This window comes from Triticum urartu, chromosome 6A, assembly GCF_056163025.1.
Source record: "Triticum urartu cultivar PI428250 chromosome 6A, HENAU_Tu73, whole genome shotgun sequence".
In the NCBI taxonomy this organism is placed as follows: Eukaryota; Viridiplantae; Streptophyta; class Magnoliopsida; order Poales; family Poaceae; genus Triticum; species Triticum urartu.
The window spans coordinates 5,645,809-5,786,157 of NC_141878.1; the positions used below are offsets into that span (position 1 = coordinate 5,645,809).

At 45.9% G+C, this 140,349-nt stretch overlaps 10 protein-coding genes, 1 long non-coding RNA gene and 2 pseudogenes across 14 annotated transcripts; 5 read left to right on the forward strand and 8 right to left on the reverse strand.

The window, feature by feature from the left end:
• The first annotated feature begins 37,119 nt into the window (after positions 1–37,119).
• On the forward strand, positions 37,120–42,256 carry LOC125515445 (protein disulfide isomerase-like 1-4). The gene is made up of 12 exons (XM_048680914.2): positions 37,120–37,772; positions 37,857–37,986; positions 38,905–39,070; positions 39,184–39,302; positions 39,401–39,481; positions 39,647–39,733; positions 39,868–39,942; positions 40,310–40,378; positions 40,462–40,542; positions 40,625–40,759; positions 41,485–41,541; positions 41,898–42,256. Exons 1-12 carry the CDS (start codon positions 37,189–37,191, stop codon positions 42,069–42,071), a joined length of 1,758 nt encoding a protein of 585 aa, XP_048536871.2. The 5' UTR covers positions 37,120–37,188; the 3' UTR covers positions 42,072–42,256.
• Positions 42,257–42,359: 103 nt separating this feature from the next.
• On the reverse strand, positions 42,360–44,126 carry LOC125515446 (uncharacterized). Its single transcript, XM_048680915.2, has 2 exons — positions 43,883–44,126; positions 42,360–43,806 (listed from the first exon to the last, which is right to left on the reverse strand). The coding sequence occupies exons 1-2, from the start codon at positions 43,895–43,897 to the stop codon at positions 42,508–42,510; spliced, it is 1,314 nt and encodes a 437-aa protein (XP_048536872.2). The 5' UTR covers positions 43,898–44,126; the 3' UTR covers positions 42,360–42,507.
• Positions 44,127–44,909: 783 nt separating this feature from the next.
• Positions 44,910–47,199, reverse strand: LOC125515447 (ferredoxin thioredoxin reductase catalytic beta chain family protein). The gene is made up of 6 exons (XM_048680916.2): positions 46,891–47,199; positions 46,653–46,798; positions 46,156–46,205; positions 45,997–46,068; positions 45,225–45,285; positions 44,910–45,120 (listed from the first exon to the last, which is right to left on the reverse strand). The coding sequence occupies exons 1-6, from the start codon at positions 47,195–47,197 to the stop codon at positions 45,076–45,078; spliced, it is 681 nt and encodes a 226-aa protein (XP_048536873.2). The 5' UTR covers positions 47,198–47,199; the 3' UTR covers positions 44,910–45,075.
• Positions 47,200–47,671: 472 nt separating this feature from the next.
• On the reverse strand, positions 47,672–52,317 carry LOC125515444 (Enhancer of polycomb-like transcription factor protein). The gene is made up of 4 exons (XM_048680913.2): positions 51,233–52,317; positions 49,699–51,123; positions 49,461–49,581; positions 47,672–48,505 (listed from the first exon to the last, which is right to left on the reverse strand). Exons 1-4 carry the CDS (start codon positions 52,007–52,009, stop codon positions 48,294–48,296), a joined length of 2,535 nt encoding a protein of 844 aa, XP_048536870.2. The 5' UTR covers positions 52,010–52,317; the 3' UTR covers positions 47,672–48,293.
• Positions 52,318–56,866: 4,549 nt separating this feature from the next.
• HIP1 (HSP70-interacting protein 1) lies at positions 56,867–61,168 on the forward strand. The gene is made up of 10 exons (XM_048678042.2): positions 56,867–57,142; positions 57,234–57,416; positions 58,197–58,284; positions 58,396–58,476; positions 58,652–58,716; positions 58,912–59,052; positions 59,134–59,250; positions 59,353–59,709; positions 59,813–59,870; positions 60,763–61,168. The coding sequence occupies exons 1-10, from the start codon at positions 56,987–56,989 to the stop codon at positions 60,858–60,860; spliced, it is 1,344 nt and encodes a 447-aa protein (XP_048533999.2). The 5' UTR covers positions 56,867–56,986; the 3' UTR covers positions 60,861–61,168.
• Positions 61,169–62,574: 1,406 nt separating this feature from the next.
• LOC125514607 (protein disulfide isomerase-like 1-4) lies at positions 62,575–67,802 on the reverse strand. The gene is made up of 12 exons (XM_048679943.2): positions 67,143–67,802; positions 66,929–67,058; positions 65,845–66,010; positions 65,613–65,731; positions 65,434–65,514; positions 65,182–65,268; positions 64,968–65,042; positions 64,634–64,702; positions 64,470–64,550; positions 64,254–64,388; positions 63,384–63,440; positions 62,575–62,965 (listed from the first exon to the last, which is right to left on the reverse strand). The coding sequence occupies exons 1-12, from the start codon at positions 67,724–67,726 to the stop codon at positions 62,804–62,806; spliced, it is 1,746 nt and encodes a 581-aa protein (XP_048535900.2). The 5' UTR covers positions 67,727–67,802; the 3' UTR covers positions 62,575–62,803.
• Positions 67,803–69,227: 1,425 nt separating this feature from the next.
• Positions 69,228–69,851, forward strand: LOC147963018 (uncharacterized). The gene is made up of 2 exons (XR_015607232.1): positions 69,228–69,436; positions 69,607–69,851. It is a non-coding gene; the product is annotated as an uncharacterized LOC147963018 (long non-coding RNA).
• A 2,332-nt stretch (positions 69,852–72,183) lies between these two features.
• LOC147963019 (uncharacterized) lies at positions 72,184–75,858 on the reverse strand. Of its 3 annotated transcripts, none has more exons than XR_015607230.1 (3): positions 75,725–75,858; positions 73,356–75,538; positions 72,184–72,620 (listed from the first exon to the last, which is right to left on the reverse strand). XR_015607230.1 is itself a non-coding variant. In XM_087526596.1 (2 exons), the coding sequence occupies exon 2, from the start codon at positions 75,104–75,106 to the stop codon at positions 73,961–73,963; it is 1,146 nt and encodes a 381-aa protein (XP_087382722.1). In that variant the 5' UTR covers positions 75,107–75,183; positions 75,260–75,389; the 3' UTR covers positions 73,126–73,960. The 3 variants fall into 3 exon arrangements, 1 of the variants encoding a protein (XP_087382722.1); XR_015607231.1 differs by lacking the exon at positions 72,184–72,620 and having other exon boundaries at positions 73,126–73,542; positions 73,647–75,538; XM_087526596.1 differs by lacking the exons at positions 72,184–72,620; positions 75,725–75,858 and having other exon boundaries at positions 73,126–75,183; positions 75,260–75,389.
• Positions 75,859–81,718: 5,860 nt separating this feature from the next.
• On the reverse strand, positions 81,719–81,860 carry LOC125526122 (small nucleolar RNA Z247; annotated as a pseudogene).
• An 8,648-nt stretch (positions 81,861–90,508) lies between these two features.
• On the forward strand, positions 90,509–93,713 carry LOC147963020 (uncharacterized). Its single transcript, XM_087529442.1, has 3 exons — positions 90,509–91,093; positions 91,241–92,710; positions 92,994–93,713. Exons 1-3 carry the CDS (start codon positions 90,509–90,511, stop codon positions 93,711–93,713), a joined length of 2,775 nt encoding a protein of 924 aa, XP_087385568.1.
• A 7,395-nt stretch (positions 93,714–101,108) lies between these two features.
• LOC125516313 (protein disulfide isomerase-like 1-4) lies at positions 101,109–103,653 on the reverse strand. Of its 2 annotated transcripts, XM_087527867.1 has the most exons (5): positions 103,142–103,653; positions 102,926–103,055; positions 102,617–102,800; positions 102,391–102,513; positions 101,109–101,569 (listed from the first exon to the last, which is right to left on the reverse strand). In XM_087527867.1, exons 1-4 carry the CDS (start codon positions 103,576–103,578, stop codon positions 102,410–102,412), a joined length of 855 nt encoding a protein of 284 aa, XP_087383993.1. In that variant the 5' UTR covers positions 103,579–103,653; the 3' UTR covers positions 101,109–101,569; positions 102,391–102,409. The 2 variants fall into 2 exon arrangements, with proteins under 2 accessions (XP_087383993.1, XP_048537752.2); XM_048681795.2 differs by lacking the exon at positions 101,109–101,569 and having other exon boundaries at positions 101,894–102,513.
• Positions 103,654–129,614: 25,961 nt separating this feature from the next.
• On the reverse strand, positions 129,615–133,319 carry LOC125513901 (disease resistance protein RGA5-like; annotated as a pseudogene).
• A 1,495-nt stretch (positions 133,320–134,814) lies between these two features.
• Positions 134,815–140,273, forward strand: LOC147963021 (uncharacterized). Its single transcript, XM_087529444.1, has 3 exons — positions 134,815–134,929; positions 135,248–136,273; positions 140,092–140,273. The coding sequence occupies exons 1-3, from the start codon at positions 134,815–134,817 to the stop codon at positions 140,271–140,273; spliced, it is 1,323 nt and encodes a 440-aa protein (XP_087385570.1).
• Positions 140,274–140,349: the final 76 nt, after the last annotated feature.

Here is a 140,349-nt window from a genome sequence, read left to right on the forward strand (position 1 = left end):
ACTCGTGCCTAAATCGTGGGCAGGCCCATTCTACATGAATGGCGAAGGAAGGGGTTGTGCGCCTTTTACAAAAAAGGTTCTAACATGCGCTTAAGGTGGAAGCCAGCACGCGTTCTAGCGGAAAATCCTATACGCCGCTCGCTGCGTCGCAATGTCGAAAAAAAAATTGGTATTCAATTTATTTTTCCTTTTTTAAAATGTTTGAGATTCCGAACTGATATTTTAAGTTTTGTCGCTACTGTTAGTTTATTTTAGGTTTCCGCTGCCAATTTAGCATAAGAACTAGTTAGGCATAGTGGCTAGCTCAGCGCATACATCAATAGGACGACTTGGGTTAGATCCCCAGCAGATGCAATCCTCAGCAGCAGCGCGATGGCAATGTAGGGGAGGCCTCGATCTGTAGCATGGCGGTGGCATAACCAGCCAAAATGAATGTATTCAAATATTTCTATGCTAAACTTTTTTACTTATTTAAAATTGTTATTTTTTCTATAATCCAATCTTGATGAGAATAATGTTCTATAATTTTTTTAAAATAGTTACCATATAATAATGCCGCTAAATATTAATTATATTAGTATATGTATTTTCTCACAAAAAATTATATTGTTCTTTGCTTTACAATTAAAAACATCATGTGTATTACTTTTATTTTTATTTTTGATAACTTTAATTAATTTTGTGTAACAAAAGTTCTCTTAGAAAATTTCATAAATTATATATATTTGACTATGTATTTGTTCATGGATATTTCAATAGCGTGGTTGAGATCTAAGCGTACAATTTATTTGTTATCATAGTTGTGATTCTAGTGTATTATTTCATAAGACAAATACTAAGAGTTCTAGAATGAAGGTTATAGAGTATAAACTGAACTTCTAGCAAATTTGCTTTGACGGCTGGATTGAATAATAAGTTGGCAATATACGCATGATTTGTACTTAGCATTGGAATAACATCCCTATAGATGGTGTGCTCCGCTTCCTCGACAAACCAAGCAAGGGAGAGCGGAGATGATGAGTGGTGGGAAGTAGCGATAATACATGCCTCCACTAATTGCCCCCCCCCCCCCCCCCCCCCCATCCCCATATTCACTAGTGTGCCTGCCTCATTAAACCAAATCTCAGCCAATCAATGCCAATCACCCAGATAAACCCCCATAAACAGCCTGTTAGTCTAGCATCTCTCTAGGAAGTAGTCTTCAGGGCTGGCATACACACCGGTGAGTCACTCGGCAGATTGTCATGTCAGCCCAGTAGTCATCAGACTCCATAGCACACCACGAGACATGGATGTATGGGATTACAGTTAATTACTGACTTGTAGTACTGGTGTGGCGTTGGGTTTGTCTTGTGTACGTGTGGATCTATGCTCAGTTATTGGTAATGAAATAAATATTACATGATCTACTGTTTGTGCATGTAGTGGTCTAGTCATTATGTATTGTCTTGTAGTATGTGTCGTGTGTCCAATGGTTGTCATATAATAGCAGAAAGAGTTAATTTCACTTATTACCTCCCAGTTTAGCATTTGCGACAGATAGTACCCATTTAGCGATTTTTCTAAGTTTATACTCCCAGCATAGCTTTATTGAAGAGGATTAAGTCTTTGAAACCCATGCCACCGCATACTTTGGGTATGGTGAGATCCTTCCATTTGACCCAATGCATCTTCCTTTTGGTCTCATCTCCCCCCCCCCCCCCCCACCCACCACCACCAGAACCGGGCAATTGCTGCTATTATCTTTTTACACAGCTTCTTAGAAAGCTTGAAACAGCTCATGGAATATGTCGGAATAGCTTGGCAATCATCAGGAATAAATTTGGTGGAAGAATTATTAAAGCCGGACTCGGGTGAGTGGAATGTGGAATTGGTGAAAGCAAAGTTTATGCCGGTTGATGCTCAGGCTATTTTGCAAATTCCGACTGCCCGATTAGCAGAAGATGGATGGGCATGGCATTTGGAGAGAAATGGCAATTTTTCAGTACGGTCTGCCTGTCGAGCTCTTCTGGAAATGAATCACTCTAACAGTTCAATATCCAGATCGAATGGCGACAAACAATTGTTTTGGAAAAAGCTCTGGAAAATACGAGTACCGCCAAAAGTACGTAACTTCTGGTGGAGGGTCATTAAAAATTTATACCTTGTCAAGCGATTCTCCATGAGAGGCATATGGATCGTATCTCATTCTGTCAATCATGTGGTAGAGAGGAGACCATCAAACATGCCTTGTTCGTCTGTACATGGGCCAAAATTTTCTGGCAGGAGTTGAAGAATCTCACTTCAGTCAAGGTGCCGGAGCTTCACCCAGATTTTTGGACTGTAGATCTGATTGATAGCAGCAAAGTTTCTTCTGAAGATGCGGCTGTTATATTATGTGGTGGATGGGCTGTATGGTCTGAGCGGAATGCTCGACACCATGAAGAGAGAGTAGGATCCGTGTCTAAATCTGTGAAGTGGACTGCTGATATTGCCTATGATCTTACACTAACAGGACAGGCTTCAGGGAAGCAACACCATAAGGAGCGGCCAAGGTGGAAACCTCCAGCTTCTGGCATTATTAAGCTCAATGTGCATGCTAGCTTCTCGCCAAACAATAATGAGGGAGCTACAGGTGTGATTGTTCGTGATCATTGTGGTGCCTTACTTCGGGGCCAAGCCATCTGGTATGGTCAGACGGCCAATGCTTTAATTATGGAGGCCCTTGCCGTACGTGATGGTGTTAGACTCGCCTGTGATATTGGTCTATCAAAGGTTATCGTTGAGTCTGATGTCCAGGAGGTTGTTAAGTTATGGAGGGACAGAAACCAAAATCGTTCTGTGATAGCTCCGATCCTCCAGGAAATAGAAGAGCTCAGCGGGAGTTTGTAGTCTTTCCAATTAAATTTTGTTGGTCGTGAGGCTAACGAAGGTGCACATTTGTGTGCTAAGCAGGCAACATCAACTAGGAGAAGATGTCTTTGAATAAATTATGTACCATGTTTTTTAGTTGTTTGCCTGCAAAACGATTGTGATCCCGTTGTTTAATGTGTGGAAGCTCTTATTTCACAAAAAAAAAAGACCGACCTCATTAGTGCAATGGTCTATCTCCCTAACATGATCCACTCAGTCTTACTGATGATTTAACCAGGGGCGGAGCCAGGGGGACAAGCAGGGGCCTGCCCCCCCCCCCCCCCCCAACGATCAACAATTTTAGTAGAAGCAACTAGTAATTATCAACAAGATTCGATCAATATACGTACTCCCCCCCCCCCCCCCCCACCTATACTCAAATCCTGGCTCCGCCACTGGATTTAACATATTAGTATCTTGTTTTCGCAAGCAAGCATATAGTACTTATGAGTTGTGACTGATGAACAATTGAGCACGGCTCATGTTGAAGCAGACGCGCTGGCCCTCCCGGACCTGTCTCATGGGCCGGTCCTGGCCCAATATATCTTGTAAGCGCTGGCTCGGTTCTTCATTCGTTCGCTCAAAAAATTGGTCCTTATTTGCTCGGTTTTTTACTTTCCTGGTTCACCAGGTTTGGCATGTTCCTAGTTGACCAGTCGTTATTGACCGTTTACTTTTCAGAATAAGTTCACAAAATAAGAAAATATGTGAAAAAGGAAAAAACTAACAATTAAAAAATATCATGCAATAAAAAAATCACAAAAATAGAAAAGTTCATCATTTAGATTTTTTGGCAACAAAAAAATGTGAATTTAAAAAAATCATCAGATTTGGAAAAATATTCACGGATTATAAAAAAGGGTCTTTTACATCTGTATCCCTAACTCGAACCCACTACTCACATTTGCCCCTAATTCGCAAGCCTGCTCAAAAATACCCCTCCGCCGTCATGTCCCCTTATAGAATTGCCCTTTCGTGCCGTTTCCGTCCAGTCAAGGCTGTTTGACTGGTAAGCGGCCGTTTCTTTGACATTTTTGCCCCTCCGTCCTTACACCTGGGCCCAGGTCACCAGTTCACTCTCTCTCCCTCTCATTCTCTCGCCTGAGCCGCACGCTCTCTCTCTTTCTCCCCCAAATCGCCTCCCGCCGTAACCCTAACCCTAGCTCGCTCGATCCAACTCGCAAGGCTCGATCTCCTGATGGCAGCCATGGTGGAGCTTCAGATTTGACTCTGCGCGACACTACTACGGCGACGGCGGCGGCGGATGGATGGGGATAGCAGTTGCGGCGGCAGCGGCGGCGGCGGCGAACGAGGGAGCACACCGCAGCCACAGAAGCATGCTTCAGTGGGGTAAGTTTCTCTTCTAATCTGGCGGAGTCTCATGCCATTTGTAGTTCGATTTGGGATTTGTTGACCTAGTTCATAGTGCTCATGGCGTTGGGATCTGTCTCTGTTTTCCATGGTCATCGTAGGATCGACCCCGATAGAGCAGTTGGGATGGAATGTAGAATGGAAACCACACTTTTAGCTAGAGCTGGCACAAAAGCAACCAATACAGGATTCTCTTTTCCTTTTGTTGCTGACAATCAATGGACTTTTAATCAGTTTAGATCTGCCATATGTGCTCAATATCCATGGGGTCTATATGATGCAGTGGAATTCAGGTACTAGGACATTGACAAAACATCTTGGGTCCCTGTCCAGTGTGATGATGAGCTTGGTATCATGTTTGCAATACATGATTATTTCCCTGCTAAACTAGAAATCAGTGTCATACGAAGGAAGAGAGGAGAGCCAGAGAGCAGAGGAACAAGATCTCAGTCTAGGTCTAGAGATAAAGGTAGGACCAGCCAATCAAGGGGCAGGAAAAAAATGCTCATAGTAGAGGCAGCAGCAGTTCCATGCAGGCACCAGGAACACCTACTGTAGAAGTTCCTAAGAATGCATGTCCCTCTCAGAGTAGAGATTCAGTTGACCCCTATACTGAAGAGGGACTACCAGATGATTGGCCAAGTGATGATGAGGATGAAAAGTTGTTTCCACTGTTTGTAACAAGGAAGAAGGGCAAGGAGAAAGATGATGAGGGGGAAGATTATGTTCCACCCCCTGAAGGCATGTTTGCTGAGGCAGGTGAAGATGAGAAGGAGGAGGACAGGGACATGGGATACTCTGAAACATCTGATGAGGAAAGACCAGATGTGCAATACAATAGAGATGATCCTTCTTTGGCACAGGGAACAATATTTTCCAGTGCTTTAGACTGTAGAAATGCTCTTGCAACCTTCTCAATAAAGACTAAAAGTGAATTTGTGATAGACAAGAGTGACAGTACTAGGTTGACAGTGCATTGTGCTTATAAGAGGTGTCAATGGAGGATGCATGCCTCCTTAATGAGACATAGCACACTGTTTCAGGTATCTAATATATAGCAACTAACATTGCATTGTGCTTATAGTTAGCAGCATTGATACTGTATTTTGTTTTCTTGTTGCAGTACATAGGTTCTAACATGTGTCTGAACTTTCATGAATGCAGGTTAAGGTGAACAAAACTGCTCATACATGTCCCAGTGTGAACAGGAGAAAAAGATTGAAGTCAGCTAAGAGTAGATGGGTTGCTGATGCTGTGAAGACCTGGGTTTTAGAGGATTCAAAAGTGGGACCAACAGAATTGCAGAAAAATTTGAAGAAGAAGTATGGCCTGGCAGTTCCATATATGAGAGTATTCTGTGGGAAGCAAATGGCACTTGACAATATCTATGGTAAGTGGGTTGACTCTTTCCAGTTACTGTATACCTTCAAGGCAGAAGTGGAGAAAGCATCTCCTGGTAGTGTAGTTACCATTGATAAACACACTGTGCAGTACAAACTAAATGGGAAGAGTAGACAGAAAGAGTGCTTTAGAAGAGTATTTGTTTCTTTCAAAGCATGTTGGCAAGGTTTTTTGAATGGATGTAGGCCTTATCTTGCAGTAGATGCCACTGCGTTAAATGGCAGATTTAGAGGGCAACTAGTTAGTGCATGTGCTGTGGATGCTTGCAATTGGATCTTCCCAGTTGCATATGGAGTTCTAGAGGGTGAAAACATAGACAGTTGGACTTGGTTTTTTCAGAACTTAAGAGAGCTTATAGGACACCCACCAGGTCTTGTTATCCACACTGATGCATGCAAAGGCCTGGAGACTGCAGTGGAAGATGTGTTCCCAGGTGTGGAGCATAGAGAATGCATGAGGCATTTGGCTGCAAATTTCACAAAAAAGTTTAGAGAAAAATTCTTTGATGAAAATTTATGGCCCTGTTCATTGACATACAGCATAAAGAAACACAACTACCATCTTAGGCAGTTGCACAGTAAGGCTGGTGTGAAGGAGTACTTAGAGGAGCATCATACCAAGCTATGGGCAAGGTCACTTTTCAATGAAGTATGTAAAGTAGATTATGTTAATAACAATCTAGCTGAGTCCTTTAATTCAAAGATTAAAAAATGGAAGGGTGTACACATTGTGGACTTGCTAGACAAAATAAGACAGTTTATAATGGAGAAGTTTGATCTCAGACAGCAGATTGCAGCTGCTACATTCATTGGCCACATCATAATCCCCAAAGTCATGAAAATGCTTCATGCAAAATCTAAGGACCTTGATATGGAGATAGTGAAGAGAAGCACATATGAGGCAGAGATCACAGCAGTTGACAAGGAAAAGAGAGAGTGGAGATATCCAGTAAATTTGGCCACTGGGACTTGCAGTTGTAGAAAGTGGCAGTTAACTGGACAGCCTTGCATACATGCTTTGTATTTTATTACTTCAATGAGAGGCCCAGTAAGTGAGATTGATCAGTATGTACATGAGTACTTTTCTGTTGCTAGATTCAATGCTACTTATGCTGAAAATTTGCCTGCAATAGAGGGCAAACAACAGTGGGATGTGGTGGACCCTGGGTTTAAATTGTCTGCTCCATTGCAAAACAGGGCCCCTGGTAGACCTAGGAAGACAAGAATTAGGGCAAAATCCGAGGGAAAAGGACTTGGAGGAAGGAGAAAGAAATGTGGCAGGTGTGGAAGGCTTGGCCATCGTGGCACTCACTGCAAGGAATCCATTGACCCAGCTTTTGGGGAAGAAGAGCACTGGGGGGCTGAAAATGCAACAGATGATCATTTAGATGCTGAAACAGATGCTGAAAATGCTACTGAGGTTGAAACAGATGCTGAAAATGCTACAGAGGTTGAACCTGATGCTGAAAATGCTATAGAGGTTGAACCTGATGCTCCAATTGCTACAGATGCACCAACAGTGTCATCTGCTGTAAGGTGCAACTGCTATAGATGTTCTCATTTCAATTTTTGCTTTATTTGATGTTCTCATTTCCTTTTTTGCTTTATTTGATGTTCTCATTTCCTTTTTGCTGCATTTAATGTTCTCATTTCAATTGTAGCCCAAGGAAGAACCACAAAAGGGCAGCTGATAGAGGGATGTCACCAGCCAAGAAGAGGCTCAAGTTTGCACCAGATCCTACAGTAGGATCTGTAACTGGAAGCAACCAGCTAAGCAAAGAAGTGAGCAAAACTGTCACCACAAGGAGGAGTTCAAGGCTCTTAACTAACCCTGCTTGCAACACCAGGAGCAAGAAGATGAAAGACCTGTGACTGGAATCATTTAGGGCACTGCTGTTTTTGTTGTTCAACAACTATTTGTGAACTTGTTAGCTGCTACCTTAAGTGTGTGATGCTGAAATTATGAACTTATGTAATGGTGAACTTGTGAGCTACTATCTTGAATGTGCAATGCTCCTTTTGTGACCTGCTAGTTTGGAATATTATGTGAGCTGCTATCTTGTGAGATGCTACTTTCAAATATTTTTGTGAGCTCCTATTTTGTCACAACAGATCATTTGTTCAAATATTTCAATCTATGCTATTTTTTCAGTCATCGATCAAAGCAAGATTCTTGATTCATTTCCAAATAGCAACATCACAACATTCCCAAATCACAGCATTGTCCTGTGATAATACACACCCACACCAAGCTCCATCACAACATACACTACAAAGAGAAATCCATTTAGTATGGATTATTAGACCACCCAGAAACAAATGTGGCCACAATGCTAATACACTAGTAGAAAAAGGGTCAATCGTGAAGCACATTAGTGCCGGTTTGTATTTGAGCCGGCACTAATGTATACATTAGTGCCGGTTCCAACGGCTAGCCGGGCCGCTTTCATTAGTACCGGTTCGTGGCGAACCTTTAGCACCGGTTCGTGCCACGAACCGGTACTAATGAGAGTGGTGGCAGGATGTTGCCAGAGTGGGGCCCCTCCAGCACCTTTAGTACCGGTTCGTGCCACGAACCGGTACTAAAGGTCGTCCTATATAAACCCTTCGTCCACCAGCACTCTGTTCTTCCCCCTTTCCCCTCTCCGGCCCTCTCCTCTGTTCTTCCCTTCTTCCTCTCGAGTTCATCACAAAATTTGCCCAAAATTTGTCAAGATTTGAAGGCCCTCATCCATTCAAATGATCACAAAGGTTAGCAACTTTGTCCTTTCATCTCTCATTGCTAGATTAGCTCTTGCATTGGTTTATATAGTGATTAATTTGTGAGTTTAGTAATTTGGGAGGATATATATATATATGTGCTAGTATTTGATTTATATGCAATTTGAGGTCAAAAATAACACTTAGTTTGCATATGTAGGTGTGGTTTACTTAGTGCCTTCTAAATCTCCATCGTAGCCACCGTCGATCGCCCGCACCGTCCCGTCGCCGGCACCACCTTGTGGTGAGCCTCTTGTTCATGAAATTTTATATAAAAATTGATGTTTGTGATTTGGATATATAGTTACTCATATAATTATCTTACCCGTACGTTGTTTGTTATACATATAGTGCCATGGTTTTGATATCCGTCCCCGTCGGCCCTAGTCCTTGTTATGATTCAGATGTGGTATGTATATTCTCTTTTAAAACTAGTTGCATTTCGTGTTTATGACAAATTATGCCCATCAAGTTGACATAGAAATTTTTTCTAGGAGGTATCTGAACCTGAAATTCCAACCGACCCTATTGCCGAGAGGTTAAATTTAGTTCAAAGAGAAAACGAGTACTTGAAAGAAAAATTGAAAAGAATTGAGGGGGAGAAGATGGAATTGGAGTTGCATGTTGCCGATGTCGTTGATGATCACAAGATCAAGATGGAGAAAATGCGCTTGAAGATTAGAAAGATTAGAAAATATGCCATCGATAGTGAGGCTTGGTATCATTATGCTGTTGGATCCATTGTTACCTTAGTTGCGATCTTGATTGTATTTGTTGTTGCATTTAAATGCTTTAGCTAGAGAGTTATTTGTTTGTTGCATTTAAGTGTTGTATGAACTTTATGTATGAACTTGTATTAATTTGGTCTATTCGGTGTTGTGTAATGAAGATGAGCCGGCAATGGATGTACGATGACCGATGCTCTCCCCAGTTCGTTGAGGGCGTGCGTACTTTTCTGCTTGCGGCTGAGGCAAACAAGCGGGCGGATGGTTTTATGCCTTGTCCATGTGCTCGCTGTAAGAATGGTCACAATTACTCTACGTCAAGAACCATTCACGTCCACCTGTTTAAGACCGGTTTCATGCCCCATTATAATGTTTGGACCAAGAACGGAGAAAGAGGGGTTATGATGGAAGACAATGAAGAAGAAGAGGACGACGACAGCTATCCTGGCCATGGGTTCCCTGAATACGATGATACAACAATGGGGGAAGAAGCTGAGCCGGTAATGCGGGAAGAAGCTGAGCCGGCAATGCGGGAAGAAGCTGAAGAAGAGGCATCAGATGAGCCCGTTGATGATCTAGGTCGGGCCATTGCCGATGCAAAGAGAAACTGCGCAAGTGATTTGGAGAAGAAGAAGTTGCAGCGCATGTTAGAGGATCACAAAAAATTGTTGTACCCGAATTGCGTAGGTGACAAGAAAAAGCTGGGCACCACATTGGAATTGCTGCAATGGAATGCAGAGAATGGTGTATCTGACAGGGGATTTGGAAAGTTGCTGGTAATGATAAAGGATATGCTTCCAGAGGACAACGAATTGCCCGAGAGTACGTACGAAGCAAAGAAGGTTGTCTGCCCTCTAGGGTTAGAGGTGCAGAAGATACATGCATGCCCTAATGATTGCATCCTCTACCGCGGTGAGTACGAGGATTTGAACGCTTGCCCGGTATGTGGTGCATTGCGCTATAAGATCTGCCGCGATGACCCTGGTGATGTCGAGGGCCGGTGCCCCAGGAAGAAGATTCCTGCCAAGGTGATGTGGTATGCTCCTATAATACCATGGTTGAAACGTTTGTTCCAAAACAAAGAGCATGCCAAGGCGATGCGATGGCACAGAGAAGACCGTAAGAAAGACGGAAAGTTGAGAGTACCCGCTGACGGGTCGCAGTGGAGAAAAATCGAAAGAAAGTACGGGAAGGAGTTTGCAGATGACGCAAGGAGCATATGGTTTGGTCTAAGCGCAGATGGCATTAATCCTTTTGGGGAGCAGAGCAGCAACCATAGCACCTGGCCTGTGACTCTATGTTTGTATAACCTTCCTCCTTGGTTATGCATGAAGCGGAAGTTCATTATGATGCCAGTGCTCATCCAAGGCCCTAAGCAACCCGGCAACGACATTGATGTGTACCTAAGGCCATTAGTTGAAGAACTCTTACAACTGTGGAATGGAACAGGTGTACGTGCGTGGGATGAGCACATGGGGGAAGAATTTGACCTAAAGGCGTTGTTGTTCGTGACCATCAATGATTGGCCTGCTCTCAGTAACCTTTCAGGACAGACAAACAAGGGATACCGCGCATGCACGCACTGTTTGGACGATACCGACAGTATATATTTGGCTAATTGTAAGAAGAATGTGTACCTGGGACATCGTCGATTTCTTCCGAGCAGGCATCCCGTAAGAAAGAAAGGCAAGCATTTCAAAGGTGAGGCAGATCACCGGACGAAGCCTCGCCACCGTACTGGTGCTGATGTACATGATATGGCCAAGGATTTGAAGGTGGTCTTTGGAAAGGGTCCTGGTGGACAACCTGTTCCGAATGACGCTGACGGACGCGCACCCATGTGGAAGAAGAAATCTATATTTTGGGACCTGCCCTATTGGAAAGACCTCGAGGTCCGCTCCGCAATCGACGTGATGCACGTGACGAAGAATCTTTGTGTGACCCTGCTTGGCTTCTTGGGCGTGTATGGGAAGACAAAAGATACACCTGAGGCACGGGAGGACCAGCAACGTATGCACGGAAAAGACGGCATACATCAGGGTCATGCAAGCTACGCTCTTACCAAAGAAGAGAAGGAAATCTTCTTTGAATGCCTGCTCAGTATTAAGGTACCGTCTGGCTTCTTGTCGAATATAAAGGGAATAATAAACATGGCAGAGAAAAAGTTCCAGAACCTAAAGTCTCATGACTGCCACGTGATTATGACGCAACTGCTTCCGGTTGCATTGAGGGGGCTTCTATCGGAAAACGTTCGATTAGCCATTGTGAAGCTATGTGCATTTCTCAATGCAATCTCTCAGAAGGTAATCGATCCAGAAATCATACCAAGGTTACAGAATGATTTGGTGCAATGTCTTGTCAGTTTCGAGTTGGTGTTCCCACCATCGTTCTTCAACATCATGACGCACGTCCTAGTTCACCTATGCGAAGAGATTAACGTTTTGGGTCCTGTATTTCTACACAATATGTTCCCCTTTGAGAGGTTCATGGGAGTCTTAAAGAAATATGTTCATAACCGTGCTAGGCCAGAAGGAAGCATCTCCAAGGGCCGTCAAAATGAGGAGGTCATTGAGTTTTGTATTGACTTTATTCCTGACCTTAAGCCGATTGGTGTTCCTAAATCGCGGCATAAGGGCAGACTGGATGGAAAAGGCACGCTAGGAGGGGAACAAATAATATGTATGGACGGACATTCTCTCACTGAAGCACACTACACAGTTCTACAGAATTCCACCTTGGTGGCTCCGTATATGGATGAACACAAGAATTTGCTACGCTCCAAACACCCGGAGCGGTCTGATGACTGGATTACACGTGAACAAACCAGGAGTTTCGCCAGCTGGTTGCAAGCACGTACCATGCATGACACCTCTATTGAAGATGACCTGTACTTGCTGTCCCAGTTACCATCTTCGAATATAATGACTTTCAAAGGGTACGAGATAAATGGTAATACATTTTACACGATCGCCCAAGATAAGAAGAGCACCAACCAAAACAGTGGTGTCCGCTTTGATGCAGAAACCAAGACGGGAAAGGAAACATATTATGGTTATATACAGGACATATGGGAACTTGACTATCGACGTGGTTTGAAGGTCCCTTTGTTTCGGTGCAAATGGGTCAATATGACACGAGGCGGGGTAACGGAAGACCCGCAGTACGGAATGACAACAGTGGATCTCAACAATCTTGCGTATGCAGACGAACCATTCGTCCTAGCCAATGATGTGGCACAGGTTTTCTATGTGAAGGACATGTCTACCAAGCCAAGAAAAAGAAAAGATAAGGAAGCGAATGCATCGTACGATGAGTCAAAGTGGCACATAGTTCTTTCTGGGAAGAGAAACATCGTGGGAGTGGATGACAAGACAGACAAGTCAGAAGATTATGAAAAGTTTGATGAAATTGCTCCATTCACAGTGAATATTGACCCGAGCATCCCGTTAAATGATGAAGATTTTCCATGGCTACGACGCAAAGGGACACACGCGAAGAAAAAGTTTCACACCCAAAGATCTGGGATGTGATCGGCTTAGCTATCATCACTTTCTTCTGTGTTTCACACCCAGGAGGGAATCTCTGTAATAGTTAGGGTAGCTAGTTACGTGTTTTGGCATTTGAAACGCGAAGAAATTTTATGTGCAAGCAAATTCTTTCATGCATTTATTGATTTTTTCAGCTAAATGACCCTGAAATTGAAAAGCATTTCAAATGAACTCAGAAAAGGATGAAAGTTGGCATGGTATCCTAATTTCACCCACATAGCATGTGCAAAAAAGTAGAGAGGGTTACCGCAAAAACTGGATACACTTCGTGTACAAAATGGACAATCTGTTTCGAAGTATCAGGGTTTCAGACGAAAACTCATCCGTTACAAAGGCATTTCATTTTTAAATAACTTAAGCATTACCAAATTGAATATAATGATAAAACACACTAATATTAAACATAATAAAAAAGAATCACTGGAAAATGTATTTTTAAAGTTAAGTTATTCACAAACTAGTGATTCACACAAATTTCAAATAATTCAAAATTTAAACTATTCAAATTTAAAAACTACCGGCACTAACTGAAAGTTTCTAAAAACTATCAAAAATATTCACAAAGAAACTCTAAATACAGCAAAAAACAACTAAAAATAAATAAAACAAAATAAATAAAGCAGAAAAGAAAAAACTAAATGAAAAAAGCCCACCTACCGGGCCACAGTGGCCTGCATACGACTAGAAACCCAACCTGTTGTTGGGCCAGGATGCAGGCCCGCAAGCCCAATAGGCCCCACAGGGCAGAGTAGCAGAGGTAGGCCCAGAAGGCCTGCTTTAGAGAGGAGCTCGAGACAGCAGCGGCGGCGGGGCTTATAAACAGGTGTGAGCGCCCTTCGGCTAGCGAGGTGGGACTAAACTTCTGCGCCCCTCGCCTGGCAGCGCAACCCCTTTAGTACCGGGTCGTGGCGCCAACCGGTACTAAAGGGGGGGCCTTTAGTACCGGTTGGAGCCAGAACCGGTACTAAAGGGGGGTGCTCCCCCCCCTCCCGCTTGGCCTGGCCAAAACAGGCCTTTAGTATCGGTTGGTGGCTCCAACCGGTACTAAAGGTGTCCCCTATATAAGAAACACTTCGAAAATTTTCAGTTTCTCATCTCCCACTTCTCTCTGCCGCCTCCCCGTCCCGCGCCGTCGCCGCCCCCGTCGCGCCGTTCCCGTCGACTCCGCGACGCCCCCGTCCTCGTCGCGTCGTCCCCGTCGACTCCGCGGCACCCCCGTCGCCGTCCCGGTCGCCGATCCCCTCGCTTCGCCGTCGCCGTCGCCTTTGGATCGACCTCGCCCTCGCCCTCGCCGTCGCCTCGACCTTGCCCGCGCGCTGTGAGCCCCTCCCTCTCCTCCCTCCAATCGATCGTAGCGCACACCGGCGCCGGCGCCGGCGCCGACCGTGCGCACACACACACACTACATGCATGCACACACACACACACACTACACACACACTAGACGCGCACACACACACAATTTTTCTGTTTTTAGCTTTTAGTTTTTTCTGTTTTCTGTTTTTCATACAAAGTTTTAGATGAATTAATTAATTAGATTAGATTAATGTCAAATAGTATGTAGAAATGTTAGTTATAATATATATAATGTCAAATGTTATAGAAATGTTAGAAATTTTGGAAATGTTAGTTTTAGCTAGCTAGATGAATTAGATTAATTTCAAATTGTTAGACGATGATCGATGTTTTTTTAGTTTCTTATATTTTTAGTTATAAAATTTAGAATTTGCATATATGAAATCATCACAATCCATCATTTAAAAAATGTTACTTTACTTTTGCGGCATATAGTATTTTGTTGTCGACGATGCCCGGCCCGCATCCTCGCCGTCGACACGTCCGCGACGACGTCCTGCTTCAGAGGACCCATGTCCGGGACTGTGCTCCGCCGGGCTGGCACTGGGAGGTGCTACCTTCAGGGGCGCGACGCTTGGTGAGGAACCCGGCCCCGGGTCCCGTCGTCGACCCTCATCTCCTTTGGTGGCATTCACGTGGGCCACTTTCGGTGCGGAGGGAGCCGGCCCCGCCGGAGGTGGTACGTCGCCGTGTCAGGGAGGAGGACGAGCACGTCCATCGCTACATGGCTGCTATGGACGTCAGGTTCTCCAATACCTGGCAGGTTCTTTGGGGAGATCACCCGAGTTATGATCCAGTGATGGTTCCTTCTCTTTGGGTGTCCACCGCCCGCACCTCAGGAACCGCGAGTGGCCTAGATTACTCTGTACTATTCGATCTTTATTAGCTTGCTAGCTAGCTAGCTAGTGATGTATTCAATATTATATCTATTATTCGAGATGATGTATTCGAGATTATATCTATTATTCGAGACGATGTATTCGAGATTATATCTATTATTCGAGATTATACTAAATTGTTTTATATTTCTTTTGGCATAGTTAAATAAAAGCTATGGCGGACAATACCGACAGAGATAGAGAACAGACCATGCTCGATATCATACGCGGGCCAGATGATGATCAGAATGAAGAAGATTTTGACGGCTCCGAATTTCTAAACAACACCGGAGAGGGTGATATGATATTCGATCGCGACGACCGAGAAGATGAAGTCATGAACTACGACGAAGAACATGTTGATCCTGAAACAACAAACACCGGCGAGGTATATATATTTATATAAGCAGGAATCTGGTGATCATCGCATGTTTTAAATGAGTTGAAGATATATTAACGAATCGATCCTTCTTCTTTCAGCCATCCAGATCGAGCAAATCTTCATGCAAAAGGACGAAACGAGGCCCGAACAAAAAGTTGAAGGAGGGCGTAAAGTACAATATCGAGGCAATCAGACCTAATGGCGAACCATTAGCGCCTAAGAAGATTGCGGACAAGTTCGCTCGTCAGTGCGGAGTTATTGTGAAGGACCAACTCCCGATCTCCCTTCAAGAATGGAGAAAGCCAGCAAATCCACGTCCAGATGTTACTTTTGTCGACGAGAAGCAAAAAAATCTGCTTTGGGATACTCTCATGGAACATTTCACCTTACCAGATAATTTCACAAAAGCAAACGTGCGGAAAGTCAAGGACGCTGCTTTTAGGAAGATGGCGGTTGCATTCAAGAACCACAAGAGAATGACGTGGGAGAAGTATGTCAAGGGAGGAAGGAAGACTCCAGTATTCGAGGGGATACTAGAGAATCAAAGTGCTCATTAGGACGATTTCGTGAAATTCAAGGATTCAGAATTAGCTAAGGAACGGTCGAGAATAAACAAGAAGAATGCCGAAAAAAAGGATAAGTTCCATAAGCTGGGGCCAGGTGGCTACGCGGTGGCAATGCCTAAGTGGGATAAGTCTGAGAAAGAGATGGAGGATGCAGGTGTCACTCCGGTTAGTAAGAGCTGGCCCCCCAGGTGCAGGACTTGGTTCTATGCGCATGGGGGGGAGTTGGACCCGAAGACAGGCAATGTTTTGACGAAGGCATGTCTGAACGGAGCCGACGATGCGCTACTTGTTGCAATAGAAGAGGCTCGATCGGGGGTGTTCCAGCCCAACAGAGAGAACGGCGAGCTTACGCGTGCCCTGGGAAATCCTGAACACCCGGGAAGAACACGAGGCAAGGGCGCTATTCCGTGGTATGAGGGGTTTTCGGACTGGAACGCCGACTACAGAACCCGTGCGAGAAAGAAGATTGCGGAGGAGAAGAAGAGGAAGATGGAGGAGGAGCAAAGGAAGCTCGACTATGAACGCCTTCAAGGCCTAGAAGCAAGTCAAGCGGAATTGGCAGCTAAATTCCAGCGGCAGCAGGAGCAGATCGACTCACTTAGCCAGCAAAGGGGGTCTCAGCAGCTGCAGCAGCTAGCGGATGATCCAGCATTGGATACCACCGCCCCATCCATGCCGAGAAGCAGCGTGGGTTCCGCCCCGGGCGACGCAGTAGTGCTGGATAGATACCCCGTGGATGACATCACGGAGAACACTAACTGCGAGCTACACTTCAAAATGAAGAACATATCCATGAAGGTGGCGGACGCCGTTGCTTTTTCAAATTCCCCCGAGGCAACCTTCCATTGCAACCCGATTCCAGCGGGCTATGCTCGTGTCTTGGTTGATGAGGTGGTGGACCAATATTCGGGGCTAGAGCTTGACATTCCTGGAGGTGATGAGGAGCACACACTCGGAGATGCCAAACATCGTATCATCCTATGGAGAAAGGATTGCATCATTTTTCGAAGGCCACCGACACCGCGTCACCCGACTCCTTGTCGAAGTCCGCCACCGAGTCAGCAGACTCCCGCTCCTCCAAGTCCACCAACGCGTGAGGCCACTCCTCCTCCAAGTCCGGCAAAGTGTCAAGCCACTCCTCCTCCAAGTCCGGCACAGCTTCAGGCCACTCCTCCGCGTCCAACTCAGCCCCGTCAGCCGTCTCCGCCGCCTCAGCAATCGCAGAAGAGACACCCCGCAACTATGGTGCGTAGCGGTACCAGTCGAGGTCATAGTACAGGAAGTACAGGCGGAGGCAAGCGATATAAATATGGTCCAAACCTCACTACTCCTCTTCCTGTGAGGGCTTACGACAGGACCGAGGAGCAAACCAATGCCATAGTGCGGGCAGAAGTCGGCGCCCATTTTGGACCGAAACCGCCACCGCCGCCAAGGGAGAAAGTGCCTGTGGAAGTAGTTGACCACTTCATTCGTATGGCTCAACCACCAGCTCCTAAGCCTGTTGACACAGACTATGAGCGCCACATCAGGAAGTTACATCGACAACGTCTACAGAAGGAGGCGAGCTCGAGCTCGAGCAAACAACAAGCAGCTGTCAAAAAATGCGGGAAAACCGTTGCCCAGCTGGGAGAACAGGCGGCGCAATCGACCCCCCCGCTTGTTGTGCCGACAACACGTGACAGTACGCGCGCCCAATATTATTGTGGCCAAACAGTTTACGTTCCCGAGGTGGGCGATGTGGTAATAACCCAGGAGCATATAATGCAGGCTGAAGAACTCAAGATCACTGTTGGACAACTCCTCGAGATCGAGGACATGCCTGTGATTACAGAGGAGGAAATAAAACGGAAATATGTCCAGGGCCAACCTTTGGTCAAGCCAGAAGATGTCAAGAAGCTCCCAACGAGAATGTATGAATTGCATCAATGGTACATGGACATTACCAAGAGATCCGATCGAGAGTCCCTCATGGTGTATGTCAAGAAGGATCATTACTACCATGAGAAAGCTGTGGCCGTTGAGTATTCTGAACTGTTTCAGTTATACAATCAAGACGCACTCGACAAATCTATCGTCAGTTGCTATTGTCTGTAAGTGATTTCTTTCTGTAATTAATTTAAGTCTCAAGCTAGCTGTAGTGATCCTTTTGATCAATCATTACCTGTAATTATCCTCACTATATTCTTTTCTGTGGTATTATGCAGGATGAAGATGTATGAAATGAGAAAAGGTGGACGCTATGGCATTGGGTTCATTGACCCAAACACTGTTAATCAATACACATGGAAAATGAGCAAGTATTATGAAAAGCAGGTAGAGGACAGCATGCTAGAGTTCTTGAAGGGCCTCAAATACAATGAAGATATACTACTTCCTTATAACTTCGAGTGAGTCACACTTTCTTGTACTACAAATTCTCTGTTTTTGCCTACTAGCTAGCTACATGTTTTTGCTTACATATGCCCGCTTAATTAAAAAATGCAAACGTGTGTGCATGCAGATTTCACTGGATCTTGTGTATCATTAAAGTTGACGCCGGAACAGTTGAAATACTGGACTCGCTACTCAAAGCAAATAGTGACTACAACATCTTGTATGGGATAGTCAACAGGTAATTTCAATCATTATTAACTATATATCTCGGCCTATTTAGTTCGTCATTTCATGATATGAACTATTTAATAACCCCTTTATTCATTTTCTTTGTCGGCGGGCAGGGCTTGGGCAAGGTTCATCAGCGTCACGGAAGGCGAATGGAAACCACAGCTGAAATGGTTTCGATCCAAGGTAAGTAATTAAGTAGTACTAGCTAGCTAGCTAGCTGCCATCTCTTTAATTATCATGCTTGATTAATTATTATCTGATCAAATTAAATTCCATTCTCGTAATAAAGGCCCTGAAGCAGGCACAGGGGACTAATCTGTGTGCATACTGCGTTTGCGAGAACATTCGCATGATGGCGTCCGAAAGGAGCAGATCTCAAAGACAGGAATGGGTACGCTTGTCAGAACACTATTCACAATTTTTACACCATTATCGATATCTAGTCACACAACTAATACACATGCATATTGATCTCCTTCTTAACAGTTCAAAGAGGTGCGGGACAAGCTCCTAGAAACGGAGCGCGTAGAAGCACTTCAAGAGGAAATAGCGGGATTTTTGCTCGACCAGGTCATAAATCCAAAGGGAGAATACTATTACCCGCTACCGCCCCCATCGAACATGTCATGAACCACTTCCAATTGTCATCGTGCTCCGAAGGCACCAATTAGGCTAATGCCACTGGCTCCGAAGGCAACATGCATATGTAGGAGAAATTGTATATAGCTATACATGTGTGTATGTGTAAATTAATATGGTGGTTTGTGAGACATTGATGATATATATATATGATTGGTTCTACTAGAAATTCTATTTATATATATATATATGCATAACGTGTACAATGTGTAGTACCGTAAAATACCAGCAAACGAAAAAGAATTAAAATGGAAAACACAAAATTAAATGAAAAAGAAATCATAAAACCAAAAACCCCCCAAACATTTTAGTACCGGTTGGTGTTACCAACCGGTACTAAAGGGCTCCCGGCCCCCGGAGCTGGCTCGTGCCACATGGTTGCCCTTTAGCACCGGTTCGTGCTGAACCGGTACTAAAGGGGGGGGGGGCCTTTAGTGCCGAAATGTTAGTGCCGGTTCCGAAACCGGCACTAAAGGGCCTTACGAACCGGTGCTAATGGCCCGTTTTCTACTAGTGATACCAAGAACTATGATAAATCCCCATGCTTGCATAAGCTCGTTCCTCTTTTTCATCTTCAGCTTCAGTTTCTTGTTCTTCTCGGTTAGATACATCACTCTCCTCTCTAAATCATGAGATTTTAGCTAGCTCTTCTCCAATCCTGCATGAAGCTCCTCAAATGCACGAGCAACACGTTCGGTCGGTGGCGGGTCAATCCATACAACCCACTCACATTCATCAGGAAGCTGCAAAACCAATGATCGAATTAGAAAGAGGGGAAAGAGCAGAATCGAATCAAGCTTAAAAGCCAAACACTTACATCAAGAGGGAAGCCGAGAAACCTTCTGCCGGAGCTTGTTCCTCCCCAGGCGACACGACGAGCAGGAATAAGCCCGTGGCCAGGGCACCGCTGCATCGAGCGAACCTCAAGGCCACAGAATGTCAGATCGGGGATGTAAAACTCCGATTGAAACTGAACTATGCCGACACCATCAACCTAACAGTAGCAAAAAAACCCAAATTGATGAACCCTAATTTCGCAATATGCCCATCTCTCTCCCAAATCGACACTGAAACTTACATTGGCGGCCACCGACGAGCTCGTAGAAGACATCCCGTCGTGCCCGCCGTAGACATCGCTCACCACGCCGTGCTTGACCTGCCCCTCTCTCTCCGACCGCGGAAACGCCCGATCCAGTACGTGCTCAAAAATGCCCCTGTCGTTGCGAGGAAGAAGAAAGAGGGGAGAGAGAGTGAACCGGTTAGTTGGGCCCAGATGTACGGCAGGAGGGGCAAAAATGTCAAAGAAACGGCACGTTAGCAGTCAAACAACCTTGACTGGATGGAAACGGCTTGGAGGGGCATTTCTATAAGGGCACATCACGGCGGAGGGGCATTTTTGAGCAGGCTTTGGAATTAGGGGTATATCTGATTAGGTGGTTCGAGTTAGGGACAGAAATGCAAATGGCCCTATAAAAAAAGCTCAATCTCCCTAACATGCTACTGGTCCCGCAAGCTCGCCCCGGAGTATGCGGCGGCGGCGACGCACCTGGCCGACAAGGGGCTCGACATCGCACTCGCCAGGGTTGACGCCACTCAGGACCGTGACCTCACACGCGCGCACGGCGTCGACGGATACCCCACCGTCCTCTTCTTCGTGGACGGCCTGCCCAGGCACTTCCCCTACTACGGCGAGAGGACCAAGTAAGAGCATCTTCAGCCGCGCCTCCAGAAAGGCCTCCCCAGGCGATTTTTGTTGGGGAACGTAGCAGAAATTCAAAATTTTCTACGCATCACCAAGATCAATCTATAGAGTAATCTAGCAACGAGGGGAAGGAGAGTGCATCTACATACCCTTGTAGATCGCTAAGCGGAAGCGTTCAAGTGAACGGGGTTGATGGAGTCATACTCGTCGTGATCCAAATCACCGATGATCCTAGTGCCGAACGGACGGCACCTCCGTGTTCAACACACGTACAGCCCGGTGACGTCTCCTACGCCTTGATCCAGCAAGGGGAGAAGGAGAGGTTGGGGAAGACTCCATCCAGCAGCAGCACGACGGCATGGTGGTGGTGGAGGAGCGCGGGACTCCAGCAGGGCTTCGTCAAGCACTACGAGAGACGAGGAGGGAGAGGGGTAGGGCTGCGCCAACAGGGAGAGCAAATCACATGTGTTGGGCAGCCCCAAACCTCAAGTATATATAGGGGGAGGGGAGGGGCTGCGCCCCCACCTAGGGTTCCCTCCCTAGGGGTGGCGGCCAGCCCTAGATCCCATCTAGGGGGCGGCCAAGGGGGAGAGAGGGGGGGCGCACCACTAGGTGGGCCTTAGGCCCATCTGAGCCTAGGGTTTGCCCCCTTCCCCTCTTGGAGGCGCCTTGGGCCCTTGTGGGGGGCGCACCAGCCCACCTGGGGCTGGTCCCCTCCCACACTTAGCCCATGCAGCCCTCCAGGGCTGGTGGCCCCACTTGTTGGACCCCCGGGACCCTCCCGGTGGTCCCGGTACATTACCGATAGCAACCGAAACCTTTCCGGTGACCAAAACAGGACTTCCCATATATAAATCTTTACCTCCGGACCATTCCGGAACTCCTCGTGATGTCCGAGATCTCATCCGGGACTCCGAACAACATTCTGTAACCACGTATATCTATTCCCTATAACCCTAGCGTCATCGAACCTTAAGTGTGTAGACCCTACGGGTTCGGGAAACATGCAGACATGACCGAGACACCTCTCCGGTAAATAACCAACAGCGGGATCTGGATACCCATGTTGGCTCCCACATGCTCCACGATGATCTCATCGGATGAACCACGATGTCAAGGACTTAATCAATCCCGTATACAATTCCCTTTGTCTAGCGGTACGATACTTGCCCGAGATTCGATCGTCGGTATCCCGATACCTTGTTCAATCTCGTTACTGGCAAGTCTCTTTTACTTGTTCCGTAACACATCATCCCGTGATCAACTCCTTGATCACATTGTGCACATTATGATGATGTCCTACCGAGTGGGCCCAGAGATACCTCTCCGTTTACAGGGAGTGACAAATCCCAGTCTCGATTCGTGCCAACCCAACAGACACTTTCGTAGATACCTGTAGTGTACCTTTATAGCCACCCAGTTACGTTGTGACGTTTGGCACACCCAAAGCACTCCTACGGTATCCGGGAGTTGCACAATCTCATGGTCTAAGGAAATGATACTTGACATTAGAAAAGCTTTAGCATACAAACTACATGATCTTGTGCTAGGCTTAGGATTGGGTCTTGTCCATCACATCATTCTCCTAATGATGTGATCCCGTTATCAACGACATCCAATGTCCATGGTCAGGAAACCGTAACCATCTATTGATCAATGAGCTAGTCAACTAGAGGCTTACTAGGGACATGGTGTTGTCTATGTATCCACACATGTATCTGAGTTTCCTATCAATAAAATTCTAGCATGGATAATAAATGATTATCATGAACAAGGAAATATAATAATAACCAATTTATTATTGCCTCTAAGGCATATTTCCAACAATTTTTTCGCGCCGGCGCAGAAAAATCGGCCCAGTCGCGCCCCCAGGAACCCGATTTTCGCCGGCCTAGGCCGAAATTAGTGCCGGCGGACCCAGGCCGAACCCGGCGCGCTGGGGGGAGCTCGGGGACGCCGGGGCGAGCGGTTTTGGCGCGAAAGAGCCGCGGGCCCGCCGCGTCAGTGACACCGCACGTCATCTTCCCCCCACGCCTCGGTTTGCCGCGGGGAATCAATGGCAAGGCTGCCGCCGGTCAGCCTTACCATTTATTCCTCATGGGCGGCACGTCACGGGACGGCGCCGACGCCTCCGCTTCCTCGCACGCGTACACATGGGCGCGGCGCGGCTATATAAAGCCGGCAGCCTCCCTCACCTTTGACCACACCAGCCCTAGCCCTAGCAGCCGAGCTCTGCCTCTCCCGAGAGCCGCCGCCGAGCCCCCCTCTCCCGAGCACCGTCGTCGAGCCCTCGCTCTCCCTCCCTCTCCCGATGGCCGAGCATTTCCCCGGAGATGAGGCGGCGGCCAATGGCTTCGGCCGCTGCTCGCTCCGCGAACATGAGTCTTGACTCCTGTTCCAGGCGAACATCCCGACGCCACCGGACATGCGCGCCGGGCCGACGGGCTGTAACATCCCAAATTTTCAATTTGGAATGTTATACATTAGATCATCATTGCATATCATATTTTATTTTGCTTTTTGGTTGATCCTAGAAATTCTACGCAACTCAATGACCCACGGAGAGAGTTGGGATTTCGTTATTTCCATATTTGAGTTTTCTCAAATTTTGAGAATAGGATCATTTGATTTTATTTATTTTATCATCAATTATTTCTATTACAAAAATATGAGAGAGGGAATAAAATGACTTTCCCAAAATAAATAAATATTGAGGATTAAATAATAAAATCAAATAAGATTTTATTTTGGAGTTTTTCGGTGTTTTATTTGAATTTAGAAAAAATGTGTGTTTTTCAAAATTGCATTTAGGTCCCAAATAAATGTTCACCTTGTGCGGCTTGGTTTTAGAAGCCCGTGAAAATTTATTTCGGAATTTTTTAAGTCCGTTTAGTATTTCTTTTTATTTTTCTTCTGCGCGTAATTATTTAAAAAAAACGCACACCAACCTACGGGCCGTGTCTGACTTGGACACCGGCCCGGGCAGGCTTTAAAAGCCGGGGGAGAGGCCCAGCCGAGCCAGCGCCCCAGCCCCGAAACCCTAGCCCGCTCCCGCCGCCGCCGCCGACCCGCCGCCTTGAAATCCGTGCCGGTTTTTTTTTATTTTTTCCGTCGGTTTTTTTAGATTCGGTTTTTTTAAATAGATCGGTTTTTCCGGTTTATTTAAATAGCGAGCGTTCGTTCGTTCCAGCGAACGTTCGTCGTTTTTCTTTTTCTCGGATTAAATCCGCGATTTTTTTGATCGTGATTCCTGATCCGATTTTCTTTTTAGTATAACTTTTCGCTCGTTTATCGGAATCAGGCGATTCAAGCGCGTGGAGTTTCGTCTCGAAACCCTCTATCCGTTTAATCAACTTAAACAAGTTTTTGCTACTGTAAAATTTGCCTTAGATCCAGATTAGTAGAACGAAGTTGTTTTCTTTCGCCGTTTGACTTTCGTGCTTCGTTCGATTTGATTCTTTCTGCCAACCGGAGTTCTTAAGTTGAACCTTCTGGTTAGATCTCTTATTGAAGTTTTACCTGTGCATTAGATGAGTACTTATTGTATGCTTGTTTGTTTGTCTGCGATAAAATACCCGGAGTACGCCGCATGTTAATTCGAATTTCTAGATTTCGCGGATCATCAGCAAGGCAAGTAACACTTTGATCATACCTTTCCTACTACCCAGTTTTATTGCATTAGATCAATCCTCACACATTGCATGGTTAGGATCTAATTAAATTGTGGGATGGGAAGTAGATGAGGTAGTACCTATTACCAGTTTATTATCAAACCTTTGGGAGTTACTTCTGCGTTTGTTTATTATGCCATGCTATGCTAGTAGACGTGGATTGGGTGAGTGATATTCATGACAGATGTGAGTTTGTTAATTAATGGTTTATCTAAGGTGGCAACTTAAACACACATCTGGGTGGATTGAGGCATCTGGATATTCCAGGACTTGCCTGTTTTCTTTTGGACCGCCACCCAGGCTCAAAGGGATCATGAGATTATTCATACTAGAAACTTCCGTGTGCAGGCACAAGCTATTATGGGCTCTAGCATAGTTGACTAAGTCGTGCGAACTCTTACAGTGATAGACTAATAGATGTAGGGGATGTAGGTGGTACGGTCTACCCGACCGTAAGGTGCTAGCGCTTCTGAAAGACTATGTCTCGGTCATCCGTCTTCTCAAACATCCTGTAGTGCGAGAAACCCAACGGAGGCGATCGAGTCTTGTGGGGAAAAGTGCGCAAACCTCTGCAGAGTGTAATAAACTAATCATGATTAGTCGTGTCCCCGGTTATGGACATCTTGAGTATCTAGTACCTGGATTATCGTGTGAATCTCGACATGTTACCCTAAATTAATTTTGTTGGGTTTTGTTTAATGCTGATGCTTAATTGGGATTGAGAATGTTGTCAACCATTCTCAATGTTTAACAACTACCATGATAGTTAAATAAATTTATTCCTTTGAAGTAGGGAAAAATTGGCTTTACATAAAACTGTAACCATAGAGCTTTCCACCAGCCAAATATGCATATAGTATAGCTGTTTCATTCCATTACTCTCTATGTGTTACATTGCCAGCATATTCCATGTGCTGGCCCGTTTCGGGCTGCAACGTTAATGTTGCAGACTTTTCAGACGATGATTAAGGAGTTTTAGGTCGTGGTTCTATACTCAGTGATGCCGTTGGAGTTGATGGACTCACTTATCTTCCAAGCCTTCCGCTGTTATCGTTATTAGATGGCCTTAAGTCATATTTATTGTATTAAGTTCTCTATGAGACACTCGATGTAATAAGTGTGTGATTGCTACTCTGCTATAAATCCTCCGAGTACTCTGTGGTGTCAGCATTACTAATCCAGGGATGACACCGGAGCACAGAGATCAGACTGTTTGAGGTCTGGTCGCTACAGAGATGGTATCAGAGCACACGCTGACTGTAGGACACGACCACTAAGCTAAAGACCTAGATCACTATTCACTCTCTTCTCTTCTGACTTCTCATCTTTTCTACTCTTTAGGATGGCGGATGCAAGGAACAAGTTCACACAACCGGATGAAGATACATCCTTTGGACGTCACTTGAAGGAAGTCACTAGATACCTGAACATACGAGTACCAAGCTTCACCTGAACCTACAACGCCACTTTACCTGAAGAAGAGCGCTGGATGATTCAAGTTCAAGTTCCAGGAAGGACGTTCATGCCAGTCACTGAGCCCATAGAGTTTTCTTTTGATGCACCAACTTGGTGTCTAGGAAAGAGCATGGCAGCTCACATCGCCATGGGACGCATTGGAGAAGTCTACCGCAATGATCTCAAGGACACTATCTACCAGATTTGTGGGCGCCGAGATGAGCACTGGGAGATGATCAGCACCAGGAAGGATAGATTAATCGCAGCTTTTATCCAGGAGTTAAACCAGCACATTCGACGACAGGAGAACCAGATGTGCACCGACATGATAGATCTGAAGAAGGCCAAGACTAGAATCAAGGAACTGGAGGAAGAACTCAAGGCTACACGTGAATATTATGAAGAGGAAATTGAAATATTGGTGGAGAAGAATGACGACCTAATCAAGAAGATTGGAATATTTATGGGAGGCCCTACACCAGTAGATGAAGACGAAGAACCCAAGGAGATTAGCCCGGAAGACTACATCATCATCGACGACACCGACACAGATCCAGATGAGAGCGATGATGACTATATTGATGAAGCTGGAGCAGATATCATGGAGTCTGCAATCGAAGAATATTTCTAGTAGACCACCTCATCAGTAGTAGTAGTCCACCACGTAAATATAGTAGTCCGAGCACTTTTGCGATAGTTAGATCGACTGTATGCCCTTGTTTGATTGAATGAAGTGAATTGTTTGCTTTTGCCTCATGTGCATATGGGTAGTGTTTTCTCCTTAGACCCCCTCTATTCTTACATCTCATCTTTTCTAAACCATCAGATGCCTCCGAGACGTGACCCCAGATTTGCCTTTCCACCGGAGCTCACCCAGTTGATCCAGCAGCAGAACACATTGATGCAGTTGCTAGTCCAGAATCAGAATCAAGGGAACAACAACAACAACCCACCACCAGCACCACCACCTGTTGACCACTTAGCCTGTTTTCTTAGGCTGAATCCGCCGGTGTTTTTCAGTAGCACCAAGCCGATAGTAGCAGATGATTGGCTCCGCAAGACAGCTAGGGAGTTGACCACAGCAGGATGCACAGATGCGGAGAAGGTGAAGTTTGCCGCACATCAGCTAGAAGGACCCGCAGCATCATGGTGGGAGAATTTCACAGCCACTTTCCCTGTCGACACTGTCACATGGGACCAGTTTCAGCGGGCTTTTCGTACTGCACATGTTTCAGCAGGAGCTATGGCCATGAAGAAGTGTGAGTTTCGCAACTTGCGCCAAGGAGGACGGACAGTTGGCCAGTATGTGGAGGACTTTAGTAAGTTGGCACGTTATGCCCCAGATGACGTCGCTACGGATGCAGCTAAGCAGGAGAAGTTTCTGGAAGGACTGAATGATGAGTTGAGCATGCAGTTGATGGTAGCCACCTTCAACAACTACCAGGAGTTGGTAGATCGTGCTCTTATGATTGAAGGGAAGCAGCAGCAAATTGAAAATCGCAAGAGGAAGTATGGACAAGGGAAGTACAATTTAGGAGCTCAGCAGAAGCCACGTTTTACCCCTAGACCGGGAGGACATTTTCAGCATACTCATGGAGGAGGTAGCTCACACAATCACAATGGCACCAGGAATGGTAATGGTAATGGAGGAAGCAACGGCCAGAATTGCACCAACCCATCAACCCCAGCCAAGAAGGACCTGAGCCAAGTCACTTGCTTTAAGTGCCAGAAGACCGGACATTATGCCAATGAATGTCCTGAAGGCCAAAATGGCAATGGAAGTTCTGGAAAGAAACCGAACCCTTTCAACAGGGGACAGGTGAACCACGTTAGCGTGGAGGAGGTTGAAGCTCAGCCTGATGCAGTAATAGGTAAGTTTTTGGTTAAGTCATTTACTGCACTCATTCTTTTTGATACTGGTGCATCGCATTCATACATCTCAAGGGGATTTGTGGATAAGTATAACCTATCAACCCAAGCCCTTAGGTCACCCATGTTAGTAACCTCGCCTGGAGCAGAGTATGTGGCTAGTCTATGGTGTGATCGGTTACCATTAAGGATTGGTAACTATGTTTTTCCCTCAGACCTAATAGTATTGGAATCCCAAGGATTGGGTGTGATATTAGGCATGGATTGGTTATCAAAGTATGAAGGGAATATTGAATGTGCTAGTAAGTCAATTTTGCTTACCACACCAGAAGGGAGAAGGATCAAGTATGTATCCCGACATGTGCCAAAGAGGACTCAAGTAAATTGCCTAACAGGAGTTGTGCAGGAGGAAGTACCAGTGGTAAGGGATTTCCCTGAAGTATTTCCAGAAGAGTTGCCAAGCATGCCACCGGATAGAGATATTGAGTTTTTGATTGAGCTATTGCCAGGCACAGGGCCAATATCAAAGAGACCATATAGGATGCCAGCAAAGGATTTGGTGGAAATTAAGAAGCAAATTAAGGAGTTACTGGATAAGGGATATATCCACCCAAGTTCTTCGCCTTGGGGATCGCCAGTACTTCTAGTGGAGAAGAAGGATGAATCGTTAAGGATAGTTGTTGATTATCGAGGATTGAATGAAGTAACAATTAAGAACAAGTACCCACTACCAATGATTAATGATCTGTTTGATCGATTGCAAGGAGCTAAGGTATTTTCCAAGATCGGTCTGCGATCAGGATACCACCAATTGAAGATTCGAGAACAGGATATTCCTAAGACAGCTTTTACCACCAGGTATGGGCTGTACGAGTATACCGTTATGTCATTTGTTCTAACTAACGCACCTGCCTATTTTATGAACATGATGGACAAAGTGTTTATGGAGTTCTTGGATAAGTTCATCGTAGTGTTCATTGATGATATCCTGGTTTACTCAAAGAATGAAGAGGAACATAAGGAACATTTGCGTTTGGTACTTGGAAAGCTCATAGAACATCAATTATATGCCAAGTTCAGCAAATGTGAGTTTTGGTTGAAGGAAGTAGGATTCCTCGGACACGTTATATCTGGAGAAGGTATAGCAGTTGATCCCACTAAAGTTGATACCGTGACCAAGTGGGAAGCCCCAACAACAGTTGGAGAGATCCGGAGTTTTCTTGGACTCGCAGGATACTACCGGAGATTTATTGAGAATTTCTCAAAGATTGCGAAGCCTATGACTGAGTTGTTAAAGAAAGATACCAAGTTCATATGGACGGAGGAATGTGAGGCTAGTTTCCAAGAGTTGAAGAAACGTTTGGTTACCTCACCAGTGTTGATTTTGCCAGACCAGACCAAAGATTATGAGGTGTATTGCGACGCTTCACGTCGAGGACTTGGAGCAGTGCTTATGCAGGAAGGGAGAGTTGTTTCATATGCCTCAAGACAACTGAAGCCTCATGAGTTGAATTATGCCACGCATGATTTGGAGTTAGCAGCCGTAGTGCATGCTTTGAAAACATGGAGGCATTTCCTCATTGGAAACCATTGTGAGGTGTACACGGATCATAAGAGTTTGAAGTACATTTTCACACAGAAGGAGTTGAATCTCAGGCAAAGGAGATGGTTGGAGCTCATCAAGGATTATGATATGAAATTGCATTATCATCCCGGTAAGGCTAATGTAGTAGCTGACGCATTAAGCCGTAAGAGCCATGTCAATACGTTAATGACGGGAGAAATACCCAAGGAGTTAGCAGAAAATCTTCATGAACTATGTTTGGAAATAGTTCCGAGAGGCTATGTAGCCGCATTGGAGATTCAGTCAACTTTGATGGATAGAATCAGAGAAGCTCAAAAGACCGACAAAGAGATTGCCGCTATTAAGGAGAAACTGAGCAAAGGAAAAGCGAAAGGATTTCGTGAGGATGAACACGATAACCTATGGTTTGAAGACTGTGTTTACGTGCCCAATGACCCAGAGATCAGGAAGTTGATTTTGCAAGAGGCACACGATTCACCATATTCAATTCACCCAGGAAATACCAAGATGTATTTGGATTTGAAGGATATTTTCGGGTGGACCGGAATGAAGAAGGATATTGCGGAGTATGTAGAAGTTTGTGATGTATGTCAGAGAGTAAAGGCAGAGCATCAGAAGCCAGCAGGATTGTTACAACCATTGCCGATACCCGAATGGAAGTGGGATAAGCTAGGCATGGATTTTATCACGGGATTACCCAGGACTCGTTCAGGGTATGACTCAATTTGGGTTGTGGTCGATCGATTGACGAAAGTAGCTCATTTCATCCCAGTAAAGACCACTTACACCAGTGCTAAGTTGGCAAAGATATACATGACCAGGATCGTATGTTTGCATGGAGTTCCAAGGAGTATCGTATCAGATAGAGGAACCCAGTTTACCTCAAAGTTCTGGAAGTAGTTGCACGAAACTTTGGGTACCAGGCTAGAGTTCAGTACAGCTTTTCATCCACAGACAGATGGACAGACCGAGAGAGTAAATCAGATTTTGGAGGATATGCTGAGAGTTTGTGCGCTAGATTATGGATCTAGTTGGGACGATAATTTGCCACATGCAGAGTTCTCATACAACAACAGTTACCAAACCAGTTTAAAGATGGCCCCTTTCGAAGCTTTGTACGGAAGGAGGTGCAGGACACTGTTGTCATGGGACTAAGTTGGAGACCGCCAGTTGTTTGGACCTGACTTGATTAAAGAATCTGAACAGAAGGTGAAGTTGATTCGCGATAGGCTCAAGGTAGCCCAGTCCAGGCAGAAAAGTTATGCAGATTCTAAACGCAAGGAGACAGTTTACGAAGTCGGAGATAGAGCTTATCTTCGAGTATCTCCACTTCGGGGAACAAAGCGTTTTGGAGTTAAAGGGAAGTTAGCGCCACGATTTGTAGGACCATATCGAGTTTTGGAGCGTATGGGAGAAGTGGCCTACAAGTTGGAATTGCCCAAAGGATTGTCAGGAGTTCATGATGTGTTCCACGTTTCTCAGTTAAAGAAGTGCCACGCGGAGATGGCTGACATAACTTTGAGAGACACAGTGCCTTTGAAAACTATTCAGTTGGATAACGATTTGACGTACGAGGAGAAACCAATTAAGATCCTCGAGTTTGCCAGCCGAGTTACTCACAGTAAGGTTATCAAATTTTGCAAAGTTCAATGGAGCCACCACACAGAGGATGAAGCCACCTGGGAGCAAGAGGAAGATTTGCTCAAGGACCACCCTCACCTATTTTCTAACCAACCTGAATCTCGATGGCGAGATTCATCTTAAAGGAGTAGGTTTGTAACATCCCAAATTTTTAATTTGGAATGTTATACATTAGATCACTAATTGCATATCATATTTTCTTTTGCTTTTTGGTTGATCCTAAAAATTATACGCAACTCAATGACCCACGGAGAGAGTTGGGGATTTCGTTATTTCCATATTTGAGTTTTCTCAAATTTTGAGAATAGGATCATTTGATTTTATTTATTTTATCATCAGTTATTTCTATTACAAAAATATGAGAGAGGAAATAAAATGACTTTCCCAAAACAAAGAAATATTGAGGATTAAATAATAAAATCAAATAAGATTTTATTTCGGAGTTTTTCGGTATTTTATTTGAATTTAGAAAAAATGTGCGTTTTTCAAAATTGCACTTAGGTCCCAAATAAATGTTCACCTTGTGCGGTTTGATTTTAGAAGCCCGTGAAAATTTATTTGGAGTCCGTTTAGTATTTCTTTTTATTTTTCTTCTATGCGTAATTATTTAAAAAAAACGTGCACCGACCTACGGGCCGTGTCCGACCTGGACACCGGCCCGGGCAGGCTTTAAAAGCCGGGGGAGAGGCCCAGCCGAGCCAGCGCCCCAGCCCCGAAACCCTAGCCCGCTCCCGCCGCCGACCCGCCGCCCGAGGTCCGCCGCCGCCTCGAAATCAGCGCCGGTTTTTTTTATTTTTCCGTCGGTTTTTCCGTTGGTTTTTTTAAAATAGATCAGTTTTTTCGGTTTATTTAAATAGCGAGCGTTCGTCCGTTCGTTCGTTCCAGCGAACGTTCGTCGTTTTTCTTTTTCTCGGATTAAATCCGCGATTTTTCTAATCGCGATTCCTGATCCGATTTTCTTTTTAGTATAACTTTTCGCTCGTTTATCGGAATCCGGTGATTCAAGCGCCTGGAGTTTCGTCTCGAAACCCTCTATCCGTTTAATCAACTTAAACAAGTTTTTGCTACTCTAAAATTTGCCCTAGATCCAGATTAGTAGAACGAAGTTGTTTTCTTTCGCCGTTTGACTTTCGTGCTTCGTTCGATTTGATTCTTTTTGCCAACCGGAGTTCTTAAGTTGAACCTTCTGGTTAGATCTCTTATTGGAGTTTTACCTGTGCATTAGATGAGTACTTATTGTATGCTTGTTTGTTTGTCTGCGATAGAATACCGGAGTGCGCCGCCTGTTACTTCGAATCTCTAGGTTTCGTGGATCATCAGCAAGGCAAGTAACACTTTGATCATACCTTTCCTACTACCCAGTTTTATTGCATTAGATCAATCCTCACACATTGCATGGTTAGGATCTAATTAAATTGTGGGATGGGAAGTAGATGAGGTAGTACCTATTACCATTTTATTATTAAACCTTTGGGAGTTACTTATGCGTTTGCTTATTATGCCATGCTATGCTAGTAGACGTGGATTGGGTGAGTGATATCCATGACAGATGTGAGTTTGTTAATTAATGGTTTATCTAAGGTGGCAATTTAAACACACATCTGGGTGGATTGAGGCACCTGGGTATTCCAGGACTTGCCTGTTTTCTTTTGGACCGCCACCCAGGCTCAAAGGGATCATGAGATTATTCATACTAGAAACTTCCGTGTGCAGCCACAAGCTATTATGGGCTCTAGCATAGTTGACTAAGTCGTGCGAACTCTTACAGCGGTAGACTAGCAGATTTAGGGGATGTAGGTGGTACGGTCTACCCGATCGTAAGGTGCTAGCGCTTCTGAAAGACTATGTCTCGGTCATCCGTCTTCTCAAACATCCTGTAGTGCGAGAAACCCAACGAAGACGATCGAGTCTTGTGGGAAAAAGTGCGCAAACCTCTGCAGAGTGTAATAAACTAATCATGATTAGTCGTGTCCCCGGTTATGGACATCTTGAGTATCTAGTACCTGGATTATCGTGTGAATCTCAACATGTTACCCTAAATTAATTTTATTTTGTTTTGTTTAATGATGATGCTTAATTGGGATTGAGAATGCTGTCAACCATTCTCAATGTTTAACAACTACCATGATAGTTAAATAAATTTATTTCTTTGAAGTAGGGAAAAATTGGCTTTACGCAAAACTGTAACCATAGAGCTTTCCACCAGCCAAATATGCATATAGTATAGCTGTTTCATTCCATTACTCTCTATGTGTTACATTGCCAGCATATTTCATGTGCTGACCCGTTTTGGGCTGCAACCTTAATGTTGCAGACTTTTCAGACGACGATTAAGGAGTTTTAGGTCGTGGTTCTATACTCAGTGATGCCGTTGGAGTTGATGGACTCACTTATCTTCCAAGCCTTCCGCTGTTATCGTTATTAGATGGCCTTAAGCCATATTTATTGTATTAAGTTCTCTATGAGACACTCGATGTAATAAGTGTGTGATTGCTACTCTGCTATAAATCCTTCGAGTACTGTGTGGTGTCAGCATTACTAATCCAGGGATGACACTGGAGCACAGAGATCAGACTGTTTGAGGTCTGGTCGCTACACGGGCTGGAAGCTCAGCAACGGGGGAGTGCCCATTCCCCCGTTGCCCGACGCCGTGGCCAAACCCGGGTACTTCGCCGACAAGGTCGAGGTCGTGCGCGCTTCCCTCACCGACGCCTAGCTCTCCCTCCCCTAGTACACCGCCGACAACCACGCGGCTTGGGCGGCGTACTTCCAATGCCGTCAGCAGCAGCGGCTGGCGTCCACCAACGGCGCGGCGGTCTTCGGCAGCATGAAGAACAGCGAGGGGCGCCGCCTGTGGTGGGGCGTCCCCGGCCGCACACTCAAGGGCGTGCTGACGCACCTCGAGGGCGGCAACAACCCGCCGTTGGCGTACCCCCCGGCGAGGGCGGCCGCCACGGCCATGGCTCACCGCCTACGCGATGGGCAATGGTTGCCCAGGAGGTTCGGCGCCTCCTCTTCTTCCTCCTCATCACGCTCTTCTTCGCACTCCTCCGGCTCTCCGGCGTTGCTCGGCGTCAAGGCCGAGCCCGCGGCGAAGACGTCGCTCGGCCGGCGCACTCGCAGCGCTGGCATCGTCATCAATGTGGGCGACCGGCGCGCCTCCTCGTCGGCTCCTCCTCCGTGCTTCATCAAGCCCAAGACGGAGCCGGGGCTCGCGCCGGTGAAGACGGAGCTGGGCCTCCTCCCCGCGGTGAAGACGGAGCACGGCGGCGACGTCGAGCTCGACGACGACGCGGCCCTGGAATGGGCGCGTGCGGACTCCCTGAAGATGGCGAGGGAACGCCAGTGCGCCGCCCTACAGCGATTCGCGCGGCGCCGTCGGGGCCGCGACAAAGGAGGCGTCATCGTCATCAAGGACAGCGACGACGACGACGCGCCGCCGCCACCAGCCCGTGTTGGCGACGCTGGTCAGGGGTCCACCAGGGACGGCCGCGTCAAGGAGGAGAAGCCCGACGGCGGCGGCGACGACGGCGACTACTCGGCGTTCAGCCAGTTTCTTTTTTAGTTAGATATGTTATGTAATAAAAATCCAAACGTTATGTAATAAAAATTCTGTTGGTTAGGAGAACTGGCACTCACGCGCCTCCTACTCATGGGCCGGTCCTGGCCCAATATATCTTGTGAGCGCTGGCTCGGTTCTTCACTCGTTCGCTCAAAAAATTGGTCCTTATTTGCTCGGTTTTTTACTTTCCTGGTTCACCAGGTTTGGCATGTTCCTAGTTGACCAGTCGTTATTGACTCTTTACTTTTCAGAATAAGTTCACAAAATAAGAAATTATGTGAAAAAGGAAAAAACTAACAAATTTAAAAATATCATGCAATAAAAAAATTCACAAAAATAGAAAAGTTCATCATTTAGATTTTTTGGCAACAAAGAAATGTGAATTTAAAAAATCATCAGATTTGAATAAACAGATCTATAAGTGACGCACACGTAGCATGCCACTTGTCACAATCTAGAAAGATGAGAGTGGTCTTTGCAATGAGTTTACCCCTCCATTAGTGATTTCGCCTAATCGCTCGCTCTAAAAAAGGGTCCTTCTTTGCTTGGGTTTTCACTTTCCTGGTTCACAAGGTTTGTTCGGTTCCTAGTTGACCGACCCTTATTGACAGTTGACCATGACCCGCATTGACCATTGACTTGTCAGAATAGTTCACAAAATTCAAACAATGTGAAAAAAAAGGTTTAATGAATTTGAAAGAAAGATCATGCAATAAAAAAATTCACAAAAAAAGAAAAGGTTCGTCATTTTGAAAATAAAACCAGATTTAAAAATGTGAATTTGAATAAATTTCATGAAATAAGAAAGTTTGACAATCTGGAAAAGTTAATAAGTTTGAAAAAAACTTATCAATTTTGAAAAAAAAACACGAATTCAAAATGGGTGAATTTTTTTTTACGTATTTGAGGAAAAATCATGAATTTAAGTAACAATGTTCGAAAACAATTCTCTTATTTGAGAAAAAAATAGAAAAATTTGAAGAAAGTTTTCGAATTTCAAAATAGTTCATGTATTTTAGTAAATAAAAAGGAAAAGGAAAAAAATCAAATAAAAACCATCCACAAAACCCAAGCAAAAAAAAAATTGGCCGAAAGCTTCTAGAAGCTTTCCACTCGTGCCTAAATGGTGGGCCGGTCCATTCTACACAAATCGAAGGAGGGGGGGTGTGCGCCTTTTACGGAAAAGGCTGTAATGGGCGCTTAAGGCGCCGGCCAGCGCGTATTCTAGCATTTGCGATGGCGTGGAGCACGGCAGTGGCATGACAGGCACAAACGAATCTATTCGAATATTTCTACGCTAAACTTTTATACTTGTTTAAAATTGATATTTTTACCATAATCCAATCTTGACCAGAATAATGTTCTATTATTTTGCTAAAATAGTTACCATAAAATAATGCTGCTAAATATTAATTATATTGTTCCTTATTTTACAATTATAAATGCCATGTGTATTACTATTTTTTGTTATGATAAATTTAATGAATATTGTGTAACAGAAGTTCTCTTAGAGAATTTCATAAATTATATATTTTTGACTATGTATGTGTTCATGGATATTTCAATAGCATGGTAGAGATCTAAGCGGACAATTTATTTGTTATCATAGTTGTGATTCTAGTGTACTATTTCGTAACACAAATACTGGGACTTCTAGAATGAAGGTGGTTATAGAGTATAAATTGAACTTCTAGCAAATTTGTTTTGAAAGCTAGATTTAATAACAAGTTGACGTTATGCGCATGATTTGTACTTAGCATTGGAATAACATCCCTATAGTAGTCAAGGGTGAACGTAAAAAATTGCTGAAAAGGTCTTCCGCCCAACTTTATATATAAAACAACGGATACAAGGAGATGAGAAGATCCTCTTACAAAGCAGGTCAAACAAAAAAAATAGAACTGGAGAATCCACATTGTACCACAAAGTAACCTAGACTACTGACAAAAGACGGTACAAGTGCCTCCAAGGGAAAGCATCGGACCTAGTTTTGCAACACTCACAACCAAGTTGTCGCCTGGAGAGGCCCCCCCTGCCCTCCCGCTCCAGATCATGGAGCCCGAACTTGTCCGCAAAGATTGAGAATTTGGGGTGTGCCAGCGAGGACCTACGTGCAAGATAAGAAGGTAAATGCAACCATTTTGCAACAGCAATGAAGAAGCTTCAAGGCAGGGTTTGAAAGTGTCCGTTGATGGCGGCACGGCACGTCGGAGACAACCTGGGCTCCACGACGATGCTCCTGGAAGAGAAACGGCAACAACGCGTCGCCGCCGCCGAGACCGGAGAAACGGTCAGGAGGTTTCACCCAGAGGCCTGGCCGGCCTAGAGAGATGGACAGCCGCGACGCCCCCAAGAGGGATACGACACCCACGGGTACCGCCGCCGCCCATCTTTAATCATCTTGGCATTGGTTGGGCCTGGCCCAGCAGAAGGAGTTGTTTGGGGCTCACTCACGCGGTCCTCATGTAAGTAATATGGTGGACTCTCTCCTGAAAAATTGAGTCTTTGCGTCCAGCCGGCGGATCCAAGTTCCACTCCCACTTCCCACACGCTCTCCCACGCTCCTCGCCCGCCGGCCGGCCATGGCGGCGATGCCGACGCCCCGATCTTTCCTGCTGCTGCTCCTCCTCGCCACCCCCTTCCTCCTCCTCCCCCTCGCCGCCTCCGCCGCAGTCCCCACCTCCAACCCGGACATCGACCTGGAGTACCTCATCAAGAACGCCGGCCTCGACGACTCCACCCCGTCCACCCCCACCGACGACCCCGAGGACGGCGCTCCGGACTTCCCCGGCCTCGACGCCGACTACGACGAAGACGAGGACCTCTTCGGCGACGACGACGGGTCAGATGAGTCCTCCCAGGGCCCCGAGGTGGACGAGGCCCACGTGCTCCTCCTCACCGCCGCCAACTTCACCGCCGTCCTCGCGGCCCGCCGCCACGTGATGGTCGAGTTCTACGCGCCCTGGTGCGGCCACTGCCGCGCGCTGGCCCCCCACTACGCCGCCGCCGCCTCCGCCCTCGCCGAGCAGGGGGTCGACGTGGCGCTGGCCAAGGTGGACGCCACCGAGGAGCACGACCTGGCGCAGGCGCACGACGTGCAGGGCTACCCCACCCTCCTCTTCTTCATCGACGGCGTGCCCAGGGACTACTCCGGCGAGAGGACCAAGTGAGAAATTTCACCAGATCCCCAATTCCCTCAGCTGCTGCTGTCGTGTCACTCGTTCAGAATGAATTTTTTGCTTTGCTGCAGGGAGGCCATCGTGGCTTGGATTGGCAAGAAGCTGGGCCCTGCGGTGCAGAACCTCACCGCCGTCGACGAGGCCGAGAAGGTCGTCACCGGCGACGACGTGGCCGTGCTCGCATTCCTCGACCACCTCTCGGTACGCTACGCAATGCGCCTTCTCCAGTGGCAGCAAAGTCAACCAAACCCAAAATTGCTTCAATTCCAAACCATGTTACACAGATTGACCCAAGAATACAGTGCTTGAATCGCAACCAAACAGCTCATGTGGCCATGTTACCCCAAATTAGCTGACCACAAGTGCAATGCACCTGTTTTTCTCACTTCCCCTGAATATTCTGTTAACTTAACTCACTGGATGAAATGTCAACCTGCATCTTCTGTTTCCATGCGCTCAGAACAAATCTGAGATCTGCTCGTATGTTTAGCTATCGGTACGCAATGCAAAGCCAAGCAACCTAAATCGCTTCAATTGCAACCCATGTTACCCAGATTGACCAAAGAATACAATGCCTGAATTCCAACCAAAGCACTCATGTGGCCATGTTTGTTACCCCAAATTTAGTTGACCACAAATACAATGCACCTGTTTTTCTGAATGCCCTTGTTCTTTTGCTTGCTCACTACTACGTACTAGTAGTAGATAAAATGTCAACCTACATGTTCTGTTACCATGTGCTGAGAACGGCTCCCGGATGCGCTCATATGTTTAGCTATCGGACACTTGCATATAACATTGTGATAAAATCCTTAATTACTCTATCATTGAATGTTATAGGGTGCTCATAGTGATGAGCTTGCTGCTGCTTCTAGGCTTGAATTGCAGCAACCATCCATGTGGCCATGTTACCCCAGATTGATCCAAAATTACATTTCGTCTGTTCCATGATTCCTTTGCTCACTACTAGATAAAATGTCAACCTGCATGATCTGTTACCATGTACTGAAAACAAATCCGAGATGCGCTTGTATTTTTGGCTATTCTAATTCTGCGCTGCATACATATATACACTATGGTGATAAATCATTAAATTACTCTTGTCATCAAATTGTATAGGGTGCTCACAGTGATGAGCTTGCTGCTGCTTCAAGGCTGGAAGATACCATCAGCTTTTATCAGACTACCAGCCCCGATGTAGCCAAGCTTTTCCACATTGACCCGGAAGCAAAGCGCCCGTCAGTAGTCCTGCTCAAGAAAGAGGAGGAGAAGCTGACCGTATTTGGTATCTTCACCTCCGAGTTGCTTTGGCTTTCAGCGCCAGCCTTTCCTTTCCATTTCTTTACACGTTTTGGTTTGACCGTTAAATTGGATAATAATGTACCGTGTGCCATGCAGATGGCGAGTTCAGAGCGTCTGCGATTGCCGAGTTTGTGTCGGCCAACAAAATCCCATTGATCACCACCCTCACACAGGAGACCGCCCCTGCGATTTTCGATAATCCAATCAAGAAGCAAGTATGCCATGCTGTCTGCCATGGGGTTTTATTTTCATCATGTTCTCGGCCCATGTATCACTCCTTTGCTGATCTGCTGTCTTCTAATTTCGAAATCAGATTTTGCTTTTTGCTGTTGCGAAGGAGTCCTCAAAATTTCTGCCCATCATCAAGGAAACAGCAAAATCATTCAAGGGGAAGGTATTTTTTTCTGCTGATCGGACCAGTGTTTCATGAACTTCTTTCCTCTGTCGTGTTCCACGCTTTATACTCAAATCCAAGCCATCACTTATTTCCTTTCTAACTCGTGTGTTTGCCGAGGTGGAGTCTCACTAAGCACTGACGTGGCCTGTGTCTCAAATGCAGCTTTTATTTGTCTTTGTGGAGCGTGACAATGAGGAAGTTGGCGAACCTGTCGCCAATTACTTTGGAATCACTGGACATGAGACCACAGTAATGCCTCTTATTTTTTGCCATGTTTGTCTGTGTTTTGATTTATTGCACAGAAACAGCATACAGCAACTTGACTTTGATTTTAATGTGTCTGCTCTTTCTGTTTTGTACATGCTGATTTGATTGCTTTGCAGGTTCTTGCTTACACTGGGAATGAAGATGCTAAGAAGTTCTTCTTCAGTGGTGAAATATCACTGGACACCATTAAGGTAATTGCTTAAAATACTTTTGCAAATTCCAGATTGGAAGTAAATATAGTATGTTAGCAATATATAAGCTGATGAACGTGTTTTTTGCTTTTTGTTATTTGATTTATGCTGTTCTTTTTTATACCACTGTTTATTTCTGCTTATACCGTGCTACATGTTGCTTCAGAAACTTGCATGTCCATGTCCATGTACATTTTCTCATCTTTCGCCAAATTAGCACTTGTCTGTAGAAGATGCTTTATTAACCACTATAGTCATTGCCGATTCATCATTGCTGATGTTGTTGGGTAGGATGGTATCAAGTATCATTGTTCAAGAAAGTACAATGTTCCTAATAAACATCTTTCTACTTCTTGTTAATACCCAGGAATTTGCTCAAGATTTCCTGGAGGACAAGCTCACACCATCCTACAAGTCTGACCCAGTACCTGAATCCGTGAGTGGAGAAGAATTATCTGACATCTCTTTTCTCTGTCATTATCTACACAGCAATAAGACATTCTTTCTGCTCCCATGCAGAACGATGAGGACGTCAAAGTTGTTGTTGGCAAGAGTCTAGATCAAATAGTTCTGGATGAATCAAAAGATGTCCTTTTGGAGGTAAGTTCAGTTCTTGCAAGGTAGGTATTTTATAAGATAAAAATTATGTGCTGTCCATAACGCCGCATCATTTTGGACGCAGGTATATGCACCATGGTGTGGGCATTGTCAGTCACTGGAACCTATCTACAACAAGCTGGCCAAGTATCTCCGTGGCATCGACTCCCTTGTAATAGCCAAAATGGACGGCACTAACAATGAGCACCCTCGTGCCAAGGTCTGTGTCACGACAGTTTCCCTACTGTTTTCTTCAAAGTTCAAACTGGATATTACTTGCTAGACTAGTCTGAGTGCCGGCCCATCAACAGTCATAGAAGCTGTACATGCATTTTATATGAAACAATGCTAGTTATAAAACGTGCACAAGTTATTTTAACACTTTCTTCACTTAAATGTGCAGTTGCACTTGTTTATGGTGCACAGAAAGTAGAGGTCCATTATCTGTCTGCTGCCATCTATATATGTGCTAAATATATTTATTCGTTGCCTATTTATCCATATGCTACAGTATCATGGTACATTTTGTCTAATGGGTTAAAGAGGTAACCCATGCCCGTGCGTACCATCTATTGCCAGATTTGGTTAGGATGATAGAGATAGAGCTTGAGTCTTGTGGAACAAGTCGAGTTGAGCCTCAGAGACGAACACTGTCGCCAGGTTGTTGAGGGATAGTGCCATATCACCGCCTGGTTATCTCGCTGAGTTCAACATCTTGAAATAGTGCAACAGTATTACGATTATGACTGTTACGCGGAGGATCTGATTCCCCGATACAGAAACTTTAAAGTTGCTTTTCATTTAGCCCTGTTTTCCTTTTAATTAACTTTCCTTAAATTTATACATGGAAAATACAGATACTCGATCTCTTCCGTTCACTACTATGTCTATGTAGACTTTCCAGAATACTGATGGAACTGACACTTGCTTCCTGTTACATTACAGCCCGATGGATTCCCCACGATACTCTTCTATCCAGCTGGGAAGAAAAGCTTTGAGCCTGTAAGTTACTTAATTGACGTTTTGCTTTTTATTTAGCGACACATCTGCTAGTATGTTTTGTCTTTCAGCTATCTCCTTGACATGCTTTTGGCAGTGATATCATCTACGTTTCGTTAGAACCGTCTCCAGACTTCTTGAACTGACCTAAAGCATGTGTGTTTAAGTTTAACGCCCGATTCAGAGCCGCCGATTTGTCATCGGCTCCTTGCTGAAAGGATTCCATGTATATATGCCTGCAAATTTGCATGTATGCCATTGTAGATATGCAAGGAGAGCCAGCTAAGCTCGCAGGTGCTGAAATTGGCATCCACTGATTCAATTTCATTGCTTTCATTTGGCTAAATAAACTCTTGCAGATAACTTTCGAGGGGGACCGGACGGTGGTGGAGATGTACAAGTTCCTCAAGAAGCATGCCGCCATCCCATTCAAGCTGAAGCGCCCGGACTCGCCAGCGGCACAGGCTGATGGCTCAAGCTCGACGGCCGAGGGCGAGAAGAGCTCCGGCTGGAAGCCCAAGGACGAGTTGTAGGGAATTAGTTACGCCATTGACAAGACAAGTTCGAGGTGCCGATGATGCCGAAATCAGGAAGGTGGAGAAGGAATAGCTAAGCTAGGTATCATCAACCTTGGCTGCTGGAATTGTATGCTGAGAACACAAATACGTATTAACCACTGTAGAATCCAACAAATAAAAGCAAAATGTCCTTTTTCTTACTCCCTCCGTTCCGAATTACTTGTCGGAGGTATGGATGTATCTAAATCTATTTTAGTTATAGATACATCCATTTCTGCGACGAGTAATTTGGAACGGAGGGAGTACTACATACATCTTCTTGTCTTTGTATTTTTCAAACTATATATACGATCATACACAAAATCTGGGAGAAGGGTGGCCATCAGGTAACTGTATATGTACAGCAAGAAGGTAGAGCACAGCAGAGTATATATATGTGTATGTATGTTGTCTATGGCTGAGGGATGCCGAGGTCTGACGACGGCGGCCGGGGGCGGCGGGCGGCCACAGCGGCCCTCCAGCGGGCGGCCTGGAGCAGCATGGCGTTGGCGCAGATGGCGACGCCGAAGCCGGCGAAGGCGGAGAGGATGATGGCGATGACGGCCTGGAGGTTGACGTAGCGGTAGAAGAGGTGGGTGAAGAGGACGACGAGCAGGAACTGCAGCGCCGAGTATGCCCACACGTAGCGGCGGGAGGAGGCCATCCCGGCGGTGGTGAGCGCGGAGAAGGTGCCGAGCACGACGGCGAAGGGCACGGAGACGGCGAGGGCGGCGGCGGCGTTGCCGTGGTCGCCCACCAGCAGCTGCTCCAGGAAGCAGAAGTAGGCCAGCATGCTCACCGTCACCAGGATCACCGTCCCGTGCCGCCACACCCCCCTGAACCCCCTCCTTTCTCTTTCTTCTTGCTCGCCGTTGGTGCCATTGTCGCCGGCGGCGACGGGAGGAGGAGGTGGGGGAGGGGCGGCGACGCGGCGGAGGGTGACGGGGAGGTTGAGGACGTCGTGGCCGCAGACGTCGCAGTTGGGGTTGCCCTTGATGCCGAACCACTTGAGCGCGCAGCGGCGGTGCGCCAGCGCCAGCTCGCCCTTGCACCGGCACTCCAGCTTCAGCACGCCGTCGCCGGCCCCTCCTTCCTCCTCCTCCTCCAGCAGCGCCACCATGCAGATCCGGCACACCGCCTCCTCCTCCCCCACCTCCTCTCCATCTCCTCCTTCTTCCGACGGTGACGGCGAAGAGGGCGGCGACGCTGATTCCGGCAATGGCGCGGGCGCCGCCGACGACAGCGACGACACCCGGAACCGGCGCAGGGAGCTCGAGTCCGCCACCCGCTTCCTGCTGGGGAGCCTCCTGGAGATGCTCGTCATCGGCAGCGACTGCGTCCGGCACACCGGCTTCTTCCACTGCTGCTGAGGGTTGAGAGCTGCACATCCGTCTTCGGCGGCTGCTAGCTCGTCAATGTCCATGGTGGTGGAGGAGGCGGTCATCATCCTGAAGCTGCTGAAGAGCCTGGAGAAGGACAGCGACCGGGCGGCCTCCTCTTCCCGCCCCTGCTCGCCTGACCTTGACGATCTGCTCAGGCTGCTGCTCCTCCTCCTCTTCACCGGCAATGGCAATGGCTTGCTGCCATCCTCCTGCTGCCGCTGCTCCTGCTCACACGCCGACAGCAGCGGCCGCTCGCCATGGCGATGGTGCTCCTCCTCTTCCTCCTCCATCGTCGGCGTGATCGCGGCACCGTCGTCCTTGTTGCTCTCCTGCTTGAAGGAACCATCTTCAAGACATGCATATTGTTGAATGGACATGCATCAAGATGGAGAGAAGAAGCTTTACCTGCTGAGGAGCCATGGCAAACAAGCACCCCAAGGATGGATGTGCATCACATTTGTAACAACAACATAGCAATTATTTGTAATGTTTATGTACTGCTGCAGCAATAAAACCCGGACAGTGACGAATAATGATGGATGGAGCCGTGGGAAAGGGAGAAAAAAAGATGAAGCAGCACAAGCTACACACACACACACACACACAAGTCAGTGAGTGAGACTGATTGATTGGTGGGTGCCCTTCCCTTCCCCTTCCCCTTCCATTGATAGTGAGTGATGGACTTCTACTACCTATCTAGCCAGCCTAACTGCAACCACTCCTCACTCCCCATCACCCACTGGCAATCACCTGGCTAGGGTTCCTCCGTTTCTTCTGCCGCCGCTCCATCGCCCACGTCGAATCTAATCAATCCCCGGTGAGAATTCCCCTGCTGATATTTTCAGACTGATTAAAGAGGTGACAATGGCCTTGCTCTTCTTCTGCTCATCAGGTCAAAGGAAATGCACTCGGTTTTCGGTTCGTTTCGTTTCATCCAACGTGCGGTCATCGCCGAGGCCACCTCGAGCGAATTGCATGTTCGCCAGTTCGCTGGAAATGAACTAGGTGGTTGCAAAGGCAAGACAGAGATGCATAACAAAGAACACAGTCCTTGTGGACTAAATGGTAACGGCTGTTGATCAGTTTATAACTGGAAAATGAGCCTGGTTTTTCGGTTTCGCCCAAACGCTCGGTCATCATCGACGTCACGTGGAGCGAATCGCATATATATAACAGTGTGGCTGCAAAAGCAACACATAGATGCATAATAAAAAGACATAATAATAACATCGAAAAGATGTAAGTTGTTGGGTGCCATGGACATGGGCAATGGCGCGTCGCTGTTGCTTCCCTTCCACACATCATTCATTCATTCAGGAAGAAAAAGAAGCATCGGAGACAGACGTCTCACACAACATCCTTCACTTCACTTCTCATGGAGTACGCTTTACGCCAGCCCAAACACGCAATAAATCGCAACACTGACGAGTCGGGAGTGCAACCATCAGGCCCTTAATTTCTCTCAAGATGGATGACAACAGACATCATTCCAGACAGGCATTTCTTATTTCCTGTTGTTACAGAGATACTACATATACAGGTCCCGACAACGACGACCGACTATAGCCCCCTCTCTGAGCAAAACAAGTGTTGTGTGGTTAGTACTTGGACGTCGCCTCCTTGATCTCCTCCAAGCTGATAGCCTGAAACAGTTATGCATGCGCGTGTAAGAAAGAGATGATGATACGGAGCTAGGCAGTATCTGAAGCTGTGGTACCGACAGTACGGAAAGAAAACGGAGACGTGCCTGGTCCTCTCCGGCAAAATCGTTGTCGGGCGTAAGGAAAAGCATGCAATGGCACTCCTTCCTGCACAAGCAGATCACAAAGTTGAAGAAACAGACCAGATTGCTATAGCCGAGATTTCCCCTTTTTATACTTTCCAGGTCACAACATACCAGCAGAAACTAAACTATGTTTCATGGCTGTTTATTTACTATAATAACATGAGTGGGTGGGGAACAAATTATTCTGACCGAGCTTTCACTTGACATCCCTTACATTCCACGGTAGTTGTTTACTGCTACGCACAAGTGGGTCAAGAACATATGATTTAACCGAGCTTTCACTTGACATCCCTTACATTCCACGGTAATTGTTTACTGCCATGCACAAGTGGGTGAAGAACAGATGATTCTAACCGAGCTTTCACTTCTAGTAAATCCCTTTCCAGTTGAAAATCAGCACGAATTGCGTGCCACGGTTGTTCACCGCTATGCACAAGTAATGCTGGTATTTATCAACAATATACGGTAACATCACGGGAGATACGCATCTGGCTAACTTGTGCTCCGGTGGCGAATCACAGTTAATGATGCGAGATGGGTACGCAGCAGAAAGGAACATACTCCTATGTCGGACAATGATAAGAAGCCCAAGAGGGTTAGAACCGAACCCTCTGGTACATCTCTGGCATTTAAACACGATGAGAAAAAAGAGCATCCCATCCCATCCTTGTTATACACGCTACCGTAGTAAGTGATATAACAGAAGGCGAGAACTTGGAAACGGCAGCCTCACCTTTCTCGCATGGGGACGCACGGGCAGTTCCAGAACCCTTGTGCCGCCTCGGCGGCCTTGTCGTCGTAATGCCTATATGATTAACCCACTTGTCTGTCAGAAACAAAAAACGGACGATACGTTGCTAAGAAGGCTGGAGGCGATTTAATACTGTACTACCTGCAGGGGCAGAGAGGTGCTCCGAGTTGATCCTTGTGGTCAGCAAGCCCCTGCAAAAAGGTTTTCCTTTCAGTTAACAATCAATTGATCATCAAGGTGAGGCGCAGACACATCATCAGTGTGGCCGTTAGGTGACCCTTGTTTGATTTACACTAGCGCCACAAACACTGTTTGACCTTAATTTGAACCAATCAATCAATCAATCATCAAGGAGGCACATCACATCAGTAGAGAAGCACCACCAGCAGGTATATAAATGAACTCCTTGATGTGTACCGCCGCCGGCATGAACGCGCTGTTTGACCTTAATCAGCCGGCATTTGCAGCGGCTGGTAGCTAGTAGAGAAGATGAGAGCCTGGTTCTGACTGGTTTGGTGGAATAGTTAGATACCGGCGTCATGGCGTGAGTGCGACGGTGCGGGTGAAATCAATCGAAGCTACCATCAATCGAGGCTGCAACAAGAGTGGCATCTAGGAGCAGCAGGAGGGAGGGTGACCTTGATGACGACGGCGGTGACGGACTTGTCGGAACAGAAGAAGGTGCTGGAGCGGCGGGCGTACTGCTCTGAGAACTTGCGCATTATCTCCAGCGACTTGTGCTCCGACGCCGCCCCGTCGGCGGCGGCTGCCCCCTCTCCGGCCGCTGCCACGCACAGCAAGGGAGCAAGAATCGATTTTTCAGATTCAGATGATTTGGATTTGGGATTGGGGGGTTGGTTGACAAGGGACGCGTACCTTGGGCTCGGACGGCGCACCTGCTGCGCCGCCCGCCCCTGGGGACGAGCGGCGTGTAGACCGGGCTGCCGGCGGCGGCGGCGGCGGTGGAGGTGATCGACATCATCGCCGGCGCGCTGGGTGGGTCGAGCGGGGAAGGGGAAAAGGAGGAGGAGGAGAGGGGGATAAGGCGAGAGGCAGCGACCAGAGGAGGAGGGGAACACCTCCGCCTCACAACCCTTCTCTCCGTCTGGAGACTCCACTCTGGAAGGATCATCTCATCGCTCGCTCCTCCTCTCGCCACATGTTTCCGGCTCAAAGTTACCATTTTTTTGCACTTGCAAAACTTCTCTTTTATCTCCTGATGAATGCACAAAACAAAAAAGCCAGCAACCAGATAATCAAGCTGTGGGATTATTTAGAGCCACGCCCATGTTCCCCACAAAGTAGGAGTATTATGCATACACACGGAGGCGAGCCCCCTACAGCCTCAAGGTCAAGGTTTAAAACAGACTTCACTCGACAAAGCAAATTCACACGCTTGCAATGCATCCAAGTATACACATGGCTGCAATCTAAGCAACACAATATACTACCTACTACTTTGCCAAGATAATCAAGTTGTGGAGTTATTTAGATCCTAGCCCATGTTCTCAGGAGTATTATGCATTCACACGGAGGGGAAGCGAGCCCCCTGAAGCCTCAAGGTTTAAATCAGACTTCACTCGACAAAGCATACGCACCAGCACAAGCTAAACAAGCATCCAAATATACACATGGATGGAAACTAAGCAACACAATATAGTAGTTACTACTTTGCCAAGGTGAAATAATAAAATTATAAGATACTGGTGGCATTTTATTACAAACTGACCACACTCTCCAACATAACTACTATTCACACAGCAGAGTGGATGCTCCAATCTTCCAAGATTCATGGGACAAGAGACAGAGATGCATCTCTGTTGATAAGACAAACCCCCACCCAACAGCAGCTCATCAGATGATTCATTCATGCTGGGAGTTTTCAGGAAACATGGCAAGCCACTCTCGTCAGATGATCCATCCATTCATTTCAAATCATTCAACTGTTTCCCCTCCTCTCTGCTCAAGCAATACCTCGGGGTCTTTTTTTTTTCCTTTTTCCTCTGTCAAAACATGGGCGGTACATGTAACATACAGAATTGTCAGGAATGGTGAGTCCATCATCATCATCTAGCTAACCAAACTATCATTTACACAACGAATTACAGTTTCTTCGTCTCCGAGTCCGAGTCCGGCTCGGGATCCATCAACTCCGCTTCTTCTTCTTCTTCGCATAGTTACAACCGGAGGAGAGGAGGGGGTACAAAAAAAATACAGCCTCGCAGCCTAGCCCAATTATATCACACACGGCGGATCAAGGAGCAAAAAAATTCACAGGGCTAGTCGAGGCTCCTCCACACGAAATCCCGGCACTTGTTAGACACGCTTGCGGCCTCCGCGATCCTCACGGCCATCACCGACTTGTACGCCGCCAGGTTGGCCCTCTCCATGAGGGCCTGGGCTCTGCTGCGCAGCTGAACGGCCTTCTCTACGGCCTGTTTCGCAGCGCGGTCGGCTTCCACCACCCTCTGCAAGGCCTCCCCTTCGCCACCTGCACACAGCAAAATGCACAACACAAGGACAATGAGTACAGGCTAGATAAGACTGTTTTACATCACTTGAACAGCTAAATTACAGGGCATTATAGATATATACAGGCAGCTAAGAGGATGATTACAGGCTTACTATATTTTGAGCACGGTGATATCCGCTTACTATGTTCAGGCATAATGAAGTTTACTTGTTACTATTTTGTCAAATAAATGACAAACACAAGAAGACAAGACACACACGTCACATATTTATAAAGTCATGGGTGGTTCCCTGTCACAAATAATTTCTAGCATCGCAGCCTGAATACAGCAAAGTCAAAGAAAGATTTTGTGGTGTCCCACAGCAGGGCTTGTTTCAGAGCTTGAAATACCTTATTAAGTTGACTGTCCAATAACTTCAGCAACTGAATGCTAAGGTAGAGTAGATATAAAACTAAGGGGGTTGTCATACTACGTATTGGGCACGATGATGTTTACTCCGTTCGGGCATAATGAGCTCTACTTGTTACAATGTCCAATGGCAAACAGAAAAGGCCAAGACATAAAGTTACTACATATTGGTGGTTCCCAGCAAAAGATTTCTAGCATCACAAGTTGAATACAGCAAAGCCAAATAATATGATTTTGTGGCATCCAACAGCAGGGCTTGTTACAGAGCTTTAAATACCTTACAGGTTAGATTGTTCCATAACTTCAGCAGCTGAATGCCGAGGTAGAATAGATATACAACTAAGGGAATGCCAACAGACATGCTATATCCCTGAGCTCGACAATGTTCACCCTTTTCGGTCATAGTGAGGTTAAATGTTACTATGTCAAATGGCAAACGCAAAAGGACAAGACATGGTGGTTCCAGTCACAGAAGATTTATAGCAACACGATTTGCGTACAGCAAAGTCAAAAAATTATTTGTGCGCCATCCAAAAGCAGGGCATGTTACAGAGCTTTAAATACCTTGCAAGAAGAATCCAGGCTTTCCTCGGCCAGGTTGGCTTCTTTGTGGTCTCTTCACAGATCTCTTCTTTTTTACAGAAGATTTCTGCGACAGCCGCCCTCGCCTTACAGCAGGTGCACCCTTTGGGAAATCAAATTCGCTGGGTTAGATGATATGAACGAATGCACAAAAACTAAAAGGATAACTATGATAAAGATCACATCAGGGAATTAGGCAAGGGATAAACTCCGAATTTACCTGAAATATCCTAAGCAGTGGTGTGCCTTTCTTATCTCTCTTATTAATCCAGTATTCATATATGGCAAGGACATTGTCACCCTTGCCTAAAGCAGGGTGCCTGGAGAGAAGCTGATCCACATCATTAGCTTCCTCAGGATTATTGTAGGCGTCCTTTTCAAACAAGGTTATTAATTTCTCGAAATCTTCGTAGGAAATCTGGCTCAGACGGGTGCGTCTTCTATCAGAGGCCCCATGCTTCAGCTGAATGAGCCACTCTTCATCCTCCGAGTCCATGTCATAAGCTGAATCTCTCGAGAGGGCCCGCGCAACCTCATCATCCGCCGTTCTGATATAGTCTGGCACAGGGCGTGAGAAAGGATCTGCTACAGTCCCTCCCATGCCATTGGAGACCTCAAGCACACCTGGAATCGGGATAATCTTTCCCTGAGAATTGCGCTCCCGTCCCTCGATATGCAGTTCTTTGAACAAAAGCCAGTCCCATTTGTCAGGGAACTCAAGCTTCCATCCATCTTCGACTGCCCAGACGTAGGCATGGGTGTGCCGGTTGACAACATAGAACCGCTGCTCCGATGGCTTAAGAGAGACTCTAGTGACACCATGTAACTTCACAGCCACGCACCACCCATTGGAGTTTGATAGTTCCAGCATAACCTCAGCTCCCTCTTCCCTCCAGCACCTATCAGCCTGAATAATCAAGAGGTTTGCTTTGCAGCAGAAGGTATCTATATTCTGTCTAACCTCGGACAGAGCCAGCCTTTCACTTGTGCGATCAACGGGGCTTTTGAAAAAGGATCTCTTTTGCTTCCCACTTGGTCCCATGGGCGTCGAGACATCGCTGTCATCCATGTTCTCAAGCAGATCAAGAGAAATTTCCATTGCTGGCTTGGGCTGGACAGGTTCCTCGGAAACCTCAGGGCCACCCGTCAATGGTGGCTTTTGCAGTTCCGTCTGAGAGCGCACTGTAGCCTCCTTCACTCCAAAATCCTTGTCAGAAAATCTCACTGTGAGACGGCGGCGCCGGCTCAGGGGGTGCCTCATCGAGCTTCGCTTCCTCTGGTGCTTTTTCAGCCTCAGACCATGCAGCACTACTCCTGGAGCTTGCTCAAGGGGCACATAATCCAGAACCGCTCCGTAAGATCCGACAGCAGGTGTAGCGTCCCCGGTGCTTGGAGACCCAGAATCCACCTCCAGATGATCTCGAGAATACGATTCTTCTTCAGCTCCTCCAACCAAACCCATGGCCCGGCGAATCACGGCTGGCAGATATATGAAACGAAGAGCTATCACGGAATGCAAGCCCTGGAAGTAAGAAGGAAGCGCCGAGAAGTTGAGCGACAACACTGGCTGCCGGGATGGGCCAGCACCACGGAGCTCGCACCACCCGCAGTGCACCACCATAGTCCGCTGTAACAGCAATGCACTCTACATGAAGAAAATACCGACATCAATCAAACAGGCTGCACAGGGAAGTAACAGATGATGGAGGCACAAGAATGAACAGAAGCTGTATACTGTAACAGAAGCTGCTTACGGCTCTCTGGCGCTGGAGCCTGATAAAGTGCACCCCATGCGACGCAAACGCGGTGGCGACAGCCGACGAGGCCAGAAGAAATGAGGCCAGGCCCCGGACATGGCTCCGCTGGTGCCGGCGCAGCCACAGCAACACGGGCAGGAGGAAGCGCGAGAAGCTCCCGGGGGAATACGCGTGGTCCACGATGACGACGAGCACGGCACTGCGACTGCCGGCAGCGCCATCAAGTAAATGAGCGTCATCAAGGAGCCCGGCCCTTGAAGCGAACTCCCTGGACGAGGAGCACAGGATGTCGCGGCCGCCGGCATGGCTGAAAGGGGCGAGCTTTGGCCGCTTGTGCTTCCTGGTGAAGACTATCCCGAACCTCCTGCCGCTGCCGCCGTCGCCGAAGTCCTCCGGCTCGGCCAGCGGCGGCGGCCTCTGGCGGCGCTTGCGCCTGTACACGGCCCCGAAGGACCTGGGCGACATGGGCGGCTCGGGCGACGGCGTGCGCGGCTTGGGGCCCTCGTCATCGCCGTCGTCGTCGCTGACGTCGGCGGCGGCGCGGTCCCACCCGAGCCAGTGGGAGTGGGAGTGGGAGTGGCGGTGGGAGGAGACGGCGAGGCGCTTGGCGGAGCGCGTGACCCTGGCGGGCTCCGGCGGGCGCGGGGCCTGCTTGTGCGCCCGGGGCAGGAAGACGCGCGTGGAGCGCCGCGCCCCGACGGCCGGCATGGGCGGTGGAGGCGGAGGGAGGTTCCGGTGCGGTGCGCGGTCAGATCCGGCCCGCTGCGTCCTCATCCAACATCGACGCCCCGCCGCCGCCCATCAGACCATCCTCCGGAATCGAATCTCCTCCTCCGCCGCCCCCTCCCTCCCTCCCTCCTCCGGGGCAGGACCGGACCGAATCGCGCCGGGCGGCGGGAGCAGATCGGGGGACGGACCGGGGCCGACGGAGGCGGCGAGGCGGGACCAGATCGGGGCGGCGGCCGGGCGGATCTGCGGCGGGCGGCGGCGGCGGGATCGGAGGGGGGGGGGGGAGGGGAAAGGGGATCGATTTGGGCGAGTGGATTGGGGATTTGGGGATTAGGGTTTCTCTCTCATCGAGGGGAGGAGAGAGAGAGGGTCGCCTCGAGGCCGACGAGAGGTGGAAGATGACGCGCGCTCGGCCGTCCGATCGCCATCCGACGGCCATGGCTGATCGGTGGGGCCCACGTGTCGCTCGGCGTGCGCTGCAAGGCGCTGACGGTGGGGCCGGCCGGCCGGAAGGTGCTAGAACGCGCGGCCCGGGTAAAGTCCGTGTACCCCCCTGGGGTCTCGGGAAATAACATAATGCACCCCCCTAAACCCTGCAAACTAGGGCTGGACCAAAAGCTCATAACTCGCGAGCTTAATGAGCGCTCGATAGTTCGGCTCGTTAATCTCGTAGCTCGCTTCTTAATGAACAAAGCCAATCATTGATTTTAACTCGTTAAGCTTAACGAGCTTAACGAGCGAGCTAACGAGTTTCACGAGTAGCTCGTTAAGCTCGTTAGTAACAACACAACACATATTTTCATTTTACGTGACAAACTTTTATAGCACCTTAGCCCATCTATTCAATCTAATCGACCTATGAGACAACAAACTACTGCATTTCTTTTTATAGTCATCATATTTCGTCTTGAAAACCACACCTACACATTCATCCTGTATATCATAAAACATTATAATCTGTTAACGAGCGCTCACGAGCTTAACGAGTTTCAAACGAGCCGAGCCGAGCAGGGTTTTCTGCTCGTTAATCTTAACGAGCTTAACGAGCCGAGCCTTAACGAGCACGAGCTTAACGAGTATGAGCTTAACGAGCCGAGCTGCTCGTTAGTCCACCCCTACTGCAAACTGCTCAAAAGATGCCTCTCGAGCTTCGCGAGGTGGTTTTTCAGAGCGTGGTTTGGTTCCCCTCCCGCGGCCCGTGCCACATGCGGCAAAAGCAGCAACGGCAAAAGTGTTTTCATCCGGTTGTTTTACCGTCTTTTTATTTTCTATATACTTCTGGTGAATGCTGAAGCCGGTGCTCGGTTCACCCGCCCTTCTCTGCTCACGTGTGGCATCTGGACCACCGAGGCGATGACGAGCCGAGCCCCGCACCCTATCGAGAGGGGGCGGCGTCTAACCCATCCACAAGAGGGTGCGAGAAAAACGAATATGGCAATGTGTTTTCATTCTTCCGGAAAAGTTATTGTATAGCCCAGATCGAGATGAAACATGTGTCGGTCTATTTGCATGAGTATTATCACATATATGTCGCCCATGTGTTGACATGAGTATTCCCTTTTAATTGACTCGTGCCACGTTAGAAAAAGCTCCCCACTTGAGGTGTTTTTTATGGTCCTCCAAATAACATTTTTCTTCTCTATTTCAAGTTACAAATTGGAGGGAGTGCTCGGTTCACCCGCCTTTCTCCGTGCACGTGTTAGATCTTTCGCAAAGATAGACTATGATCACATTGGCAAAAGCCATCCGATGGAGGTGTTTTGTCTCGTCTTCTAAACATCCTTTTTTTCCTAATTCTAGTAGACGGTTTGAGTTAGTGCTAAGTTCACCCGCTCTTATTCGCACAAATGTTAGATCTTTCGCAAAGGTAGACTATAATGGCAGCAACAAATCGAGCTCCGCACCTTATCATGAAAGTCCCTACATTCTGACCGGTTAAATGAGAGATGGCACGTCAAAAATAAAAATGAATCGAACTAGTATATTTATCAAATGAGCTGACAACTGAAGCGATGTTTTTCATTCTTTCAAGGATATATCGCTATAAAGTTTATATTAGGATGAAGAGCGTCATAAAGTAAGCATTGATACCTTTCTCAAGATTTGCGGATACGTGTCAATCTATTTGCGCAAGTATTTACAAACAGTGGAGGCCAACCTTGTAAACACCCTAGCATTTGCTTTCAATTGGTTTGCACCGTGTTGGCAAAACCGACTATATGACAAATGAATCAAGGGGTGTTTTATTATTATTGTTATTAAAAGAGCCCACGATCAGAGTGATGTTTTTTATTCATACGAGTATATTGCTATTGCTATAGAGCATATATCCAAATGAAGCATGAGAAGTTCGAGCATCATGAAGTAAGCATTAAAAACCATTCTCTGAATTTGCAGGCATCGTATCTTATATGTCTAATGTTAAAATCCCAACGGATGTCAACCCCATGACAGCCCTATTATTTTTATTTCGACTCACTCATGCCACGATGATGAAACCGCTTGTACCACCAAAGAATTAAGCGGTTTTAACCCGCAAAAAAAGAATCAAGTGGTTTCTTTATTAAATGAGCACTCGCCTGGAGCATTGTGTTTTTCCTTCTTGTAAGGATATCGCTCTAAAGCATGTATCTCTGGATGAGAAGTCTAGTCCTATAAAGTAAGCATCGACTAGGCAACTTCCTCGCCTTCGTTTCCTCGATGCTTCATTCAGAAGAAAGAAAAGGAAAGAGGGATTGCTCACCTCTCCTTCTCCTTCCCTCTTTCTTTCTCGAGGCCGATTCCTAATTTCCCACCCGACGCTACCCTCCTCTCTCAGGCCCTTGTTGTTTATGGTCTGGGCTGCCGGCCGAGGGAGTTGTCTCGCGGGGCCAGCCCCCCAGTCCACGCCGCGACCCTGCATGTATGGAGGCCCGGGCTCGGGTAGCCACCACGGCGTCGGGCGCACTGACGCGGGCTACGAGACCGCACGGCGTCTGGCATGGGTTCCGGCGGCGCTAAGCCGTAGATCTGAGCCGCCGTCTCCACTTTGTTTCCTCCATTTTTTGATATGCAGCTCCACCCCACTAGGGTGCGCCAACGCCTGGGGGCCTGGCGCACACTAGTGTCTTGTGGGCACCAGGCAACCCCCTGGTAGTTGTTTTCTTCAATATTTATTATATATTCTAAAATAATTCTCCGTAAAATTTCAGCTTACTTGGAGATGTGCGGAATCCCTGACATAGCTTTTTCGGGTCCATAATTCCATTTACCGGCATTCTCCCTCTTTGTGTAAACCTTACATATTATGAGAGAAAAACCATTAGAATTACTTCATAAAGTGTTATTATGCATAAAAACATTATAAATAATAGTAAGAAAACATGATGCAAAATGGATGTATCAGTAAGCATTAAAGTCGTTCTCCCAACCCACAAACATGTGTCAGTCTGTGTTGCATGAGTATTCACACATGACGGAGGTTGACCCCGTGTCCACCCGAGCATTTCCCTTTGGAACAACTCACTTCATGCTGGCAACAAAACCACCGACGCGACAAATGAATCGAGCGGCTTTGTATTGTCATTAAGTGAGCCCGTGAAATAAGCGTTGTGTTCTGTCGTCTAGGGGGCTGAGCAACCAACTCTTTGTGATGAGACCGAAGCGGATCTTTGGAGGGCCACAATTGAAGCGATGTTTTTTTTATTCTTCGAAGATGGTTATAGAGGCTAGACCACGATAAAGTCTGAAAAGCCGCTCATTGTAAAATAAAGCATTGAACCGTTTTTCGGCTCTCAAGCATGTGTCAGTCCATTGCATGAGTATTTACATATAACATAGGTCGATGATATTCTCGGCACGAGTATTTTATTCCAATTGACTCATGCCATGTCGGCAAAAACGCTTATACAACCTATGAATCGGGTGCTTATTATTATTATTTAGATGAGCCTCAGTCCAGATGTTATGTCTTTTTATTCTTATGAGGATATTGCTATAAATTCCATATCATGATGTAACATAACCATTCTTTGGATCTGCATGCACATATCTTACCAGTCCATTAATTCATATGGATGTCAGTCCATGTCTACCTGAATATTTTCATTTCAACTAACCAACGCCACGTTTTTGACCACCATGCCACGTATAGAGATGATTATTCCATTCCTCTGAATGCAACGAGTTTAAATACATGCCAAGTTTTGTGCATGGGTGTTCAAAAAAAAAGATTGGCTAGCAGGCATCAATCAAGCTCAGATCCGCGCCTTTATGAAGAGGCTCCTTACCTTTTCACATGCTTACCCCACACGGCAAAATGAATTGATCGTCGCTCATAAAACGAGCGCATCAATCGAACCGTTATGTTTTTTTTAATCTTCAAAGACGATTTGTTATAAATCCTATACATCAAAAGAAAATGTGTCGGGGTCCAAGTGTCATACAAGACGGATGTACGAGCGCATGTCTTATCGATTGGTTCCCACAAGCATCTTCATATTAACGTCTCACGTCCACATCGGCGAAACCGCTCGTGTGATCATCCAAACACCCACGGGTTATAATAAATACCTGTCCGGTTGTGCCATCTAGGGGGCAGAGCAGCCAGCTCATGGAACCTCAGGTGGGGTGCGGGCTTTATGACCCTCGCATGCTAACCCATCAGTATCTTCGTATGGAGGCCGGCCGCATGTCTGACCGGAGCATTTCCTTTCCAATGATTATGTCACACCAAGTTGATAAAACCGCTTATAACACACGAGTGATTTAGTGTAACTAGTGGTCGGAACACTCCAATGGTTTATGGTGGTTAAGGGGGCCGAGTAGCCAATTTGGTGAAACGTCAGGGAGGAAATGTGGAGTTAACCCTCGCATCCTCTCCTCTCCTCTCCCTGTGATAAGACCCATTCCCCACTTGCACTTGTTCTAGAACCCTCCACCCCACCCCACCCCTTCCCCACTTCCACCCAACCCAGGGAGCCCCAAGGAGGAAGGAAGGGAGGGAGGAGAAACCCTAACCCTAGCGAGAGCTCCAGAGAGGCCATGGATCCGTCCAAGCTGGGCGAGCTGCGCTCCTTCGTGGAGGCGTGCAAGAAGGACCCGGCGCTCCTCGCCGACCCGGCCCTCGCCTTCTTCCGCGACTACCTCGCCTCCCTCGGCGCCACCCTCCCCGCCGCCGCCGCCAAGCCCGCGCCCAAGGTCCGATCTTCCGTCCCTTCCCCGGCCCCGATCCTCTGTTCCCTTTCCTTGTTTGTCCGATCTGATTACTGGGTTGGATTTGGACCGGCAGGCGAGGTCCATGGACGACATCGACGACGACGACGACGAGGACGAGGAGGGGGAGGAGGACGACCAGGACATGCGCGACCCCACCCCCGAGCCCGACGAGCTCGACGAGGAGATCGTCGAGTCCGACCTCGAGCTCGACGACGACGGCGTCGTCCACCCCGACCACGACGACGCGCCCCAGAAGGTCCCCTGTTCTGTTCACCCCCATCCTCTGCTTCCTTGTTTCCATCGCCGTTCTGCTCTGCTAGTCCAGATTCGCGGTCAACTCGCATCACAGCAAGCACTAGTTACTGCTCCTGTTCTTGGCCCCGCCGCGGGATCACAGTAGACTGACCGGCTTCAAGAAATGTGCCAACTTCCTCTGGCAAAATCCTGCTGCCTTGCACTAGATGGCTAGATTGTTGTCATCTTACAGCCCAGGATTATGCTGTTTTCTTCCATAATTAGTTACACTCAAGTTGCTAGATCTTTCATCATTACCTTACAACCAAGGATGCTCTTTTTCTCTTCAAATAGTTCGTCAATCTTCACTGCCCTGTCACTCTTCTAGTCTAGTTGTTCTTAACCATGTTCGTACTCTTCTTTAATCCTCTGGCAACTTTCCATGTCAAATTTCGCTGCCTTGCTCTAGACCGTTGCTACCTGACAAGTGACAACCCGGGATCATGCTGCTTTCTTCTGCTACAGTGCTCTAGTTTGACAACCCAGGATTGTGATGCTTTCTTGTACTATAATTTTTTAATCACACTCCACTGCCCTGTTCTAGTCTAGCTTTACTATTACCAAAGAAGCTCCTTTTTCTTCTTCTTCTTCTTCTTCACAATTTGTCGAGCTTCACTGCCCTGTTCTAGTCCAGTTCTGCATAATGTAGTAGCTTCTTCTAGTGCGCGATCACTTCTTCAATACAGCTGTCTCTCTGCTCTTAGCACATCCCTTGACCGATGCGCTGATTTTTGTTTGACAGATGGGAGACTCTTCCGTCGAGGTGACCGAGGAGAGCCGTGACGCCTCCCAGGAAGCAAAGGGCCAGGCAATGGAAGCAATGTCAGAAGGTAGTACGCACTCTTGCCTTGTTGTTTGCCTCTGTGCTAGCTGGCTGGCTAGCTGGCATCACCTCTGTTCCTTTGTTCTCTAATCCCTGTTGCTGTGTTACTATTTGTCAGGGAAACTGGAAGAGGCCGTTGAGCACCTCACCAAGGCTATACTGCTGAATCCAACCTCGGCAATCATGTACGGTACCAGAGGTATAAATGATGTGACTGCCACTGATGCATTCTCTCCTCTTGTTGCTGTACAAAAGCATTCCTTGTGTCGGTTGAATCCACTATCAGCAATCATTCATGTATGGGCTACATTAACTTACTGCCCATGTGACTAGCAGCACCTGACTGGGTTGTGGAATCCTTGTGTTTTGTGCAGCATCTGTGTTTATCAAAATGAAGAAGCCTGCTGCCGCCATCCGTGATGCGAACGCTGCTCTAGAGGTGATGATTCTGTTCCCCGTCTGTCCCTTTATTTTACTGCCCTGTTCTGTTTCATGCACCATACAGTGTGGTCTAGATGCAGAGTTTTCTGGAGTGTAAAGGGATGGGTTAAGCATACATCAGTTATGTTGATTGCAAGCAGGACATGATGCTCTTTATCTGATTACCCATCCTTTTGTTATGTATTTCTTTCAGATCAACCCAGACTCTGCAAAGGGCTACAAGACCCGTGGAATGGCTAATGCTATGCTTGGCAAGTGGGAGGAAGCTGCTCGTGATCTGCATGCCGCGTCAAACATTGACTATGATGATGAGATCAATGCTGTGCTCAAGAAGGTGGGATGTTGTTGCATCAACTATGTCCTATATATATGTTTGGACACAACGCACATGCTCATATCAACGATCCTGATGCAGGTGGAGCCTAATGCTCACAAGATAGTGGAACACCGCAGGAAGTATGACAGGCTGAGGAAAGAGAGGGCGGAGAAGAAAGCTGAGCGTGACAGGCTTCGTCGCCGTGCCGAGGCACAAGTGGGTTCATCATCATACTAATTTTTTCCACTTGTGGTAGGAGCTTTCTAGGGGTACTGTTTAGGATTCATACTGAAGCTCAATGCCTTGTGTTTTTGACAGGCTGCTTATGAGAAGGCCAAGAGGAAGGAGCAATCATCAAGCCGCTCTTCAGGAGGCATGCCTGGTGGAATGCCCGGTGGCTTCCCATTCCCAGGAGGCATGGGTGGAATGCCTGGTGGCTTCCCCGGAGGAATGCCTGGTGGTTTCCCTGGAGGAATGGGGGGTGGTTTCCCTGGAGGAATGGGTGGAGGTATGCCTGCAGGAATGGGTGGAGGTATGCCCGCAGGAATGGGGGGCGGTATGCCCGCAGGAATGGGAGGTGGTATGCCTGGAATGGGGGGTGGTAGAGGAATGGGAGGTGGTATGCCTGGAGCTGGAGGTGCTCCCGGGAATGTTGATATGGGTGACATCTTGAATGTAAGTGCTTGCCCAGTGTCTGCCTGTCTTCCTTGTAACCATAACTCTTGATACTGGAGAAACCTGTTTTACACAATGTTCTTCTTTCTTCTCTTTGAAACAGGACCCTGACCTGATGGCAGCATTTGGTGACCCAGAGGTTATGGCGGCCCTTCAAGATGGTACAGTTTTCTACTCAAATAGTTCTCTAATCCCCATTTACTTTATAGTACAGTTGCCTGTTGTAATTGATCTTCCTGGCCAAGTCCTGGTGCTGGAAAACCGCTGACTGAAGATAGATTTTCTCTTAATAATAGCAGTGGTCATAGGTGCAGCATATTTCTTTCCAAAGTATTTAGTCTGTATCTAGAGTAGAGTTGTCATATTTGTTGAGTTATGGAAGGTGTGGATTAGTTTGATTGAATATCCTCAACATGCAAGCATGCTAGTGATGTACTTTCAATCCTGAAATCTGGTGTCGCAGATCATCTCTTTATCACTAGAGGCCACTATGTTATGTTATGCGTTCGACACGACATCCTTGTTCTTATACTGCTAGATTAGTAGATATATTCTAATAATTCAGCTTAGTACTCATGGTTCTGACATTCCTGGTATGCATCCATGTCTAGAGAAGGCCAGACTAATTTTCTGTCAAGACATGGAAGTTTTAATTGTTAGGACAGAGCTGTTTGCTTGCATCACCATGTATTTGCTGCTTTAGGGATATGTGTGTACATTGTTCTGGTCCTGTGATTTACTGGTCAGGGTTTGCATGGCTCAAATATTTACGTAGATGGGAGGCACCATTTTATACGAGCTATACTAAATTTTTGAACCTTGCAGTATTCTTAAACTCGGATATAATGCTTATAGGAATTGTAATCTCTAAACTTGGTTATAGTGCTTAACATGAACTGTAATCTCTTATAAATAGTAAATGCATGGATGTTATTATTAGGACAGAATCATCTTGCATCTCTGCTTATACGCCTGATGCTTTAGGGTTGTTTGGCAGCCTGTGTTCTTGTTCATTACTTCATTTGCAGTGACCTGACCCTCTGTTTGGTGCAGTGATGAGCAACCCTTCCAACTTGGCCAAGCACCAGGCGAACCCGAAGGTGGGGCCCATCATAGCCAAGATGATGGCCAAGATGAACGGGAACCGGTGAACGCCCCCTGAGCCTGCCCTCGTGACCGATGGTTTTGCGATCATCAGCAGGACAAAAAACTCTGGTTAAGTGTTGGCAGTGTCTTTTTGGCATCGAGAGACATGCATGTGTTGTCGGTTGGCGATACTAGCGCGCAGAGACGCATGTTGGATGGGGGATATGTCATGCCTGGCTTTTTATTACATGTTGGTAGTAAGTAGCGGTAGCGAACTTGCGGTGGCTGACAGTCTGCGGATGCTCGAGGGTTTTACCGAGATGATGCGACAGTTCCTTGTTTATATATTTGGCGGAGAAGACGTTACAGCTGATGAATGCTTTTTATGCCTGCGATTCGTGTTGCCCGATTCTTATTTGCATTCTGATTTTGCTGTGCTTTGCATTGGTTACTTGTTCTGTTTGCTGCAGTAGTGTCGCTAGTTGAATTGGTTCTGTGCCTGTTACTTGTTTGTTTCTTTTTCCCTAGTCCAGGACATGTTTCACAGTTATTTAGAGATGATTAGCATTTGATAACAATTTTTAAAAACAGAAAAAATGTTTCAAGCATTTCAATACCTGTGAGCATTTTTTGAAAAACGTGAACTTAATTTGTTATTTTTTTGAACATTATAAGAAAACCAAACATTTTTTTTTATAGTTGAGCCCTATTTCTTTGAAAAGCACGTAAAAATATTTTACGGCCCGTCCTTACTGCCAATAGAAGTATCGGCTGTTGGTGGCAAATGATACACGCGAATGTTTAACACCAGCATCAGATCTGAAACATTTTTTAACATCTATTGAAAAATTGTGAATAATTTTGAAAGTGCGAACCAATATTTGTGTCGCACATATTTTTATGACCCACTGTTTTTGAAAACGTGAGCCCTTTTTGAAATTCTGGATTATTTTAAAAAGTAAAATATTTTTTAAAATTCTGAAAATTTGCTGAAAAACACTTTCCCAAAAACACGAACAAATTTTGGAAATGGAAGAATATTTTTGAAACTCCCAAACATTTTATGAAAGCATGAACATTTTTGAACTTATGAACAATTTTTTTAAATGGAAACATGTTTGAACATTTGAATCATTTTGTTTATACAAATTGAACTTTTTATTGTAGGATGAACTATTTTTAATATATGATGAACATTTCCTTTAACAAACTAAACTTTTTTTAGTGTATGGTGAACCATTTAAGTTTTTCAGTGCATATTTGTATGCGCTGATTGTCGCGCATATTCTTCCGCATCCTTAACTCCACTCTATCTTGCCGTGCTTTGGCCAAAGTGCCTTTCTATACCCAGGAGCAAATGCTGGCATGAATAGTAAAATCTAAAAAATTCAAAAAATATCTGATTTTTTTGTAACATACTTCCACAAATGTTTGTCGTGCACGCAAAAAATCATCGCGTAATCACATTGGCGGAAATCGTGCCAAAAAATACAAAATCGAAGCTCAAAAATGTTTTTGTAAGTAACATTTTCAGAGCATCGATTTAGTTTTTTTACCATGCCTTCCACCAATGTGATTTTGTGATGAAATTTTGCATGCACCACAAACATTTGTGAAAGTATGTCGTAAATAAATTTCAGATTTTTTTTTTGATTTTACTGTTCACACCAGGAGCATTTGTGCTCCTGGGTGTAGAAACTCCACGTCTCCCTCTGTAAACTTTTACAAGACGTTTACAGGGGGGCGTACTTTCTTACTGTATGTATGTAGCCAGCTACCTGTGGGCTACCCTTGGTTCTCTCAGATTTTGAGTATGAATATATCTAGTTTGAAGATACGGAACAAGATGTAAGCAAAGGACTTCTTGCTTCTAATGGATTCTATTCTAATATTCGTATTCACAACATACACTTCCAGCGGCCCGAGTTGATACCTAGCTATTTGTTCTCCACCTCCTGCTTTTGACAGCAGCACCGCGTACTTGTTGTCAATGGCGTAAGTAATCCCCCTACAACTCGTCCTTCGGGTTCGAACCGGAGCTCTTCTCGCCCTCGGCGCCGTCGGTCCGTGCCGCTGACGAGTCTGGACGCTTCAGCTTGAACGGGATAGCAGCATGCTTCTTGAGGAACTTGTACATCTCCACCACCGTCCGGTCCCCCTCAAAAGTTATCTGCAAGAGTTCAGCCAGCAAATTGAGTTAGTATATCAGGTTACCAGTTGACTAAAATCCCATAGCACCATTCAAGCTCCACCCATGAGTTTAGCTAGCTGTCCACTGAATCTACCACCATTACCCAAAATCACAGGGCATGACCAATCGTAAAGCACCTACAAAGGCATATACACAAAATTTGCAGGGATATAAGCATGCACAAATCAGCAGCTAAATCACATGGATGTTTTAGCTGAGTTTAAGGAGTCTAGAGACAGCTCTAGCAAAGCATAACGATAGCTGTGCTGAGAAGCCCTATTAAGGACAGGGGCGAGGTTAACGCGATTGCTACCAACTGAAAGACAAATCGCAAAATCGTAGTAAGAGAGATGTGTTGCAAAGCAAGAAGTGAAACATCACATATGTAAGCACTTACAGGCTCAAAGCTTTTCTTCCCAGCTGGATAGAAGAGTATTGTGGGGAATCCATCAGGCTGTAACAGGAAGCAAAGTGTCAAGTCAGGAAAGATAATAAAAAGGAAAACAGAGCTAAATGAAAGGCAGCTTCAAAATGTAACAGTCATAATCATAGTGCCACACCAAAAATAGAAGAGCGCGAGCTTCCCCATGCGCCATTTAATACTATATATGCATCAAAAATACTGTTGCACTATTTCAAGATGTTATGGGCCTCCAACTATAGCGAGATAACCGGGGGACATGGCGCCATCCTTCAACAAACCTGGCGACAGTGTTCGTTTCTGAGGCTCAACTCAACTTGTCCCATAAGACTCGAGCTCTTGTCTCTATCTTCCTAGCCAAATCTGTCTTGCCAAATACGACCTGTTTCCCAAATTAACCTGTCTCTAACTCCTAACAGCATGTGATTCAAATCTGACAATAGCCATACGACCTCTTTAGCCCGTTAGACAAACTGTACCATGACACTGTAGCGTATGGATAAATAGGTGCAGAATAAATATATTTATCATATACTGATACTCCCTCCGTCCCAAAATAAGTGTCGCTGACACCAAAGTTGTGCTAAGTCAGCGACACTTATTTTGGGACGGAGGGAGTAAGATGGCAGCAGACAGATAATGGACCTATACTTTCTGTGCACCATAAACAAGTACAACTGCACATTCAAGTGAGGAAAGTGTTGAAATAACTTCTACACGTTTTATAACTAGTATTGTTTCATATAAAATGTATGTAGAGGTTCTATGACTGTTGATGGCCCGGCACTCAGACTAGTCTAGCAAGTAATATCCAGTTTGAAGAAGTCAAAAGATAGCGACACAGACCTTGGCACGAGGATGCTCATTGTTTGTGCCGTCCATTTTGGCTATTACAAGGGAGTCGATGCCACGGAGATACTTGGCCAGCTTGTTGTAGATAGGCTCCAGTGACTGACAATGCCCACACCATGGTGCATATACCTGCGTCCAAAATGGCACGGCGTTATGGACAACACACAATTTTTATCTTCTCAAATACTACCTGGCAAGAACTGAACATACCTCCAAAAGGACATCTTTTGATTCATCCAGAACTATTTGATCTAGACTCTTGCCAACAACAACTTTGACATCCTCATCATTCTGCACGGGAACACAAAGAATGCCTCATTGTCGTGTAAATAATGACAGGGAAAAGAGATATCAGATAATTCTTCTCCACTCACAGATTCAGGTACTGGGTCAGACTTGTAGGATGGTGTGAGCTTGTCCTCCAGGAAATCTTGAGCAAATTCCTGGGTATTAACGAGAAGTAGAAAGTTTTTTTATAAGGAACATTGTACTTTCTTGAACAATGATACTCGATACCATCCTACCCAACAACATTAGAAATATAAAGTGGTATAAAAAACAGCATAAATCAAATAACAAAAAGCAAAAACACGTTTTTCAGCTTATATATTGCTAACATACTACATTCTCTTGCAACTGTTGACCACACTCTTATGATTTTACTTCCAATCTAGTACTGAATTTGCAAAAAATATTTTAAGCAATTACCTTCATGGTGTCCAGTGATATTTCACCACTGAAGAAAAACTTCTTAGCGTCTTCATTCCCAGTGTAAGCAAGAACCTGCAAAGTAATCAAATCAGGATGTACAAAACAGAAAGAGCAGACAAATTAAAATCAAAGTCAAATTATTGCATTCTATAGTTCTTCTGTACAATAAATCAAAACACAGACAAACATGGCAAAAAATAAGAGGCATTACTGTGGTCTCATGTCCAGTGATTCCAAAGTAATTGGCGACAGGTTCGCCAACTTCCTCATTGTCACGCTCCACAAAGACAAATAAAAGCTGCATTTGAGACACAGGCCACGTCAGTGCTTAGTGAGACTCCACCTCGGCAAACACACGAGTTAGAAAGGAAATAAGTGATGGCTTGGATTTGAGTATAAAGCGTGGAACACGACAGAGGAAAGAAGTTCATGAAACACTGGTCCGATCAGCAGAAAAAAATACCTTCCCCTTGAATGATTTTGCTGTTTCCTTGATGATGGGCAGAAATTTTGAGGACTCCTTCGCAACAGCAAATAGCAGAATCTGATTTCGAAATTAGAAGACAGCAGATCAGCAAAGGAGTGATACATGGGCCGAGAACATGATGAAAATAAAACCCCATGGCAGACAGCATGGCATACTTGCTTCTTGATTGGATTATCGAAAATCGCAGGGGCGGTCTCCTGTGTGAGGGTGGTGATCAATGGGATTTTGTTGGCCGACACAAACTCGGCAATCGCAGACGCTCTGAACTCGCCATCTGCATGGCACACGGTACATTATTATCCAATTTAACGGTCAAACCAAAACGTGTAAAGAAATGGAAAGGAAAGGCTGGCGCTGAAAGCCAAAGCAACTCGGAGGTGAAGATACCAAATACGGTCAGCTTCTCCTCCTCTTTCTTGAGCAGGACTACTGACGGGCGCTTTGCTTCCGGGTCAATGTGGAAAAGCTTGGCTACATCGGGGCTGGTAGTCTGATAAAAGCTGATGGTATCTTCCAGCCTTGAAGCAGCAGCAAGCTCATCACTGTGAGCACCCTATACAATTTGATGACAAGAGTAATTTAATGATTTATCACCATAGTGTATATATGTATGCAGCGCAGAATTAGAATAGCCAAAAATACAAGCGCATCTCGGATTTGTTTTCAGTACATGGTAACAGATCATGCAGGTTGACATTTTATCTAGTAGTGAGCAAAGGAATCATGGAACAGACGAAATGTAATTTTGGATCAATCTGGGGTAACATGGCCACATGGATGGTTGCTGCAATTCAAGCCTAGAAGCAGCAGCAAGCTCATCACTATGAGCACCCTATAACATTCAATGATAGAGTAATTAAGGATTTTATCACAATGTTATATGCAAGTGTCCGATAGCTAAACATATGAGCGCATCCGGGAGCCGTTCTCAGCACATGGTAACAGAACATGTAGGTTGACATTTTATCTACTACTAGTACGTAGTAGTGAGCAAGCAAAAGAACAAGGGCATTCAGAAAAACAGGTGCATTGTATTTGTGGTCAACTAAATTTGGGGTAACAAACATGGCCACATGAGTGCTTTGGTTGGAATTCAGGCATTGTATTCTTTGGTCAATCTGGGTAACATGGGTTGCAATTGAAGCGATTTAGGTTGCTTGGCTTTGCATTGCGTACCGATAGCTAAACATACGAGCAGATCTCAGATTTGTTCTGAGCGCATGGAAACAGAAGATGCAGGTTGACATTTCATCCAGTGAGTTAAGTTAACAGAATATTCAGGGGAAGTGAGAAAAACAGGTGCATTGCACTTGTGGTCAGCTAATTTGGGGTAACATGGCCACATGAGCTGTTTGGTTGCGATTCAAGCACTGTATTCTTGGGTCAATCTGTGTAACATGGTTTGGAATTGAAGCAATTTTGGGTTTGGTTGACTTTGCTGCCACTGGAGAAGGCGCATTGCGTAGCGTACCGAGAGGTGGTCGAGGAATGCGAGCACGGCCACGTCGTCGCCGGTGACGACCTTCTCGGCCTCGTCGACGGCGGTGAGGTTCTGCACCGCAGGGCCCAGCTTCTTGCCAATCCAAGCCACGATGGCCTCCCTGCAGCAAAGCAAAAAATTCATTCTGAACGAGTGACACGACAGCAGCAGCTGAGGGAATTGGGGATCTGGTGAAATTTCTCACTTGGTCCTCTCGCCGGAGTAGTCCCTGGGCACGCCGTCGATGAAGAAGAGGAGGGTGGGGTAGCCCTGCACGTCGTGCGCCTGCGCCAGGTCGTGCTCCTCGGTGGCGTCCACCTTGGCCAGCGCCACGTCGACCCCCTGCTCGGCGAGGGCGGAGGCGGCGGCGGCGTAGTGGGGGGCCAGCGCGCGGCAGTGGCCGCACCAGGGCGCGTAGAACTCGACCATCACGTGGCGGCGGGCCGCGAGGACGGCGGTGAAGTTGGCGGCGGTGAGGAGGAGCACGTGGGCCTCGTCCACCTCGGGGCCCTGGGAGGACTCATCTGACCCGTCGTCGTCGCCGAAGAGGTCCTCGTCTTCGTCGTAGTCGGCGTCGAGGCCGGGGAAGTCCGGAGCGCCGTCCTCGGGGTCGTCGGTGGGGGTGGACGGGGTGGAGTCGTCGAGGCCGGCGTTCTTGATGAGGTACTCCAGGTCGATGTCCGGGTTGGAGGTGGGGACTGCGGCGGAGGCGGCGAGGGGGAGGAGGAGGAAGGGGGTGGCGAGGAGGAGCAGCAGCAGGAAAGATCGGGGCGTCGGCATCGCCGCCATGGCCGGCCGGCGGGCGAGGAGCGTGGGAGAGCGTGTGGGAAGTGGGAGTGGAACTTGGATCCGCCGGCTGGACGCAAAGACTCAATTTTTGAGGAGCGTGTGAGTTTTTTTTTGAGCATTAGTACACACATAAGCGCTCATATACACGTGCATACACTGACCCCTATGAACGCACACACGCACACTCTACCTCTATGAGCACCTCCGAGAGACTGACCTGGCATATCATCTTGAGATTTTACGAAGTCATCGTAGGCGCCTCGTAGTCGACGGGAACGTTTACTCCCACTAAAAACGTATCGCCGGAATTCTTAAAATAAATCCAGGATAAATGCGAGCACCAGGATTTGAATCTTAATGGGTTGGGGATACCACTGTCCACCTAACCATCTCAACCAGAGGTTGGTTCGCTGAGGAGTGTGTGAGTGAGTGGCCACGGTGTGGGGCGCGTGAGGGCCCATCGACCCCTCCTGCTAATGGGCCAGGCAGGCCCAACCAACGCCGATGGCAATGGATGAATTGAAAAAAAAGGTTACACCCTTAAAAAAACAGGTCATGATTTTTTTTAAACCGTTTGACGAACATTCGGCGAATCGACTAGTCCATGCTTCTAAGTTTGCGTCGAGGTTGGTTTTAGCGGATGAGTTGATCCAGACAAATCGGACCGGATGGGGTAGGCGGCGGCCAAAGGGGCGGCGAGCGCGCATGAAGATGGGTGTGCGGGGTTGAAGGGAAGGAGGAACGGGGACGTGGCCACACGCGGGGGAGCAAGGGATCCGCCGGAGAGAAAAGGGAAGAAGGAGGCGGCGGACGGGGTCTGACATGCTGGACCCGCCGGGAGCTCCGCGTCGCCGCTGTGCTTGCCTCCTCTCCCGCCCGCTCGAGTGCGCCTCTTCCTTATCTGGAGTGGTCGGAGCGGCAAGTCGCGGGCTGCTTCCCGAATATCAGCGAAAATCGAGCTCTCCCCCTCCGAATTTGGGGATAGAGGCACGGGCTTTCGGAACTGGGCATCAAATATTTCAGCCCAATTCCTTGGACCGATTCCTTGTCCATCCAAACAACGGAATTCGGGATATCCAATGCCAATATCAATATCTAGGCCTGAATATCAACATTCAAACGAAGTGATAGGATATTCAATAGGATTGATTCTTCATGTCACATATATTCACCATTCAATGTGAAAAATGAATTTATTTAGAGCATCCCCCATAGACAGGTAGAACCACATTAAATGGACAAAACATGCTAGTACGCCGTGTATTATATGTTAGTCAGGCCACCTTAATCTAAAGTTTGATGCGGCACCCCATTTAATGGCGAAAAAGACAACATCCGTATCTTCATCTAGATATAGATATTAGCACAAAATCCATAGCATCTCGTAAGTTTTCTCTGGCAAATAGGAACTGTTTTTAGATACATGACTAAGATATGGTCGCCGGGACTGCTATATATGAACACGTGTTTAATTCTATTAAATAGAGCTTACGACATAGTGCGGTCAGAGATTTTTTTTATCTTATTTGAGAGAACTAGGAATAAATGTTCTATGAAATAAGTCTATAAATATAACACTTCATCTATCCTTTTGAAGCCCAAATACTAGAAACGAGACAAAGCAGAAGTTTCTGCTGTATCTTATGGGGGACAAAACTATTCTGATTTGCCTCATGGTGCTTGTGTTGCTAGGAAATTCCGCCTGCGCTGGTACAAAATCAATCTCCCTATTCCTCTGTGTGTGTGTGTGTGTGTGTTTCATTTTTCCTTCCAACCGGAGTAGAAAAAACCGTCATGAATATTGTCAACTCAACCGCACGAATTTCTTTGAACCCTTTTAATTCGGAGTTCTTTTACTAACGAATGTATGTTGTCTACAGAGTATTGCGTGGAGAGGAATACACCTATCCTGGACATACTGTGCCTGGATTTCAAATGCTATTTCGTTTGCGCGCGTCACTGGGACAATGTCAGGAAAGCCAGATGCGCCGGCACTTTTTTTTACCGCCATTGTCATTGCGTCATTTGTAACTAGAGTTGCACTCTAGCATCATGCCAAAGAATGGACAATGATGTCCAGCAATAAAATCTTCTTGTGACTTGCATGCAAGAACCTTTATCACCATGTTTTGGTGTTCTGTTTGATTTGATTTTTGCTCGTGTGTAATCTTAGATTTAGTGGCTTTGTGTTTGCCTCGCCTAGCGGTTAGTAAGTTTGGAAATAACCATATCCGAAATGAACCAAGCTCTAATTGCACTTGCATACTTTGCCATGGAGGTCCAAGGACATGGTTGTCCGGTAGACAACGCCAACGACAGAGCCATTAATTGCGGACACCATTTTTTTTATAGGCTGATGGATCATGCATTCCATAGAGCAAGGTCTTTTTTTTTTTTTACAAGGAGTAAATCAAGAGCGATACTCGGGCAGAATCACTGGAGCATTTTCTCATAAAAACGACACGTTAATCCATCAGCCCAACCAACAATTACACGGACGGTACTAATATATATCAACACAAGTTACACGGACGGTACTAATATATAGATAGATAGACGAACATGGATGGTTGAGTAACATAGATAACACAGGTGGTCATCCCTGCAGACCATTCGGCATGATTAGTGTGCTATCTCATAAATAAATAAATAAACAATGAACAACATAGGTGGCCATGGCTTAATTAGCTACAAAAAAGTACATCCTCTGTAAACTAATATAAAAGTGTTTAGATCACTAATTTACTTTAAGGAGGGACTAACACATTTGGTATAGAGAGATATACCAACTGTGTTACTTTGTTTCCTTGCTGGACGTTCTGTACGGATCGTCGTGTCCAACAAGAAAGAGTTTGTGCGGCGTCCTTACATTTTCACACAAACATATATATGGGTCGCGCTATTCGTCACCCTGGGTGAGGAATAGTTATTCTTCACCCCCCTCTATTTTACCATCAACGCATTGTAATTTTACGTTCCGTAAGTTTTGTCTTATTTCTGATGTAAAAAGAGACCGTAAGAAAATATATAATCGTTGTAAAAAATATTTTATATTATGTAAAATTACAAACGTAAAAATATAGCGTAAAATACACATAAACTGTAAATTTTCTTGTCTTATGACTTATATTTTTATTTTCTTATGCCAAATTTTACGTAGTAAATCAATAAGAATGCAACTATTTAAATTTCAAACGTAATTTAATTATGAAATGGTCATAATATTACCTCGGATGAAAAATAACTTATTCTTCACCCCCTCTCTAATTTGACATCAATGCAACGTATTTTTATGTTTTGTAAATTTTATCTTATTTCATACATAAAAAGAGAACGTAAGAAAATATGTACTCGCCGTAAAAAATATTTTATATCACATAAAATTACGAATGTAAGAACATAATGTAAAACGTATATAAAATATGATTTTTCAGGTCTTATAACCTATTTTTATACCAAATTTTACATATTAAATCAATATGCATGTAACTATTTATATTGTAAACGTAATTTATTTAGAAAGCGATCGTAAGATTACCTCTGATGAAGAATAATTTATTCTGCACCCTGGGTGATGAATAGTAACACTATATATGAACCGAAGCAAGGCAGAGTTGCAAATAAGGAACGAACAAATGACTTCTTTCGCACTGAACATGTCGTATGATATATATCGACGCTACACTAAAGTAGTTTGGTTCTGCGCAAAATGGAAGAGAGAACAAATATGGTATAACATCTCAGCCTCCAATTTAATGTAACCCAGTAGTGCAAAATGCATGCCAGATAGCTACCGGAGGGAGGTTCGAGTGATGTCCGCAACCCTATCCTGCATGGCCATAGCGACGCGTTCATGTAAGGGCATCAGCCTTTACACTTGAGAACCAGTGAGCTATGAGCTACTCCCCGTGTAAACTAGTGATCTAAAAGATCTTATATTAGATTACAAAGGTAGTACATGTGAATGGTCGCAAAGGAACGGGTAACGGCGAGGGGATGGTTGCACTTTGGGTTCCCCATCTGCAGTGCTTCATTCACATCAGAGAAACACTTCCATTGGGAGAGAAGATCAGACGGATACATGCTGATCGAGGTGCAACATTTCCAACACTCGGGAATCGGCCAACCCATCGCCTATAACCTACCCGCAACCGGTGCAGAAAGAAAGTTAGACAATGTATTTCAGACCAAATGAGGGCCATTTTCTCTTCCTCGCCATTTGTAAAATCAACAGGTTATTGTGTTTTACCTGATGCGATGATTTTCTTTTGGATAAGCTGTTCACTATCATCATGATTTGATGAAGAAAACTGTGTGGCATTGGGCTATCCATCGCAAGCGCTTTTACTGCTAGAACCGTTTGCAAAGATGCATGACACATTTAGCAGGTTTATTAGTTTACAATTAATAATTCCAGTATTACGCAAATTCATATTGCATATCGAACAGTTGTTTGCCAATTTCATATCAGGCACATAAATATATTATAACATCACAATACGGTAGCTACATGAAAACAACACAGTACAACATATAACTAGTTCAACTTCATGAGAACAATATATTCATTTCCCTAACCGAGATCATCCAGGCTTGTCTTATCCACCTCTGCTTTCAGTTCAGTAAGAACCCGTTTTGCACGGGCCAAATGGGAAAGTGCCTCCTCCTTCGCCAACACTATCTTAGCAAAGTCTGATTTAAAAAATCTGAGCGCATTCTCCACCTTCAACTTTTTATCCCACATCTTGAAATATGCTTCAGCGTTGACAAGACTATCTGTAAGCCTACGTGTGTTCACTTCCTTATACATGCTCCAGAGCTTCGTTAGGCACATCTTCAAAGACTCTGGCCACTCTTGATCAACTCACTCCAAGTAAAAACACTTCCGTTCATCCTATAATATTTAAAACTAGATCAGTAACAATTGTAGGAGAAATGGGTTTATAGCAACATAGAAAATCACCAATGCTTATTTTGAAAAACTAAAGAAACATGTTAATTATGACATATTTTCTCAAAAAGATCAATGTGCAAATGAAATAATTGATACTGAGACAACAACCAAATTCTGGAACATCAGAATCTATAATTAATTACAACGATGCTACAAGTTCTTACTCATGTACAATAAATAACAAATTGAACATTTTATGAGGAAGGTAAATATAACTGCAACAGCATAGCGACAGTATTTGGATGACAGCAAATTGATACTAACATGTGTGTACATGCACAAATTTAGTAATATAGAACTAATAGCACTAAGGCCGTCCACTATGTATGCCAAAACTGGTGTAAAGATAACTGTTGTTATATCTCGCACAGGCACATGTCGTATGATATATCGATGCTACACTAAAATAGTTCGGTTCTGCGCAAAATGGAAGAGAGAACAAATATGGTATAACATCCCAGCCTCCAATTTAATGTAATCCAGTAGTGCAAAATGCATGCCCGATAGCTACCGGAGGGAGGTTCAAGTGATGTCCGCAACCCTATCCTACATGGCCGTAGCGACGCCTTCATGTAAGGGCATCAACCGTTACACTTGAGAACCAGTGAGCTATGAGCTACTCCCCGTGTAAACTAGTGATCTAAAAGATCTTATATTAGATTACAAAGGTAGTACATGTGAATGGTAGCAAAGGAACGGGTAACAACGAGGGGATGGTTGCACTTTGGGTTCCCCATCTGCAGTGCTTCATTCACACCAGAGAAACCCTTCCATTGGGAGAGAAGATCAGACGGATACATGCTGATCGAGGTGCAACATTGCTAACACTCGGGAATCGGCCAACCCATCGCCTATAACCTATCTGCAACCGGTGCAGAAAGAAAGTTAGACAATGTATTTCAGACCAAATGAGGGCCATTTTCTCTTCCTCGCCATTTGTAAAATCAATAGGTTATTGTGTTTTACCTGATGCGATGATTTGCTTTTGGATAAGCTGTTCACTATCATCATCGGGGATGTCATGTAGGACATTATAGAAAGCCAACATCAAGAAAACACATCCATACCTTTTGTTTTAAAGAAAGAAGCAAACACATGCCTTTGGATAACAAGTCCATTTTCATGGTACTGCCACCGAAATCGTTGCCTTGGTTTTGGATTTCATGGTTGGTGCCTATTAGAATAAAGCGCTAATGCAAGATCATAGATGACACATCGAGACACGGTATTTGTTAACGAGGTTCACCGATATGGCTACATCCCCGGGGCATTAACGAGGTTCAATACCGAAAATATACGAGTTGTTTGGCATTGCCAATGTTGGTAGGAAGTTGTTTATCGAGGTTGTTGAATGATTGATCTATTCCAATCATTGATGGGATTCTGAAGATCTCCATTGGAACCCTGCCATGAAGATTATTATTGGAAATGTCCAAATATTGAAGCATTGGAAAGTTTCCAAAGTTTGGTGGTATGTGGCCGATGAACTGGTTTGAGTATAGAGAGAGCGATCCCAATTGAGACAAGTTTGAGAAGGATGACGGAATGACCCCTGTAAAGAAGTTTGGAGCTAAACCTATTTGCTGCAATGTGTTGAGTGTTCCAATCCACTCCGGAACCACACCTGTAAAGTGATTCCCCGACAATGCTACACCAATCAAGTTGGGAAGGTTTGCTATGCCAGAAGGAAAATTTCCAGATAATTGATTCTTTGCCAAGTATAGACGCTGGAGTTGATTGGAAAGGTTACCTAATGAACTCGGTACATGCCCAGATAGATGATTCATAGTCATGGAGAATATCTGTAGTTTCATGCAGTTGCCTAAGCTATCCAAAAACTCCCAGTCTTCCCTGCTATGTGCTTGGAGTTTATTCTCTTCAAGATTCAACAACGACAGTTTGGTAAGTTTGCCAATCATGGTGGGCACCAATCCGGTGAAGTTGTTACCGGACAAATCGATGTTGTATAGATTGGAAGCATTAGTGAGTGAACTAGGAATGTTCCCTACGAAGAAGTTGCCGCCCAATACAAGTATCTGGAGATTGGGAAGAGAGGTACAGAGAATTGGTGGTAGCTCTCCACTTAGACCATTGAGAAAAATGCCAAGGCCGATGAGTGTAGAAATATTCAAGATGGTTTGCGGAAACCTACCTGCCAACTGATTGGCACCTACATACAGGTACTGCAAGCTGGATAAATGTGCAAACTCACTTGGGATATTTCCCTTGATGTGATTATATCTGCAATCAATGGCAGCTAGTGTTGTGATATTGGCAAGAGAGGTTGGGATGATGCCAGTAAGGTTATTATGTGACAGAAGTAGTTTGTGAAGGTGAGCGGGCAAATCAACAGAAATTTGACCGACTAGGTTGTTAGACAAAACATCGAGCACCCTGAGCTTTGTGCAGTTTGCAAAACTCGGCATCGCTCCTTGCAATGTGTTATTATTCAAGCCCAGGGTTTGGAGGCGATGCAAGTGACCAAGGGAGGGTGGGATCTCTCCTGTGAGTGTGTTATCCGTTAGATCTAGATAATGGAGGAATGTGAGGTTCCCAAGTGAAGGAGAGATGTGTCCTACCAAATCTCGACTTGTAAGGTTTAGAGAAGTGACACGATGTGGAGTCTTCACCATACACAGGACACCTTCCCAGCTGCAAAAGTGGGTGCTATCGTTCCAGGACATTAAGGCTTCGTGCCGGTCGAGGCTGATTGCGTCCTTGAAGTCAAGCAGCGACAACCGATCTGTCTCGTTTCCATATGAGAAAAAAGAGTTGCAGGTGACCACATGTACACTGCAAACTACCAACACCAAGAGAAGTAACTGGCTGGTTGTAGTAGCTTCCATGGTCGGGTAGCTCTGTATGTAAATGTGTAGGTCAAGTTAGCTCACCAGCATTCTCTATACATGCATTGATGCATACATAAGATGATAAGAATAATCCGAGTTTAAATAAGTCTAACGTAGACATGTTAGCAGGTACCCATCCGTGATAAATTGTGTCGTGTGAATCGCCTGGGGATTTTCGTGTAAAAAATGAATTACCTGGCGATTTTTCCCCCTCTAGCTTTTCCTTGCCTGGCCGGAACAAGAGCTACATCCGCCGGAAGAGAGGCATATATGTGTAAATGCAGATTAATTTGGAGTGTGTGGAGTGTTTGGTTCACCGTCGCTAGCCACTGCGGCGTCAATTTATAGGCCGGATGTCGACACTGGTGATCGACTACTAGCTTAGTGCTGCTGTCCACTCGAGCAGTGTGTGATAGCCACTGGAAAAAAAATAACACGCTACAACGCCCCTAATAACACGCTATAGCGTGTGGAGAATTATCTCGTTAAATTGATCAGTGTACAATGTTTCACTAATATCACACTATAGCGTGTTATATCATGATTAATAACATATTTTCAATGGGGGCGCTATTTCTTGTAGTGTGCTATTTTTTTCCTTCTTTATAACACCGCCGACAATCCATAGTTGTGTTTGTTAGGAGCACTAATAAACGTCAGGTCAACGCACTTGCTCCACCATTGACCACTAGGGCGACCTGGGTGGGTTGGGCCATAACCCACCCATACCTGGACCAGCGAGGCAACGGAAAAAATCTCTACCTATAATAATATAATAATAAAATCAATTTTTACGTAGCTATAATAATGGACGAGGGAGTTATTCGGCGAATCACTGTGTTTTTGCAACAGATCCGAACGGATCAGGTATCCTTGGATCGCAATCAGACGGTCATCTGTCATTGTCCACCCACTTCTTCATGGTGTTGTTGTCTATCCCGTGGTCCCTCTTGCATGCTGGCCGTTGGTCTCTCGCAATTGCATGGTTATAGAGCACAACACACCAGTTGCCCTTCTTCTGTGACCTCGCCTCCCCTATCCCGTCCCACCATGGTGCGGACCAAATCTGTGGTTAGATAGCCTACCAGGGTTCAAATCATGGTGCTCGCATTTATCCTGAGTTTATTTCAGGATTTCTGGCGATGCGCGTTTAGTGGAAGGAAACATTCCCGTCGATTACGAGGCGTTTACGATGACTTCATAAAATCACAAGATGATATAATGGATCAGTCTCTCGGAGATGCTCATAGGGATAGGGTCTGCGTGTGTACGTTTATATGGATGAGTGTATGCGTGTATATACGAGTGTTTGCATTTGTATTGTGTTTAAATAAAATAAAATAATGCTAAACGTACAAAGAGTTACACGCAATTACACACTGACTAGAATTCTTTCTTTCTAACCAACCTCTGCCTCCTGATTTGCATGATGTGGGCCCTTACTTTCCCTTAATCTCCAATCAAAACCCACCTACGTGTAAAACCCACCGGAAACCTATGTATGTATAGCATTACTCCTCCCTCTCCCTTTTAGCTGATCTTATCTGGACACTGTCCCCTCTCCCTTCCCCCTGGTTCCTAGATAATTTAACTGAACCAATTAAAATTTCAGGAAAAAATCTGAGTTTTATTGCTTCAACTATATAAGCCCCTCTTGTATTTTTGGTCAAACTTTGACTAGAATTTGAGTAGCAAAGTATAAGTTGTATGGCACGAAAAGTATATTGTCGGACTCATGCTGGAAAGAAGTTTCCTAAAGATGAAAGTACCAACTCCGCGTGCAGGAAGTTTTAAAAAGAAACAAAATAGAAGAAGGGGCAACCGATGAATTCCAAGGGATTGATCATCTGACCTGCAAGTGAAGCTAGCCCCAAACTGCTGCTGCAGAAGAGGAGAGGACCAGAGGTGTCTATCTACCACAAGGGCTCAGATCTGGTCAGGCAAACTGATACACAGGCAACCTGGGGTTTCAGAACATATACCGCCCAGCTAGTGCATATGCTTTGAAGCAAATAAGTGTAAATTTTCCATTCGTCCCGTAGATAGTGAAAGATTAGATGAAGCGTATGCCTCTGGCAGGGACGTGTTGCATGTTATATAGGCAAAGAGGTTTACAAGATTTGATAGTTAGGTTATGTTGGATTGATCCTCAAGAAAAAAACACAAGATGAGGATGAATCCTAACAACCACAACTACCGGTTACAACACCACGCAACACGCTAGCCTACCGGGCGTACCGGGCGTATATACGGTTTATACTTATACCGTATATACATGTTACAATGTATTCTAACACACCCCCTCAATAATTTCACCAAGTTGAGATTGCTCTTAAAATCTTCCAATTTTCGCCATGATAAGGCCTTGGTAAACCCATCAGCAACTTGATCACCTGTGGGTATAAACTGAATGTCCAGTAGCTTGCTAGCTACTCTCTCTCGAACAAAATGATAGTCAACTTCTATATGTTTAGTTCTTGCGTGAAACACTGAATTTGCAGACAAATATGTGGCACCAATGTTGTCACACCAAAGACGAGCAACTGGCGAATGAGCAACTCCAAGTTCACGCAGAAGAGTTTGGACCCAAATAATCTCAGCAGTTGCATTGGCTAATGATTTATACTCTGCCTCAGTACTTGACCTTGAAACAGTAGCTTGCTTACGTGCACTCCAAGAAATCAGGTTGGGACCAAAGAACACACAGAAACCTCCTGTTGATTTTCTGTCATCAGGACATCCTGCCCAATCAGCATCTAAGAAGGCACTAACAATGTTGCAAGCTGACTTAGTGAATTTTAGGCCTGTACTCATAGTACCTTTGAGATATCTCAAAATCCTTTTAACTGCTGTCATGTGTTGGGAGGTAGGAGAATGCAAATACTGACAAACTTTGTTCACTGGGAAACAAATATCCGGTCTTGTTAATGTCAAATGTTGCAAAGCACCTACCATACTTCTATACCTTGTTGATTCTTCGGCCCCCAAAGGTTCTCCTTGTTCCTTTGACAGCTTTTCAGAAGTTGAGAGAGAGGCATGTTTGAAATCTTGCAGTTTGTCATACCTGCACGTTTCAATATATCCATGACATATTTTTCTTGGGTCAGAAGGATGCCATGTTTTACCTTCTTAACTTCAATTCCCAAGAAATAATGTAGATCTCCTAGATCCTTCAAGGCAAAATCTCTTCTCAAATCTGCCAACAAAGCTACAGTTGCATCTTGTGATGAGCTAGCAACAATTATATCATCAACATAGACTAACATAAACATAATAGTCTTTCCTCTTCTAAGAAAGAACAGAGAGGTATCCCCTCTTGATGGTTTAAAACCAAGTGCTTGAAATTTGTCACACAACCTGGAGTACCATGCCCGAGGTGCCTGTTTTAGACCATACAACGCTTTGTCAAGTTTGCAGAGATGATTTTCCTTGCCTCTAATTTCATAGCCAGGTGGTTGTCTCATATAGACTTCTTCCTCTAGAACGCCATGGAGGAACGCATTCTGAACATCCAATTACCTGAGGCTCCAGTTACTGGATACTGCAACAGAAAGAACAAGTCTGATAGTAGCTGCTTTAACAACAGGACTAAAGGTATCTTCATAATCTATACCGTATCTCTGTTTGAATCCTTTTGCTACTAGCCTTGCCTTGTATCTGTCAATTTGACCATCTGCCTTTCTTTTAATCCTATAGACCCACCTACAATCAATGATATTTTTATTTTTTATTGGTGGGACTAAGTGCCAAGTCTTATTTTTAATAAGAGCATCATACTCATCACTCATAGCCCTCTTCCAATTTGTATCATTCAAAGCTTCTTGCAAGTTATGAGGTTCACCAGTAGTTGTCAGACCACCAAAACGAGGTTTGAGCTTGTCATACCTAATTGTGCCATCTGTACGAATTTGAGGTTTTAAAATGCCATGTTGTGACCGTGTTCGCTGGGTTGGCACATCAGGAGCTGCAGGTGCATGCGGCACAGAAAATCCGCCGGAGGAGGGAGGATCCGCACGTGATCCCATGTCAGCGCGCGATCCCGTAGCGGATCTGTCGCCAGCGACAAAGGATATCTCATCCTGTCGGGGCAGATCGACGTGGGATCCCGTGCGCACGTCTCCCTCGCTTGGTTGGCCCACCTGGCGGCCCGCGAGAGGGGAGCCGATTGGCCCACCTGACGACGCGCTGTCGGGAGATTCAGCGGGCGGCCTAGCGCGCGCCACGCGTCGTTCCCGCGGCGGCGTCTGCGCAGTCGAGGCAGATTCGCCCCCTGGTCCACCTGCGTCGCCTGCGCTTGCTGACGCTGCAGGCTCGGGATCGCTGCCCGTTGCACCTGAATCCTCCTCATGTTCTGCAACAGTTTCATCTTGTTCTGGCTGCATAAAATCATGCACAAAAACTGGATTTTCTCCATTGTTAGCAACAGGATTAGGGCAAAAATTAGCCTGTTGATCAACTACAGGTTCGTCCCCATGATCAAAAGGTGTAGACTCACGAAGTAAAAGGACTTCTGACCGGAGAGGGGTGCCTGCATTAGGATTTAGATTTGCAAAGGGAAAAACTGTCTCATCGAAAATAACATCACGGGATATGTATACTCGTCCAGCGGCAACATCTAGACATTAAAAACCTTTGTGAAGATTGTTGTAGCCAAGAAACACGCACTGTTTGGAACGAAATTCTAACTTTTTGGAATTATAAGGGCGAAGATTCAACCAACATGCACATCCAAAGACCCGAAGAGAATGATAATTGGGTTGTTCTTGAAACAAACGTGTCAGAGGAGTTTCAAAATTAATCACATTGCTAGGGGTGTGATTTATCAGATATGTAGCAGAGAGGAAAGCCTCATCCCAAAACTTCAAGGGCATGGAGGCATGGGCTAAGAGAGAGAGAGAGAGAGAGCCCTACATCAACAATATGTCGATGTTTTCTTTCTGCTGACCCGTTTTGCTGATGAGCATGGGGACATGAGACATGGTGAGTGATTCCTAATTGACGAAAAAAGGAATTTAGACGTTCATACTCACCACCCCAGTCTGTTTGCATAGTGATTATTTTCTTATTGAACAACCTTTCAACAAGGTTTTGAAATTCATGAAAGACTTTAAACACTTCGGATCGGTGCTTAAGGAGATATATCCACATGAATTTGCTGTAATCATCAATGAAAGACACATAATAGTTTTTCTTATTGATAGAATCACGGGCAAGCCCCCATACATCGGAGAAAATTTGCTCTAAAGGAGCTTTAGACACACTGTTTGAACTAGGATAAGGAAGTTGGTGACTTTTGCCCATTTGGCATGCATCACACACTCCTTCTTTATTCAACTCGCTACTAGAAAAGGGAATATCATTCTAGCTAAGAACATGACGCACTATGGTAGATGACGGATGCCCTAGCCGACTATGCCACCTTTCAACAGGCAGTTTATTGGCACCAAACGCTTGCTTGCTTGAGCTAATTAAAGGAAGCCAATGATACGGGGTAGAGACCTTGTCTACACCTACCGCGCAGAAGAGTTTTCCTCGTTCCCTATTCCTTGACGAGAAAAAAAGTTGGGTGAACTTCAAGGAAAGTATGATTATCAGTGGATAGGCGATGGGCGGAGATAAGGTTTTTGGCGGCATCGGGTACATGCAAGATGTTCTTAAGATGAAGATCACGAGTAGGGGTACGAACGGTAGTGTGACCAATATGACTAATTTCCATACCTTCTCCGTTTGCAGTGTGGACTTGATCGTTGCCGTGGTACTTGTTGTGGACGGTCAACTTGTCGAGTTCGCTGGTGATGTGATCGGTGGCGCCAGTGTCCAGATACCAGTTGGTATCTACTCCATAGGACGAGGTTGTGGCAGATCCGGCGCTCTTCTCGTTCTTGGTGTAGGAGATGTCGAAGCGCCAGTAGCATTCGAGGGCGGTGTGATTCGGTCTCTTGCAGATCTGGCAGACGACCTCAGGAAGATCATCGGCTCCTCCGTTGCCGTTGCCGTTGCCGCGGCCTCCATTGCCACGACCACCGCCTCCATTGCCACGACCTCTGTTGCCGCGGCCACCTCCTCCATTGCCGCGACCACTGTTACCGCGGCCACCTCCACCGCGGCTAAAGCCACCGCGGCCACGAGAGATAGTGTTGGCGGAGGACTGGGAGGAGTGGTCTCCACCTTCGAACATAGCAAGACGCTTTTCAAAACCGATCAACTGAGAGTAAAGTTCAGCTACCTTGATTGGTTCAGTCCTCGCGGCGCAGATGGACGAGACAAACGAGATGTAGTCGTAGTCTAGTCCGGCAAGGATGTAGGAGACCATGTCATCATCATCGAGTGGCTTGCCTGCTGAAGCCATCTCGTCGCCCAGCGCTTTCATGCGCCCGATGTAGTCGGCGATGGTCGCGGTGCCCTTTTTGGTGGTGGAGAGGGCGATCCACGTGTTGACGATGTTGGCCTATGTCTGGGAGAGGAACATCTCCCTGATGGCGGTCCATGCCGCGGCGGCCTTGGTGCAGTGGGCGACTTGGATCATCACAGGTGGCGAGATCGAGTTGAAGATGAAGCTGAGCACCTATGAGTCTTGCGCCACGGTGACAAGATACTCCGGGTTTGGCGCATCTCTCGGCTTGCCGTCTTTATCGGCGAGTTTGGGCTCCGGGAACGGGTGATCGGGGTTGAGGAGATCGACCAGCTGTGCTCCACGGATGGTGGCTAGGGCTTGCGCGCGCCAGACCAGGTAGTTGCCCCGGTGCAGCTTGTCAGCGATGGGAATGAGGGCAAAGGCGGCGGTGGCGGCGGAGCTGGAGCTAGCCATGACTAGGTTTGGATGTTGGAGAGGAAGTTGGCTCTGATACCATGAAAGATTGGATGAAGCGTATGCCTCTGGCAGGGACGCGTTGCATGTTATATAGGCAAAGAGGTTTACAAAATTTGGTAGTTAGATTATGTTGGATTGATCCTCAAAAAAGAAACACAAGATAAGAATGAATCCTAATAACCACAACTACCGGTTACAACACCACGCAACACGCTAGCCTACCGGGCGTACCGGGCGTATATACGGTTTATACTTATACTGTATATACATGTTACAATGTATTCTAACAGATAGATGATAGGAGGAGAGGAGGAGGGAAGCCCCGAGCTGCAGGAGAAGGAGAAGAAGAAGAAGAAGAAGATAACCAGGTGAGTCTTTGAAAGCATCAAGCTAGGCTAGCCGCTACAGGGGAACAAGGTAAGTAGTAATAACTATAGAAGAAAGAGCATTGCAGTCAAGGTCCATCGTGCTTTATTCCACAATTTTCCACAGTATGAATGGATCGTAGAGAATGGGTGGTCAGATCACCGGACGGGCTTGTGAAAGCAACGGCCCGGAGGAGACTTGATACAGATGATGCATCTGCCTTTGCTCTCAGAGAATAAGGAGCTGATAGGAAAGAATACGAGAATAAAGTCGGTGAACGGTTCGGCACTATAATTCACCTGTTATGCAGATGTATATGTTCCAGCTTTTTTGTAAGACATGTTATGCAGAAGTATATGTTTCAGTTTTCTTGTAACCTATAGACCGATGCACGAATGTTGCTCCCTTTCAGTCTTCTGTAACCTATAGACTTATACCACCTCATCCATCCCACAAGGATCACTTTTAACTTCCCAATAATGTCCCCATCTTTGTGTGCCTTATCAAACAATTTCTATTTTGTCGATTTTTGATTTTCTCACTCTAAGGTTCAGGTCAATGCTAAAACAATTGTTTGCGCGTTGTAACCCTATATAAAGGATTGCTTTCAGATAACATAAAACGCAGAGAACTTCTCGTGCTAAGACCCCTGTTGCTGAACTACTGAAATTTACTTCAGATATAATATGTAGATATAGCGAAAGTTGGTTCAGCGAACGGAATCACCATTATGCACCACGGGAGGGGCAAAGCTGGCCTGAGCACAAGAATACAACTCACAAGTCAAAAATATATACAACTCACAAGTCAAAACGACAGTAAGACTAGCCTCCATCCTCTTCGGTTCCGGAGACTCGCTCTCCCGCACGCTGATGCACGCCAGCATTCAGGATGAAGTATACTACGGTGCAAGTTGCGAGATGGGGCAAAACTCTAGGTGTATTTCGGTGTGTCTTTGGTCGAGGCCGGTAAGCAGTATATAGAGGAGAACCAGAGACGGTATCATGTCGCAATCACGATTTCAAACCGACTTGGTTTCCAAGTCAAACTTACCAGACAAGAAAACAATGAACTTGTCCGTGAAGACACCAAAAATAAAACTGCAAAACTGCATCCCTGCAAGGCAACAGACCCGATTTTGGCAGAACTGTCCATCAAGACACCAAAAAAATAAAATGGCAAAAGGAAGTTGCGGCCCGGCAATGCAACAGACCGGATTTCGGTATACCATTCATGCACATGTCGCACGTATGCGCCGCCTTGAGCCCGGCCCGCCCCGGCCAGGCGAGTCGAGCGAGCGCGCATGTGGTGTCCCCTTTCTCGTCTCAACACATCACTTAGAGTGGTTTAGAGAACTCACTATATAAAGAAGTCCAAGTCTTTCTCACTTAGCGGTATGAGACTAAACTTTAACACCACCACTTGCCATTTTATTCATGAGCCACTATTTAAGATTTCAGATATTGTTATGGGCCTAGCCCATTAATTTCTAAGAGGATAGGCTCGCTGAATTTTGCACTAGAATGTATGTACTACTACTTATAATGCAACTAAGTTCCTATAATGTACTCTAGCCGTTTCTTTTGTTATTAATTATAAATTTTATTGCAATTTCCTTGCTTTTATGTCCATGTTTGTTAGTAGTTAGGAAAAGGAGGTGGAAGAGTCGCTTGTCAATCTGACACCGTACAAACTTTCTCTCAAGCTAGGGCATAAGAGCATCTCCAGCCATTCGGCCCCCCAGGACGCTAAAAGTAGTGGTATGAGGGTGAACCGGCGCTAGTTCGGCCCCTGGGGCCACCTAACTTCCAGCCACGCCCCCAGGACGCGGAAAATTCGAACTTGGTCGTTCCCGCTTACAAAAGGCGTCACACAAGTCCGGCGATCGCAAGTCACAGTTCGGCGATTGGACAGGCGTACAAAAAATAGAGCGGCAGAAGTTCACGTTCGCATCACTCGCGGGCTCTGCCCCAGGCGTCGGTGGAGTTGGCGTGCGGGGGCTTGGTGGTGTCGGAGCTGCTTCTGGGCTGGGCGGTGTCGGCGCGGCATCGGTGCTGCTGGGCGTCATCACGCGGGCTTGGTGGCGGCGCCGGCGTGGGCGTGGGCGTGGGCGTCGGCAGCGGTGTCGAGGGAAGCTGGTTCAGGATGAGGCCGCGCTCCGCCAAGTACCACGCCTTGACCGCCTCGTCGGTGCTCTGGAGCATGTCCGCCCCGCCTAGCAGGAAAGCCAGGTCGGTGTTTCTCTTCTTCGCGGCGACGTTGGTCCGGAGCAGGTCGAGCTTGACGGCGCTGCTCGACATCAACGCCGACCACCGCGCGTTGGTCTTCTCTTCACGAAGGACAGCCCGGGCCTGCACGTCGGCGAGGCAGTGCTCGATGGACTCGTGCACTCGAGCGGTAGCCGCGTCGGCGTGTTTCCCCTTCTTGGCACCTTTGTTGCCGTCCGGCCGCCCTTCCGATGCGCCAGGAGTCGGCACGTCCGGCTTGTAGGTCTCCTTGGCCTTGTCGAGGGTGCGCCGGACTTCGCCTACTTCTCGCACTTGTCAATGCGTTTGTAAACGTGAAGGTACTTGAATCTCCTTACGGACTTGGCCTTGGTATGTGTGATGTTACCACGATCACCTTAGCAACCAGGCGCCACGCCCACCAAAGACCACCTCCGCCACCATGAGCAAGGACATCATACAAAAATTGTGGAAAATGATCCATTCATACTGTGGAAAATGATCGTGTAGCTCATACTCTTGTGACTCAGACACCATACGAAAGTTGTGGAATAAAGCAACATGGACCAATAATGCTCCAATACTCTTACCAGCTAGCCTAGCCTGTGGCTTTCAAAGCCACACCTTATCTTCGTCTTCTTCTCTTTCTCCTGATATCCAGGGCACGCAGTATGCGTCCAAAACCTGCCATCCTTTGGCACGAAGACGCTTCACTCCATATGTCCTACCGAGCATCACTAGTCTGCTCGCACATGCTACTGACCTTAAGGGCTAGTAGCATGTCGTGGCGTGCCACGGCCAGATACATCATGTAGTTCGAGAGTGATCGCCCCCACACACGGGGATTCTACTGTGTTTGTGTTTGCTTGGGGATACGATATTGGTGGTGATGTGCCAGACAAATATCACATCTTGAATCTCAATATTACCTTCCGGCAATTTCACATTGAACAGCCCGGAGAGATCATCGTTATTCTTAATCGTACACCAGATAGCTTCATACAACAACTCCATGACATCCCTTTGAATCACTAAGGTCCTCTCGTAGTACAGTGAGGAGGAGCGGGGTTTTAGAGGAGTAAGAGCATCTCCACTCATGCCCCCAATAAGGCCCCCCCCCCCCCCCCCACCCCACCCCAAGCCACTTTTTCAGCGCCGGCGGACAAAAAATGCCCCACTCGTACCCTCAAGGTCTCAGTTTTCGTCAGATTTGGCTAAAATTAGAGCCGGCGCTTCCAGGCGAAACCCAGCCCGTTGGGGGGCAGTTGGGGGAGGAAAGAGAAGGATTTGCATGTTTGTGAGTTTGAAAAAAATCAAGACTTGAAAAAGTTTACAATTTTGGAAAAAAATAACGATTCTGTTTTAAAAAGTTCATAATTTGGGAAAAAAGGTTCAAGAATTTGAGAAAAGTTTTTGAATTGGCAAAATGTTTCAAATTTGTAAAAAAGTTCATGCATTTCAAAAAAGGTAAAACAAAAAAGAATTAACCGGACAAAAACCTAGTAAAACCGCGAATCAACATATGGTTGAGTTGGTTAGGTGGACAGTGGTATCCCCAACTCACCAGGGTTCAAATCCTGATGCTCGCATTATTCCTGGATTTATTTCAGGATTTCCGGCGATGCGCTTTCAGTGGGAGGAGACGTTCCCGTTGACGACGAGGCGCCTACAGTGACTTCGTAAATCTCAAAATGATATGCCGGCTCAGTCTCTCGGAGGTGCTCATAGGGGTAGGGTGTGCGTGTGTGCGTTCATAGGGGTGAGTGTATGTGCGTGTATATGAGCGCTTGTGTCTGTACTGATGCTCAAAAAAAAAACCTAGTAAAATCAGAAAACTAAAAACACATAAAAGAAAAAACCGGTTGGGAAGCTTCCTAAAACCGGAGGGGCTTTGAGAAAACGAACTTGAACGATGTAAATAAGGTTTGGGCTTTTGTTTCGTTTTGCCGTGATGGGCCTTTTTCTGGGGTTTGTAAGAAGGGAGAGACACAGACGCTAAAAGGTGCCAACAAAAGACAACTCCTAGCGCACGGACTACAACCTACCCTCGAGTTTAGGGTTTACGGCCTCCGGTGGCGATCTAATCGCCGGCGAGAGGATTTACGATACCTACCCCACCCGTCGCCGTGACCGCGCCTAGCGTGGCGTCCGGCGCTGTGTGTGGTTTGTCTGCTCCCGCAAAGTACCAGGGACTTTCGATCTGGGAGATGGCGGCGCCCGCTGGCTCGTCTTCGGCGGCTGGTTGGAGCGGCAAGAACCTGGAGGAGATGATGGAATTTCTGGACTTGAAGGATGATGAATTGGATGATGTGATTGTTGGGGATGAGGAGGTGAAGCGATTTGAGGCTGATGCTAGATGGCTGGCGGTCGGGAAACTGAATACGTCCCGCCCGTTCAGCTCTCCTGCCATGTTCGAGACCTTGAAGTCAGTTTGGGGATTAGCGCATGTGCCAAGATACAGGGAAGCAGGGGATAATCTCTTTATATTCCAGATGTTTTGTTTGGGCGATTGGAAGATAGTCGTGCATGGTGGCCCGTGGCTGTTCAAGGGCATGGGCTTGCTTGTGGAAGATTACGATGGTAAAACTGATCCCACTTCTGTTTCTTTCGACGGACTATATGTTTGGGCGCAGATTCACAAGATCCCAGAGCTGTACCGCCACGTGGATGTTGTTGACCAGCTTGCTGCCCGGATTGGAAGGGTTAAAGAGGTTCAGCTTGCCCCAAAACTTTACTATGAAGGGGATTATGTTCGTGTGAGAGCTAGAGTTCTTGTTGGAAAGGCCCTTACCAGATTTACACCCCTGACTGTTAAAGGAGAACGTCACCTCCTGCCTGTTAGAGTAAATAGCATAAAACTACTACTTTACAGGATAGGGTTTCAAAAAACTACCGGTTTTCAATTTTTCTCAGATAACTACCAAATGGGTGGTTGGCTGTTTCAGAAAACCCAAATCGTGGAGTGCTTAGCTATTGATCATGATTATGACAAGTCGGACCCGCACCTAAACTCACCGTCAGTTTGACCGTTTAGTTTGACTGTTACCTGACGTGTGGGCCCCACACGTCAGTGTCTCTTCCTCCTGCTCTTCTCCTTCCTTCTTCTCCTCCCTCCCCACAGCCCCGCCTGCGCCAACTCAAGTCATGGCCGCCGGCCACCCTGCTGCCCACGCCGCCGCTCCTTGACCTCCACGGCGACCAGAAAAAACAAAGGCCGGCTCCTGGTGCAGCTCATCTCATCCACCAGTGAAAAAAATAAAGGCCAGCTCCACCTCCTTCGCGCGGCCATGGCTGCCGGCCCTCGCTGCTGCCCACGCTGCCCCCTTCTGCGCGGCCATGGCGACCGTCTCTGCGCGGAGGCCGGCCACGCCACACGCCAAGCCAGGGAAGGAGCGCCGCGCGAGGAGCAGCCGGCACCCAGGAGCACGGCCGCCGCCAACCACGCGCCATGGCCAGGGGGCTGGGACTCCGGCCGCCGCGCCCAGGAGCTGGGACTCCGCCCGCTGCCCCCAGGGGCTGGGACTCCGGCCGCCGCCTTCGGACTCCATGGCCGCCGTGCCTTAGAAAGAGGGAGAGTGAGATGACGCACGGAGGGGAGCTCACGAGAGGGAGGAGGACGCACGACGGCTGCGGCGGCGCTGGAAGGGAGCTCCGTCGCGACGGGAGAGAGCTCCCCGTCGAGCACAGCGGCGGGTGCGCTCCTGTGGATCTTGAGCACGGGAGGGACCCGATGGCTTTTTTCAATTTCTTTGAAGGACCTGATTGCTTTTTTAAGTTTGCAGGGACACTGACATATGGGCCCTAGATGTCATTTAACGGTCAAACAAACAGTCAAACAATCAGTTTTCTTACATGCGGGCCCTAACTGTCATAATCATGATTAATAATAAAGCACTGGACAATTAGAGTTTTTTGAAACAGCCGTCCCCTGACTTGGTAGTTATCTGAGAAAAATTAAAAACCGGTAGTTTTTTGAAACCCTAGTCTGTAAAGTAGTAGTTTTATGCTATTTACTCTGCCTATTAGGTATGAGAAAATACCCTACTTTTGCCAAGTATGCGGCTTCATGGGCCACAACCATGAGGAGTGCGGAGATGGGGTTTGGGAGCCAAAGCACAAACAGTTTGGCTCCTGGATGCTTGCTCGGCGTAAAGAGGTGTCTCAGAGGCCGCAAGATGGAGGCCGTCCTATGAGGGGAGGGAGATCTAGAGGGCGTGGAAGGGCTGGTAGGGGAGACCCAGCTCCACGCAAAAGATCATCTCAAGATGCAGAATTAGATGGGAATGAGGAGGAGGGAGACACAGAAACAAGCCCTCTCAAATCTGTCCAGGAAGAAGGGGTGCGACCAGCTGAGGACCCAACTGCACGCAAAAATCTGAACCTGGTACTTTCAGTAGATGTTTCAGGGACAAGCAAGACGCCCCCTGGGAACACTGCTGATGGTTCCCCTACCAATACTCCGCCCCTCCCCCCGGCGTATGTTTCTCCAAGAGATATCAAGAAGGCAAAGAAGGGGTCATCCCCGGCAAAAAACAACCTGGCACTAGTGGCGGGCTCCGTGAGTGAGCGCCGCCAAGCCCAATGAAAACCTTATGTTGGAACTGCCGCGGGATTGGCGATCCCGCGACGGTTCGAGAACTCCGCGATCTTATGGAGTTGAGTGCGCCGCCGATTCTTTGCTTAGTTGAAACTCAACTTTCGAAGAGCCGGGTTGAGGGTCTTCGCTTTTCTCTTGGTTATGACTTTAGTTTTGGAGTAGGAAGTAGTGGCCGTAGCGGTGATCTTTGTATTTTTTGGAAAAACTCAATTGATATTGCAATAAAGAATTTTTTCCAGTATCATGTGGATGTATGGGTATCTGAACCAGGAAAGGAGCAATGGTGCCTAACCTGTTTCTATGGTGAAGCGAACTGGAGTCTCCGATACAAAACGTGGGAGACCATGAAGAGACTTAGAGGGATGAGCACCCTCCCGTGGCTGTGCATCGGCGACTTTAATGAGATTTTGCACAAGGAAGAACAAATTGGTCCTAATGAACGAGATGGTGCTCAGATTGATGCTTTCCGGGATGCAGTTGATGTATGTGGTCTTGCGGACTTGGGCTATCGAGGCTTGGACTGGACTTGGGAAAAGAAGGTGGCCGGAGGGCATTACTGCCGAGTACGTTTGGACAGAGCTCTGGCAACAGCTTGCTGGTCTTCATTATTCCCATTCGCGAGCTTGGAGCACTTAACTGCAGTAAAGTCGGACCACTGTCCAATCCTCTTGGAGACAGAGCTGGTGGACGTGAGTGTTCGAGCAAAACAACGTCCTTTTAGGTACGAATGCATGTGGGAAAGAGACCCCAGCTTTGGTGACCTGGTCCAAGATGTGTGGAGATCATCGGGTCGGGCGCGCTCTGTGTCTGAACTGTCAAATAAACTCTCTTGTGTCGCAGGTCGTCTGCAATGCTGGGGTCGGACGACCTTTGGCTCAGTACGCGGAGAGCTGCGACAACTGCGGGCCAGGTTGGAGGAGCTCCGCGCAGCCCCATCTCGGCTAGAGCCAAGCATCCAGGAAAAAGAAATCGAGGACCGCATGGTGGAGCTTTGCTTTCGAGAGGAAATTATGTGGCGTCAACGTGCTAGAATTCAGTGGCTCTCTGAGGGAGATAGCAACACGAAGTTTTTCCACCGGAAGGCTAGTGCGAGGAAATCTAAAAATCGCATCACGGAGCTGCAGCGTAGTGATGGCACCATGTGCACCGATCCAGAAGAGATGGCAGCCTTGACTTCTGGTTTTTATGAGCATCTCTATACTTCGGAGAACACTATTGGGATGGAAGAGGTCCTGTCACACATACCTGTGAAAGTTGATGGCGCCATGAATATCAAGCTTAATTCTCCCTATAGTAATGACGAGGTGAAGACAGCACTCTTTCAAATGTTCCCTACAAAGGCCCCTGGGCCAGATGGTTTTCCTGCACACTTTTTCCAGAGGCATTGGGATCTCTGTGGTGACAAGGTGACCGATATGGTGCTTCGTGTTCTTAATGGCATTGATTCCCCGGAGGAGATAAACAAAATGTTAATTGTGTTAATTCCCAAGATAGCAAGTCCAAAGAATCTAGGACAGTTTCGACCGATTAGCCTCTGCAATGTGATCTTCAAGATTGCATCAAAGGTATTGGCTAACCGTCTCAAACTTATTCTCCCCAACATCATTTCCGAAGAACAGTCTGCATTTGTACCAGGGCGTCTTATCACTGACAATTTTATCTCTGCTTATGAGTGTCTCCATTATATGGCCGTATGATCGTATCACTAACAGATTGCATCAAAGAAACTGAAGAGCAACAGATTTTGTGTGTTGAAGCTGGACATGATGAAAGCGTATGATCGGCTGGAATGGCCGTATCTGAAAGCTGTTATGCTGAAGCTTGGAATCAGCCCGCGTTTTACTGAGTCCGTTATGCGATGTGTTACTTCCGTGTCCTTTTCAGTAATGCTCAATGGAGGTAAATTGGATGAATTCAAGCCCACCAGGGGGATTCGGCAGGGGGACCCCATATCGCCCTACCTATTTTTGATAGCTGCCGAGGGGCTTTCTTGCTTACTGAAGTCTACACTTGCAGACGAGATGATACAGGGTATTACAGTGGCTACGGGTGCTCCACAAGTGAACCATCTACTCTTTGCTGATGATAGTTTGTTATTTTTTAATGCTACTCCTGACATGGCTAGACGAGTTGACTCCCTCTTGCAGAAATACTGTGGGGTGTCCGGCCAACGCATAAATAGAGACAAATCCTCTATCTTTTTCAGCAAGGGATGCGCTGAGTCACTAAGGCAGGAGATTAAGCAAATTTTGGATGTGCAAAATGAAAAATTGTCAGAGAAATATCCGGGGCTTCCTAGTGATGTGGGGAGAGCCAAGGAGGGATCCTTCAAGTATTTGAAAGATCGGATATGGAAGCATGTCCAGGGCTGGATGGAGAAAGCACTCTCTGTGGGAGGCAAAGAAGTACTTATCAAGTCTGTGGCCCAAGCAATTCCAACCTATTCAATGTCATGTTTTAAACTTCCTCGAGGATTGTGTCTACATATCAATGGCCTTCTGCGCAAGTTTTGGTGGGGCTCAAAGAAGGGCGAGAAGAAAACCGCATGGGTCTCGTGGGAAGTGATGACCCAACCCAAGTTCATGGGAGGTATGGGGTTCCGAGATATTGAACTTTTCAACTTGGCGCTCCTTGCCCGTCAAGCATGGCGCCTCCTACAGCAACCTACCTCTCTGAGTGCACACATCCTCAAGGCGGTCTATTACCCTACGAGCTCTATTCTTGATGCCGAGGTTGGTAATTATCCTTCGCAGGTCTGGAGGTCCATCTTGGAAGGTAGAGACACCCTCAAGTTGGGGCTTATTAAGAGGATTGGTAATGGGGAGGACACCCATATATGGCAAGACAATTGGATCCCACGGGATCACAAGTTGAGACCGATCTGTGCTCCGTCAGCAAACGCTCCTCTCAAAGTCGCAGATTTGATTGATCATACTACAGCGACCTGGGATGCTGCAAAGCTGGATGAACACCTCCTTGCAAATAAGGCGGAAATCTTGAATATCCCTCTCAGCTTGAGAGTGCAGGAGGATTTTTGGGCTTGGCATTATGAAAAGAATGGGCTATTTTCTGTGCAGTCGGCTTACCGGGTTTTATCAGCAACTAAAAAGCAGCGCACGGACTGGCTGGAGCATGTATCTGGGCATTCTCACATTGATGCCGATCGAAAATCTTGGGCAAAGGTATGAGGAATGCAACTTCCTCAAAAGATCAGAGTGTTTGCATGGCGATTGGCTCAGACATCTCTTCCTACCGGCGAAGTAAGGAACCATCGCAAGATGGCCGATACGCCTGCCTGCGCTTTATGCCACTCAGATGTTGACTCTTGGCGCCATTCTTTGTTTGACTGCAAGATGTCCCGATGCGTGTGGGCGTTAGCGGATGAAGAGCTAACGGAGGTCATTGTTTCGAACAAAACGGATGATGCGAAGCTGTGGATGTTCGTTAGTTGACACACTTCTGCAGGCAGATCTTACTCGAGTAATCGTTACTATGTGGGCAATTTGGTGGGCACGGCGACGTGCTATCCACGACGATCAATACCAGAGTCCGATGAGCACATCCTGCTTCATTAAGAAATTCCTGGAGGACCTGGAACAGATCCCACCTCGCTCACCAACAAATCCTAATGGCATGCATGTTCGTACCAGAGAACTGCATGTTACCTGCAGGGACACACATGCAAGAGCAGTTCCTCCGCGAGCGGCATGGCTCCCTCCGCTTGAGCATGATATGAAGATTAATGTTGATGGCGGCCTGTCGAGGAATGGAGCCAGGGGAGCGGCCGCGGCTGTGTGCCGGGACAAGTCTGGGAATTACCTTGGTGCTTCTGTAATTGTTTACGATGGGCTGGTTGAGCCAGCATCGCTTGAAGCTCAGGCATGCAGCGAAGCAATGTCCCTTGCCTCGGATCTTCACCTCTCGTCCTTCTGTATTGCGACGGACTGCGCAGAAGTGGTTACGAACATTGCCAGTGCAGCTTCATGCCGTTACGCATTGATCATCCGGGAGATAAACTGTCGCCGTGGGGCTTTTCAGTCAGTCAATATTATACATGAGAAGCGGGAGCACAACGGAGAAGCTCATTCTCTGGCCAAAGCAGCCTCCTCGCTTCCGTCCGGGCGCCATGTGTGGCTTGCAATTTTGCCTGATATAATCTGTATTCCCATGAACCTTGCTACTTAATAAAGTTTACAGATTTCTCAAAAAAAAAAGACAACAGGAACCAGCTCCTCAACTAGTAATAACATTTTGGTTTTCGCCCGGTTTTCTGTAAATTAACTGGGCCATTCTTTTTTTCTTAATTAATTGATGAGGCAAAATTTTTGCCTCCGTTTAAAAAAACTAGTAATAACACTAGTATTTATGTTTTTTTGCTGAAACTATATTTATGTTGGGTCACTTATTTTTTATTAGGTACGTTCACTCCTTTGTTAGGTCACTGGGGTTTAGTGACAAGTCTATCGAATATCCAATTTTGAATCCAGGCTCATCTGCACTCAGTTAAGAGAAAATTCAAAACAAATACTTAAATTTGTTTAAAAAATATGATATTTTTTGCATGGAAGAATATTTGGTGCATGAGGTCCGCTTTAAATTTCAGACCATTTGGATAGTAGCTCTCAGCTAAAAAAATCAAATTGGGTCAAAAACGGTAGATGAACAGTAAACTGTTTCATCGACCCCAAACTTATCTTTTTTGCCGAGAGCTACTCAAATGTCTAAATAAGCTGAAAATTAGGAGCGGACATCATGCACCTAAGCACCTTCCATGAAAACAAGGGATTTTTATGAGTTTTTCAGTATTTTTTTAGAAACGGCATCCCTACTTCCATTAAACCAACTCTTGTGCCGAGTAGCCTACTCCGGCATCCCAAGCACCACACGTCCGTATCTTTGCTGACCAGCATTAAGCACCTCTCCGGTTGCTGCCTTGCATCCGCCGCTATTTAAGTGTGGCTAGGCACTCGGCAGGAACCACACTTCAGACCTCCGCTCTTAATACCCTCCGTCTACCACACACGTCATGGCCTCCGGCTCCAAAGTCTTCTAGGAAGGCTTCTCCGGCATTATTGCGTCCTGGGTTGCCCGGAGAGTGGTGGAGTAAATATAGAGGCGGAATATTCCTCCTCTACATGATTTAGGGGTTCGACTATTTCCCTCTTAGTGGAGTAAAACTGGATTTTTACTCCACTAACAGGTTATAGGGGATCGGTTAGAGTTGGCCTTAGGGCCATGAAGGCGTGGTGGATCTCGGCCCTTGCCAGCGGGAGGGTTCCGTTTCTACATACTTTTTTGAGTTTTGTTGTAGTTTGTCTTAGAGAGACGTGGCGGCGGTGACTATCTACAGATGGAATAAGGTTATCCTCGCGTAAACCCCGTCCCGATGGTGCTTCTAGTATCATCGGAGGGCATGTGGAGGTTTGTCTTCGGTGGATCTTATGGAATTCGTCGGCATTTTTCTTCGGTGGATCCACGTGGATCTGGTCTTCGTTCATCTATGTTTGTCTGTCTATAGGTTGTATCCTTCCAATCTACGCGTGTATTCATCGACGGTGGTGGTTGTTCTGGTGTGCTCTGGTCCCATCGGGCCTTGGCACGACGACTTCGTGATTGTCTATTACAACAAGGTTTTCCCGGCTCCGATGAAGGAGGGGCGATGATGATGTCGCACCTTAGGCTTGCTTTAGTGTTTGTAGTCATCGGTAGGTGGTCTTTGGACCTGGATGTATTTCTTTACTTCTAGTATTCTTTGTATTACCTTAATAGTTGATGAATAGATCATGAGTTTTCTTTGAAAAAATGCTAATACTGAAAGAGAGAGACATGAGGTTGGCCTGGAGGGGTTTCCGATGTTCAAGGTGAGTCCTTTTCATTCAGCACTTTTTGACTATTTTTCATTTAGTACTTAAAAGCACATTAATTAGTACCTAATCCATTGACCAGCAGTAGTAATTGTTGATTCCAGGGACCCTGAAATTTGAAGGCCCTGTACAGCCGCTCCGATTGCGCATGCCAAGATACGGACCTAAGAGCATCTTGGCCTCTAGGGGGCGCCTAAAATCGCTCCCTGGGGTGAGCCGGCGCAAAAACTCAGTCTAGGGCCAAGTTGGTCCCTAGCCGCCGGTCTCAGGGCCGTCCCCATGCGCGTTCACAAAAATTTAAATATATAGCAAAGTTCAAAGTTCGGCGAAGTTCAACATATATTACATTTAAAAAGCGGGTTTTTTATTACATATATAATTAAAAAAAGAACTGGCTAAAAGCGAAGTAGTCGTCGTCGCCGCCGCCGTCGTCGTCGTCCGGCTTCTCCTCCTTGACGCGGCCGTCCCTGGTGGACCCCTGACCGGCGTCGCCTATGCGGGCTGGTGGCGGCGGCGCGGCTTCGTCGTCGCTGTCGTCGATGACGACGATTCCTCCCTCGTCGCGGCCCCGGCGGCGCTGCGCGAATCGCCGCAGGGCGGCGCACTGGCGCTCCCTCGCCATCTTCAGAGAGTCCGCGCGCGCCCATTCTAGGGTCGCGTGTAACACCCTCGATGCGACTATATCTCTCACGTGTTGGAGCACGACTTAGAGGCATAACCGCATTGAAGGCAATGTCGCAAGAGGGGTAATCTTTACACATCCCATGTACTGAATAATAAAGAGGTACGTAGTTGGCTTACAATCGCCACTTCACACAAGCATAAATATATCATTACAATCATTCAGATACAATCAAGGTCCGACTAAGGAATCAAAATAAAAGAAGACCACCCATAATGCGAAAGATCCCCGATCGCCCCGACTGGGCTCCACTACTGATCAAAAGGAAACGAAACAACTCAACGCACACGATCTTCGTCGAGCTCCTCCTTGAGCTCGGTTGCGTCACCTGCATGGTATCATCGGCACCTGCAAGCTGGTTTTGAAAGTAATCTGTGAGTCACGGGGACTCAGCAATCTCACACCCTCGCGATCAAGACTATTTAAGCTTATGGGTAGGAAAAGGTATGTGAGGTGGAGCTGCAGCAAACACTAGCATATATGGTGGCTAATATACGCAAATGAGAGCGAGAAGAGAAGGCAAGGCACGGTCGTGAACTAGAAGTGATCAAGAAGTGATCCTGCAACTACTTACGTTCAAGCATAACTCCAACACCATGTTCACTTCACGGACTCCACCGGAAAGAGACCATCACGGCAACACACGCGGTTGACGCATTTTAATTAGATTAAATGTCAAGTTTTCTACAACCGGACATTAACAAATTCCCATCTGCCCATAACCGCGGGCACGGTTTTCAAAAGTTCAAAACCCTGCAAGGGAGTCCCAACTTAGCCCATCACAAGCTCTCACGGTCAACAAAGGATATTCCTTCTCCCAGGACGGCCCGATCAGATTCAGAATCCCGGTTACAAGACATTTCGACAATGGTAAAACAAGACCAGCAAAGCCGCCCGATGTGCCGACAAATCCCAATAGGAGTCGCGCGTATCTCGTTTTCAGGGCACACCAGATAGGTCAAGCTACGAGTAAAACCAACCCTCGAGTTGCCCCGAGGTGGCCCCGCAGGCTGCCCGTTTCGGACCAACACTCAGAGGTGCACTGACCCGAGGGGGGGGGGGGTTAAATAAAGATGACCCTCGGACTCCGGAAACCCAAGGGAAAAAGGCTAGGTTGTTAGTGCAAATGGTAAAACCAAGGTTGGGCCTTGCTGGAGGAGTTTTATTCAAGGCGAACTGTCAGGGGTTCCCATTATAACCCAACCGCGTAAGGAACACAAAATCAAGGAACATAACACCGGTATGACGGAAACTAGGGCGGCAAGAGTGGAACAAAACACCAGGCATAAGGTCGAGCCTTCCACCCTTTACCAAGTATATAGATGCATTAATTAAATAAGAGATACTATGATATCCCAACAATAATCATGTTCCAAAAAGGAACAAACTTCAATCTTCACCTGCAATTAGCAACGCTATAAGAGGGGCTGAGCAAAGCGGTAACATAGCCAAACAACGGTTTGCTAGGACAAGGTGGGTTAAAGGTTTGACATGGCAATATGGGAGGCATGATAAAGTATGTGGTAGGTATCGTAGCATAGGCATAGCAATAGAGCGAGCAACTAGCAAGCAAAGATAGAAGTGATTTCGAGGGTATGGTCATCTTGTCTGAGATCCCGCAAGGAAGAAGAAACAAGTCCATGAAGAAGACAAACGGACGAAGTCGAACGGATCCTCACAAACGCGATGTTATCGAAACTAACCCGAAGAGGCAACACCGGAAAAAAGCAAATAACATAGTAAACAACCACCACATAAACATGGCATGATGCACCTCCAAGTATGATGCATGTCCGGTTTAATGAAGCATGGCATGGCAAAGTGCACAAACAATCCTACAAATTAAGTGGAGCTCAATATGCAACCTCGTTGCATAGTGATGAAACACCACGTGACTTATTTAGTTCTCTCTCGTTTATGTACTCAACAATATTAAATATTGGTTAGCATGGCAAGAGGTGAAGCATAAAGAAAACCACATATCTAGGCAAGTATGATTTCCGTTTGTTGGGCTATATGTGAAGACTGTATGCTGCAGTAGCATGGTGATGCCGTGACGGCCTTGGTGCCCTCAGAGATGGCGTGCTTGGCGAGCTCGCCGGAAGCTGCCCCAGCCAGAGCCAGACATGTTAGGCATTGTAGTGCTTCCGGAACGTGTTTAGAGAAATAAATCAGATTTTTTTTAAGCACCGATGCTTATTTATACAGGATAGCTTAACTAAGCGTCTTTTTTGTAGAAATAGACACCAGTACTTTAGAAAATCTTGGTTTATTTTTCTAAGCACCCCTCTAAGCATCTTCCATTGTATAAGGCCTTATACTGCGCTAGCCACGACGCCTCCATCGTCAACTGCTTCAATATGTCCGCCTATTGGCGCAGGCCCCATACGCCGGGTAGTTTCTGGCGTACTTGTTAGTCGGCCGATACTTTTTGTTAGATATATTTAAGATACATGTATTCAGTAGTTTAGTATTTATAATCCATTTTCTACCTTATTTTTGGGAGAGGCGTCTTGCCCTTCAAGTATTGTACTTAATATATACTTGTCTTCGAAACTCAATAATACATTTATTATATCGAAAACAGTCCCTCTCTATCCCTTCTAACATGGTATCAGGTTTACTCCAATCATAAACCCTAGTCGTCGTTGCTTTCGCACCCGTGCGCCACCCCCGGAGCGGTCGGCCTCCTTGACCGCCGTCGGGGGCCGCGCCGCCCGTACTTAGGGTTCGTCCGTCGGTCGTGTTGGCCGACTGCCCTAAAGAGTCTTTTCTCCGAGCCCTTACTCCGGGTTTTCTCTCTCCCGCTAGTCACCTTGATCGGCGTTTTATTTTTTGTTTTCCGATTTATGCTTGATCGATTTACGTTGCCCACCGCCGTCATTGACCCCCGCGTGCCTCTACTTCGACTCCAGCGCGACCAGACGAGCTCAACTTTGACCTGGCGGCCATGTGCGCTGTGGTGGCCCGTCAGGGCCAGCCACCGTCCGCGTGTCGGCCCACCCATCGCCCTGCGTCGGTCGTCTCCGCCTCCGCCCGGGAGTCCTACGTCGCCCTAACCGGGTGTCTTCGCGCCATGCGGCGGTCCATCATAGTCGCCATTTGCGCGTCGGCCCGCCCATCGATCCATGCCACCCGCCTCCACCACATTTACACGACGGCCCTGCGGTCTGCCTTGCAGGCCTCGTCCCAGCCCGCGTCAGGGCCGCTGCGTTAGGCTCTTCGGCTGCCTCAGCTCGGGCGCCGTGTTGGTCGCTCGGGCCTCGCTACTCGGGCACCGGTGTTATTTTGGCAGCCCGGGTGCCGGCACTGACACGCTTGTCCACACGTCATGCCACGCCGTCCGTCATCGTCGGCCTCATCTTGGACTCCGCCGCCACCCCGTCTCCACTGAGCGGCATCCCCGACCTCGCGCGCGCTCGTCTTGATCACCCGCTCGGCCCCGCAATCCGCCTCATCTACGCCACGCGCCCGACCTGGCCTGTCGGTTGCGCGCGCCTCCGCAGGTCCCGTGAAGATCGTCTTCGAGTTCAGCGCGCCCCTCCACCTATTGAGCAAAGGGCTGCCACTGCGTGCCCCGTCGGGCCGCAGCGCCGCTGCCCCGTGGTTCTCCCCGCAGATGCATCGACTTGTGTGCCGCCGCTGCGTCGCCCCTTCGTGTCGTAATGCCGCGATACGCGGTCCCCGTCGCCACCCCAAGGCCGTCCCCGCGGTTCCACCGTCCCGCGCCCAGCCGCTGCACCGCCCAGAGGTCTTCCGCCGTTGCCCTGACCTGTCCGCCGCCGCTGCGTCGCCCCTTCGGGTCGTAGCGCCGCGGCCCGCGGTCCTCCGCGTCCCCGCGCATCGGCCTCTCGTGGTATGCGCCACGCTGCCTCCCTTAGCGCGGGAACGTCACTGTTCGTGCCGGTCTTTGTCACACTTTGGGTTCTCCTTGCCTACTTCGGGCATCGTCGCCGCGCTCCAAACTAGCTGCCGCCGCCGCTCTTCTTCGGCGGCCGCTGCAGCTCAGTCACCCGAGCCATGCCATGAGTCCACCATCGTCGTCTTCATCCAACATCAGCTCATCGCCAGCGTCGCCATCATCTTCCCTGACCACTTCGTATACTCCGACCACCGTCAGCGACATCGGCTCCATGCCGCTTGGCGCCACAACCGTCATCGAGTCCTTCTCTGCTGGCCCCTCAGACTCCTCGACATGGTGTACAACTCGTGTAGGTCCCTCGTCTATGCATGCCCGGTGCTGGCAACACTGATGCATGCCTTCATCGACAACGTGTCCCCGGGCATGGCAAGCCTGGTCGGCGGTTCGTCAACTTCGTCGTCGTCCGTCTATGCATGCCCGGTGCTGGCAAGACCGACGTGTTTCTTCATCTACGACGTGTCCCGGGGCTTGTCTAACCCGGCGCGACGCCTCGTCAACATCATCTTCTCCACGGCGCACCACTATTTCGACACCAATGCGCCCATGACTAACTCGGCGCCTCCTTGCGCCCACAGCTCCACGGCGAGTTTCCCGACACCGGCTACCCCTCCCTCGAGATCGACACAACGTTCTTCGCGTGGCTACCTCAACCACGGCTACACCACCCTACGCTCTCGGCTACCTCGACATCAACACAAAGGGTTATCATTCGCTTGAGAAACTCGTTGGCTTCCCCTACTGTCAATGCGTCTGTGTTGTGACACCGTCCACGACACTACCACTACGACTGCGCGGGGGGGGGGGGGGGGGGGGGGGTCAGCCCGTCGGCTGCTGTTCTCTCCAGTCTGACCGCTCGCGACGCTCTTGTTGTTCGCAACGCCACCGCTATGATTGCGGGGGATGTTAGAGATATATTTTACTCTATAGGAGAGGCATCTTGCCCTCCAACTCTTGTACTCAATATATACTCGCCCTCGGGGCTCAATAATACATCCATCATATTCTGCAACAATCCCTCTCTATCCCTTCTAACACTTTTGGCCAAGCAATACACGTGAACGTACAAACATGTTGAAGCTGACTGTAAGAAAAATAGAGAGGAGATTGCTGGCGTAATGCTTGGATGTTGTATTGAGCCTCTCGGGCAACTTATATAAAGCACATGGCTTGGAGGGCAAGAAGCCTCTTCTAGGGAAAAGGCAGGAGATGATTATAAATCATAGTCTACCAAATACAAAGATATAGCTATATATTCGAACATCCCCGCGCAGTCGTAGCAGCAGCATCACAGATAACAGGAACATCGCAGACAGTCAGACCGGAGAGAATAGCAGCCAACGGGCTGACATTCCCCTGTAGTCGTAGCGGGAGTGGTGTGGACGGTGTCACATTGCGAACACGTTGACTATAGAGAAAACCGACTAGTTGCTCAAGTGAGGTGATAGCCCTTTTGTGTCGGTGTTGATGTAGCCGAGAGCTTAGGATGGTGTAGCCGTGGTCGAGGTAGCCATGCGTGGGACGCCGTGGTCGATGTCGCTTCAGGGTCGCCGGTGTCGAGGTAGTTATCGTGGAACTGCGGGTGCAAAGAGGATGGGAATCCAACAGAGTACCAATTGTACCTTAGTATGTGGCTGATGTTTTTATAAATCCAAGTTATGTCAATTTCTTGTGAATATTTTTTTGAACAGAATTTCTTGTGAATATAGATTTGCCGATTGCGAACAAGTGAACGTGCAAATGAGCCAGCCATAGAAATTCCAACTCGGCAATAGAAAACAGAGGGAACTTCATGTCGGCATCTGGACTAGACCGAGATAACTTTATATGAATTGTTTCAAATATATTTAGAGAAAATGATTCCAAAAATAGAATAGATCTGTAGCAGCAATGGTTTTACAGGGTGACACGATAGGCCCGTAATCTTGAAACTCAAGGGTTATGAAATAGGAATCTCTTATACTCCCTCCGTTCCAAATTACTCGTCACAGAAATGGATGTACGTAGAACTAAAATACATCTAGATACATCCATATCTGCGACAACTAATTCGGAACAGAGGGAGTATATACTACTTAAAAAGAACGTAAGCGTTCTCATTTTACCTTCCTTTGGACCATCCCTTCGTCAACCCTTCCTTGTCCTTGTATGATAAACAATCAAATTAATTTATTTACCTTCTGCGCCAATTCTTTTTTAATTTAATTACCAAATTTCTGATCAAACTATAAGGTAATTTATAGGCAGGATTTGATCAACATTTATTTACACAGTCGCATTATTATAGGCAGGTAAATCACAAGCTAACGTATTAGAATATTTATATGCAGTTGCAATGCACGGACATTGTTCTAATATAGAAAAAAAAGTTGCCTAATGGAGGACAACATGACTCACTTGCTTGTTGATTGGACTATCAAAAATTGGAGAGGCGCTTTCCAGTATAAGGGCGGTACATGTTTGATGGGATTTTGTTGGCCAAAACAAACTCAGCAATTGCAGGCGCTCTGAACTCCCCATCTGCAAGAAGCACATTACAGTATGATCCGATTTAACTGTCAAACCAACTCAGCATATAGAAATGGAATGGAAAGGTTGCTGGGGAAAGCTAAAGCAAGTTTACCATATACGGTCAACATGACCTCATCTTTCTTCAGCAGGACTAATGATGGGCGCTTTGCTGCCGGGTTAACGTGGAAAAGCTTGGCTACATCAGGACATGTAGTCTGGTAGAAGTTGGTAGTATTGAAGAATTGGTCGTAATCTTCCAGCCTTGAGGCAGCAGCAAGCTCATCACTGTGAGTACCCTATAACATTTGATGACAGAGTAATCAATTTTTGGTAACATGGCCACGTCGTTGGTGAGTTTTGTTGCGATTCAAGCATTTTATTATGGGTGAATCTGGGTATTCTGGTTGGGATTGGAACGTACCCAGAGGGAGTCGAGCAAGGCGAGCACGGCCACTTCGCCGCTGGTAATGATCTTCTCGGCCTCGTCGACGGCGGTGACGTTCTGCACCGCAGGGCCCAGTCTCTGGGAGATCCAAGCGAGGATGGCGTCCCTGAAGCCATGGAAAAATGGCAACGTTGATCATACAACAGCAGCAGCCGCGGAGGGGAATGAAGAAGTATTTACCTTTTTACTTACTTGGTCCTCTCGCCGTAGTAGGGGTAGGGTTTGGGCACGCCGTCGATGAAGAAGAGGACGGTGGGGTACCCCTGGACATCATGGGCGCGAGCGAGGTCATGTTCCTGGGTGGCGTCGACCTTGGCGAGCGCGACATCGAGCCCCCAGCCGACCAGGTGCGACGCGGCCGCGCCGTACTCCGGCGCGAGCTTGCGGGACCAGTAGCACCAGGGCGCGTAAAAGTCAACTACGACGTGGCGGCGGACGGCGAGGAAGGAGGAGAAGTTGGCGGCGGTGAGGACGACCACGTGGGCCTCGTTGTCGTTGACTACCTCGGGCAGGATGATGTCCGGGAGGGAGACAGAGGCGGAGGAGGGGTTGGGGAGGACGAAGAAGGGGGTGGCGAGAAAGAGGAGCAGGAGGAGAGATCGGGGTGTGGGAATCTGCATCGTCGCCATGACCGTCCGGCGAGTGTGTGTGTGTGTGTGTGTGTGTGCGTGTGTGTGTGTGTGAGAGAGAGAGAGAGAGAGAGAGAGAGAGCGTGTGGGGGAAGTGGAATGGATCCAAGAGAGAGACCAGCGGCGACTTTGAGGCACCGTGAGCATCGGCATCACCGCCGTGGGCGGCCGGCCGGCCTCGTCAGCACGCTCTAGTTTTTTGAGCAAAGCCTGCACGCTCTAGTACAGTAGTGATTTTTTTTTTCTTTGAGAATCTAAGTATGTGATTTGATAGAGGTAGAACTCTACGGGTGAAGAGGCTCAACGACTCCAACTGCTGCTACTGGGCTAGGTAGGCCCAAGCCATGCCAACAGATGAATGAAGATGATGAGTAGCTATCCTACATTATCCTCCAATTAATCTATCGCAAAAGAGTACTGGTTATCCTCCTCTCAATCAACAAGAAATAATCTATATGTCAAGAAAGTCAAGGTTTTCCTAATTGCTCCACGAAAAAACTAAGGCTATCCTCAAAACAAAAAATATGAAAAACTACCTGGCGAACGTTCAATAAGTACCCTTATACTATCCATTCTTCAAAGTTCACATCCAAGCTTGTTTAGCGGATGCATGATTTGATGTTTAGGTACAAGTCATGGCGCATGCCCGCTGGTCCTGCAAGTCCGGTTTGTCCACGTAGGCTCAACCATCTAGCCAATTGGCTTGTTGTTTGTGGGTGGTTTGTCGCAGGGATGCACCATAGTTGAGGAGAAGATAGCATGTGACGTAATCGTTGGGTCTAGAGCACAGAAGGATAGACAATGATGTCCAGTAATAAAATCTTCTTGTGACTTGCATGCAAGAACCTTGATCACCAAGTTTTGGTGTTCTGTTTGTTTTGATTTTTGTGGTGCATAATCTTAGATTTAGTGGCTTAGTGTTTGCCTCACCTAGCAGTTAGTAAGTTCATAAATAACCATATCCAAAATGAACCAAGCTCTAATTGCACTTTGCATACTTTGCCGTGGAGGTCCAAGGACAAGGTTGCCCGGTAGACAACGCCGACGCCAGAGCCAATTAATTGCTGGCACCATTTGTTTTTATAGGTTGATGAATCATGCATTCCATAGAGCAAGTTATTTTTTTCTTTTACAAGGAGTAAATCAAGAGTGATACTCGGGCAGAATCACTGGAGCAACTAGATGGTACCCCGCACGTTGTTGCGGGAATATTTTGCTACATATTTCAATGTGATTCGTTGTATGAAACCTGAATATTTGAAGTAATAATATAAAAACTAAAATCAAAAATACAAATGAGTTATTATGTTTGATTACTATATAATTGTAAAATGTTCATTAAATATATATGACATAATAGAATAAAAATTCTCATGTATGTTTGCATGTTAAGATGGGTCTTTTTTTTCATGCATGTCATGATGAAGTGGCATGCTTGCATGTTCAGAGACACATGGTAGTGGGGTGGATCTTTTCTCATGCATGTTATGGGATGATGTGGCATGCTTGCATGTTAAGAGAAATAGATAGTGGGGACTAGCTATTTAGATATAGAAGATTTCTCATAAAAACGACACATTAATCCACCAGTCGTGGTAAATAGCAAAATATAGAAGATTTCTCATAAAAACGACACATTAATCCACCAGTCGTGGTAAATAGCAAAATATAGAAGATTTCTCATAAAAACGACACATTAATCCACCAGTCGTGGTAAATAGCAAAATCAACAATTACACGGACGGTACTAATATATAGCAACACAAGTTGCTTTGGAGTAGTAATTAATACTCCCTCCGTCCAAAAATACTTGTCGTAAAAATGGATAAAAATGAATGTATCTAGAACTATATTTCCGGACGGAGGGAGTAATATATAGATAGATAGATGAACATGGATGGTTGAGTAACATAGATAACACAGGTGGCCATAGACCATTCGGCATGATTAGCGTGCTACCTCAAAGAAATAAATAAACAATGAACAACATAGGTGGCCATAGATTAATTAGCTACAACAAAGTAACACAGTTGGTAGAGATAGATGGACCAACTGCGTGTTACTTTCTTTCCTTGCTGGACGTTTTGTATGGATCGTCGTGTCCAACAAGGAAGAGTTTGTGCAGGGTCCTTACATTTTCACACAAACATGTGCATATATGAAACGAAGCAAGGCAGAGCTGCAAATAAGGAACGAACAAATGACTTTTTTTGGCACTGAACATGTCGTATGATATATCGACGCTACACTAAAATATTTCAGTTCTGCGCAAAATGGAAGAGAGAACAAATATGGTATAACATCCCAGCCTCCAAGTTAATGTAATCCGATCCAGTAGTGCAAAATGCATGCCAGTTAGCAACCGGAGGGAGGTTCGAGTGATGTCCGCAACCCTATCCTGCATGGCCGTAGTGACGCGCTCATGTAAGGGCATCAACCGTTACACACGAGAACCAGTGAGCTGTGAGCTACTCCCTGTGTGAACTAGTGATCTAAAAGATCTTATATTAGTTTATAGATGTGGTACATGTGAATGGACGTCGCGTAGGGAACAGTTGACAGCGAGGGGATGCTTGCACTCTGGGTTTCCCATCTGCAGCGCTTCATTCACATCAGAGAACCCTTCCTTTGAGAGAGAAGATCAGATGGATACATGATGATGTGCAACATTTATAACACTCGGGAATCGGCCAACCCAGCGCCTATAACCTGCAATTGGTGCAGAAAGAAAGTTAGACAATGTATTTCTGACCAAATGAGAGGGCCATTTTTTCTTCCTCGTCATTAGTAAAAATCAACAGGTTATTGTGTTTACCTAATGCGATGATTTGCTTTTGGCTAAGCTGTTCACTATTATGATATAAACAAGAGGCTCACCATGGTGGTGCCGGCGACGAGATCGGCGCAGGCAATCGACGGCGGTGATGACGAGGACGGAGACGGGACAGCACCCTACACATGTGCAAACTAAGAAGTTAATTTGAGCTCAAATTGTGCATCTAAATCAAATAAACTCACACATACACTCCTTCACTAAAACCCACAAACCACTCTACTTCTAGAGCATTTGAAATAAGCTAAACTAGCAGTGAAAGATGAAAGGATGAAGTTACTAACCTTTTTAGAACACTTGGATAGTTGGTGCACTGCTAAACCTAGACAATCTTGAAAAAAATGGAGCTAATCGGAGGTCGAGCTTGAAGGAAGAAGAGAGGAGAAAACTTTGTGGCTCTGGCATTTCATCGAACACCTCATGTGCATATATAGGCAAAAAACAGAGTAGCCCACACCTCTCATCCTTCTAGGGCCAAAAAACAGAGGAGGGGGGGGGGTGGGGTGGATATATATAGGCAGAACCTTAGGGTTGGTGTCTACAACCGGGACTAAAGACCTACACTTTAGTCCCGGCTGCAGACATCAACCGGGTCTAAAGGGCAGCAACCCCTTTCGTCCCGGTTGGTGTCTAGAACCGGGACTAAAGGTCCCAGTTGAACCGGGACTGGTGCCTGCCTGATACGGCCATGCCTAACGTTGGTATTACTAATCTTTACAAATTATTGCCGCGAGTCGATGGGTTAAAGATCACCGATGTTTATGCGGCACGATGCATCGGTTTGAGCTGCGAAGACAATAATTGTTCGGTTCAGTCTAAAGATGAACATGAGGAGGCCAAATCCAACACATGCTTGTTTGGACGAAAGACATGCATGTACAAATATTTTGATGAGCCACGACCTGAGAAAGACAACCAATACTTTGTGGAGATTAGAGTTGATAAATTACTTGCCGCCAGTTGTTGCGTGCATATTGGAGATAAGAAACAATTTCTCTTTTTATTTCTACCAATTAAGGAGAAAGGCCACGTCAGTTGGGCAAGGACTTGATACGCATGGGATTTCATGTGTTTGATGGAGTCTGATTGGGGTCCACCGATTTGCAAGGCCACAGGAGATAGATAATAGTACTAGTTCGTTTTGTAATCATAGGTGATCAATGTGGTCGGATATTTTATTAGTTAAATGATAGATTAGTTTAAATCGGAGAGAGAGTCTGTTAGAATCCAGAACTGTTACGTTGGTTTGTTGATTTGTGCGTCGCCTATATATATGGCTGGCTATGGACAACGTAAAGGGGAGATTATGTTATCATGTTCTTCAGGCTTTCTTTGTTATGAGAGTTGTGTCCTGTTACTTGCCAGGCATTTGCTGCTGCAACAAGAGCACGCTTCTTTTGCGCTCACCCATATAGAGAATGTTTTTGAGGCAAAAGTACTTTATCAATTGAGCATTTGAGTCCCGTCGACACAGGCCCGGCCCGGATGGGGGGGCAGGGGGGCGGCTGCCCCGGGCCCCCGAAATCTAGGGGCCCCCTCAAGGTAGCGCATAGACCCATATTATTTCCTGAAACGAAATTAAGCTCAAACAAAGGAAAGAGGTAGCGGCCTAGGCGCAAGTACGTAATCAGGAATTGATTACTTTCTTCTCCCGAAACAAAATTAGCTCAAGTAAACAAAACTAGGCCCACATTGATGTACGCACGCAATCACGGCGTAACTCTTGCGACGTGAGATCGCATCCCTAATCCACTGCCCTATTCTCTGTTCCCTGGTGCCGAACTTTAGATCAAAAGTCGTCGCTGGCCGCCGGCAGCTCGAGTAGCTGGACACAGCCACGCAGGACTCACACGCACATCACCAGGCCATGGCAATTGACAACACCGAGTGCGTTTGTTATCCACTTTGTAGGTGTTGGGAGTATATTGCCGGGTGCCTCCTGCCTGACGTCCATATCGCGTCGTTGTTGAGCGCCTAATCACGGACGCTGATGCGATTGGTTTGCGGTATATCATTTGTACCCGCAAAAAAGAAGAGGTATGTCACTCGTACTATTCCCTATTATTTATGTTGCTGATGAAGTAATTTGCCTTCACATACATATAAGATGCATATCTTCCACTGCTAAATGATTTGGCAATATTACACATCTATGAAAATCAATTGTTGGATAAAATTGACATTGACCCTATGACAAGTGGATTTGTATCGAGAATTATTTTAAGAGACTAGATCTTATATATATTGTTGTCCTTTGCTTGCTTAGTCGTTCTGTAGCCTAGTTATTCGAATGTTTCTCAGGATAAACGGATGTCTAACATGTTTCGCCTACTGAAGAATGACCGATCCCTTGATACGAATCATAGCTTTACTACTAGGTCCCGGATGGCCAGCGGGGCTTTAGAAGAAACTTCTAGAATAATATGTAGAAAGTATTGAACGAAAATAGTATCAAAATTGGCTGCATTAAAGTGTTATTGATTATATATATTAGGGGGGCCCCAATTTTTTGTCTTGCCCGGGCCCTCAAAATCTGAGGACCGGCCCTGCGTCGACATGGTGCCAAAAATATTATTTTTATCATTTTTTTGAATATGAAATGAAGAACCGCTTTGTGCTCTCCGTCCCCTTGCATTTATGCTGGGACAGAAAGAAAACTGCTATCCAGTGAATGGCCGCTCAAATGAGGGCTAAAACTGGGCAGCATCCGTCTACTTAGGAACCAATAGTGGTGGCGCAATTCAACTCCTCTGTTCTTGGCACCAATTAATGGACTCATATTTCTCATGAGTTATTTCTCATCATCAGAAATACGAGTTGACCATACTGATTTCCCTTTACCATCTCCTGAATAAACATTTTATTTCACAGCTAGTCGTCAAGCAATACTCTCTGGTTAAAAGTATTTTCATTTTAAGATTGGGGGATTGGATTTCTTAGATTTTTCTTTCTTTCTTTCTAGCTTGTTTGGTTTAAGCTCACTAGCACATATGCCCGTGCGTTGCGACGTGAGAAAATAATAATAATGTGTGTTTAAATTTAGTGAGAATCATATGTGCACGCTGAGAAGGATCATTTAGGTTCTGGATTTCGCCACATATGAAGTAATCAATCCGTTAGTTTTCTTTTCAATCGAGGGGATTTAAGGTATGAAATTTGAACATTTAGGTCCTGGGCTACTTTTTTCATTTATTCAAGGGGATTTTCAGGTTTGAAGTTCCATAATAAGGAAGTGAGGCGGGTCTTCTCGTTTCCATGTACAAGCCACCGATATAGTACAATCGAAATTAATTCTACTCTGTTATTTTTCCAACGGGTCTTCTCTAATCTTTTCCTCGGGTAGCGATGCAAAGAAATTCAGGGTCCTTTCGCACCTAGCTCACATAGCAATCCGTCCATCCTTCGTCCAGTTTGATCCATCCATCCATCCTTCATCTAGCTTACTACATGTCACTTCGCACATGTATACAAATTGGTATAAGTGTGCGTAAAGGAGCAATGTGGGACCATTTAAAATATTTTTGCCTTATTTCCCAGGTAGTTGGGCCGGCTAAGTTGCATGGACTGTGAAAGGCCTAGGCACCGAAATGACCTTTGTTTGGCGCGAGTAAAAGTATAGAAAAGACGACTTGAAGGATTGAAATCATGACATGAAAGACCCAACCAAGTGCTGCTAGCCACTCGAACAAATACGTGCTGCTAACCAATTGCAGACGCAAATATTTAAGAACATACCGCAGCATCAGATTTGAAACAAATTTTTTTGATTTTTTTTAAGTTTTCAAAAAATAATATATATATATATATTATGAATTGCTTAATATTCTTGAAACATGAATAATTTTTCAAAATCCCGAACAGTTTTCTGAAAATTCTGTATATTTTCGGAAAACACGAAGTTTTTTTTGCAGAGTAGACGCACAAGGACTGAGAGACAGGGGCCAGTCTAATTAGCCACAGCATACAGTTTTCAGAAGGTTGCAGGTCCGATTTTTTTCGGTTTTAGGAAGATTCTTCCTGTTAGTGTTTTTTACTTTTTCTGTTGTTTTCTCTACCAGATTTTGACGGATGTTTTTCGGTTTTTTTTATGTTTCCTTTTTTGTGTTTTCTTTCCTTTTTTTCCTTATTTTCCTTTACTTTCATTCTTCTGGTTCCCATATTATTTTAAAAATGTTCACAACTTTTAAAAATATTTGGCATTTTATATTGGAGAACATTTTAAAATTTTGATAATATTTATTAAAAATCAAGAACAAAATTTGTATTAAAAATATTTTTATGTTTAACATTTTTCAATTTTTGGAGATTTTTTTTAAATGTGAGATATTTTTTAAAAAATAAAAAATTTACGATCTATCAATTAAAAAATTGATAGCATCTGCCTTGTTGCGAAACCACTAGTTAAGGGTTATCACTTGCAAAGGTCATATGAATATGTCATAAAACGTGCAAGGAATCTGCAGAAAATCTTTGCTACCTTTTGAAAATGTGAACAAAGGTGTTTGTCCTTTTTTCTACGCTCGTTTTTAACTATAAAAGTCACCCCCTTAAACATGGCATGGTCATGTCATATCTTTAATAACAATCCTATCCCGCATTTTTAAAGAACTTATGTGGTGATAAAAACTTGGTTAGTATATCTGCAAGCTGGTCATCGGTGCAACGTAGTTGACCTCAATCTTGGTTTCTTCAATGCACTCCGTTTGTTGTGATACTTCGTATTTATTTAATTGATTTTGGAAAATCGCTTTTTTCATTTCTTTCTTTTTTTACTGTTTTTCCTTTTTTTTCTTTATTTTTATTTGGTTTTTCTATTTTTATTCCTTTTTCTTTTTCTTCTGTTTTTGTTTGGTTTTGTTATACATTCTCTGGGTTTTTCATTTCGTTTTTGTTTTGTTTCTTTCGTTGTTTTCATTGGGGTTTTCATTCTCTTTTGCATTTGTTTCTTGGATTTATTTTAAATTTCCTTTTTCCACGGTTTTTTTTGTTTCTAGACATTTTTTTAATACACAGTAAACATTTTTCATAGACATTTGTAAAAAAGATTAATGCATGGTCAAAATTTTTGGTATACATTTTTAACATTTTCTAAAATGCTTGTTTAATATTTTTCAAATAAAATGATTAACAGTTTTTTAATACATGGTCAACTTTATACACACATTCAAAAAATGAAGTGCTAGACTAATAGTTTTTCAAACACTTGTTAAACATTCTTTCAAATGCCTGATTAATATTTTTATTTACATGTTAAAAAATTCATCAATTTTTAACAAGTGATGAATTATTTTTTGTATACACGTTTAACATTGTCCAAACTCTTGTTCAACATTTTTCCGATACTTGTTCAACATTTTTGTAGGACTTATTCAACATTTTTCAAATACTCGCTCAATATTTTTCAAATACTTGTTTAACGTTCTGCAAATATTTTTCGTATAGTGTTTTTCGCATTATATTCTTCACCCTGGGTGAGGAATAGTTATTCTTCACCCCCTTTTTTTAACATCAATACACCGTAATTTTATGATCCATAAAGTTTATCTTATTCCATACGTAAAAAATATTTTATGTTTTACAAACGTAAAATCATAGTGTAAAATACACATAAAATGCTATATTTCTTGTCTTATGACCTATATATTTGTTTTTTATGCCAAATTTTACGTAGGGAATCACTATGAATGTAATTATTTATATTCTAAATATAATTTATTTAGGAAACGATCGTAAGATTACCTCGGATGAAGAATAACTTATTCTACACCCTGGGTTATGAATAGTATAATATATATAGGACTCCTCTTTTATACTCCCAGGAGTATGTACTCCTAGCCTTAGTGGACTGGGTTAGAAAAAAAACTATGGTGGTTAGTAAAAAAACTACTTAATTCATATGCATGCGTACCTAATTCCTAGAAGATAGGACTGTTCATACCCTATCCAAGTTTTGCATGGTTGGTGTGGTCTGCGTTCTTTTTAGCTCTCCTTCCATGCAACACACGCTACCACCGAAAGTGTGTATGATATTAATTTTGAGTATAGATGTCATGGAATTAAACGTATATACCAATTGTCTTTTTGGATGAGTATATGAGATTTCTTTGTGAAGGGTATATACAATATATTTTGCTGAGATGTACTCCTACTTTTTTGTGAGGGAATATATAATTCATTTTGCTGAGAGGGTGTACACTACTTATTGTGAGCGAGTATATTCTTCTTTGTTTGTAATGTGGTATATATCATTTACTCCGTATTTTGCTAAGCGCGTATATTCTTTGTTTGAGTAATTGAGTATATACTTTATTTTGTTCAGAGGATATATACTGCATTTTTGTGAGGAGTATATACCATATATTGTGCCGCGAGGGAATATACTTTTTTTGTAAACGGGTATATACTTCATTTTGTGGAGAGGGTATATACTGTTTCTAGTCATATATTTCATTGCTGAGTGAGAATTTTTTGTGAGCGTGTATACATACTGCATTTTTTGAAGAAAGAAGTACAAACTAAAAAAAGGTGCATATGGTTTAGAAAAAAATGAAAGGTATATTTTGTTTTGAATACAGCTATATTTCCACTTCAGGAAATAAAATACTAAAATAGCCAAATTATGTACGTGCATCATATTACACCATCATGTTTATTATGCATGCATCTTGCATGATGCACAAATCGATTCTTCCAGATCTGGATTGCAGTGTCGGGTGTCAGCGAAGTCCCTTGAGTTTTGTAGGCATAGTCGCTGTGAGGAGTATATTTGATCTGTGTCTTGCTCGGAGAAGACGCACCGCCGCCGGCGTATACCAGCTCGTGTACAGTCCTCGATTCAGATGCATGTAGATCAATCATGCATGAGATATAAAATAAAATAATCAGTAGAACAGATGCATGTAGTCTGATCATCCATTTACGCATGCACAGGAACTAGCCAACATACCTTGATGGGAGAAAAACCACGCTAGTCACTCCGTCGTCGGGCGCGTGATGCACATACGTCAATGGCTAGTTAGGCAACCAACACTACTTTGGTTAGTTATATACGATGGGCTAGCTTCATGGACATGTATCTGTTTACGCACGAGATAAGATCGATGATAAGCAACATACCCATCTGAGTTGTGGATGATTCTGACGGGGGAGTGGACGGTGGAGAGCGCTCGGCGCCGGAGACCTGCTGGGCAGAAACGGGGGCGTCGTGTTGATCCATGCCGATGCATGCAGCTGCAGTTGGTCCAGAGCTGAGACCGAGCCATCGGTAGAAAAAGGGCCTATAGTTCCGGTTCGTAAGGGCCTTTAGTCCCGGTTCCGGAACCGGGACTAAAGTGTCGGTACTAATACCTCCCCCTTTAGTCCCGGTTCAATCCAGAACCGGGACTAAAGGCCCTCCACGTGGGCAGTGCGCAGAGCCCAGTCAGGAGACCCTTTGGTCCCGGTTGATGGCACCAACCGGGACCAATAGGCATCCACGCGTCAGCATTTCTGTGGCTGGGGTTTTTGATTTTTTTTGAAAGAGGGGGGGGGGGGGTTGGGGGTTTTGGGGGGTTAATTTAGGTGTTTCATATATTGTGTTAGCTAGCTATAATTAATAGAGAGAAGTGTCCTCTCTTATGTCCGTGCTTGATCGACGCTACGTACTATACATACGTATAGAGAGGACTACACACGCTGGCTAGCTAGTAAGCAAACGAAGGAAACAGAAGATCGTCATGAACATATATGCATACAGAGAGAAGTGATATCGACCACCTCTCCTTCTCCGAGAGATTGGTCGAACAACAAGTTATCGTATATCTATCTGACACTACCGGCTACATATATACAATAATTATCTCTTACAAATATAATCATACGGACTCAGGGTCCACATAGAATTCTCCGTCTTCAGGGATCACGTGGTCAAGAAAGAATGCCGCCAATTCCTCTTGAATTGCTCGCATGCGATCTGGTGCTAGGAGTTCATCCCGCTTCCGAAACATCTAATTTGAAGAAGGGGGTCAATACATATATATATGAATGAATGAAACTCAACACAAATGATGGTAATAAAATAAAATTGTGAATGTTGTTATTTACGTACTTCATATTGTTCGTTAGAGTACCCGCCCCGCTCACAGGTCGTGTGGCGGATGGACTCGCAGATGTAGTATCCACAGAAATCATTCCCTTGTTCCTGCCACAACCACTTTACAAGAAATAGAGGTCAATCAAACTGATAAGCAAGAATGCTAAATGGTATTGATGAAACTAGCGCTTGAATCACTAGGAGATGCGCGGAACATGCTACTATAGTACTTACTTTCGGGTGTCTAAATTCCAGCTCCTTCGGCAGTCCCGGAACTGTTTTGGTGAATTTTCTCCAAACCCTGCCGGACAAAGAAAACAATTACTTGATATCATGAAATGAACAAAGTTGCTGATATGGTGGTTTAACTTACTTCTGGAGTATTTGAGTCATGTCTGCATAGTCCTGGGGATCTTTTCGTTTAGAGTCTAAAACGGTTACTACTCCCTGCTCAAGCTTAATCTCTAGGAGAATATAGTGGAAACTGCACACACATGCATAACTCATCAATTACATCACTATAACCTTGACTAATATATAAGGGAAACCGAATACGCACAAGACAGTAACACTCACCTGAAGTTGTAAGGAAAGAGTATTATATCTTTGTTTTGATTTATTACGAACGATCGTAGCAAGTTGGCCTCGGTAGCTGCGGCATGAAGTTTAACCTCAGTTGCATCTATGAGATATGTGTTAATGAACCCAATATCACCGACTTGTCTTTTCTTCAATTCGGCGATCTTCAATCTGCATAATATAGTGAGGATGATTATAAATACATGCAATGAAAGAGCTAAGCTATATAGAGAAACTTAATGACAGAAGTAGTACTACTTACAGATAGTAGCAGGCGACCGTTGTTTTATCGAGGGCCAATTGATTGAAAAACTGATAGAACTCCTCAAATGGAACAGGCAACAGATCAATTCCAACGAGGTCATGCTCCTTTTTAACTTTCACATACAAAGTACTCCTCCCCCCAGAGTCTCTGCAGATTTTCAAGTACCAATCATGCAATCTTCGCATCATCGTTGATAGAGATCTTTCATCTTTGACGAGAGGCTCCCGTACTCGTATCTTTGTATCTGCACGTCCATGGGTTCATAATGTACTTCGTCAGGCAGGTAATCTGCAAGATTGCTATAACCGGGCACCATCCTCGGATCATTAGCGACGTTGTGGCTAGGCACCTTGAGCGGGGGGCACGATTGCTTCGCTTGTTCGCCGAGCTGGGCAATTTGTTTCCCAGCTCGTCGTTCTTTCAGCCTTTGATCACTGACAGTACTTCCCGACCGCTCCGCTTCGGCAAATTCCTTTCCAATAATGCGGTCATAGTTTCCTTTCGGCGGATCAAACTTCGGTGGTTTTGTCAGGGCAGCCAGAGTGCGCTTCACTTTCACCCGATCTACCTTCTCCTCCGGAGGTGGATGTTTCTTTGCTTTCACCCCTTCAAAGAATTTCTTCACTTCTTCTCGCGCGATCTCGGCGTTCTCCTCCTGGGTCCTCTCGTATGGTAACTTCTCTGGAGTCTTCAGAGAAGGACCGAATCTGTATGTCCTCCCGCCTCTGGTTGTACTGCTAGACGCCGACCGAGCAGACGTAGCGGTTGTCCTCTTTACTTGCTTAAGAGGCGGAGGAGAAGGACTACGACGCGCCGGAGCAGCTGGAGCGGCGGCAGGTCTCTTCCGCCCTTGCTGACGAGGCGGAGAAGGAGGAGGCTGGCTGCTCGGGCGCGTCGGTGCAGGCGGAGAAGGAGGCGGAGTGCCGCCACGCGCCGGAGAAGGAGCCGGCCGAGGGCCCTGATCGTCACTCGCCGGAGGAGGAGGCGGTGGAGGCGGAGTGCCCTAACTCGTCGGAGGAGGAGGAGGAGGCGGTGGCGTCCAGTTTGGAAGGTTGATGAGCTCCTTCCGCCATAGGCATGGAGTCTTCAGAGCAGACCCCAGCCGAGTCTCCCCTTCACCGGTAGGGTGGTCAAGCTGGAGGTCCTCAAATCCCTCCGTTATCTCATCCAACATCACCCTAGCATATCCTTCTGGAATCGGCCGGCAGTGAAAAGTTGCGCCGGGTTCAGTAGGATAAACAGAGCCAACAGCCGCCTTGACCTTCAAATTCATCCATTGCGTCATAAGGTGGCAATTTTGAGACTCCGTTATAGCATCCACGGGATAGCTGGCAGGAGCCGTCAAGGCATGCTCCGGCTGAAGCAGCTCGGTGGAAGCCACGCTGCTTCTGCGCTGAGATGGCAGGGTAGCTTCGGGGGAGACTTCGGCAGTACGTTTGCTGCGATTTGCTTCTCATTCCTCTATCGCGTCTACCCTTGCTTGCAGCGCCTGCATTTGGGTCTGCTGCACTTTTTTCCTCCTCTCATGGGATTTGTAACCACCTGCGTCCGGAAACCCAACCTTCCACGGAATGGAGCCTGGCGTGCCTCGTGTCCGTCCAGGGTGCTCAGGATTCCCGAGGGCCATTGTGAGCTCGTCGTTCTCTCTGTCTGGAAAGAACGTCCCTTCCTGCGCTGCTTTGATATACTGCTTAAGCTTACTGACTGGTATGTCCATTTGATCGTTCGTCCAAATGCACTTCCCTGTTACAGGGTCCAGGGTTCCGCCAGCCCCGAAGAACCAAGTCCGGCAACGGTCTGGCCAGTTAATTGTCTCTGGTTCGATCCCTTTATGAACCAGATCATTCTCAGTCTTGGACCACTTAGGCCGGGCTACGAGGTAGCCACCTGACCCCGTGCGATGGTGAAGCTTCTTCTTCGCAGCATTTTGCTTGTTTGTCGCCGACATCTTCTGACTCTTTTCCGATGTCTTGTGGGCCACAAATGCGGGCCAGTTATCTCTGATCTTCTCATATCTGCCCTTGAATTCTGGTGTCTCATTATTTTCGACAAACTTATTCAGCTCTTTCTTCCACCTCCTGAATAGTTCTGCCATCCTCTTCAGAGCAAAAGACTTGATTAATTTCTCTTTAACTGGGTTATCTGGATTATCCTCAGGCGGTAGGGTGAAATTTGACTTCAGCTCAGTCCAAAGATCATTTTTCTGCATATCATTGACATAAGAGACCTCAGGGTCTTCTGTAGCCGGCTTAAACCATTGCTGGATGCTTATCGGGATCTTGTCCCTAACCAGAACCCCGCACTGAGCAACAAATGCGCTCTTTATCCGGAGGGGTTCAATAGGTTGGCCGTCGGGCGCGATTGCTATGATCTCAAACTTTTCATCCGAGCTCAACTTTTTCTTCGGGCCTCGTCTCTTTACCGAAGTTGTGCTCGATTCGGAGGGCTAGAAAAAAGAACAAAGACTTAATTAATATGTGTACATACCAAAACAATGAATGCATCAATCAGCTAGTCAGCATAGGCTTAACTAATATATATACCTGGCCGGACTCGGTTCGGTCACCGGAGCCGTCATCACGGTCTCCTTCTTGCACCGGCATTGGGTCACCGGAGCCGTCCTCATGTTCTTCTTCTTGCACCGGCATTAGGTCACCGTAGCCAGCTTGTTCACCCTCTCCTTCCAGACCATCGGTTTCGTTGAGAAACAACGAGATGGCATCACTTCCTTCTGCGATTATGTCCCTCAACAACACTTCTTTTGTTGCTTCGTCTAGGGCGGTGTCCATAGTTTCTACAAATATTTACAACATGGCAATTATTATTCAAACATGACAGATGGATATATTAGTGCCAAACGTAGAAGATCTCCTCTATTCTTTCTTCTCCTCTTTTTTTTCTTCTTCCTCTTCTTTTTTTATCCTCTTCTTCCTCTCATGTTCGATAGGATCGCCGAGGGGTCGGGAGGTTGTCTAGTGTCAAGGGATTCAGCAAAACCATGTCTTCATCATTAGGCGAAAGTAACATGTGCATGATGGTACGAAGTTCTTCAAAGTTGTTCTGGAACAGAGTCCCAGATAGGATAATTCGCTTTTTGGTACAAAGTTCAGCAAGAGCCTTCCGAATATCGCTATTTGGAAGGCCTTTGCTGAATTCGTACCAAAAGGCGGATTATTCTATCCGGGACTCCATTCCAGAACAACTTTGCAGAACTTCGTACCAACATGCACTGGTTACTTCCGGCTAATGATGAAGGCATGGATTTCTTCAATACTTTGACACTAGGAAACCTCTCTCTACTTCCGGCTAATATTAATAATAATAATAATAATAATAATAAGAAGAAGAAGAAGAAGAAGAAGAAGAAAAGAAGAAAAAAAAGAGGAGAAGAAGAAAGGAATAGTGGAGAAGAAGAGAAAATAGAATATATTCTATTTTCTCTTCTTCTCCACTATTCCTTTCTTCTTCTCCTCTTCTTTTTCTTCTTTTTTCTTCTTCTTATTTATTTCTCCTCTTCTTTTCGGTAGAGGAAACCCTAAATAGCTAGCAAGTATCGTGGGTGTGAGATACATGTGGCCTTCGGTGTCGGACACTACATCCACGTCCCACAAGTGACGTGGGCGTCGAAGCCCGCGCCACTTGTGGGATGTGGGTGTAGTGTCCGACACCGACGGTACATGTATCTCACACCGACGATACTTTCTATTTAGGGTTTCTCCTCTACCGCTCCTCGACCTCTCGACGACCCTCGTTCCCGATAAAATAAAAAGGAAGAAGAAGAAGAAAAAAGAAGAGAAGAAAGAATAGAGGAGAAGACTTCCTCTTCTTCCTCTCCTCTTCTTCTCCCTCTTCTTCCCCTTCTTCCTCGCCTCTCTCATGAATGTCCGGCGTTCTCGACCCCCCCCCCACGTGTCGAAGAAAAAAAAGAAGAAAAAAAAGAGGAGAAGAAGAAAGGAATAGAGGAGAAAAGAGAAAATAGAATATATATTCTATTTTTCTCTTCTTCTCCTCTTCTTTTTCTTCTTTTTTCTTCTTCTTATTTATTTCTCCTCTTCTTTTCGGTAGAGGAAACCCTAAATAGCTAGCAAGTATCGTGGGTGTGAGATACATGTGGCCTTCGGTGTCGGACACTACATCCACGTCCCACAAGTGACGTGGGCGTCGAAGCCCGCGCCACTTGTGGGATGTGGGTGTAGTGTCCGACACCGACGGTACATGTATCTCACACCGACGATACTTTCTATTTAGGGTTTCTCCTCTACCGCTCCTCGACCTCTCGACGACCCTCGTTCCCGATAAAATAAAGAGGAAGAAGAAGAAGAAAAAAGAAGAGAAGAAAGAATAGAGGAGAAGACTTCCTCTTCTTCCTCTCCTCTTCTTCTCCCTCTTCTTCCCCTTCTTCCTCGCCTCTCTCATGAATGTCCGGCGTTCTCGACCCCCCCACCCCCCCACGTGTCGAAGAAAAAAAAGAAGAAAAAAAAGAGGAGAAGAAGAAAGGAATAGAGGAGAAAAGATAAAATAGAATATATATTCTATTTTTCTCTTCTTTCTATTTTTCTCTTTTCTCCTCTATTCCTTTCTTCTTCTCCTCTTCTTTTTCTTCTTTTTTCTTCTTCTTATTTATTTCTCCTCTTCTTTTCGGTAGAGGAAACCCTAAATAGCTAGCAAGTATCGTGGGTGTGAGATACATGTGGCCTTCGGTGTCGGACACTACATCCACGTCCCACAAGTGACGTGGGCGTCGAAGCCCGCGCCACTTGTGGGATGTGGGTGTATTGTCCGACACCGACGGTACATGTATGTCACACCGACGATACTTTCTATTTAGGGTTTCTCCTCTACCGCTCCTCGACCTCTCGACGACCCTCGTTCCCGATAAAATAAAGAGGAAGAAGAAGAAGAAAAAAGAAGAGAAGAAAGAATAGAGGAGAATACTTCCTCTTCTTCCTCTCCTCTTCTTCTCCCTTTTCTTCCCCTTCTTCCTCGCCTCTCTCATGAATGTCCGGCGTTCTCGACCCCCCCGCCCCCACCCTCGACCCCTAGGCGACCGTCGACCCCTCCCGATAAAAAAAAGATGAAGAAGAAGAAAAAAAAGAGGAGAAGAAAGAATAGAGGAGAAGCCCCTCTATTCTTTCTTCTCCTCTTTTTTTTTCTTCTTCCTCTTCTTTTTTATCCTCTTCTTCCTCTCATGTTCGACGACCCTCGACCCCGATAACATTTTTTTCCCCGATAACATTTTTTTCTCCGAGATAGTTAGTGTTCCCGAGTGAACCGGAGGGGGACATTGGTCATATCGGATTCGTCATATTTTCTACGAATTTTCTATATACATACATCCATCGATATCATTCCATACATACATATACATCTACATTATATATGAACAAAAAAATATCAAAATTCATCATACATACATGTACAGTATATATGAACAAAAATTATAAACTTTCTCCCCAACTCATACATACATACATCTACATCATATCAATATTTTGCAAATTAAGGAGCAGGGAAGGAAGGAAGGGGGGAGGATGGGGCGGTAGCTACCTCTCCCGGAGGGATCGGGGAGGAGACGCGGGTGGCCGGCGTCGGGGGCGACGGCGACGAGGACGGGCTCGGGGTCGGCGAGGGCGAGGGCGACGGCGGGGCGCGCTCGGCGGCGGCGGACGGGCTCGGGGGCGCAGGGGGTGCTCGGGGGCGGCGGATGGGCTCAGCGGCGCAGGGGGTGCTCGGGGGCGGTGGACGGGCGGCCGGCGACGACGGCGAGGCAGGGCGCGCTCGGGGGCGGGGCAGGGGCATCGGCGGAGACGGTGAGGCGAGCAGAGGGGCAGCCTGGCGGCGACGTCGGGGCGGGATCGAAGAAACTGAACCAAAATTTTCACAAGTGTGGCTTATATAGACGGAGCATTGGTCCCGGTTCGTGGCACCAACCGTGACCAATGCCCCCCTTTAGTCCCGGTTGGTGCCATGAACCGGGACCAAAGGCCAATTTTCAGCAGCCCAAAGGGCGGGAAGCGGCGGCCTTTGGTCCCGGTTGGTGGAACCAACCGGGACTAAAGGGGGGAATTGGTCACGGTTGGTGCCACGAACCGGGACCAATGCCCCCTTTAGTCCCGGTTGGTGCCACCAACTGGGACCGATGGCCTTTGCTGCCCCGAGCCCAAAAGTTTAGTCCCACATCGCTAGCTGAAGGGCGCCGGCACTGGTTTATAAGCGCTGGTGTGCCTACCCATTCGAGCTCCTCTCTAATGCAGGCTTTCGGGCCTAAACTTGCTACTGCCTGTGGGCCTATTGGGCCTTCTGCAGGTATGAATCCTGGCCCATGTAGGGTTTCTAGTCGTATTCAGGCCATGGAGGCCCAGTAGGAGGCATTTTTTTGGTTTTTTCTTTTTTATTTCTATATTTTTTTGGTTTTTTATTTTTTTTATTTCTACTTAAAACTAAATACTTACAGTTTTTTAGTGATTTCTTTTTGCTTTTAGGTCACAACAATTATAAAGTTTCTGTTAGTGCCATTAGTTTTAAATTTTAAATAGTTTAAATTTGAATTTTTAAAAATTTGTGTGAATCACTAGTTTATGAATAACTTTACTATAAAAATAGATTTTTTTCTATTTATTTTTTATTTCTACTTACAACTAAATACTTATAGTTTTTTAGTGATTTCTTTTTGCTTTTAGGTCACAAAAATTATAAACTTTCTGTTAGTGCCATTAGTTTTAAATTTTAAATAGTTTAAATTTGAATTTTTAAAAATTTGTGTGAATCACTAGTTTATGAATAACTTTACTATAAAATTAGAATTTTTTTCTTCTTTGCTATTTATTTTTTATTTATACTTACAATTAAATACTTATAGTTTGATTTTAGGTCACAAAAATTATATTCTTTTTGCTATTGAAGAATATTATAGTTTTATTTTAGTTGATCATAACATAATATTTTAATTGATTGTTTTTATTTTCATAAAAGTTTTGTAGTTTATTCTGTTTGCTATTCATTCTTTGAGCTAAATGACTCTGAAATTGGAAAGCATTTCAAAATGAACTCTGAAAAGGTTGAAAGTTGGCATGGTATCATCATTTCACCCACATAGCATGTTCCAAAAAGTAGAGAGGGTTACGACAAAAACTTGATGCACTTCGTGTACAAAATGGACAATCACTTTCGAAGTATCAAAGTTTTAAACCATAAGACATGAAAGCATTTTAAATGAACTCTGAAAAAGTTGAAAGTTGGGATGGTATCAGAATTTCACCCACATAGCATGGGCATGTACAAAACGGACTTGGTAGCATGTTCGTCTGTTACAAATTTGGCATGGTATCATCATAATAGTTGCGGGAGAAAGTCTTCACTTTTTCTTCGCTTGTGTCATTTGCTTATTGTGCCGTAACCATGGATAATCTTCATTGTTTATCAGGATGCTTGGGTCAGCCTTGACATTGAAGGGAGGAATTTCATGAAACTTTTCATAATCTTCAGACATGTCTATCTTACCGTCCACTCCCAGGATGTCCCTTTTTCCTGAAAGAACTATGTGGCGCTTTGGCTCATCGTATGATGTATTCGCTTCCTTATCTTTTCTTTTTCTCGGTTTGGTAGACATGTCCTTCACATAGATAACCTGTGCCACATCATTGGCTAGGACGAACGGTTCGTCATTGTACCCAAGATTTTTCAGATCCACTGTTGTCATTCCGTACTGTGGGTCTACTTGTACCCCGCCGCCTAACAGATTGACCCATTTGCACTTAAACAAAGGGACCTTAAAATCAGGTCCGTAGTCAAGTTCCCATATGTCCACCATGTAACCATAATATGTGTCCTTTCCGCTCTCGGTTGCTGCATCAAAGCGGACACCGCTGTTTTGATTGGTGCTCTTTTGATCTTGGGCGATCGTGTAAAATGTATTCCCATTTATCTCGTATCCTTTGTAAGTCAATACAGTCAAAGATGGTCCCCTGGACAACAAGTACAACTCATCACAAACAGTGTTGTCACCTCTGAGACGTGTTTCCAACCAACTGCTGAAAGTCCTGATGTGTTTACATGTAATCCAGTCGTCGCACTGCTCCGGGTGTTTGGAGCGCAGACTGTTCTTGTGTTCATCGACATACGGGGTCACCAAGGTAGAGTTCTGTAGAACTGTGTAGTGTGCTTGAGACCAAGAATATCCGTCCCTGCATATTATTGAGTCTCTTCCAAGAGTGCCTTTTCCAGTCAGTGTCCCCTCATACCGCGATTTAGGGAGACCTATCTTGTTAAGGCCAGGAATGAAGTCAACACAAAACCCGATAACATCCTCTGTTTGATGGCCCATGGAGATGCTTCCTTCTGGCCTAGCGCGGTTACGGACATATTTCTTTAGGAATCCCATGAACCTCTCAAAGGGGAACATATTGTGTAGAAATACGGGCCCCAGGATGACAATCTCGTCGACTAGATGAACTAGGACGTGCGTCATGATATTGAAGAAGGATGGTGGGAACACCAGCTCGAAACCGACAAGACAATGCGCCACATCACTCCTTAGCCTTGGTACGATTTCTGGATCGATCACCTTCTGAGAGATTGCATTGAGGAATGCACATAGCTTCACAATGGCTAATCGGACGTTTTCCGGTAGAAGCCCCCTCAATGCAACCGGAAGAAGTTGCGTCATAATCACGTGGCAGTCATGAGACTTTAGGTTCTGAAACTTTTTCTCTGGCATATTTATTATTCCCTTTATATTCGACGAGAAGCCAGTCGTGACCTTCATACTGAGCAGGCATTCAAAGAAGATTTCTTTCTCTTCTTTCGTAAGAGCGTAGCTGGCAGGACCTTTATACTGCTTCGGAGGCATGCCGTCTTTTTCGTGCAAACGTTGCAGGTCCTCTCGTGCCTCAGGTGTATCTTTTGTCTTCCCATACACGCCCAAGAAGCCTAGCAGGTTCACGCAAAGGTTCTTCGTCACGTGCATCACGTCGATTGAGGAGCGGACCTCTAGGTCTTTCCAGTAGGGTAGGTCCCAAAATATAGATTTCTTCTTCCACATGGGTGCGTGTCCCTCAGCGTCATTCGGAATAGCTAGTCCACCGGGACCCTTTCCAAAGATTACGTAGTGTAAATCATTGACCATAGCAAGCACGTGATCACCGGTGCGCATGGCGGGCTTCTTCCGGTGATCTGCCTCGCCTTTGAAATGCTTGCCTTTCTTTCGACATTGATGGTTGGTCGGAAGAAATCGACGATGGCCCAGGTACACATTCTTCCTGCATTTGTCCAGGTATATACTTTCAGTGTCATCTAAACAGTGCGTGCATGCGTGGTATCCTTTGTTTGTCTGTCCTGAAAGGTTACTGAGAGCGGGCCAATCGTTGATGGTCACGAACAGCCACGCCTTAAGGTTAAATTCCTCCTGTCTGTGCTCATCCCACGTACGTACACCGTTTCCATTCCACAGCTGTAAAAGTTCTTCAACGAATGGCCTTAGGTACACATCAATTTCGTTGCCGGGTTGCTTAGGGCCTTGGATGAGAACTGGCATCATAATGAACTTCCGCTTCATGCACATCCAAGGAGGAAGGTTATACATACATAGAGTCACGGGCCAGGTGCTGTGATTGCTGCTCTGCTCCCCGAAAGGATTAATGCCATCTGCGCTTAAAGCAAACCATACATTCCTTGGGTCCTTTGCAAACTCAACGCAGTACTTTCTCTCGATTTTTCTCCACTGCGACCCGTCAGCGGGTGCTCTCAACTTCCCATCTTTCTTTCGGTTCTCACTGTGCCATCGCATCAACTTGGCATGCTCTTCGTTTCTGAACAGACGTTTCAACCGTGGTATTATAGGAGCATACCACATCACCTTCGCAGGAACCCTCTTCCTGAGGGGCTCGTCGTCAACATCACCAGGGTCATCTCGTCTGATCTTATACCGCAACGCACCGCATACCGGGCATGCGTTCAGATCCTTATATGCACCGCGGTAGAGGATGCAGTCATTAGGGCATGCATGTATCTTCTCCACCTCCAATCCTAGAGGGCATACGACCTTCTTTGCTGCGTATGTACTGTCGGGCAATTCGTTATCCTTTGGAAGCTTCTTTTTCAATATTTTCAGTAGCTTCTCAAATCCTTTGTCAGCCACAGCATTCTCTGCCTTCCACTGCAGCAATTCCAGTACGGTACCGAGCTTTGTGTTGCCATCTTCGCAATTGGGGTATAACCCTTTTTTGTGATCCTCTAACATGCGATCGAACTTCAGCTTCTCCTTTTGACTAATGCATTGCGTCCTTGCATCGACAATGACCCGGCGGAGATCATCATCATCGGGCACATCGTCTGGTTCCTCTTGATCTTCAGCAGCTTCACCCATGGCAGCATCATTGGGCACATCGTCTGGTTCCTCTTGATCTTCACCAGCTCCCCCCGTTGCAGCATCACCGTATTCAGGGGGCACATAGTTGTCATCGTACTCTTCTTCTTCGCCGTCTTCCATCATAACCCCTATTTCTCCGTGCCTCGTCCAAACATTATAGTGTGGCATGAAACCCTTGTAAAGCAGGTGGGAGTGAAGAATTTTCTGGTTAGAGTAAGACCTCGTATTCCCACATTCAGTGCATGGACAACACATAAAACCATTCTGCTTGTTTGCCTCAGCCGCATCGAGAAACTCATGCACGCCCTTAATGTACTGGCGGGTGTGTCTGTCACCGTACATCCATTGCCGGTTCATCTGCGTGCATTATATATAATTAAGTGTCCAAATTAATAGAAGTTCATCATCACATTAAAACCAAAGTGCATACATAGTTCTCATCTAACAACATATAGCTCTCCAGAGCATCTAATTAATTAAACCATACATTGAAACTATGTAAAACATTTCAATGCGAAAACAAATGCGATCATAATCGCAACCAAGGTAACAATTGATCCAACGGCATAATGATACCAAGCCTCGGTATGAATGGCATATTTTCTAATCTTTCTAATCTTCAAGCGCATTGCATCCATCTTGATCTTGTGATCATCGACGACATCCGCAACATGCAACTCCAATATCATCTTCTCCTCCTCAATTTTTTTTATTTTTTCCTTCAACAAATTGTTTTCTTCTTCAACTAAATTTAACCTCTCGACAATAGGGTCGGTTGGCATTTCCGATTCACATACATCCTAGATAAATAAAATCTATGTCACGTTGGTCGGCATAATTTTCATAAACAATAAATGAACCAATAGTTATAAAGATAATATACATACCAAATCCGAATCATAGACAGGACGAGGGCCGACGGGGGCGGATACCAAAACCATCGCACTATATAAGATGCAATAATAAATGTAAGAAAATGATACAAGTATCTATCTAAACATACAAGTAAGAATATTTTTCCTTTCAGAAAGAAGATAAGAACAAGAGGCTCACCACGGTGGTGTCGGTGATGAGATCGGCGCGGGTGATCGACGGCGGTGAAGACGGGGACGGGGCGTGACGGACCGCTAAATCTAGACAAATCTCGAGGAAAATGGAGCTTGGAGGTCGAGCTTCGAGAGGAGAAAGCTTAAGTAGTGTGGCTCGGGCATTCCATCGAACACCTCATGTGCATAGGAGGTGAGCTAGAGCACCACAAAGCCCTCTCCCCCTCGGCCAGAAAAAACAGAGCATTGAGCTCTGCTCTTGCGCGAGGGGGTATATATAGGCACCTCATTGGTCCCGGTTGATGACATGAACCGGTACTAAAGGGAAGCCTTTGGTCCCGGTTCAAGCCATCAACCGGGACCAATGGTGGTGGGCCAGGAGCGAGGCCCATTGGTCCCGATTCGTCCCACCAACCGGGACCAATGGCCCATGTGGCCCGGCCGGCCGCCTGGGCTCACCAACCGGGACCAATGCCCACATTGGTCCCGGTTCTAGACTGAACCGGGACTAATGGGCTGAGCCGGCCTGGACCATAGCCCTGTTTTCTACTAGTGAGCCGCCGTCGGCGGCGACGAAGCTTGAAGAAATAGGTCAGCCGCCGTTGCAGCGAGGTATGCGTGAAAATAACAGATGGATGCAGATTAGTTTCAAGGGTGACTTTTAATATCCCTATAAAAAAGGATTCTGTTCCAACAAATTAACTAATTATCTCAACTAGGAGTACTAGTTTTATCGGGAGGCTAACGGGTTTTAAAAAATGGGTCGCACACCAGGTGAATCGGATTGGGAGTACGTACTCCTAGGAGTATTGACCCATTTTCCTATATATATATATATATATATATATATATATATACAAAAATATAAATAAAGAAAAACAAAAAACAAAAAACAAAAAACCTAAAAACAACAAAAACAGAACAACACAGACTGTGCCTCCCGCGCGCATGGGCAGGCCGAGATCACTCGCCGAAACTGCGCCGAAGAAGTGGGAAGTTGGACTCGCTGGACGCGAGATATAGGGGCTCCCGTATTTTTGGTGGCACCCAATCCTAGGAATTAACGCGGGACATCAGTTCATTGACCGCATCAGACGACAAACAACGCCCATGCTGAGTTCGGGGTAGGTGGAGCCCCCCCCCCCCCCCCCCCCCCCCGCGGCGAGCAGCGGTCATCCCCCCTGCGTCGGCGCCTCGACCGACACGTGAGGTCTTCTGTCCTGCAGATCTATTGTGGGACGAAAAATGAACAAGCAAAAGTTGTGCCCTGCAAGCAAATGTATGTATTTGATATTGTTTTAGGCTATGTTTTTTAGGGAATTTATGCCGTAGTGACGAAAAATAAGCATGCATTGAGAGGGGGAATGTGATCCGATCCCTGATCTGCTGAGTAATTCGCAAAGCAACTAACCACTATGCTACAGTTGGATTACTGATGAAATGTATGGCTCGTTCTACTTGAGGTGACACAGTCTGGTTTTCCATTGTTTTTTCTTTTTCCTTTTTTTCACCCTTTTTATCTGTTTTTTTCTCTGCTTTCAAATGCAAGTTTTATTGGTTTTTGGAAAAAGGGTTTTCTTCGTTTCTTCCTTGTTTTTACCGGTTCGTTTCTTTTCATTCTTTTGCTTCATTTTTATTTGGTTCTCTCCGTTTTTTCATTTTTTTACTTTTATCTTTGGTTTTTGTTATACATTCTCCGATCTTTCTTTTTCTTTTTCTTATGTTTCTTTCATTTTTATCGGTTTTTCAGTCTCTTTTGCATTTGTTTCTTTGGTTTTGTTTTTTATTTTCTTTTTTCTCTGGCTTATTTTTGTTTCTACACATTTTTTGAATACACGGTCAACATTGTTCCTGGACATTTGTAAAAAAAACATGGTCAACATTTTTGGTATACATTTTAAATACTTGATTAATAGTTTTTAAATAAAAAGATTAAATAATTTCGAATATATGGTCAACATTTTTTCTATACACATTCAATATTTTGTAAACACTCGATTAATATTTTTTCAAACAGTTGTTCAATATTTTCTCAAATGCTTGATTAGCATTTTTATATACATGATAAAAAAATCATCATTTGTTTAATAATTGATCAACATTTTTGGTATACACGTTCAATATTATCCAAATGCTTGTTCAACATTTTTTTAATATTTGTCCAACATTTTTCAAATACTCGCTCAACATTTTTTCAATACTTGTTCTACATTTTCCAAATGTTAAGCGAAAACAGAAACGTAGAAAAGGAGAGAAAAACAGGCTGTGGTCTCCAGCGCGCGTGGGCCTGCCCATCTCACTCGCCCCTTGGCGAATATGAAGTTGGAGTCGCTGAAGGCAAGATATATGGGCGCCCGTATTTGTTTTTTTCACCCAATCGTAGGAATTGGTGTGGGCCATCAGATCGTTGACCGCATTGGACGACAAACAACGCCCATGCCGAGTTCGCCCAGGTCGAGGTCCCTTCCGGCGGAGCCTCCGACGGTGCGCCACCTGACATGTGAGGTCTTGTGTCCTGCCTGATTTATTTTGCTAGCTGCACCTGTAGATGGTGAACTCTGCCAGATTGGTGTGAGATTTTTGGGCCTGATTTATTTTCTTGCTTTGCCAATGCCAACATCCTAATAATATACTGTAGTAATATACCCTGAGCTAGTACAGCATGGCTCGGGCTTCAGTATTTACCTGGTGGGTTGTAAATTCAACCATGACTTCAGCCACTTTTCAGCACATACCATAATAGCAACAACATGTTTGGAAAAGGTACAAAAAAGAAAATAGGATTGTAGCAAGCCAGGAAAACCCGCGCGCGGTCCATGCCTGGTCCTCATGATGACCATTGATAAAGCCTTAACAAAAGTAGTACAGATCAAGTATTATGCCTGGTCTCCTGATGATGCCACAATAGAAACAACAAGTCTTAACAAAGTCTTAACAATAGTAGGAAAATACAAAGCCAGGAAAACCCGCTGTACCTGCCTGATCATGATACCATAATTTGTCTGATACTTCAGCTGGTTGATTAAAAGGGCATTTATCTTTCACACCAAACAATCTTGTATAAAATAATTCTTCAGACAAATGTTGAGAAAGTGGTTTTAGCTTGTATATATCGCCGGTGCTTGTGGCAACATTGAGAATACGAGTAGTTGTGATTACTCGGCTCCCATGATTGTTATCAATGAAAGCACATTTGATAATTTCCCATGCATATAAATCCATATGTCATCAATAACAATGAAGTACCTATACATGCGACAACACAACACCAATGCATCAGGTAGTAAAACCATCTAGAAAATATGTTTAAAAATGCATAACATGACACCTCAATAAGGAATATAAATATGTATGTGATCATTTAATCTACAACAGGTACAAAAAAAAGTCGTGAACAAGCTGCTAGAAAAATGCATGGCAGAAATCGATTAATCCCTTTTAATCAAAACTGTAGTTCTTATTAACTTCATCCCTCAGATTAAATATGTTTTTATATATTGAATTTGGTTTTGAATAATTAGTTTGAACTCTCATTTATATTCCAGTTCTAAACCAAACTTATGAGAATGTTTGGTAGTTGTTCAGGATCACAATGATATTAAAGCTTGAAAACATGGTAAAATATACTCCATTTTTTAAAAGTACATAAGAACATCAATAGCCTCTCGAAATCCAAATTCAGAACATGTCAAAACGAAATGAACCACATGTTTCAAACTGGTTGCTTCATTGGATTCAATTCCCTTGTGACGTTGAAATGCATCACCTAGATGATAAGAGTCGAAAGGAATAGTACTTCCTTTATGCATTTGCCATTTACATGTAGATGGCATCCATCCTAACATTTGATGGCGCATTGTGTCACTACATGTAACACATTAAGTTCTATGCGTCATATGCTATCATTGGTATTTTCAATTATATCTCAGTAATGGGAATGATTAGTCAGCTCAATTTGCTAATTCTCCTGAGATATAAAATTAATTAAGGTGGATGTTGCCTACCTTGTTGGGGATCGAAGCAGAAATTTAAAATTTTCTACGCATCACCAAGATCAATCTATGGAGTCATCTAGCGACGAGAGAGAGAGAGAGAGAGGAGTGCATCTACATACCCTTGTAGATCGCGAGCGGAAGCGTTTAAGAGAACGGGGTTGATGGAGTCGTACTCGTCGTGATCCAAATCACCGATGATCCTAGCGCCGAACGGACGGCACCTCCGCGTTCAACACACGTACGGAGCTGAGACGTCTCCTCCTTCTTGATCCAGCAAGGGGGGAGGAGAAGTTGATGGAGATCCAGCATCACGACGGCGTGGTGGTGGAAGCAGCGGGATTCCAGCAGGGCTTCGCCAAGCGCTACTGGAGAAGGAAGAGGTGTCACAGGAGGGAGAGGGAGGCGCCAGGGCTTAGGGTGCGGCTGCCCTCCCTCCCCTCCACTATATATAGGAGCTAGGGGGCGCATGCCCCCTTAGAGATCCCATCTAGAGGGGGCGGCGGCCCCTCGGGGGGCAACGGCCCCCTTAGGGTTTCCAACCAGGGGGCGCATGCCCCCTCGGGGGCAACGGCCCCCTAGGGTTTCCAACCCTAGGCGCCTTGGGCCCTTGGGTGGGGTGCACCAGCCCACCAGGGGCTGGTTCCCACGCCACTTCAGCCCATGGGGCCCTCCGGGATAGGTGGCCCCACCCGATGGACCCCGGGACCCTTCTGGTGGTCCCGGTACAATACCGGTGACCCTCGAAACCCTCCTGGTGGCCAAAACTGGACTTCCTATATATAAATCTTTACCTCCAGACCATTCCGGAACTCCTCGTGACGTTCGGGATCTCATCCGGGACTCCGAACAACTTTCGGTTAACCGCATACTAATATCTCTACAACTCTAGCGTCACCGAACCTTAAGTGTGTAGACCCTACGGGCTCGGGAGACACGTAGACATGATCGGGACAACTCTCCGGTCAATAACCAACAGCGGGATCTGGATACCCATGTTGGCTCCCACATGTTCCACGATGATCTCATCGGATGAACCACGATGTCAAGGACCTAATCAATCCCGTATACAATTCCCTTTGTCTAGCGGTATTGTACTTGCCCGAGATTCGATCGTCGGTATCCCTATACCTTGTTCAATCTCGTTACCGGCAAGTCTCTTTACTCGTTCCGTAACACATCATCCCGTGATCAACTCCTTGATCACATTGTGCACATTATGATGATGTCCTACCGAGTGGGCCCAGAGATACCTCTCCGTTTACACGGAGTGACAAATCCCAGTCTCGATTCGTGCCAACCCAACAGAAACTTTCGGAGATACCTGTAGTGCACCTTTATAGTCACCCAGTTACGTTGTGACGTTTGGCACACCCAAAGTACCCTTACGGTATCCGGGAGTTGCACAATCTCATGGTCTAAGGAAAGGATACTTGACATTAGAAAAGCTTTAGCAGACGAACTACACGATCTTGTGCTATGCTTAGGATTGGGTCTTGTCCATCACATCATTATCCTAATGATGTGATCCCGTTATCAATGACATCCTATGTCCATGGTTAGGAAACCATAACCATCTATTGATCAACGAGCTAGTCAACTAGAGGCTCACTAGGGACATGTTGTGGTCTATGTATTCACACATGTATTACGATTTCCGGATAACACAATTATATCATGAACAATAGAGAATTATCATGAACAAGGAAATATAATAATAACCTTTTTATTATTGCTTCTAGGGCATATTTCCAACATACCTTGCATTCTCCAATAGTCGACGGAGTTTGTTGATGAGTTGTCTTTCATCCAATGCGGACACATCGCCCATACGCCCATTATTGTCAACTTCCAAGAGGATATCCTTGATAACTTTCTTTAATGCAGGGTTTCGACCCACCGGAACAAAAGCTTTGTATTCGAATTGTGTTTGAAGCTTATCGTACACTACCTAGCAAGTGTAGTCTTGCCAAGTCCGCCAGGTCCAATAATAGAGACTATCTTCATCTTCTGCTGCTGCTTGGGACCATATCCGAGTCTCTTGGTTAGCTCGTCCCGTGCGTCTTCAATGTCAACAAGCTCTTTCTGATCCTTGTACAAAGCCAAGACACGAGGATCAACCTTGTCTTTGCCAGCTGCATTGGCAACAACATCGTCAACCCTGTATCTATCACGTCGGTCAGCCACCTCTTGGGCACGGTTCTTAATGTCCCTAATAGCATTGGCAATCTGATGGCGAGTCTTGCCTTTGGTGAACAAGTTGGACATGTCCCCCGCTAGCCGTTTGAGCTTGTTTGAGTCGGCGACGACATCGGATTCCGATCCCTCGACGCACAGCAGGAAGTTGTCGACGACATCCTCCATGTCATATGATAGCTCCCTGAGCTCATCAGCCCAGATGATGGCTTGGTTGTCTAGCTGGTCTCTTGGCACCTCCGCCACCTTGACACGGGCAGCGTTCATGCTCTTCATCTCCCTCTCGAGGGACTTGACATCTTTCTTGACACCCTTTTGCAGCTTGTACTCCCCCATGAGCAGCTCCCCGAGCTTAGGGAGCAGGCTTCCCATGGCCCCAGTCACCACCTCCATGGCGGAATTGATCGATCTTGGCTCTCAATGTATGGATCCTTTAGGAAGAACTCCTATAACAGACATGGATTGGAAGTTAGAAAACAGGAATCTGCCCCGTTGTGGCAAAACCAAAGGAAATACACTGGAAAAAAATCTATCCGCTCCAACACCAAGGAAGCATAGCTCCCCTGATTCCCATCCCCCACCTCCACATCTCAGATCGAGACACAGCCCCCCGCATACCATGGCCAGATCTGGCAAGCGCGATGGTGGGAAGAGCGCGATGCAGGGCGAGGGCGCGGCGAGTGCGACCCGCACATCAGGTGGCGGCGCCGCCTTAGCCCCCACCGCCGGTGGCGACGCTCCCAGAGATCGATGTGTCGTCGCCGGAAGCGATTGCGGAGATGCGGCGGGTGGTGAGGGAGAGATTCCCGAACCGCTCCAAGTGGCCCGAGAACTTCATGGAGATCCTGCGTCGGGCAACGTTCGAGGAGCGCGCTCGCTTTGCGGGTGACGATGGCGGGATGGACTACGAGTTCATCTTCTGGGCGATTCAGGAGGCGGAATCGTCGGACCCAAGGCAGGCGGTGAGATGGGCGCGATTCAAGTCAAGCTCTCCGTCAAGGCTCAACATCCGGCCTCCACCGATGCTGCAGATCTCCCGCATCCCACCGGAGGCGCTGCCGCCGGGGGCCGTCCTCCCCAGGGCTCCTTGAAGCTTCAGCAACCCAGCGCATGGCCCTCGCAGGGTGTCCCCGCTCTGCAAATAGGGCACAGGAGGATCAGGGGTTCCACCCTGGAGCCTCCACCATGGCCGGGTGACCGCGGGGAGAAACCTCATTCTAAGGTACAAAAAAATTGATCTAAATCATGTTCAGATGTTTTCAGCGCTCGATCTGAACTTCATTCAATTGGGGATTCCCAGATTGTTCTGGATGGGAGATTTAGTAAGACAAGTGGGTTTGATACAATTGAAAGGGTTGTCCCTTCGTGTAGCCATTGCGAGGCCTCACCCACCCCGAGAGCGCCGTGAATCCTGTCTGATGCGCCGATTTCAGTGACCTGTTCTAACTCCGATGAGCTCGCCTGTGCGAGGGAGGCGGGACTGCGTTCAAACCAACCAGTCACTGCGGTAGGGCCAAACCCCACCCCATCTCCGTTGATCCGGGGGTGTGTGGTTGGGAAGAAAGCGGGTACTCGTAAGACGTTTTCTACTTCGGCAAACGGGTTTGGAGAGGAGGTGGCGAATTTCTTCGGTCAGCTTTGGGTTATCCCTTCCCCAACCTGCAACCGCCGCCTACATAAACCTAGGCAGCTACCTCCAAACCCTAAATATGCCATCCCCAAATTGTTTTGGGTGAGGAAAGATCTATTCCACTCAAAGAAGTTTTCGGTCCAAGACTGCTTCCCGATTTCCTCTGTTATTCCATTTGATCCTACCCCTACCATCTTCAAAATCTCCGCCGAGGACCTTAGGTTTCCTAGATCGTTCGTTGAAGCTGTTAAGAGCGGGATGGAGAACCGTGGTCAGATGCCGCAGAGAAATCGCCGGCCACCACCGGGGAAGAAGCCCAATCCTCAGGAGGGGAAGTCTATTACCGCTGCGGTGGGCGCTGCCGGGAAACCAGGTCAGCAGGGGGCGATCAAGTCAAACCAGGGGAACCAAGCCCAAGTTGTCCCTCCGGCTGTCGCTGCCCCACCACCTCTCCCACCGCCCCCAGTGGTAAAGCCTCTTGATCCAAAATACAAAGATATGATCTGCTTGAATTGTAGTTGGCCTGGTCACTATGTGGGAAATTGTGTGGAGCCAAAAAAGTGTTTTATCTGCGCTGGGAACCATAACGTTAACAACTGCGCTGCCTGGGCAAAACCACAACCTGCTGCTACTTATTTTGGTAGTGCTTCTTCTGGACTGGGGTTTTAACATATTGAAGTTCCTGTGGCAGCCGAGTCTAGTTGGCTAAATTACAAAAATTGTGTTGTTCTTAAGGTGGTCAAGGGAGAGGTTTCTGCCTCTGATCTGCTAACACAACTGAATGGAATCTTCTGTAAGAACAAGGAATGGCCATGGCAAATCAGAGAGCTGGAAAACAAGAAATTCCTATTATGGTTCCCACTTTGGAAGAATGTGGATGACCTAATTGAATTCCCTCCTTTTGAACTGCCTATTGCTGAAGTATCTGTTAAGATCTGTGAATGGGAAGGTATGCTGGATGAGTTTGGGGCACTTACTGAAGCCTGGGTGCAGATTGATGGTATCCCACCTAAGTGGTGTGCGTGGAAAGTCTTTGCCCAGATCACTGCTTGCTTTGGTATCCTTGTGGATGTGGACTGGAATGGTATTTTCAAGAGCTTTTATGAAAATAACAGTAAGGATGCTGAGGATAAAGAGGGCATGGAAGAAGACGATGATGAGGCAATTGATGAATTAGACAAGGCCAATTTTCGTACCAAGACAGATAACCCAACTAGCTCGAACAAAACCATATCTCAAGTGACTGCTTCTGCAGTGGAAGTCCATCCAGCTAGCCCAATTAATGCAATGCAAGTAATGACCTCTGGTCGCTTCAAAGCCTGGACACCAGTGAAAGTTGATGGAGATGAAACTGAACCAAATTCGAGGTTTGAAAAAACGGATGCTCTGTCAGTCTATTTGGACTACTGTTCCGAACAACTTAGCAAGTTTGAGATGGAGGAAGCTGATGTGGAGGAGGATAACATCAATATGGGAATGGAATGTTTACTAGAAGATCTAACTTTGGCAATGAATTCAGTTAAAAGATCACTACTTGATTCCCTGGAAAGAGCAGACACTGTGGTCAAGAAAAAAATCAACATCAAAAACTCACCTACCTGGGGCCCAGTGCTTGCTGATAAACCAAGGACCAGAACTCATGGGAATATTAAGATCATGGACAAGACAGCTGCATACATGGTGAAGAAGAATTTGGAAATACCAGCCACATTCAAAGGTAAATCATTTGCCATCCTTGATCCTAATGAACTTGCTTCTCATACTTCTAAAGTTGATTTATGCATTGGTAACAATGAGGAAGAACAAAAGAATATTATTCTTGACCTTATTAACAATGAGAAACTTAGATGCTTGCAATTTGCTGATGAAAATCCAGAGATTGTTCTCCTTGATAATTTAGATTTGTTGGAAGTGAATGACTCTACCCCTGTTTCTGGGCAAAAGGATACCCCAGATACTGAACCAATTGGCACTGTTGGTTCACTTGTGGAATGCCCTGCCTTGAAAACCAAGAAAAAGCCTTGTGGCTTATCCCATCCTCTTAAGTTTAAATGATAGGAGCTTTCTGGAACATTCGTGGTTTATGTCAACCTGGTAAAATTCAGTGCCTGGGAGATTTTATTTGTAGTAATCAGGTAGATTTACTGTGTTTTTCGGAAACCAAAAAGGAGATCATTGATGCTCATATCCTCAATGGTATTTCTCGTAGAATAGCATTTGACTGGCATTATCTCCCTGCTATTAACACAACTGGTGGGATCCTTGTGGGTCTCAAAAGTGATTTGTTCAAAGTGATTGGGTTTGTTAATAAGAAGTTTTGCATTGTTGCAACTCTGAAAAATAAATCAGATGGTTTTGTTTGGCATCTTGTTGCTATATATGGTACTTCATATAATGAGCTTAAGCTTGAATTCTTTGTTGAATTACATGATATCATGGATGGGCTTACTTATCCAGTTTTGCTGGGGGGGGGGGGGGGGATTTTAATCTAGTTAGGTCCACAGCTGACAAGAACAATGGTATTATTAACAACCAGTTTACGTACCTCTTCAATGACTGGATTAATAAATGGTGTCTTATGGAAATCAATGTTGCAAATAGGAAATTTACATGGAGTAATAATCAAGATAATCCCAATTTTGCAACTATAGATAGGTTTTTTTCTCTGAACTGGGATGCCCACTTCCCTTTGTCAGTGCTTACTCCGCTCCCTCGGGTAGGGAGTGATCATACACCGTTGCTTTTGGACACAGGAGCTCGGAGTGTTACCTCCCCGAGGATTTTTCGCTTTGAAAAATGGTGGCTTGACCACCCTAATTTTAAAAAAATGGTGATTGATACTTGGAACACTTCGGTCCCTGGTAAAACAGCTATGGATATTTGGATGAATAAAAGTAAACTCTTTAGGAAGAAAGCTAGAGGTTGGAGTATTAACATTGAGGCGGAAACTAAGAAAAGGAAGAGAGAGCTTTTGCTCGAATTTGATATTCTTGACGTATTCTCTGAAAGGAACCAGATCGATGATGGAGATAAAATCAGGATGGAAGAAATTAGGAAAGAACTCACACTGATCTGGAGCAAAGAGGAAACTGCCTTGTGGCAATGCTCCAGAGATCGTCGAATTATTGACGGGGATAAGAATAATGCATATTTTCATGCGATGGCCAACCACAGACACAGAAAAAACCATTTATCCGAGCTGGTTGGGGAAAATGGCTCAGTTTATACTACTCAGGAAATGCTGGAGGTGGCTACTTCTTATTATAAAAATTTGTTCTGTTTTGAAATCAAACATAATATCTGTCTTGGCCTTCCTTTTGGGAGGAAGATGAATTAGTTACTCGGGAAGAAAATGACCACTTACAAAAGAGCTTTTTCGAGGAGGAAATTAAGGAGGCAATTTTTGGATCTTATGCCCATGGTGCCCCTGGCCCTGATGGGTTTTCCTTCTTGTTCTACCAAACCTTTTGGGAAGTTATTAAAACAGATTTCATGGCCCTAGTTAGAGACTTTGAAGAGGGGAAGCTGGACTTACAGCGTTTAAATTTTGCTCTGATTGTTCTCATTCCTAAAGAGGCAGATGCCAGAGAGATGAAGAAGTTTCGTCCTATTAGTTTGAGTAATTGTGGGATAAAAATCTTCTCTAAAGCCATGACAAATAGGGTCTCCCCTGTGGGACGCAGGTTGATCTCGTCTAACCAAACTGCTTTCATTAAGGGGATATATATTTTTGAGAGTGTGGTTATGGCCCATGAAGTGATTCATGAAATTAAAAAGTCAGGTTCTCAAGGTTTGGTTCTCAAATTAGATTACAAGAAGGCATATGATAGGGTTAGCTGGGAATTCTTGTTCGATATGCTCCATTCGAGAGGTTTTGGTCCTAAGTGGATTGCTTGGATTAAGAGCATGCTTGTTAATAGCACTTTTAGTGTGAGGATTAATGACACCACTAGTCCCTACTTTGTAGGAGGGAAAGGTCTCAAACAAGGGGACCCGCACTCTCCCCTACTGTTTAACCTTGTTGCTGATGTTTTTACAAAAATGCTCAAGAAAGCTACTTCTCAAAATGTAATTTCTGGGCTTCTACCCCATGTGATCCCTGGAGGTGTGGTTAGTCTGCAATATGCAGTTGACACCATACTCTTCTTGGAAAATTCTACTCAGAAAGCAAGGAATTTTAAATGGCTTTTGTCATGTTTTGAAAACTTATCTGGTATGAAAATCAACATCCACAAAAGTGATCTCATGACTATAAATGTAGATGATGCAGTTGCTAGTGAGTTTGCTCAAAATTTCTGTTGTAAAAAAGGATCTTTTCCTATTAAGTATTTGGGAGTGCCTCTGCACTATGATAAATTAAAAAGAGAGGATCTCCAACCTATCATTGATAGAATCATTAAAGGGATATCTGGCTGGCTGGGGAGATATCTTACTTATAAAGGAAAAATTATTTTGCTATGTGCTTGTGTGATTAGCATTCCTGCTTACTTGATGTCTGTGATCAAATTTCCTAAGTGGGCAATCAATGCCATTAACTCACAAATGGCTCACTTCTTTTGTGGAAATGTGGGTGATCAACACAAATACCACCTGGCTAACTAGGGCTTAATTGCTAGGAGGAAGGAGTTTGGAGGTTTGGGGGTACCCAATATTAAGGAATATAATATGGCATTGTTAGCTTCTTGGGGTAAAAGATTTTTTAATAACCCTGACTCAGATTGGTCTAAACTTCTCCTGTATAAATATAGAGTTAATTCCCCAAACCTCCTCTGGGCTAAAAGTGAAGGGGGCTCTACCTTTTGGAAGAGCATTACTTGGGCAATGGCAGCTGCAAAAACATTCTATAGATGGAAGCTGGGTGATGGAAAACCCATTAGTTTTTGGCATGATGTGTGGGTGGGGGATTGTTCCCTTAAAGTGCAGTTCTGGGACTTGTTTAGTATTTGTAACCAGGTTGATAGTACTGTAGCCCAAGTTTGGGTTGGGAATGATTTGAAATTAACATTTAGGAGATGTGTTGACATGCTGGGGATGAATCGTTGGGATCAACTTGTCTATATGATCAAACAGTGCCCTCCATCATATGAAGTGGACATCCCCATTTGGGGGCTAGAACCTAGTAGGACTTTCTCAGTAAAATCTTTTTACAAACAGATCAATTTTGGTGGGATAGCTTCTAGTGTTAGTACAAAAATGTGGAGAATCCTATGTCCACAGAACATTCATATCTTCCTATGGCTTTGTATTCATAATAAGATACTTGCTAGAGATAATCTTGCGAAGAGAAGGGAAGTGGAAGATCCTTCCTGTTTATTTTGCTCTAAACCTGAAACTGTTCAACACCTGTTGTTTGACTGTGTGGTGGCCCAGCAAGTTTGGAACCTTGTTGTGGAATTTTTTAATATTGACAGCATATCTTGTTTTGAAAGAGTTATGTCCTTCTGGCATATGCATAAAGAAAAAGCTGTTTTAAATCTGACAACAACTGCTACCTTGTGGAGCTTGTGGAGACTGAGAAATGAATTTTGTTTTCAGGGACGCAAATGGAGAAGTGTGAAATGCATTCTTGCAAAACTAAGATATTATTTATACCAGTGGAAAGTTCTCTGCGACGATGGGCAAGCAACTCTGCTGCAACGATGCATCCTACTGCTGGACAAGCGGCGTGGGGAACTCCTCCGGATCGCTTGGAGATGAGGCTGGGGGAGACCAACTGAGTAATCAGGACGCTGGAGAGGATGAAGCACTGAAGATCTGACTTGGACCCCGATCTTCTTCATTTTCCTGTTTTCT

What these genes read in the sequence shown, in the direction of transcription:
- LOC125515445 (XM_048680914.2), top strand. Translation starts at nt 37,189, where the DNA reads ATGGCGGCGATGCCGACGCCCCGATCTTTCCTGCTGCTGCTCCTCCTC. An exon ending in ATAATCCAATCAAGAAGCAA is followed by an intron (nt 39,303 to 39,400) that starts GTATGCCATGCT and finishes TTTCGAAATCAG; the next exon opens with ATTTTGCTTTTTGCTGTTGC. An exon ending in TATCACTGGACACCATTAAG is followed by an intron (nt 39,943 to 40,309) that starts GTAATTGCTTAA and finishes GTTAATACCCAG; the next exon opens with GAATTTGCTCAAGATTTCCT.
- LOC125515447 (XM_048680916.2), bottom strand. Translation starts at nt 47,197, where the DNA reads ATGGTAACTTTGAGCCGGAAACATGTGGCGAGAGGAGGAGCGAGCGAT. An exon ending in TCACCGCCGTCGTCATCAAG is followed by an intron (nt 46,206 to 46,652) that starts GTCACCCTCCCT and finishes ACCTTTTTGCAG; the next exon opens with GGGCTTGCTGACCACAAGGA. An exon ending in GCACCTCTCTGCCCCTGCAG is followed by an intron (nt 46,069 to 46,155) that starts GTAGTACAGTAT and finishes TTAATCATATAG; the next exon opens with GCATTACGACGACAAGGCCG.
- LOC125515444 (XM_048680913.2), bottom strand. Translation starts at nt 52,009, where the DNA reads ATGAGGACGCAGCGGGCCGGATCTGACCGCGCACCGCACCGGAACCTC. An exon ending in CACTGCTTAGGATATTTCAG is followed by an intron (nt 49,582 to 49,698) that starts GTAAATTCGGAG and finishes GATTTCCCAAAG; the next exon opens with GGTGCACCTGCTGTAAGGCG. An exon ending in GCCTGGATTCTTCTTGCAAG is followed by an intron (nt 48,506 to 49,460) that starts GTATTTAAAGCT and finishes TGCTGTGTGCAG; the next exon opens with GTGGCGAAGGGGAGGCCTTG.
- HIP1 (XM_048678042.2), top strand. Translation starts at nt 56,987, where the DNA reads ATGGATCCGTCCAAGCTGGGCGAGCTGCGCTCCTTCGTGGAGGCGTGC. An exon ending in ACGACGACGCGCCCCAGAAG is followed by an intron (nt 57,417 to 58,196) that starts GTCCCCTGTTCT and finishes TTTGTTTGACAG; the next exon opens with ATGGGAGACTCTTCCGTCGA. An exon ending in ATATGGGTGACATCTTGAAT is followed by an intron (nt 59,710 to 59,812) that starts GTAAGTGCTTGC and finishes TCTTTGAAACAG; the next exon opens with GACCCTGACCTGATGGCAGC.
- LOC125514607 (XM_048679943.2), bottom strand. Translation starts at nt 67,726, where the DNA reads ATGGCGGCGATGCCGACGCCCCGATCTTTCCTGCTGCTGCTCCTCCTC. An exon ending in CTGACCCAGTACCTGAATCT is followed by an intron (nt 64,551 to 64,633) that starts GTGAGTGGAGAA and finishes GTTCCCGTGCAG; the next exon opens with AATGATGAGGATGTCAAAGT. An exon ending in CAAAAGATGTCCTTTTGGAG is followed by an intron (nt 64,389 to 64,469) that starts GTATGTTCAGTT and finishes TTTTGGACGCAG; the next exon opens with GTATATGCACCATGGTGTGG.
- LOC147963019 (XM_087526596.1), bottom strand. Translation starts at nt 75,106, where the DNA reads ATGCCGAGTTTTGCAAACTGCACAAAGCTCAGGGTGCTCGATGTTTTG.
- LOC147963020 (XM_087529442.1), top strand. Translation starts at nt 90,509, where the DNA reads ATGGTGGAGCTTTGCTTTCGAGAGGAAATTATGTGGCGTCAACGTGCT. An exon ending in TCTTCAAGATTGCATCAAAG is followed by an intron (nt 91,094 to 91,240) that starts GTATTGGCTAAC and finishes TATCACTAACAG; the next exon opens with ATTGCATCAAAGAAACTGAA. An exon ending in ATCGAAAATCTTGGGCAAAG is followed by an intron (nt 92,711 to 92,993) that starts GTATGAGGAATG and finishes ACACTTCTGCAG; the next exon opens with GCAGATCTTACTCGAGTAAT.
- LOC125516313 (XM_087527867.1), bottom strand. Translation starts at nt 103,578, where the DNA reads ATGGCGACGATGCAGATTCCCACACCCCGATCTCTCCTCCTGCTCCTC. An exon ending in CCTTGCTCGACTCCCTCTGG is followed by an intron (nt 102,801 to 102,925) that starts GTACGTTCCAAT and finishes CAAATGTTATAG; the next exon opens with GGTACTCACAGTGATGAGCT. An exon ending in GGTCATGTTGACCGTATATG is followed by an intron (nt 102,514 to 102,616) that starts GTAAACTTGCTT and finishes TGCTTCTTGCAG; the next exon opens with ATGGGGAGTTCAGAGCGCCT.
- LOC147963021 (XM_087529444.1), top strand. Translation starts at nt 134,815, where the DNA reads ATGGAGAACCGTGGTCAGATGCCGCAGAGAAATCGCCGGCCACCACCG. An exon ending in GGGCGCTGCCGGGAAACCAG is followed by an intron (nt 134,930 to 135,247) that starts GTCAGCAGGGGG and finishes TTCCTGTGGCAG; the next exon opens with CCGAGTCTAGTTGGCTAAAT. An exon ending in AATACCAGCCACATTCAAAG is followed by an intron (nt 136,274 to 140,091) that starts GTAAATCATTTG and finishes TTTTGTTTTCAG; the next exon opens with GGACGCAAATGGAGAAGTGT.